At 37.6% G+C, this 144,179-nt stretch overlaps 4 protein-coding genes across 4 annotated transcripts; 2 read left to right on the top strand and 2 right to left on the bottom strand.

Moving 5' to 3' along the window:
• Positions 1–31,089: 31,089 nt before the first annotated feature.
• Positions 31,090–40,928, top strand: LOC306761717 (organic cation/carnitine transporter 2-like; the record flags this gene model as incomplete). Its single annotated transcript, XM_079247987.1, has 10 exons — positions 31,090–31,296; positions 31,947–32,129; positions 37,049–37,152; positions 37,513–37,667; positions 37,800–37,971; positions 38,123–38,249; positions 39,369–39,466; positions 39,954–40,168; positions 40,421–40,603; positions 40,789–40,928. 10 exons carry the CDS (start codon positions 31,090–31,092, stop codon positions 40,926–40,928), a joined length of 1,584 nt encoding a protein of 527 aa, XP_079104113.1.
• A 13,611-nt stretch (positions 40,929–54,539) lies between these two features.
• On the bottom strand, positions 54,540–69,787 carry LOC306761716 (organic cation/carnitine transporter 2-like; the record flags this gene model as incomplete). Its single annotated transcript, XM_079247986.1, has 10 exons — positions 54,540–54,642; positions 56,116–56,251; positions 56,878–57,060; positions 57,188–57,402; positions 60,935–61,032; positions 64,374–64,500; positions 66,966–67,137; positions 67,216–67,370; positions 69,042–69,145; positions 69,356–69,787. The coding sequence occupies 10 exons, from the start codon at positions 69,785–69,787 to the stop codon at positions 54,540–54,542; spliced, it is 1,725 nt and encodes a 574-aa protein (XP_079104112.1).
• Positions 69,788–81,390: 11,603 nt separating this feature from the next.
• LOC306761715 (solute carrier family 22 member 4-like) lies at positions 81,391–98,774 on the top strand (the record flags this gene model as incomplete). Its single annotated transcript, XM_079247985.1, has 17 exons — positions 81,391–81,983; positions 82,495–82,649; positions 82,827–82,998; positions 83,101–83,227; positions 84,270–84,364; positions 84,625–84,839; positions 86,730–86,912; positions 89,181–89,602; positions 93,727–93,830; positions 93,913–94,067; positions 94,302–94,473; positions 95,818–95,944; positions 96,569–96,669; positions 96,782–96,996; positions 97,788–97,970; positions 98,373–98,508; positions 98,705–98,774. 17 exons carry the CDS (start codon positions 81,391–81,393, stop codon positions 98,772–98,774), a joined length of 3,225 nt encoding a protein of 1,074 aa, XP_079104111.1.
• Positions 98,775–132,189: 33,415 nt separating this feature from the next.
• Positions 132,190–136,049, bottom strand: irf1b (interferon regulatory factor 1b). Its single transcript, XM_079248034.1, has 10 exons — positions 135,932–136,049; positions 135,145–135,237; positions 134,575–134,674; positions 134,310–134,477; positions 134,136–134,176; positions 133,795–133,927; positions 133,586–133,705; positions 133,427–133,455; positions 133,115–133,229; positions 132,190–132,828 (listed from the first exon to the last, which is right to left on the bottom strand). Exons 2-10 carry the CDS (start codon positions 135,229–135,231, stop codon positions 132,725–132,727), a joined length of 897 nt encoding a protein of 298 aa, XP_079104160.1. The 5' UTR covers positions 135,232–135,237; positions 135,932–136,049; the 3' UTR covers positions 132,190–132,724.
• Between the last annotated feature and the right edge of the window lie 8,130 nt (positions 136,050–144,179).

Below are 144,179 nucleotides of genomic sequence, written 5' to 3'. Positions count from 1 at the left end.
AGATCATTTATTTCACTTAAGTTTTGGAAAGTTTTGGTTTTAATTGTTGGTTTTTACTTGAGTTTTAAAAAGTTTTGCTTCGAGTTTCTGGTACAAATCTATTTCCCTCCCCCCGGGATGTCGTAATCCCTGGGAGCTATTTGCATTCCCCAGCCCATTTTCCATGCCTAAATACACCACCTGGACCTGCCTCAGTTGCTATTTGCAACAAGCTGTATGAAGATGTGCGAGCAGCGACTCCATGTCCACTGCTCAGTTGTCCGTTACCAAAACCAACATCGGAAGGTTTTTTGCTCTCCCTTCATCAGCAAACCAAACTACCAGGGACAAATGGATTACATTATCTTTTGCTGATAATGCACCTGTATCTCTGCCAACTGTGGCCTCTGTTTGTGCCAAAGATTTGACCAACATTTGGGAAATTACCAGGTGAAAACTGGCATCAACCCGGTTGCAAAGAGGGGGAATTGCAACTTTAAGCAGCTCAACATCAATGCAGTCGGTAAGTGTCACTACTGCTATAAAGTTCTGCTTTGTTGTGACTGAGACGTAATTAAGGAGGTTTAACCTCCTGCTGCGTACAAATAAGCCCCAAGTTATATTTTCTTATATCTATCCTATGCTCTGCCACGTAAATGTTTGTAGATGACTTCTCTATTTATTATTTTTCACGCCTGCTACCACACAGTAAGTACTCATGATGGATGTAGCTTTGCTCTCCCCACCATGACACACAGTTGTAATGATCATATGATCATTTAACAAGGTGACCATCTGATATTTGCACCTATTGGATATCGGCAGGGAGGATAGTTTATTTCCATCATTGGATTTATTCACCAAACCAGAATGCAAACTTTTTATTTCTGACATCTTCATGTCATATTTGTAAAACGGGAGCTGTGCGGGATTAATATCTGCAGCTGCAGCCTCTGTGGATGTGGAGGTCTGACTCCTGGTATGGTGGATCTAAAAGATATGTTTTATTTTATCTACATGCAGTGAAGACACAGAGGTTAGGGAAAATTGTGCCTGTGTACAACTGTGTGAAATAAAATGGGTGTGTTTTTAATATTCTATGTTAATATTTCAGTGTGTGGAAACCTGTTTTATTTAATAAGCTTTTTAAAAAAAAGTATGCAAAGCACTTTGTGTTGCCTTTGGCATTAAAGTGCTTTAAAAAGTTTGATTTCATCTATTTGATTACTCTTAAAGTGCAGCTATTTACACCGACAATCTATTTATGTGATGAGCTGATATTTTTCAAACTTGTATTTGCAGATTTTAGTCCAGCACATCTCACGCCATGAGCAGCACCAGCGGTCCACTGATGTCTAAAAGTTGATGTTGGAGCAGACTGACCCAACAATGCAGGCAAAAAATGGAACACAGCTGTCTTCATGAACTTTCCACACTCTCTTCAGAAATGCAGGTTTATCGTTCGTTTGATTAATTTTACATGCAGAAAATGATAATAAATCAAACATATATACATTCTTAATGGAAGCTATTTAATGATTAACTAATCATTAATAAGGCTTTACAATGCATTAATAAATCATTAGAACATAATATGGTAATATTTAATGTGTGCTTAGTAGATTAACTCTAAATCATTTACAAATGATTATATAATGATAAACTAATCATTTACAATACATGACAATATATGCATGAATGATTAGTAAAAAGTATATTACTGATTTAATAATTCATTTGTATCTGTAGGAGTAAGTGTAGTCGTAACTAGTAAGCTGATCTGTAAAAAGGCACAAAATGCAAATATGTGAACCGAGGTTCTGTTGCAAGTCACTTGTAAGAAATTACTTAATGATAAACTAATCATTAATAAAACTTAAGAATGAATTAAAAATCATTATAATATGGTAATATTTACTGTATGTTTAGTAGATTGATTCTAAATCATTTACAAATGATTATATGATGATAAACTAATCTTTTACAAAACATGACGACATATTAATGAATGATTAGTAAATAATATATTAATAATTCATTTGTATCTGTACTTTTAAATATAGTAGTTAGTAGAAAGCTGATCTGTAAAAAGCACAAAATACAAGTATATGAACTGAGGGTCTGTTGTAAGTCATTTGTAAGAAATTATTTAATGATAAACTAATCATTAATAAAACTTTACAATGCATTAAAATCATTATAATATGGTAATATTTAATGTATGTTTAGTAGATTGATTCTAAATCATTTACAAATGATTATATAATGATAAACTAATCTTTTACAAAACATGACATATTAATGAATGATTAGTAAATATCTTAATTAATAATTCATTTGTATCTGTACTTTTAAATATAGTAGTTAGTAGAAAGCTGATCTGTCAAAAGCACAAAATACAAGTATATGAACTGAGGTTCTGTTGTAAGTCATTCTAAGAGATTATTTCATAATGAACTAATCATTAATAAAACTTTACAAAGTATTAAAAAATCATTAGAACGTATTAGGGTCATATTTAATGTGTGTTTAGTAGATTAACTCCAAATCATTTACAAATGACTATATGATAAACTAATAATTTACAAAAATATTCATGAATGATTAGTAAATAATATACTACTGATTCAATAATTCATTTGTAGCTGTACGTTTAAGTAAAGTAGTTTGTAGAATGCTGATCTGTAAAAAGCACAAAATGCAAGTATGTGAACTGGTGTTATGTTCCACAGATCCCACCAGGTGTGCACATCAAGTGTCACGGAATGTGTCAAGAACCACTCTAGTGAGCCCTACACATTAGTTCACATTAATAAATATTTAGAAGGCGTTATAGATTATGCGTAACTATATTAATAAATCATATTTAGATCTCTCTGCATCCCCCAATCTAAAGTGTAACCAACTCATAATTTATTCATGTGTTTTTTGATGGTAGATATTTCTTACCTGTTACAAATGATCTGTAACGAATGTGTAAGAAACAGTGTACAATACGGGAAAATGATGCTTAAAGGTAGCATTTATTTAAACACAAATATAATAAAATAACATTTCTTCTGTAGACATACTACAAAATTATACTCATGCTCCTTGCAATGGACAGGTTTGCAAAAATTAGTACAAAAAATAATTACACGTATGTATATCAGAACTATACATAGAACATTGCCAAACTGGCATAGCATCCTACTCTTTACTTTCTCTTCGTAATGGGGAGAAGCTTTCCATTTTTTTTCAAATTTTCGACCACAGACAAAAGTGCAGGGTCATCACTTAACACATCCGAACACTTTTGGATAAAGGTCTGCAGTTTCTGGCCTCTTGAGTAGCCTCGTAGGAGTTCTTCATACTTTGCTTGGGAAACTATTGCAAGTTCTGCAATGGCAGCACTGGCAACCACTGTATTCCTGTCCACTCCAACAGCGTTGTAGGAGGACCTCAAGTTCTTTCCTTGTCTGAACTGATGTAAGACTTTCTTGTATCTTCTCAACACCTGATTTGGATTTACAGCTGCAAAAAACAAACAAAAAAACCCACATAATTAACTAAGTTATGAAAATATGACTGTCTTGCCTTTTTTCCTCCTATTGTTCTTGCAAATGTCTTGTGACATATAATGCACGTTTGTAAATGTGGCTTACATTGCACTCCTTATTAATGTAATTAATTAATTACTATTTTTCTAAATAACAAACATCAAAAACAGATTAATATCAAAAACATCATATACAGTATTACCACTTCATCAATATTGCTTTATTCTTGTTTAAAATCAACCATACTTTTTAATCTTTCTGAAAGGTTCCTTTTTCAATGTTGCACATCCTAAAACAAAAACATACCCTGGAAAAGACTGAGATTCCAAATATCTGAATCTTCCTTTAAACATACAACCCATAGGTACAGAAGCAAAACCAGCTATAAACCTGTTTTTTCTGTGAACTGTACTGTTAACAAAAAAGGAATATTTTTGTCAGGTTTTTTTTAGCCTTTTGTCCTGTGTACTGCAGGCTTCCTTATGTCTGAGTCTGGACATCACTTTGGAAGAAGTTATCTATGGTTACCTTCTATAAATTCAGCCATATAAATAAATTGCTCCCAGTAAATTTTAATGTCTAATCTAACCATCAATCTGCTCAGCTGAAGACCTTAAAACGTACCACCACTCACCTCTCTTTACAAACTTAGTTTCCTTGACTTTCTTCTTCTTATCTTTTTTTCTTCTTCCTCTTCTGCATCCTCTTTTTTTTGTACTTCTTCTTTTTTGCATTCTTTCTCTGATCATCAGAAGATGAGGAGAAAGAGGAGAAGGAAGAGGAGGCAGAAGAGAAGGAAGATGTAGAGGAGTAGGATGCCGCTTCCTTGAATACTCTGATGAGTTAGAGCAGTCTGAGTCATGTAAGTCAGCTGAAACATCTATGCCAGCACTACTGTTCTTCTTGTCTAAAGCAGGAAAGAGAGTGAGATACAGGGCAAATTTAGTACAGACACATAACAGAAATACAGTTATAACCTATATAAGTTTACATAGAGATAAGCATTAATAAAATATTTAACAGTAAAAATGTGGTACAATCTAAAAAGTAATAATTGTGTTTGCTGTCAGTTTATAATGTTTCCTTTGCTTGAATAGCAAGCTAATAGCCATGTAAATTATGGTCAGTTCCAATACCCGATAGTTAAGGCATTTTCTGGACACTCTTGAGAATGATGTTCAGTAATTTTTTAATGACAGTGTAGATGTTACTAAAATAGCAAATACAAGCAAAAATATTTTAAAATATTTAACCAGATTCATTTAAGTATATTAACTTTACCAAATCAGCCTAACAATTATTTTATTTAATTTTGCACATTTATAGTTCAACTAATGTGATTGAAAATGTCTTACATTTGGACAACTGCTTCAGGAGGGAGTCTCTTTCATCTGTCAACTCTGCAATTTTCTTAGACTGAAGTTCTTCTTTTTTCTTTGCCTTACTGAGTTGTGTCTGCCTTCTCTTTGCTAACAGCTCAGCTGTTGGAGATTGTGTCACTCCTGAAATGATATGGAAAGTTGTTAACAGGATGTTTTTATGTTAATTTGTCAAACAAAATAAGAAATAAAATAATCAAATTAGTTCTAAATGTCTACAGTAAATGTCTACAGTACATATACACACACACACATATATATACATACATACATATACACTGAAAAAACAAACTTTTTGGTCTGGTAAAATAAGTTTAATTAGACCTTATAATATCTACACCATAATATCAAGATTATTTACCAATCAAAATAAAAAAGTAATATTTATTCGTTTCATGTAAGTTATACAAAAAATATGTGTTTAAGAGTAATGTTTACCACATATATGATCATACAATTTATTCTTTTTTCGTGACTCCACATTTACTAAGTAATACAATGTAAACTTTAATTAGAAAATGGACTGGAAAGCCGTGTTTGCGCATGCGCACAACACACCACTATTTTGGTAAACGAGCAATCCGGCAGGACAGGAAGTAGGACTTTGTCGGAGCAGCTGCTGAAGACAGTAACGCCTGGTCGGATTATCTCTTGTTTGAGGTAATTATTTTTAAATTCTAATATCAAACAAAACCATAAACATTTTAGCGGTGTGACATTCGTTAGCTTAATAAAGTATACCATTTTCCGTTTTTACTTTAACATTGGTTTTATCCGCACAGTTTCACTAAGTACCAGCTAGCTAGCTAACTAACAGCACGAGGTTGATACTAACGTTAACAGCTGTAGTGGGTTAGGGTTGAATTGTAAGTTTGAAGGAAAATGAGCAAATGAAGCCTCCACTCAACATTTCATATTGATATAGTTCTATTATGATTATATTTTCATACAAGCACCTTTAGAAAAATTAAAACTAGAAAGTGGCATTAAAAGAAGAATTAGGAAATGCTACTATTTGAACGCCACTCCTGCAGCCTGCCTTAGTTTTATGTGTATGTATTATCTCTACCTTATGTGTGTTTTTTACGGACCTGAGTCTGAATAATGAATTTGAATTTGAAAAATCCTGCGCTTGGGAAATAAGTTATAAGTGGCTCTTATGTCATATATCTCCCACACTTTAGCAGAATATTTGTATTGTTTTTTATTTTTTAAAGTTGTGCTGCATTATGTTTTGAATCATCTACTTATTTGGTCTTGCATGCATGTTCAGACTATATTTAAATTATTTCCTATTGAGTCTAAGATTAATTTTAAAACAAAATTGATATATCAAACTGTTCTAATGAAAGTGAACTTGCTTGACAGCAAGCCAAAAGCACCACGGTATGTTTTTAAATAAACTGTGTTAAACCAGGTAGTCGAATTTTAAAATAGTAAGCTTAGGTGTGGAAAAAGAGTGTGTGTGTGTGTGTGTGTGTGTGTGTGTAATAAAACTAAGTAATTATCCAACAAGCCACTGCTTCTTTATTTGTTGTGGTTTTCATGTATGTATATTTCAATCAACAGGAGAGTCTGCAGTTGTGAACTTGGACAGGCTGCACATGTACATCACATATAACTGCATTAAACAAGACTAGTTTTATTGAGGCAAGTCAAATCTGATTGCACAATTTACTTTCATGACATTCATTTGATGCTTAATTTAAAGTTCTCACTGAGTTATTTCTTTATGTTAATGTATTGCATGGTCTGTTCTTTTCTTTTTCAGGGTGGCAGTACTGTGGAGAGTTCAAGAGTAGGGAGGAGGACATATTAGCGTTCAGCTTTGGTTTCAACAGGGAAAAACAGTAGGCATATCATGTTATGAGATGGTTGTGCAAAATTTGCAGCTTCAGAGCATCAACACGTTTAGAGCTCCTAAAGCATTATAGATTGAAACATTTACATTCTAGTCAAGGTCAGGCGTTACCATGCTTATACTTGGGGTGTCCTTGTACATTTAAACGTTGGGGTGCACTTCGTGCTCATTTGTCTCGAGATCATACACAAACTGAGCAAGTAGAGCAAACTATTTCATTTTTATGTCTCATATGTAATTCACATGGTTTTGATACAGAGAGGCAGTACTTTGAACACATTGGAACCCATCTAAAAAAATTTGAAACAGTGTGTTGCATTTTCAAAAATTGTGATTACAGTACTAACATATATTCAACTTTTTTTTCACATAAGAGTAGAAAGCACAGTCCTCACTGCCTTGAAGATTTTAAACCAACTGTATTTCAGACATTTTCACAAGCACCTGCACCCTGTGCACAAGTATCTGAAGACAGTTATAGTTTGCTTGAGAGCAGTGACATTAATTTAGAAGAGACGCTGGTCAAAAATGGTGAGGATCTGGTCAATGTAATTGTTGATCAGCTTGGTTCCCTATTACTCAAATTAGAGTGTATTTTCAATGTGCCTAATAGATGTATAGATGAAATTGTTGAGGAACTTCAATTTATTGCTTGTTCAGCATCTGCACCCGTTATAAAAAGAATAGTCTGTGACACCTTTGAAAAGCATAACTGTACTGTGGAACCAGGAGTGATTTCAGATTTGGTGAATGGTATTTGCCAGTTAAATCCTCTTAGTGTAGCCTTTAATCAAGAGGGTCCTCTCAGCACAGCGTACCAGAGAAGTAGATACTTCAAAGAACATTTTTCTATTGTTGAACCTTTAGAATACATCTTAGATCCAAAAGAGGGCAAAACATTTCAATATGTGCCACTTTTACAATCTCTGTCCCAAATTTTAAATAATCTTGATATTCAAGAAAAATTGTTTCAAACAAAACACTGTGGTTTGTCATATTCAAGTTTTCGTGATGGTTCCCACTTTAAGGAAAATAGTTTTTTGCTGGAGAAGAATTAAGACTACCTTTAATTCTCTATTGTGATGATTTTGAAATATGCAACCCTTTAGGAACTTCTCGTAAGAAACACAAGGTCACCTGTATCTATTGGGTGTTGGCTGATATTCCAGCTGAATTAGGGTCGGCATTGTCATCAATTTACCTTGCTATTTTGTGCAAGGCAGGTGATGTACAAAAATTTGGCTACACTCAGGTGTTAGAGCCACTATTAAATGATCTGAATAGATTTGAGGAAGATGGTCTTTTTGTGCCCTTCTTGGGAAAAATAATAAAAGGATCTGTTTTTGCTGTGGTTGCAGATAATCTAGGGGCCCACTCCGTTGGGGGTTTCATTGAAAGCTTCAGTGGTTCTTATATTTGCAGATTTTGTGTTGGAGAGCGATCCCAATTTAAGGAGGTTGAAGTCAGGTCAGGATTGTTTCCTGTAAGAACCAAAAGGCAACATTTATTACATGTTGAAGCAGCGTTGGCTAGTAATGCTCATAGCCATGGAGTGAAAAGACAGTGTGTAATCACTCAAAAATTACAGCATTTTCATGTAACAACAGGTTACCCGCCTGATGTTTTACATGATTTACTTGAGGGTATTGTGCCTCTAGAATTGGCATTGTGTTTAGACATCTTGATAAAGAAAAAATATTTCTCACTTCAGGAGCTCAACACAATCAAAACATTTCCCTATAAGTGGAAAGACAAGACTAATTGTCCACAGAGTGTACCACCAACATTTGCTTCCCGTAAGAATATTGGTGGCAACGCACATGAAAATTGGTGCCTACTGAGGCTACTTCCACTAATGATTGGCTGCAAAGTACCAGAGGAGGAGCAAGCATGGCAAATGTTGATGACTCTTAAAGATGTGGTTGAGTTGGTTATGTCACCTACCCACACAGATGAAAGTATTGGTCACCTGGATAGCCTAATTTCTGAACACAGACATAGATTTGTTAGTTTGTTTCCTGAGGAGAAGTTGATTCCAAAACACCATTTTGTAGAACATTACCCAAGTCTCATTAAATCTTTTGGTCCACTAGTCTCCTTATGGACAATGAGGTTTGAAGCTAAGCACCACTTTTTTAAGAAGATGGTAAGACAGACTGGTTGCTTTCGGAACATTTTGAAGTCTATGGCAAAAAAACATCAGTCCATGATTGCCTTCCACCTCCATGGATCAAAAGTCTCTGCTCTCTCTGTGTCAAAAATATCTAGGGTTCCATTAGAAGTTGTGAATGAAAATCTGCAAGAATTTATGGCACACAAATTTCCTGGAGAGAAGATGGTTAAAATGGTCAGCAAAGCAGACTATCAAGGAACCAGTTACAGTAATGGTATGATGGTAATTTATGGTTCCACGGGTGGGTTGCCTGACTTTGCCGAAATACTACAAACAGTTGTTGTTCATGAAAGTTTGGTGTTTGTAGTGAAACTGCAGAGTGCCTGGTACTGTGAGCATTTAAGATCATTTAAGTTGGAGTCCATGAGCACTGTCAAAGTTATTGAACAGTCACAACTCAAAGATGTTTACCCTCTGATTACCTATTCTGTGGAAGGTGATCGAATGGTTTCTCTGAAACACCACATCAGCTTTTAAAACTAGGTAAAGTATTTCACTACAAATTTGATAGTAATTTATTTGATTTGTTTCCTTTTCATGAACTTTTAGTTCAAAATCAGACAATTTTTAATCTATATGCATTTTGTACCCAATAAAGGATATTTTTAGATGTGCTAAACTAGATGTGCTAAACTCAGCAACACTTGTGGGAGGGATTTTCCTTTAGAGGATTGGTAGTTCAGTTCCCAACCCCTCAAAATGTTAGTGACACTTAACCTAGATTAACAATTAATGATCCAATGGACATACCTTTTACTGTTTTTGTGTATAACTTGGATAACCTCTTATGAGTACTCAAAAAGTTTTAAAATCAACATTTAACCAAAAAAAGTAAATACATTTTTATGGCTCTAATGCATAATGAACAGTGTATCTACAAAAGCTTGTAATACCTGGCCATTTTAGAATGCAAGGACATTGTTCACCAAATCCAGACCTTTTTGAGCCACAGTTGGAACTCAAATAATTGGTCAACTAGAGCAGGGGTGGCCAGCTCCGGTCCTCGACAGGCCCAACACAGCTGAAGACATTCTGAACTTCATTGGCTTTTGTATCCATTTAGTGGAAGCCAGGTGTGTTGGAACAGGGATACATAAAAAATCTTTAGGACAGTAACCCCACAGGACCGACTTTGGCCACCCCTGGTTTAGAGGCTTGTACAGAGCTAAACAAGTGCTGCTTGAAAACTGCTTTGTTTGAATCATTGTGTCTGCAGAGACACGTGAAAAATTTGCAGGGTACTGACTTAAAAAAAAAAAAAACAACAAAAGAAAAAAAAACTATATTTGGTTATCCTTATGCTAGGATTTGTTAAAAGAGAAAAGTTTCATGGAAACATGTTTGTAATATGGCTACTACACAGAAAAAGTTACTGATATTCTGTCCGTTCATGATTTTATTTTTTCTAAATCATAAAGGTGGTGTGAGGCTGTCCAAATTGTGCTAACAAAAATGTTTTTTTTTGTTTGTTTTTATTCATGTCTTAGTATATTAGTCATTACTGTCTCTTTTTCAGTCTTTTGCAGCCCTACTTGCCAATTTGGTAAAGATGTCTGCTTCTGTTCAGCTACGGGTTATCCTCGAAGAAACTCAAGTTCACAAGTTACTCCTACCAGATGGAATCCCAGACACAGTGGACCAGCTGTTGGCAGCTGCGCAAGATCACTTTCAACTTCGGGGGGATTTTGCTATCATGTACATGGACAAAGATTTTGATAACCAGTTCTTCACTCTAACATCCACAAATGATGTTAAGGACAAAGACACAATAAAGCTAGTGAATAGAGATCCACCTGTTATTCTTACATTGACCTCTGTCAGTGAGACTTCTTCCTCCTCTCAAGTTCCACTAGAAGACTCCTCCCAAGAAGACTGTTCTTCAGGTAGTTCATCAGACACTATTATTTTATCGCAGTCTCCCGAGCTACGGTCACAAACTTGGCCAAGTAATTTTGAAATACCTGTCTTTTCCTATACTGCTGAGTTGCTCCTACAGGAAGGAAATGATGCATATGAAAAAGAAGGCTCCCTCCTTCAAAATCCATCATTGAAGTCTGATATTCTCGAAAAACTGTCTGAAGCAATATTCCAATACACTGCTTATCCTTCTGGATTGCAAATATTGGCAGTCGTTGAAGCCTTGCTAAAAAAGCATCCATGTTTACAGGAGCCGGGAACCTCATTTTCTGGCATGTATGGTTGGCAGCAGCGTCTTAAATACAAGATGGCCAATTTCAGATCCAAAATCAGAAAGCGTAAGATACCATGTCCTGAGCTTAATATCAACTCACTGGATGGAAAATCATCTGACAACAGAAACCCTGCAAAGAACTGTAAGAAGCCAAAGAGAGCAGAGGTGAACTATCTCCCTCCACATCCAAGTGGGGAAACCAATGACAGTTTGGAGATTCTAAGACAGGAACTTCTTAATGATGTTAAGTTTATGGGCAATACAAAAGTGATACAAGAAAAGATGGCCAGAACATTCTCCTATCGACGACTTGAAGTTGTGAGTGGCAGTCCAGCAGCAAATGACTTGAAAGAGAGATGGCCTGCTCTGTTTTCTGAGGCCGAGGTAAAATAATTTTCAAAGTATAATTTGTTTGTATGGCAAAAGTGTATAAGAACAGTCCATTTACTATTATAGCTCTTTTGATTAACAAACACAAGCATGTGCTTTTATGCAAACAATGAAAATGTGAAGTTTATATAGTATGCATTTACAATATATATTTTTTTTTTCTTTATTCAGATCAAACAGGAATTCAGTAGAATCACCACAAAATCACTAGTGCAGACCTTTATGTTGAAACTGGACCAGTACACTCCAAAGATAATTGCCGTGATGGAGAAAAAGGGAGGAGTCATTGGGGCCAAACTTAAGCCATTTCTGCACAAACTGAGTCAGGTGGGTTTGTACAAAATGGTACTTGGTCAACTTTTATTAGGGGTGGGAAAATCGAATCGAAAATTAGGATATTTAGTTAATTAACTCTCTTGATGAATTAAATGTGTTTCTGTGTTTCAAGCATGATCCACAGTTTCTACTTATTGGGAAGTACTCAGAGCACTTAATGTCAGTCCTGAATACTCGTGCGTTTCTAACTTGAATAGATAATGGGACAATATTAATATGGTAATCTTTTTCCAGAACCAGACCATTGAAATGAAGCATGAAACTGTCATTCATGGACTCATACTGTACCTTGGCGAGAAACCTGAGGAACTCTGAGGAATGCCTGGTAAATTATTATTGTTTTGACTGATTTCAAGATTTCCTCTAACCAGAAAAGCAGGCAAAGAAAAAAAAGTTGAATCAATATTCTCACTTTTGTAATCTGAAAGACCCCCCCCCAAAAAATGTGTACATTTACAAGTGAATCAAAAGATTTTTATTAGACAATAGGCTTTAAACTGGAGTGTTAAAACTATTGCTTCATGCCACTGTAAAAGTACTTTAAGTCGCATACCTTCGTCATTGGATGAGGTCAGCATCATTACCCTCATTAACAGAGGTTCACAGTTTCTGTACTGTTGGTTTAGTCTGTTGGCATCAAAAGGTGTGGACAGATTTGAACAAAATTTACATAAAATGTCAAAGAGGAAATGAACAGCTGATTAGATGGCATTATGCTAATTACAATTGCTTGGCTGAGATCCTCACTGAATGTTTCTATTTTTAAGGGGTAACAGACTTTTTTGACACACTTTAATGTTTGATTTAAGGTTAGAGTGTGATCAAACTTTTGACTGCTACAGTCTTTGAAAAGTAATTTTGTGGGTTAATACAATTAAAGCAATGTCTCTGTTTTGAATGTAATTACAGGAGGACTGCCTAAGTGATGCATCAGATCACATCCTCAAGATACTGGTTGTTCATGGTACTGATGGAGAGGATCCAGTTAAAGTTTCTATTCTTCTTGATGGCCTGGAGGTTCTGGCAGAATGTGGCTGTACTGCTAAGGCGTGTGCACTCCTCATGGGGCTGATTTATGCTCTCAACCTTGCATATCCCCCAGCACTACGTTACACTTTTGTGGTATTTCAGAAACTTTTTTTGGAACTTGATGGCATCAGGTTGTCCTCAAAAGTAAATGCATTAAAGACAAAGCTGCTTACTTAAGTCTTATGGAAAATGCATTGCTGCTGCTGCCACAACCTAAAGCACTTTTACTCAAGATTGGTGCAATTTACAATGGGACTGTAAACTGTTTGCGTCTCTCTCATACATCAAGTTTGTTTTGTTTTCTAAAGCCACCTTTAGTTCTCTATGAACAGACTTATTGTGTATCCTTTTTTTCTAAGACTGATGTGGTTAAATATGGCCACGACCTTTCGCTGTTGAAAATGTGAGGTTATTTAATGTTTTGTGCTTCACTGTTAAACCATTGCATATGTCAAGACCTGGGACTCAAACCACAAAAAGCACTTGACAGAAAAAGACAAAAAAACAAAACCCTAAGTATTAGGAATGTTCTTCTTCAAACATTGAAAAAATGTATAACTTCCATAACTGAGTAAAAGCTCAGTTTTATGGCATTTCATATTTCCTATTGTTTTTCAATTTGTTGTTTGAGATCAAGGTGGAAAAAAGTTTTACAATTTTTATATGTAATGCTCAAGTGTTTAAAGGTTTTAATATTGTGTTTGAATTACGATAGTTCAAACAGCCAGTTAGAATACTTCAAAGAGCTATTGTCCATGTAACATTTTAGTTCCTTTCATCAGTAGCACTTATACAAAGGGAAAATATCCTAAGTTTGGTATTAAAACAGTTTTCTGTTAGAATAGGTAATGAGCAATTTAAGTTAATTTTGAGGTTTTATTAAGTTAAAAGGCCAGAACAAATTAATATTCTTTGAGGAAATTTGTTTTTCCCATTTACCCTAATTTAGTTTTTCTAAAATCACAAGTTTAAAGTACATGGACTTGTTTTAGGTAGTTGTGCTACTGTTTATATTTGTTGCTTGTAATGTTTACAACTGGGGTGGAGTGACGTTAATATGGCATGAATTCTGGTTTTGTTGACACTGCCTGAGAAGTGCTTTAGTTTGACTGAAAATGTAAATTTTTCTGAAAAATGATAGTTTTTTAATTTTTGTTTTGTAAATAATCTGACCTTTACATACATTTTCACATTGTCTTACAATATGCTGGTGCCTCCAATGAAGGAAATGTAATTCCAAAAACCAACTTATGTAGATGGTCAGTAGATGCTTTTTTTTTTTTTTTTTTTTTTCTTTAATTATCAGACACTTTATTTTTGTCCCTGGATGGTGTTTGGTCTTTGTCTCAAAATAAACAGTTGAACTGTGAAATGAATGGTTTTGATCATTTTATGAATACTAAATCCACAGAGCAAATTTAACATATTTAGTAACATTCATTCAAATATGTTGGAAAATTTAACTTAAGAATGGTGCATAAAATATACTAATTAAAATCCTATTTAAAACTGCTAAGATTTACTTAATATTTTGATGACTAGTCTAAATATATATATATAGAGATTTTAATTACTTAGTTTAAGTAAGAATAACTACAAATTCAGAATTAAGCAAGTACTATTTACACAATACAATGATAAAAGTGATTTGTATAAGATGAGTAAATTTTACTTGGTCATTACCAGTAATTTGTATTTGTCATTACATTAGTTAAATTTACTTAAACATTTCTTGTGCAAATTGTTACGAGGATTTTTTTAAGTAAATTGTATGAGTTGTTTTTCTCAGTATATATATATATATATATATATATATATATATATATATATATATATGTGTGTGTGTGTGTGTGTGTGTGTGTGTGTGTGTGTGTGTGTGTGTGTGTGTGTGTGTACATATTCCCTTAATATTTAATGTAGAACTAACACATTCCCACACACTATAAATACTTATGTCTGCTTCTATTGATAGGCAAACCAAAAAGGTTTGGGGTGCAAGTCGACTTTAAATTCATTGGAAAAAAAAAAAAACAACAACAAAAAAAAACATGATTTGCAATTAGCAAAACTAGCACAAATGTCCCGAAACGTGTGAGAGTAAAATATATGAAATACTTGCCCATGCTGCTGCCCGCTTCATCATTTTCCCCTTGCTCCGCGGTTGTTTCATCACTTTTCTGGTTGAACCGTTTTCTCAATCGTGTTGAAAGCTTTCGGGCAACTGCAGTGGTTGAAGGTGCCGCCATTTCTGCCGCTCGGCGCATGTAGCTTTCTGACCGGGACTAGTCCCACCGGCAGGACACCATTTCCCATAATGCTTTGCTGTCGCGCTGACAACACGTTGTAAACTACAGGTTTTAGATTACGTCAGAGCAGGTTGGCGGTAACGGAGACAAGAGCAGTGTATGCAATCCTGAAGCAATCCTATCAATTGCAGGTCTGTGGATGGTTATCAAAAGAGACACTTGAAAAGGATGCCAAGTTTAGCTAGGAAAGTGAGCGAGCTGGTGGAGGGAAAGAAACATCTGAAACTTATCAAATGGATGCAAAAGAAAAAAGCACTTAAAAGAACAATGAGATGTGAAGCATGTGGTCATAAAATGAAGTTGAAGAAAAAGAACTGCATCGACCAATATGAATGGTAAGTAAGGTGGGGTGGTTAAATTTTATATGTAATTTTATAAAGCATGCACTATGTACTGCATATATAATTAGTTTTCCCTATATATAAACACAATGCATTATATATTGCATGCTCATTTTTGTGAAAGCTTGTTTTTCTCAGCTTGCTATATATATGATAACTAATACAGTGAAAGTGTTGAAAAATGTTTATTAGTATAGTCACTTAATAACTAGCATGATATTGCATTATTTTGCCAATGATAGCATCACATCTAAATTTAAAGGCAAGGCAAGTTTATTTGTACAGCACCTTTCATGTACAAGACAATTCAAAGTGCTTTACATAAAACATTAAAAGCATTACAGAAAAAAGCATAAAAGAAAATACAAATAACAAAATAATATTATATTATATATATATAATTATATTTTAAAACATGTTTATCTTTCACCTATCTCTCAGGAGGTGCCAACGTAGCAGTCACAGAGGCAGAAGTATGAAGAAGTCAGTAAGGCACAAGTCTTTATTTAGTCATTCCAAAGTGTCCCTCTTCAAATGGATGAGATTTCTGCACAGGTTTGTTCCCTCCACTTACACACTAAACCCCTCAAATTAATTACCATTTGTTCGCTAATTTTGATTTTTTTTACAGGTTTTCTCAGGGACTTCGTTTAAGACAAATAGATATGATTGAAGATGCCATAGCAGGGAGCTCTGCAACCTCGTCAAAAATGGCCAAGAAAGTGCGAGAGGCATGTGTGATGGCAATGGACAGAATGAGGAGAAGAAGAGGACAACAAATAGGGGGCAGAAGACAGTTTGTTGTTATAGATGAGAGTCACTTTCGACACAAAAGGAAGGTAAGAATAATAAATATTTAAGTAATAAAATGCTTCACATAAAAATACATTTTCATGTTACTCAACTATTATTACTTAAAAGGGTCTGAACCATGCTTTATTTAAATTAATGCAAATCTTTGTAAAAATTATTTTTACCTACTTATTTTCAGTATGGGCGAGGGAGAATGGCTGGTGGATGGAAAAGGAAGAAGTGGGTGTTTGGCATGCTGGGGGTGAAATACCAAGGACATGGATCTGCAAAACCAGTTCTCCGCTTAGTTGAAAGAAGGACCAGAAGAGAGCTCATGCCGATTATTGCTCACCATGCTAAGAGAGGGTCCATCATCATCAGTGATGAGTGGAGAAGTTATAGACATGCTCTTCCCCACCTTGGTTACAGGCATTATACTGTTAACCACAGTGTGGCATTTGTTGATGCCCAGACAGGAGCTCATACCCAACACATTGAAAGGGCATGGAGAACACACAAAGAGACAGTGTGGAGACTCAGAGGGAATCGCACAGAAGAATTACTCGTGGACCACCTTGCAGTTATTGAATGGTACGAATAGCTGGCAAAAGAACATCTCAATGGAAGTCTAGGACGTCTCCTTCATGATATTGGACAGCTTTATAGATAAATTTTGCCAGAGATTACAACTGATTTATTCTTTGTAGTTGTATGTCTCCAGAAGAAATGTTATTTTGTTATATTTGTGTTTAAATAAATGCTACCTTTAAGCATCATTTTCTGGTATTGTACACTGTTTCTTACACATTCGTTACAGATTTGTAACAGGTAAGAAATATTTACCATCAAAAAACACATGAATAAATTATGAGTTGGTTACACTTTAGATTGGGGGATGCAGAGAGATCTAAATATGATTTATTAATATAGTTACGCATAATCTATAACGCCTTCTAAATATTTATTAATGTGAACTAGTGTGTAGGGCTCACTAGAGTGGTTCTTGACACATTCTGTGACACTTGATGTGCACACCTGGAGGGATCTGTGGAACATAACACCAGTTCACATACTTGCGTTTTGTGCTTTTTACAGATCAGCATTCTACAAACTACTTTATTTAAAAGTACAGCTACAAATGAATTATTGAATCAGTAGTATATTATTTACTAATCATTCATGAATATTTTTGTAAATTATTAGTTTATCATATAGTCATTTGTAAATGATTTGGAGTTAATCTACTAAACACACATTAAGCCTGCAGTACACAGGACAAAAGGCTAAAAAAAACCTGACAAAAATATTCCTTTTTTGTTAACAGTACAGTTCACAGAAAAAACAGGTTTATAGCTGGTTTTGCTTCTGTACCTATGGGTTGTATGTTTAAAGGAAGATTCAGATATTTGGAATCTCAGTCTTTTCCAGGGTATGTTTTTGTTTTAGGATGTGCAACATTGAAAAAGGAACCTTTCAGAAAGATTAAAAAGTATGGTTGATTTTAAACAAGAATAAAGCAATATTGATGAAGTGGTAATACTGTATATGATGTTTTTGATATTAATCTGTTTTTGATGTTTGTTATTTAGAAAAATAGTAATTAATTAATTACATTAATAAGGAGTGCAATGTAAGCCACATTTACAAACGTGCATTATATGTCACAAGACATTTGCAAGAACAATAGGAGGAAAAAAGGCAAGACAGTCATATTTTCATAACTTAGTTAATTATGTGGGTTTTTTTGTTTGTTTTTTGCAGCTGTAAATCCAAATCAGGTGTTGAGAAGATACAAGAAAGTCTTACATCAGTTCAGACAAGGAAAGAACTTGAGGTCCTCCTACAACGCTGTTGGAGTGGACAGGAATACAGTGGTTGCCAGTGCTGCCATTGCAGAACTTGCAATAGTTTCCCAAGCAAAGTATGAAGAACTCCTACGAGGCTACTCAAGAGGCCAGAAACTGCAGACCTTTATCCAAAAGTGTTCGGATGTGTTAAGTGATGACCCTGCACTTTTGTCTGTGGTCGAAAATTTGAAAAAAAATGGAAAGCTTCTCCCCATTACGAAGAGAAAGTAAAGAGTAGGATGCTATGCCAGTTTGGCAATGTTCTATGTATAGTTCTGATATACATACGTGTAATTATTTTCTGTACTAATTTTTGCAAACCTGTCCATTGCAAGGAGCATGAGTATAATTTTGTAGTATGTCTACAGAAGAAATGTTATTTTATTATATTTGTGTTTAAATAAATGCTACCTTTAAGCATCATTTTCCCGTATTGTACACTGTTTCTTACACATTCGTTACAGATCATTTGTAACAGGTAAGAAATATCTACCATCAAAAAACACATGAATAAAATATGAATTGGTTACACTTTAGATTGGGGGATGCAGAGAGATCTAAATATGATTTATTAATATAGTTACGCATAATCTATAACGCCTTCTAAATATTTATTAATGTGAACTAATGTGTAGGGCTCACTAGAGTGGTTCTTGACACATTCCGTGACACTTGATGTGCACACCTGGTGGGATCTGTGGAACATAACACCAGTTCACATACTTGCATTTTGTGCTTTTTACAGATCAGCATTCTACAAACTACTTTACTTAAACGTACAGCTACAAATGAATTATTGAATCAGTAGTATATTATTTACTAATCATTCATGAATATTTTTGTAAATTATTAGTTTATCATATAGTCATTTGTAAATGATTTGGAGTTAATCTACTAAACACACATTAAATATGACCCTAATACGTTCTAATGATTTTTTAATACTTTGTAAAGTTTAATTAATGATTAGTTCATTATTAAAAAATCTCTTAGAATGACTTACAACAGAACCTCAGTTCATATACTTGTATTTTGTGCTTTTTACAGATCAGCATTCTACAAACTACTTTATTTAAAAGTACAGCTACAAATGAATTATTGAATCAGTAGTATATTATTTACTAATCATTCATGAATATGTCGTCATGTTTTGTAAATTATTAGTTTATCATATAGTCATTTGTAAATGATTTGGAGTTAATCTACTAAACACACATTAAGCCTGCAGTACACAGGACAAAAGGCTAAAAAAAACCTGACAAAAATATTCCTTTTTTGTTAACAGTACAGTTCACAGAAAAAACAGGTTTATAGCTGGTTTTGCTTCTGTACCTATGGGTTGTATGTTTAAAGGAAGATTCAGATATTTGGAATCTCAGTCTTTTCCAGGGTATGTTTTTGTTTTAGGATGTGCAACATTGAAAAAGGAACCTTTCAGAAAGATTAAAAAGTATGGTTGATTTTAAACAAGAATAAAGCAATATTGATGAAGTGGTAATACTGTATATGATGTTTTTGATATTAATCTGTTTTTGATGTTTGTTATTTAGAAAAATAGTAATTAATTAATTACATTAATAAGGAGTGCAATGTAAGCCACATTTACAAACGTGCATTATATGTCACAAGACATTTGCAAGAACAATAGGAGGAAAAAAGGCAAGACAGTCATATTTTCATAACTTAGTTAATTATGTGGGTTTTTTTGTTTGTTTTTTGCAGCTGTAAATCCAAATCAGGTGTTGAGAAGATACAAGAAAGTCTTACATCAGTTCAGACAAGGAAAGAACTTGAGGTCCTCCTACAACGCTGTTGGAGTGGACAGGAATACAGTGGTTGCCAGTGCTGCCATTGCAGAACTTGCAATAGTTTCCCAAGCAAAGTATGAAGAACTCCTACGAGGCTACTCAAGAGGCCAGAAACTGCAGACCTTTATCCAAAAGTGTTCGGATGTGTTAAGTGATGACCCTGCACTTTTGTCTGTGGTCGAAAATTTGAAAAAAAATGGAAAGCTTCTCCCCATTACGAAGAGAAAGTAAAGAGTAGGATGCTATGCCAGTTTGGCAATGTTCTATGTATAGTTCTGATATACATACGTGTAATTATTTTTTGTACTAATTTTTGCAAACCTGTCCATTGCAAGGAGCATGAGTATAATTTTGTAGTATGTCTACAGAAGAAATGTTATTTTATTATATTTGTGTTTAAATAAATGCTACCTTTAAGCATCATTTTCCCGTATTGTACACTGTTTCTTACACATTCGTTACAGATCATTTGTAACAGGTAAGAAATATCTACCATCAAAAAACACATGAATAAATTATGAGTTGGTTACACTTTAGATTGGGGGATGCAGAGAGATCTAAATATGATTTATTAATATAGTTACGCATAATCTATAACGCCTTCTAAATATTTATTAATGTGAACTAATGTGTAGGGCTCACTAGAGTGGTTCTTGACACATTCCGTGACACTTGATGTGCACACCTGGTGGGATCTGTGGAACATAACACCAGTTCACATACTTGCATTTTGTGCTTTTTACAGATCAGCATTCTACAAACTACTTTACTTAAACGTACAGCTACAAATGAATTATTGAATCAGTAGTATATTATTTACTAATCATTCATGAATATTTTTGTAAATTATTAGTTTATCATATAGTCATTTGTAAATGATTTGGAGTTAATCTACTAAACACACATTAAATATGACCCTAATACGTTCTAATGATTTTTTAATACTTTGTAAAGTTTTATTAATGATTAGTTCATTATGAAATAATCTCTTAGAATGACTTACAACAGAACCTCAGTTCATATACTTGTATTTTGTGCTTTTGACAGATCAGCTTTCTACTAACTACTATATTTAAAAGTAGAGATACAAATGAATTATTAATTAAGATATTTACTAATCATTCATTAATATGTCGTCATGTTTTGTAAAAGATTAGTTTATCATCATATAATCATTTGTAAATGATTTAGAATCAATCTACTAAACATACATTAAATATTACCATATTATAATGATTTTTAATTCATTCTTAAGTTTTATTAATGATTAGTTTATCATTAAGTAATTTCTTACAAGTGACTTGCAACAGAACCTCGGTTCACATATTTGCATTTTGTGCCTTTTTACAGATCAGCTTACTAGTTACGACTACACTTACTACTACAGATACAAATGAATTATTAAATCAGTAATATACTTTTTACTAATCATTCATGCATATATTGTCATGTATTGTAAATGATTAGTTTATCATTATATAATCATTTGTAAATGATTTAGAGTTAATCTACTAAGCACACATTAAATATTACCATATTATGTTCTAATGATTTATTAATGCATTGTAAAGCCTTATTAATGATTAGTTAATCATTAAATAGCTTCCATTAAGAATGTATATATGTTTGATTTATTATCATTTTCTGCATGTAAAATTAATCAAACGAACGATAAACCTGCATTTCTGAAGAGAGTGTGGAAAGTTCATGAAGACAGCTGTGTTCCATTTTTTGCCTGCATTGTTGGGTCAGTCTGCTCCAACATCAACTTTTAGACATCAGTGGACCGCTGGTGCTGCTCATGGCGTGAGATGTGCTGGACTAAAATCTGCAAATACAAGTTTGAAAAATATCAGCTCATCACATAAATAGATTGTCGGTGTAAATAGCTGCACTTTAAGAGTAATCAAATAGATGAAATCAAACTTTTTAAAGCACTTTAATGCCAAAGGCAACACAAAGTGCTTTGCATACTTTTTTTTAAAAAGCTTATTAAATAAAACAGGTTTCCACACACTGAAATATTAACATAGAATATTAAAAACACACCCATTTTATTTCACACAGTTGTACACAGGCACAATTTTCCCTAACCTCTGTGTCTTCACTGCATGTAGATAAAATAAAACATATCTTTTAGATCCATCATACCAGGAGTCAGACCTCCACATCCACAGAGGCTGCAGCTGCAGATATTAATCCCGCACAGCTCCCGTTTTACAAATATGACATGAAGATGTCAGAAATAAAAAGTTTGCATTCTGGTTTGGTGAATAAATCCAATGATGGAAATAAACTATCCTCCCTGCCGATATCCAATAGGTGCAAATATCAGATGGTCACCTTGTTAAATGATCATATGATCATTACAACTGTGTGTCATGGTGGGGAGAGCAAAGCTACATCCATCATGAGTACTTACTGTGTGGTAGCAGGCGTGAAAAATAATAAATAGAGAAGTCATCTACAAACATTTACGTGGCAGAGCATAGGATAGATATAAGAAAATATAACTTGGGGCTTATTTGTACGCAGCAGGAGGTTAAACCTCCTTAATTACGTCTCAGTCACAACAAAGCAGAACTTTATAGCAGTAGTGACACTTACCGACTGCATTGATGTTGAGCTGCTTAAAGTTGCAATTCCCCCTCTTTGCAACCGGGTTGATGCCAGTTTTCACCTGGTAATTTCCCAAATGTTGGTCAAATCTTTGGCACAAACAGAGGCCGCAGTCGGCAGAGATACAGGTGCATTATCAGCAAAAGATAATGTAATCCATTTGTCCCTGGTAGTTTGGTTTGCTGATGAAGGGAGAGCAAAAAACCTTCCGATGTTGGTTTTGGTAACGGACAACTGAGCAGTGGACATGGAGTCGCTGCTCGCACATCTTCATACAGCTTGTTGCAAATAGCAACTGAGGCAGGTCCAGGTGGTGTATTTAGGCATGGAAAATGGGCTGGGGAATGCAAATAGCTCCCAGGGATTACGACATCCCGGGGGGAGGGAAATAGATTTGTACCAGAAACTCGAAGCAAAACTTTTTAAAACTCAAGTAAAAACCAACAATTAAAACCAAAACTTTCCAAAACTTAAGTGAAATAAATGATCTCAAAATAAAAAAATGATCAATCATCATGAAAACTATTTGGCTTTTATTTGGTTAAATTGAGTAGTTTTCAGTTTCCTCTTCTTCTTTCTCTCTTTTCGCTATTTTGGTTGCGCTTTACAGTCTTTGGCTTTGATTCACGATTCTTTGGTTTCAGTTCTGACCATAGACTGTATATAAAGAGATGGACGGAGTCTCCGTGAAGTCACCCGTAGGTTTCTGAAGAGCTGAATTGAAGCTCGGTGGGCGGTTCCTACCATCGCCATGTTGGCAGCGCCAGCCCGTCATCTCGCCCGGAAAATACAAATATCGGCAAAGAGGTGGAGCTGAGAGGGCAGCCGTGAGCGTCATGGCGAATGATTGACATTGAGCGAATCCGAGCTTTCTGTAGCTAAAAGTTAAACAAGCTAACACCGAGAAAACGGGAGCTAACCAGCTAACGGAGGTAAGCGGGCAAAAGCTAAGTCACCTTGTTAACCGGCTAAAAACCGTGGTTGTTCCACATTCTTCTGACTTGAAGCCAGAGATTGGTACCTGTCACTCAAAAGGACACACCCCTAAATATGCTGAACTTCGAAGTTAAATTACGTCTAAACGGGCGAGTTAGAAAAAAATTCACTCCCCCCACAGTTGTCATGAAGGTAAACCTGACCTATAAACCAAAAATGGATTTTTGAACCAGGCTGTAAACATGTTTATTTCTGCTGTGAAGTTGGGCTTTTTAACATGTGAGTCTATGGGGATTTGCTCTGTTTTGCAGCCCCTAGCGGATGAAGGGGGAACTGCAGTTTTATGCACTTCCGCATAGGCTTCACTTTTAACCACCGGAGGTTGCCGCTTGGTCAGAACTGAAACCAAAGAATCGTGAGTCAAAACCAAAGACTGTAAAGCGCAACCAAAATAGCGAGAAGAGAGAAAGAAGAAGAGGAAACTGCAAACAAAACTACTCAATTTAACCAAATAAAAGCCTAATAGTTTTCATGATGACTGATCATTTTTGATTTTGAGATAATTTACTTCACTTAAGTTTTGGTTTTAATTGTTGGTTTTTGCTAGAGTTTTCAAAAGTTTTGCTTGGAGTTTCTGGTACAAATCTAATTGCATAGGGGAGAAAATTTAAAAAATGCGCTTGCGAGGCTTCAGCCTTGTGGTCAGTTTTGCTGCGAACAATGTGCCCAGACGTAAAAACCCGTCCGTCTTCAAAAGAAAGGCTTTTCGGAGATTTTAGCACTTCCGCCCAACACCAATATGCACGTTTTAACTCAAAAAAGTGCAATTTCCGGGTGATAACTCCTTTAAATTCCATCCCTTTGCATTCCGGGACTTTTTTACAGCATATAGTGCATACCAGGACTTCTAGCGGCTTTTTTCAGCAATCAGTATACCCTCCTACGATCTCACCACATATTACACAGTTGGTTTCTATTATAGGATATGTATGAATTTGCTCGAAATGATGTGTATGTTGATTCATGTATGTAAAGTGCCCTGTGACAACATTGTTGTGAAGTGGCACTATACAAATAAAGTCGAATTGAATAGTAATTCAATGTGAAATTAGTCAGGTAATAAGCTAAATAAGTATAAATGTAGAGCGTTTTTTGTTTTTAACCCTCTCATGCATAGTGACCCTGTAGTGGGCACCTATTTATAACCTTTTTTTCTTGCATATTAATGAATGAGGAGGGTATTTTTGTAAATAAACCATTTCAGTGTTTTTTTTGTTTGGTTTTTTTTTTTACAAAAATGTGAGAAATGTTGCAATGTTTTTATTATTAATTCATGCATGAAAGGGTAAATGAACCTTAAGTTTATGTATTTACTTTTCAGTGTTATTTTTAATGTCCATGCAATGAGGCTCATAAAAGTGTCTCCATGGCACTTTGGATTTAGCAAATGTGGATTTGATTTAGAATTTGCTGCGTTTGTTTTTTGTCATTTCTGTGCTATAAAACTATAAATCTATAGATCAATTTATAGATCTACATGTAAGTATCACCCATGTTTTTGTTCCATATTTGAATGATAAACTGACAGCAAGTCATTAAGGGAGTACCACCACTTATTTTGTTCCACTTAAAGCACTGCCCTGCAAGAAGGGTTCCACCCCAAGTCCAGTGTCTACCAACTATACGCTACATAGTATAGAGGCAGGCCGAGGACGAGTGCGACGAGGGCGACTATCCAGAATGAAACATCCAAGATTCATGAATACATCAAGAAGATAGCCCAGAGGTGAATATCTCAGGCAGACTGAATTAGAGGAACCATCATGGGGGGAGGAGTCCCTGCATGGGATGTAGCACCAACAGATTGTGTCAGTAATATATCAGTAATATACTTTTTACTAATCATTCATGCATATATTGTCATGTATTGTAAATGATTAGTTTATCATTATATAATCATTTGTAAATGATTTAGAGTTAATCTACTAAGCACACATTAAATATTACCATATTATGTTCTAATGATTTATTAATGCATTGTAAAGCCTTATTAATGATTAGTTAATCATTACATAATCTCTTACAAATGACTTACAACAGAACCTTATTATAAAGTGTTACCGGCACTTTTATTGCTTGTTCTGATGTCAGTATCTGGTTCTGTGCAGAAAAGGAACCCAGACGACAGCAGTGAAGGTGAGATCTCAACTCAGTCTGGAGGAAGATGATGACGAAGACAGTGCTGCGGAGGCTTGCTCATCCGGCTCCAGAACCACGAGAGTCCACATAAAACCCAGAAAACTCAGCTACTGTGTTAACAGAATCAATAACTAAGATTGAAAATGATCATTTTTATTTTATGACATTGAAAAAGAGTATTGATTTTATTTCTGTACACTAATAAAGATATTGTCTTACAAAGAGCTGTATTTTTTTACTTCAGCTTTACATTTTACATTCAGAAGTCAGATGCATAAATGTGTGTATGGTAAAGTTGTGCATTTACTTTAATTCAATTGCTATTGTCCTAAGTGACTGCAGCAAAGTTACTATTTGTTATATGTAATATGAAATGGCAAGAACATATATAATCACCTTTCACAGTTATTTGCCATTTGAATAACTTTATTTCTGAATTATTGGGCATTGAAGAGAAACTTGCCTCTCATTCCCTCTGACAGGTAAATGTACATAATCCTGCTTATAAATGTTTCCTGCATTTTGAAATTAAAAAGCGTTGAAGCAGACTGGTTCCACGCCAGGATGTTGGGTCAGACATGGAGAAGTTTGGACCTGCTTTATCTTTCTGAACATCTGAAAAGAGAAGTTTTTATTTTCTCAGCACAGTAATAATATCTTGCTGTTTATTTCTGTTGGCATGTGCAGCTTAACAGAGACAATTAGACCAACATAATAGATGGAATGTGATGCTGGAATATATAAAACACGAGTCTACATTAGTCAGCAGGAAGCCTGATCAATGATACAAGATATCTGACTTAATGTTATTTATCTGTACAGTAACACAGCAGCCCACATCAGTGGTTGCATCAACCAGAGATCTATCATGTTGGCATAACGACATTTTTCACACTCCTGGCTAAAACGGGAATTATAAATAAGCTAATTAATTTAGAAAAACACGTGACAGTAAAGAAAACCTGAATAAAAAGCGCAGCTTCGTGAAACTCTGTGTGGTTAAAATGTGTGCGTGCTTATCTGGGTGCAGACCGGCTGGCAGCTAAACACTGAACGTACCAACCGGTTCAGTCAACATCCATTTCATCTTTTACAACTGTAACTTCGGATTTTTAAAAAGTACATTTATTGTTTAAAAAACGGTCCAACACAGAATAAAACTGAGACGTATTAACATGAACGACATGCCTTGTTGTCAACATGCTATCTGAACAGGCAAGGTGAGCAGACATTAAAAGTGACGACTTTACCATTCAGAGACAGTTTGTTGTAAACGTGTTGTAAACAAATTCAGAAAGATGCTGCTGTCGGGTTAGCTGCTATCACTAGCCGCTAATGTTTTTAGCATGGAGACTACTGGCCTCGCCCCCCTTCCGATTCCGGACTTCCAGCGATCAATCAGCGAGCACCTCATGAACATTATTTTAATCCATATCTAGGTTGATGAAAATCTCGCGTGAATGCTCGCGAGAAAAGTTTTATTATGAATAAAGTGTCAGAAAAAGCACTTTTAAATTTCTTTTTTGTTTAATAAGTTTTTAAATATTTATTTAAAAACAGTTAGAGGACAGTGGGCACATGAAAAGACCAGGTTATGACACCTTCAAACTGCGTACCGCTGCATACTGGCCCACTTAAAGCACTGATGCAGGGCAAATCACCTCTGTTTTTTAACATCTGTGGCCTGAACTTCCTCCTTTGGCCAGCTTATTATCCCAGCAGGGTATCTGATCACTGGTTTGTGATCATTGTTCTTGCCATTGAGCTGACTTTTCAGTACTTGTCTTACTCGTTGCAGGTATTTGGTTGTGGCAGCTTACCTTGTGGCCTCTTCGGGGTTGCCATTTACTTGTGGTATGCCAAGGTACTTGTAGTTCTCTTCCACATCTGTTATCCCGCCTTCTGAGAGTGCAATGTTCTCCATATGGATTGCCTTCCCGGTATTTGTTACCATTTAGCCACATTTGTCCAGCTCAAACGACATTCCTGGTGCAGATACTTGTGGATCAGTGAGTCAAGGTCTCACTCACTCTTGGCATACAGCTTGATGTCATCCATGTAGAGGAGGTGACGGATGGTGGCCCAATTCCTAAGGTGGTATCCATAGACTTGTTGTCAAGTCTTGTTGTTTAGTTAGCTGAGGGGGTTCAGGCATATGCAGAACAGCAGCGGGGGCAGGGCATATCTTTGGTCTATGCCAAATTTGATTGAGACTTGTGCGGTTGGCTTGAAGTTGGCCTCCAGGGGGGTCTTCCACAGCGTCATTGAGTTTGGAACAAAGGCTCATATACTGCTATTGATCTTTTAGAGCCTCAGACATTCTAGTATTCTTTATTTTTTATTAATAAATTATACTTGCTAGAAGGCTACATTGTGCTACCCTCTGTCTTTAGTTGCAGCTGTTGAGCCAGGCACTGACAACAGTAAATGGATAAATGGCAGTATGTTTCAGTCAAATTTGTGCACATTCACTGACATACAGATTATCTTAAGCTGGGCAACAATCGACTAACAAAACAAGACCAGGCTAGACCTGTTCATTTAAGCTTCCTGCAAACAAGAGAACCCAACCCTGTTGCTGCAATGACGATCACGTGGCTGAAGGTTACATGATATGCCCCAAGAACATTCGAATGTCAATCAGACTGAATGAAGACAGCTAAATAGTATCAAAAACAGGCAACGGAAGGGGTTGGACTACCAGAAGACAGGACAAAACTTTCAGGACAGCTACAAACACATCTGACAAGTGACAGCCACATTAGGCAGCGAGAAACTTAGCAACAGTACAGCAGTAAAGCAGCACCACAGTATTCCCATATAGAAGCACATCAACAACAATTACTGCCAAATTATTTAATCAATGTGAAGTCAGATTCCCATCTTCACATCTTTCCCTGATTTCATTATGACTTTCACTGAGGTGGACAAAGTGGGAACTTTTTACTCATCTGGTTGAATGAACAAATACACCAAGGGCTTTCAGTAAGCCTGCTGTGTTTAACAAACAATCCTAATGGTGATGCCTACTTGTGTGAACCACGTTCCTCTTAATTTCTGATCTCAGTTCTAAAAATCTATCCTCAGGTTTTTTAATGAACTCACTGAGGGAAGTACGTCAGTAATTACGTTGCCATTCAAAGCAGTAGTATGAGCAGCATCTTCATCATTTGGCCATTTATTCTTATAGTTACACAAGTATCTAGTTAGAAACTGAGTATTTGATGATGCAGTAAAAATATAAACTATGAGGCCAAACTAACTTCCATCTATAGTAAATGAACGAGATAAAAAAGGGACAAAATACTGCTAAGCGTTGCTATGAAAAGATGTGTAATTGTGCATTGTATTTTTGAATTAAGTATTAATTCAAAATAGTGTTAGTTAGTGTTAGTCTATTTTGACAACATAACATGCTGCTGTGCCGTATTTATTCTAAGGCTATTCATTGCTGCTGATATCAGCTCAAACTAACTGTTGTGCTGCTCACTTATTTTCCCAAAGAAATAAGTAAATAGCTGCTCTTCACAATCCAATTTCTCTCTGTCTGCTTTTTTTGTTGAAAATGTGATTTTTCACCATCAGTTTTTCCCCTTGCTTCACTGGCTGCCCAGTCACTATGTACTATTCAGTTGAAAAATGATGCATCAAACCATTTGCAAAGTTTTATGGGGATGATAGGGCCCTGGTAAAACACATACTTAAAAAGGAAAATTGTGGGTTTTTTATTTTATTTATTTATTTTTTTTACTAGTAATAGTTTCTAAAATTGTAGGGAAAATTGTAAACTGTTCTATGTAAAATGTGAAATATGATGCTGTAATAAATCTATATGATCCAATCAAATAAATTTTCTGATGATGCACTTTGCAGCCAGCAAATTATGTTTGGCTAAACGTGTCACTTTTTTTTACTGGTGTTTTCTGGTGAACAGGTATAGAAGAGGCAGCAGCAGCCAAATGCAGGGAACCCAGACTCCCTTCTCCTCAGCCACATTTGCCAACTCTTCAGGGGGGGATCTCATAATGTTTTCAGGCCATCTGAGAGATACAATCCCTCCAGTGTACCTTGGGTTTCCCCCGGGGTCTCATACCTCAGGGGCATGCCCAGAACACCTCACCAGGGAGTCGTCCAGGAGGCATCCTGACCAGATGCCAGAACCACCTCAACTGGTTCCTCTCAAGCGGAGGAGCAGCGGTTCTACTCTGAGCTCCTCCTGTATGACCGAGCTCCTCACCCTATCTCTAAGGGAGAGGCCGGCCACTCTGCAGAGGAAACTCTTTTCAGCCGCCTGTATACGAGATCTCGTTCTTTCGGTCACGACCCCCAGCTCATGACCATGTGAAAGTTGGAATGTAGATTGCGTTCACCACTATGCCCTTTAATGGAATTTCCCACTATTATTTTCAAGGCAAGAAAGACAAATATTGCAGGCCAAACTGACCTCCAGACATATGCAGTTGGTATGCTGTCAGACTGCTAAAACACCTAAGGGAAGCCTTTAAAAATGACAGCATGTCTGCAAAGTGAGGCATATTAACTCCTAATTACTTCAAATTATACAGCCAGATTGTGCAGATCTATAATTAACAATAATGGAAGACCTGATGTTTGAGTAATTATATAGTGTTAATCTATGAAGACAAAATGAAATAGTACTGTGCTACTTTCCCTGCCACAACTGTTGCTAAATCTGTTAATTCAGTTGTGGCTACTGCTCACCTCTTTTCTAAAAAAAAAAAAAAAAAAAAAAAAAAAAAAAGGTTTTGTTTTCCTCTAGAAAAAAACAGAAATTTCTTCCTGCTTTTTTTTTTTTTTTGCTGCCCAACTTCTACTGATGCAGTTGAATAAAGGTGCAGCCAGGTATGGACCAAACCATTTCCACCCATTTCAGAGGTATTATAGGGCCCTCAGAAAATATCTATTTAGACAAAAATAAATAAATAAAATAATAACATTTGAAAATGTGTTGTTTTTGCCGAGAAATAATTAATCAAACCCAAGTAAAAGTTGTAAAATGGTTTTTGTGGAATGTGAAATACGGCGCTGGATTACATCTATAAAAACGCATCACAACGCGTTGTTTCTGACAACAAGCGCTTGGCATATTTGGCAATAGGTCTTCCACCAAAACTTGTCACTTTTGAGCACAGGTATTTTCAGGTGAACAGGTTACAGCAAACACCTGAAGCATAATACTTGGGCGGAGGCAGCGTCTTTATAACTTTTTTAACACTCCTTGATCCTTTGACTGAGGGACCACGAAACAAACGACGTGTTATTTTCACATCACCGGTTACCATCGCCAGGAGGACAGCAAATAGGGCAGCATAGTTTATCTAGAAAGAGAAGGACAGTTTTACCATGAAGAATTACGCTGATGAGGTTGCTTTTTTGGGTCAGTGGGGTCGTTTCCAGCTGCTTGTCTTCTTCCTGCTTTGTGCCAGCATCATGCCAAATGGATACGGCGCCTTCATCCTGGTTTTCCTGACTGACACTCCAAGTCATTACTGCCTTGTTCCTGATATTAACCTGACGGAAGACTGGCGGAAAAGTATTATACCAATAACTGTAAGTAATCTCAACAGAGTTTTGCAGAGGTTCTTGCGCATGGATGAGAACGCAATGTACAGGAGGTGGATGGCGTATTCATGTGTCTTTTGGTTATGTTACCAAATACCATGAGCACGAACAGTATTTTCCGTGTGTGTGTGTGTGTGTGTGTGTATTTAATTGACTTACTTGGGATACTAAAATATATAATGAAACCTAGTAGGCTACTGAAACCTGATGCGCACCGGTGAAACTGCGCATTGTTCATCTAAAGCGCTTGATATCCTTGTATTTAAAGCCAGTGGAGAAGGGAAACTAGCTGAAATCTCCCACGTGTTTTAATGCCGTTTTAAAACATGCTATACCTGTATGTACCCACGAAGACAATATACCCTCTTTGAACATAAACTGTTTAGGCTTTTAAAAAAAAAAAAAATTATGTATATATATATATATATATATATATATATATATATATATATATATATATATATATATATATATATATATATTTGAGGTAAAGTACATAGGTATGCACTGTAGTAGTACTTCAAACACACTATTAGAATGATTGAAGTGTGTTCAACTCTTTCAATGGTTACAGTACACACATGTATGCTTGTGAAAAAAATGAACATGTTTATGCTATTTGTGTCATTGTGACTTAGATAGTGGATGGAAAACAGGAGCTGAGCAGATGCAGCAGATACAGACTGGATGTAGTCAGAAATCTCTCTGCTCAGGGTTTTATTCCTGGCAGGGACATAAACCTTACTGACCTGGAGCAGGAGGGCTGTGTGGATGGATGGAAGTACAGTCAAGATGTCTACCAGTCTACTATAGTGACTCAGGTGAGTGTGAAATCTTGTGTTTGTATCTGTCTTTCAGGTTTTGCTACTTTGTATTTGTGTATTTAATCAGAATCAATTAGAGTCCAACATACTTTATTTGTCCTATCCAGGCAAACTGCATTGTTACAGCATTATAAAATAAGAAAAGAAACAAAATGAAAAAAAAAAATCTATGTGTGCTAAAAAAATACAAAAATATTTATCAACATATATTCAAGTCAGAACAGAAAGAAAACTGAGAATACAATTTAGAGTATAAAATGTACCAATTAATATCCACGTAAGAAATTAAAAGAACTACATGGAAAATATGGCAGTAAATAACAACATACTGGTATCACATCTATAAACATCCTGCTGCACACATTGAAGGATCTGAGCTTCCTCAGGAAATAGAATAGATCAGCATCTCATGTGGAGCCGGGCTGTTGGTTCTGCAGTCTTATCCATGTTCCCACTGAGGAACTTAGTTGTCCACCATGTAGATGTTTTTCCCCAGGATGCAAGGGGTTGTGGAGCTGTCTTCCTTTCTTCTGAAGTCAGTCACCATCTCTCTTCTTATCCTGATGAAACATCAGCAGATTTTTGCCAGCTCACTCCACAAAATTGTCCACCAACTCCCTGTAGTCCCCTTCCTGTCCACCACTTATACACCTCACTTCTGCAGTCATCAGAGAACTTCTGCAGATGGTTTGAACTGGTGTTTACTGACAGTCTGAATAAGAATGGTAACAGCACAGCATCCTGTGGAGCTCCTACGTTACTCACTACTATGCCAGACCAAATATTGACCATTCTGACAAACGGGTTTTCCTGTTAGGTAGTCAGTGATCTAGGATATGGTGAGCCACAGAGGCTGTAACTGCAAACATCCCGATCTGGACAGGCCAGACCCCACACCACAGCTGGAGGGCTGCAGTGCAGGACCACAGCCATCCCAACAAAGGCAATAACCCTGGCAGTAGCCCCCAGACTGAGCAGGCAAAGCTCCTGGTGTGAAGGATCCCCATGAGGAAAACAATGGATAAAAAAATAAATAAATAAAAAATCAAATAACCCTGTTAGAACAATAAGAACAAATGCAGGGATAACTGAAAGAAATATATGTGTAGACCAGGGGTGGGACTTGATTAAAAAAAATGAACTCGATTGATCACATTTTAAACACATAATGAAATTTGCTCCAAAAAGCCACATTTTTGTCATTTAAATTGATTCAAAGTGATTATTAAATCAAACAATAGTAAAAGAGATTATTATTGTAAACACAAGCTCTACTAATGTCAGGATAGTTTAACTTTGAAACAGTAAAAAAAAAGATATATAAAACATCCCTGGCCAAAACTGAGCTGACCCAAAGGTAAAGTGTCTTTCACAAACTTTTAACTAACAACTGAGGCTCCAGTTATTCTCCTATTAGGAGTCTACAGCATGTTAACTTGTCATGTACAGTCATTTTAACTTTGTAATTGTTTTCATCCACACTCTTCATTAATACACATTAATATCTGACAGTAAACCAGAACAAATTAAACAGCGTCAGCTTCAGTGCGATCATGCAGCAGAGGTGATCACCTCCTGCAGAGTCTTTATGAGGACCAAGCTACGTGTGTTCTTTAGGGAAGGTAGCGGTATGGAGTTAGAGAAAGCTTTGCAGCTGCTGGTAACAGAGAAGACAAAACTGCACATTCGGTATTGTTACACACCAAGAGTCCCTGATACCACCAGAAAAAGACGCTAGACTTGTTGCTGACTTTGTCTTTAAATAAACTGTCTTAATTGTCTGAAACATCTCTAAACATAGCACCAATGTGGCTAAGTTAGTGTGTGTATCAGTGTAATCAGCATACCAGGAAATTGTGCTCTGACAAAGGTTCCGCGATTTGATTTAATGTTTCTATAATTTATTAATCATATTTAACGCATTTAAGTCCTACCCCTAGTGTAAGAGGCTTTACTGTTAAGGTTTGGTCCACACCTACAGAATAACTAAAAGGTCAGCACCAGAGGACTTTAGAGACGCCAGGGTTAATAACTTAAAAGCAGGTCTGACAAATCAGATGACCCAAGACCATGAAGGCATTAATAAACAAAAGAATCTTAAAGTTGACTCTGAGACAAACGTGAGGCCAATGCAGTTGTTTTAAAACTGGTGTAACGTGCCCTCTGGTCCTTGTCAGATCTTGTGCCACGGAGTTCTGAAGTGAATGTAGGTATGAAACACATTTTTTGGGAAGACCAGAGAGCAGGGCATTACAATAATCTAATCTAGTAGAAATAAAAACATTCATCACCTCTGTGCTGGCAAAGAGTGAAATGAGCAGGTGATGTTTTTAACGTGATCTTTCATGATCATAACATGATCATCTTTATTTCAGTCATAGCGATGCCAGAAATGTGGACTGCATGTAACTGCTGATAAAAATCTGCAGTCAGTCGTAGAGCAACAAGGCAAAACTGTTACATGTTTTCTGTCAAGTCAAGGAATTCTTTGTTAACTTCCTCAAGTTTACTCCAAGGGTTAAAAACAGCCTTTTTTCCCCCTCCAACCCAATTCTTTTCTCATCTTCTTTGGGTGTTTGCATGTTTATCCCTGTGGCATTTGGGTGTGTCTTAAGCCCTCATTTACATTTTGAGAATTGAAGGCTGTAGTCAGGCTGTCTGAGCACCACAATGGTCTCAGTTTCACATACGTGGAACGAGTTTACCGTTCAAGCTGTCATAGATGAATCCACAACAGATCAAAGAGATATTTAAATATTGTTGATGTGTCATCACAGTTCAAAAGGTGAATTTTAAAATGAAATAAAGTTGACATTTTAAAATCTTATGTACTGTTAAATGATTCCTTTTTTAAACAAAAAGATAGGCATGCCTTTCTTTTTGTAAATGGATTTATCTTGAGCTTGTTACAAGAGAAAAGCGCTTAAAGATTGCGTAATCTCTGGTTGAGTTTAATCTTTGGTAACAGGTAACAGAAAGTATCATGTTTGTACGTGGAAAATACTGCTTAAAGAATCAAACCTCACCTAAAACAAAATTTTAAAAGTGATTCATTTTAGTTTTTCTATTTACTTCATTCTATATTGCCACATGATTACGTTTTTTCCTTCATAACAACCTCTTTCAATTTTAATGTATTTATTTGAAAATAGACTAGGCACGTTAATGCACACTTTAATATAAGTGCTGGATTATAGCCAGACTCATTTCCATCTTTAGTGTCTAGGCAGATTAAAAGCCTTAAAACGGTAAAATACAATGACATAGTACACAGACAATATATACACTAACAACATAAAATAGGGTTAAACATAAAATTAAAGATGGAAAACAGCACTCATTTACAGCAAAAGGTTGCAGATTAAAAACTCATCTCTTCTTTTCTTTAGACTTTCTTCAAAAAAATTCTTTGTCCTCACACAATCTTTCTCTATACTTGCATATATTTCAGTGACAATGACAGGTGTGATGATGCTCATGATATAAACATTGAATGAAGACATACGGGGACAATTTTAGATTTTACAGAAAAAAATGAAGGTATACAGACATGAATGTATAATATATGTATGATGAAAATGTATAAATTATGTCTATATTAGATGTAAGGGTGGGAAAATCGAATCGAAAATCTGGATTTTTGGCTTTACAATTTTAAAATTCATTTTTTGTTTAAAAATCTATTTTTTTTTCAAATAAATAAAAATAATCCATTATAAATTTTTTGTCATTTTCATTGTTTTTAGTGATCCTTTTTAGTTCTCTTCTAGGGCATTATAGCAGCAGAATGAAGGTCTGGCTGCTGTGTTGTTTTTTCCTAATTGAAGTCAAGAAAAATAACAAGCAAAAAAAAGTTTCATACATTTTTTTTTTAAATCTACAGAAATCAACAATATTGAAGAATTCTGAGAATCGCAATTAAAATCGAATCGGCACCCAACAAAATCGGGATAGAATCGGGACAAGCATATCGTTACAGGCCTAATTAGATGTATTAAAAACACTGATATTCACATTGTCATACACAAATATTATATTCAGCTGTCAAATGAAAAAATTAGCAATCAACATCATGGCTGAGTATGTCAGTGAAGTATAACACTGAAGTTTTTCTCCACTTTTGAACACAATAGTGGAAAAGGAGGGTTTATCTTGAATAATAAAATGTTTTTTAGAAAATGATTAGTCAGAGGGAGCAAACCAGGACAGTAAAGACAGCCTAAAATGTACAGATTGAGCATTTTATGAGGAACGTTGATGTTTTCCAGATGTCTGAACTGAATGTGTGTTTTACTGGAGTCAGAGATGTTAGCGATACTGCCCCACTATGAACAACGGCACGTTGTTTACACTCTTCCAGATTAAACACACTTCTGCATTTATTCCGTGAACGACTTTGCTCATCAGTAATGCAGTCTGGGATTAAAGACTGGCATCAGTGTGTACTCTTCATTTCAGCTCAGCGCTTCTGGTTCACTGCTTCTTGACTCCTGTGTGCTTGGACGTGTGCCTGATGTCTGCCGAGTTCTGACATAGTGGTGTTACAATGAAAACCACACCCAACATATTCTACGAGTGCTGACACACTGCAAAGAGTTGCGCTACTAGATTAACAGACATTCACATTCAAAAATAGAGAATAACATGTCAAACACACCGAAAGCTGAGCTGACATGGAACCAGTTCACACAGATCACATGTTGACAAGTCACATAGTTGTGTAATTTTAGGTTTTCCCATTTCCCTTAAAACTAAACACCTCTATTACCCACCTGGAGACAATGGCAATTTTTAGTCATTTAAGTTATAAAGAGTTTGTTTTCATTTTAATTTGAATAAGTACAGTGACAAGAAAATGGTTTTATGATGTCTAACGCATGTCTATGTCTAATGACTTGAATGCATGTTTTTTCCAGTTTGACTTGGTGTGCAGCGAGCAATGGAAACAGCCGGTCACCACCACGGTTTTCTTCATAGGTGTTTTTTGTGGATCCTTCTTCTCAGGACACATGTCCGACAGGTACTGAACACCCAAGCTCTGTCGCTTCGTTGGAAATGAAAAGACTCAGGGAAAATAAGAGAAGAGTTGTGTAAGGGCTTCCCATTGTCAGAATGACAACTTGAGCCTGTGATTAGCAGGTGCTTTCAGTTTTTTTTTCCCGTTGCCTCACAGGCATGTCATGTTTGATGCTTCTAATCAGTTTTCATCTAAAAGAAAAAGCAAAGTCAAGGTTGAATTTTCCTTCATGGCGTACTCGTAACGTTTCTTCTGTTTTATGATACTTCCCATTTAATTTTCATGTAAAAGAAAAGCATGTTCGTGAATATATCTATGTTGACGGTGTTTTGTTTGACTCATTGGTTAATCCTGTCTTTATAGATATGGAAGGAAGCCGATTCTGTTTTTGACCATAGGATTACAGACCGTTTTTACCTTCGCTCAAGTCTTCTCCACTTCATGGATTATGTTTCTCATCCTACTCTTCTTCAACGGTTTGGGCCAGATGTCCAACTTTGTCGCTGCTTTAGTCTTGGGTACATATGAATAATTCATCCTATGGACATAACTTTACTTTCACACTGCAAATAAGTGGACAAAGACTGTTCATATTGCAGGCATGGGAGCTCATGCTATGTCCCTCTGTGTATTTTTTTTCTCATTAACAGGTACTGAGATCTTGACTGGCAACATACGTGTCCTTTACTCATCTTTGGGCTCAAACTTAGGCTTTGCTATCGGTTATATGCTGCTGCCGCTCTGTGCTTACTTGTTCCGGGACTGGAAATCTCTCCTTTTGATTCTGTCAGTCCCTTGCTTGGTCTACATCCCCCTCTGGTGGTAGGTTGCACTAAATGTTTGTACTGTTCATGGAAAAAAAAAACCAAAAAAACTTGTTTACTCAGGGAAGTATTCATATTCACCATAATCAATGTCTTATTTTTTTCTTTAAGTCCATCTGATCCATTTAGACTTTTCCGGTCTCTGGCAGGGTCATTCCAGAGTCTCCTCGCTGGCTGCTGTCTCAGGGCAGAGTTGAGGAAGCTGAGGCTGTTGTGAGAAAGGCTGCTAAGTGGAACAAAGTTCACGCTCCAAGGGTTATCTTTGAGGACTGCAGTGTATGTTGATGTGGATTTAAACTCTTCTGTTTACACCTTCATGGTTTAAACAATTGGCATTTCCTTCACGCAGAGAAAACCAACGGAAAAATGGCTTGCAGTGAACAAAGAGTGTCGAGAAAATGATCAGAAATTAACTTTTAAAGAGGAAACTCGTAGATTCTGTTGAAGCAGATACATGTTTCCCTTTTGTATCTGATTTTTTTCACTGACAGGAAATATTGGAGAATTAGTCTTTTTGAAAACTGCTCTGCTTCAGGTGGATCATCATTTAGAAAAGCACAGCAAACACAGTGCCTTAATAATAATAACTATAATGTGAATGAAGTGCTTTATTGATATCTTACGGTATTGTAAGAAGTGACTTTTTGCTCATTAGAACCTATGATCTTGATGTTTTTGTTCTAAAAGACTGAAACACCAAAACACTATTTTCACCAAGTTTCCAAGCACGACACAAATTACTGTGACACAAACTTAACCCATAACGACCTGACCCATGAAAAAATGTTAAGATAAGTGCAATCATCCTGAATATAGAGTCTTTATTATTATTTATTTATTTTTTAAAAAGTACCACATTTTTAGGGATATTTACCGTTTATTACCATGTGGTATGTTAGAATTTTTATTGCGTTGTCTTCTTTGTGTTGTCCATGAAGAGGCAGGAGACAAAAATCAGGTTGTGTTTGACAGGATTTTGATCAGTTTGTTTTATAAAGTGATGCCAAATGTCTCAGAAACTGTAGTTATCATACACATAACACTGGGTTCTTATGAATTAAATCCAAAAAAGTGACTGGTCGAACAGGAGACATTTCTGTGCTTTCACCTAAAAATCTGTTTTAGATGCAAGTAATATTGTTTGTGCATGACACCAGGAACACTTTCTCATGCAGGTGTTTATGAGCATATTTTATCTTCCGAAAATGCAGGTTGAAGTTTTATTGTGCCATAAAAATGTGCATGTGACACATAAGGTTATTAGGATCATTCTCTCAGAATATTGCCCTGTATATAATAAAAACCTTTATATATGTGGACCTGTTTCTCGATGCATTTTTAAAATATTTTTCAAGTTTAAGATTTCAAATGTGCTATTTTTTCTATGTCTTTCAGACTAAAACATCAAAGAATGAGAAGGAGAAATACAGTGTGCTTGATCTGTTCAGGCACAGAAGTATTCGAACAACAACACTTCTCCTTTGCTTTGTGTGGTGAGTAAATGGTAAACCTTTAGAAACTTCCAGTGAGACTCAGCAGCATTTATCAAGGCCAGAACTCAGAAGAGCTCAATGAAAGATGTGCACATATATTATGTGAATCACACATTTATAAGAAATACATGAACTACTGCATACATTTCACAACGTTCTCTTCTCGCATGCTTACATTTTATTGAACAAGATATTTTTTTCTTCTTGGTCCTCCTCCATCTTTTGCTCTTTTTCAGTTCTGCATCCATTTCCTCCTGAAAAATACTTGTTTTCTTCCTTCCCCAGAAATTATAAGCGTGGTTAAATTACAGTACTTCCAAGGCACTTTAACAGCAAATATGAGTAGATGTACATCTCAAAGGACATTTTATGAGAAAAAGGGCAAAAATAAAACGATTAAATATGTATATTTAAATGCTGTTTTTGCAAACACCTATTCAAAACTTACTCAAAGCATTTCTGTAAATCATTTTCTGTATTTTTCCAGTTTCACTATAAACATTACCTACTACAGCGTGTCCTACAATACAGCCCAACTACATGCTGACCCTTTTATCAGCTGTTTCATCTCTGCTGTGGTAGAAATCCCAGCATACATTTCCAGCTGGATAGCATTGCGATACTTTCCACGACGGCTGTCTGTCGTCAGTATGCAGATCCTTGCGGCAGTGCTGCTTTGCCTGGTTCAACTGGTACCAGCAAGTAAGTCAGTTTGTTCCCAGCAGAGAGACAGTCCATCTTGTGACACTGTTATTGAACATTTTAAGAATCTAAAATATGTTATAAGTTAAGCTGTTAGTTACCAGTTAATCCAACTTCTCATGTGCATATAGAAAAGGCTACATGAAAACATTAAGGAAAAACATGAATTTGTCTGTGAGTTTGTTTGAAGTTTGCATCGTTTGTTTTCTGTTGTATTCAATTCAAAGTATCCACTAATTATTTCCCTTTCAGATCTCTCTGGTCTGTCTCTTACTCTGGAGATGGTGAGTAAATACTTCATTACCACTCTTTTCTCCCTGATGTTCGCCTTTACTACAGAGCTCTACCCAACAGTACTCAGGAACACAGCAACTGGGACAACTAGCACAGTCTCCAGGATGGGAAGTTGCATAACTCCTTTTTTATTAAATCTAAGTGAGTAAATTAAGTTTTTATCATAAACAGCATGTACTTGAAAAGGTTAACCAGTATCACCTAAATGCTCAAAATGAGTTGTTTTCCACTTGATTTGGAGCCATTTAAAAGCTTTGCACATTTTTCGCACTTACTGTAAAACACCAATGAAGAACTTTTATTTGCGCCTTGTGTTTCATTTTTAGGTGTGTACTACAAGTACCTGCCTTATATTACACTGGGAAGTCTGGCCCTTCTGTCTGCCTTTGCTGCGCTTTTCTTTCCTGAAAGTTTTAAGCAGCCACTTCCTGAAAGCATCGAACAGATGCATCAGAGAGGAAGGTAGGCGCTAACATTTCTACAGCTTTGAATGCACTTAGAGTGAATAATTTTACAGGAAGGGCAGTTTTGCACTTTAGACAAGTTATAATTTTCCTGTTTTTATGCTGTCAAATCTTTTTCCATTTACATGGCATCAATCGCTCATGTTGTTGTTAAGCCAATTTAAAATTCTACATGTGTTGTGATGCAATGTTATGTTTACAAACATATTTCTTAACTCTTCAGCTGAAAAAAACTTTTGTTATTTTATTGTATGAGACACTGGTTACTGTATTATAATACAGTGGTTACTGTATAATACACTATGACGTTTCTTCTTCTTCTCAGTGGTTTCATTGATGTTCTGCAGTTAAAAGCAGCCATCAAGCCTTTTAAAGCATTAGATGAAAGTTTCTTTGCATTTTATTTATTTTGTTCGCAAAAAAAGAATAATTAATGCTTTTTTGGCAAAAAGTTGACAAAATAGGAACAATAAATTGAAACAGCAACAGAAGACCGGGAGACAGGATACAGACTAACGTAAAGTAACTTAGAAGGACAACACGGGTGACTGGAAGCAATAAACTTGTGACAACTGAAACCAAGTAACATATATAGACACAAAACTCAACAAGACACATGTGGGATGGATAAGGTAAAATATAGCAGGTAAACTAATGAACAGGAAACAGGGGTAGACAGAAAACACAAGAAAAACTACAAAATAAAACAGGAAACCAGAGCTAAAGACCACACAAAAAACTCCACACCATGGCTACGATGAAGGATTTATGTCCACAATTTTATTTTTTTTTTTTATTAAAGACACTAAAAACTTGTTATCCCAAATATTCATAGATTGTTTTCTGAACTGCTTAGTCCGATTAAGGGTTGAGGGGAAGCCGGAGCCTATCCCAGTAAGCACGGGGCAAGAGGCAGGTGTATCCTGGACAGGTTGTCAGTCCATACCAGGACGTTATCCCAAGCAGTCAAGCAGTATTTCATTATATTTCTGCATTAATATAAAATACATATTCCTGTAATTCTGTATTTATCATATGTGATACAGTTTCTGACACCTTTTGCATTACTTCTGATGCAGTACAATCATTTTTACATATCACATGCTTATAAATACTAAATATACAAAAATTATTAAAGTGGTTAAACATCAGAGGACTGTAACAATCAGTTGTGTTTTGTTCTTTCACAGATGCAAAACATATAATATCCCTGACAGGTGCAGACAAATTATTCATCCTGTTTAGATTGTTTTTCTACGTGTTCATAGATTCTAAACAATAAACACGTAACAAACTAGTAAGAATACCTAAAAAAAAGGCTGTTTTGTTGTGACTAAACCACAAACATTGTGTTGGCAGGGGATACATACGAGGGGGTTCCGGAGTTTCAAAATTGTAATTTGTTTGCTGCATACAGTATGCAAAAGACAACTACATCTGACTGACTTCACATCACTAAATGGAAAAAAAAAAAACAGGTTACAAATCCCTCTGGTCTAACCCCAGTTTAGAGTCAATCTACACAGTTTTCACAACAGAAAACAAGTAAATCTTTCTGTGAATATCTTTAAAATGATAAATGCTACTTCTTGAATTTCAATACCTTTCTTTTGTCATGGTGTACTATCACTATTATGACCAATTCTGTCACATCAGTGTACCACTGTGGGCCCAGAGTGCTATAATATGGAAGCTCAATTATCCAAGGACCAACAGATAGCTAGAATACAGAGAAATGATATCCCAGTTGACATTAATAATAGTAGTAGTAGTAGTAGTAGTAGTAGTAGTAGTAGTATACATAATAATTGTAGTTGTTATAAGAAAGAAGTTTGTCTTCTTGCTTCATGTTCTGAGGGATTCTACATGTTAACTTTTCTTTTTCTCTTTGTATTACAGAATAAAGTGTCCATGCAGCACAAGAAATAAAACATCAGTACCGGTAGAACCTCTGAACGGCCCGATGTGAATTTTATTTTATTTTTTGTACGATATTGCCTATTTGAGAAGTTTCTATTGCCATTTTCAACTCTTTTTTAATGTTGTATTGTTCTTAATAGATGAATATGTGGTCATACTTTTTACTGTGTCTTTCATTTCCCATATTGTATTTCATTTGGATATCCATTGTCTTTAAAAGCAGTTTTACTGACAACCACTTCTTACCAAATGTGTTTAGTAGCATAAATAAATGTATTTTGTCCTGTTAGTTATTTTTCAGAGTAGACGCACTGTATTGTGACATTTGTGGTATAAATTTTCTCACTTTATTTCTCTGACTTGGATAGTTTTCCTCTCAAATACGTTTATTTTTTATTTTTTTATTTTTTATTTTTTAAGTTTCTTTTTATTTGCAGTTTGTTGTAAGACATGCAGTGAGTCATGGTGAGAAAACAGAAGAGGTAACACTTTTTTGAACCAATGCTGGAGATGATGGTGTACCTTAGGGGTACTCGGCTTAGTCTTGCTAGAGCCGTGGTTGTGCAGGTTTTCAGTGTTTCCCTGCTTCAACACACCTGGCTTACATTCATGAGTCATTTTGCAAAATTTAATCAGCTGTTTGATCCATTTATTTTAAGTCAGGTGTGTTGAAGCAGTGATACACTGAAAACCTACAGGACTACAGCCTTTGTGGGACTGAGTTGAATACTCCTGCCCCTGGAGTCTCTTTATGTCTGATGCTGCTGGCTTATTAAGTGGAGCAGTTAATGTGCGAACAAATAACTCACATTAGAAGAACCCAGATTGTTTATTTACAAATGGCAGCAGAACCCAGGTTCTCAGGTGGATTTGCTCAAACCTTTTTGCCACTGTAGCATATGGGGATCTGAACACTGGAAACATAAACAATTGATGGACATAAAATGGGTGCAAGAGAAATCAACCAAAATCAGTTCATTGTGGGGCTATTTATGGACAATGGTATAGGACTAAATTATATATATATATATATATATATATATATATATATATATATATATATATATATATATATATATATATATATATATATATATATATGTACTTCCTTTTGTACTCTATAACCCACAAATAAATGCATTTTGCTTGGAGAACAAAAGGAAAACTTTCTGAAATCAGGATTTGTATTTCTGGTTTTACTTTTGCCCCAGTGGCTGAGGTTACGGTCTCGTCTTTCACTGCTGAAAGTTATGTCACACAGTATAATTAAATTAGTTCAGTTAGTCTATGCAGGATTACTGAACAACATTTATGGGCTAACAGGAACACGTTCAGGTCTTTAATACTCTGCTTCCTTTCTTATTGACTTAGGCCTCTTTTTCTCATATCTTTCTGGGTGGCTTACACACTCATTGTCTGCTAACAAAGATTAACTCATAAGTTACAGTAAAGGTAAGCACATTTATAAGTTCATAAAGATTTATACATTTGTTCCATCCATCATGAGAGTGTCAGCACTCAGCAAAATTACAAATTCCCCTGTAGTCCTTCTACTAAGGTCTTTATTAAATATTACAAAATAGCGCATGAACCCTTACAAAGCCTTTGCTTTCTTTTTTTTTTTTTTTGTAATTACATTTTTTTATTGGTTTTCAAAACACGTTATGATACAATAGAAAAAACACATGGAACTTATAAAAATTTAAAAAAAAAAAAAAAATACAGGCTGGTGCTCCCACTCCCTGGCTCCCCTATCGCCAGAACAACGGCATTACATGTTACAGTAAATCGAAAAGTTGCAAAGAACAAATTGCAATTGGCTGGGAATATTCAAAATTCTGGGAAATCCACACTCACCGACATAATGTTTTAGTTATCAAGAGGGTTTACATCACACTTCTGTCACATTTTAAAGAATTCCAAAAGCTGTCCCAGTCAGTGTTTCTGTCCCCTTTCAATTTATTGAGCATGGGCTCATAAGAGGCTGTATCTGCCATGGACTTGATCCAGTCATTTAACTAAGGGCACTTCGCAGTCTTCCAGTGTCTTAAGATGATCCTGGACGCTGTCACCAGACCGACCATAATGATTAAAGACTCCTTTAGTGACATTTGGCATTTGGGATCTGTCCCCCAATAAACACAGTTCTGGAGTCCGAGGGACCTCTGATCCAGACCAGGCACTTAAGACCTCCAAAACTTTAGTCCAAAAAGGTGTAACTAGAGGACATTCCCAAAGGCAATGCAAATATGTCCCCACCTCATTTTTACATTTCCAGCACAAATTATCCAGCATTAGTTTCATTCTGTAGAGTCTGGTAGGAGTATGGTAATATCTATGCAAAACCTTGTATTGTATAAATTTACTCCTAGCCTCCTTCACATATTTACCACTTTCTGATAGGATTTCTAACCATTTTTCATTTGCATATTCCCGTTTCAGATCCCTCTGCCACAAAAGTTTAATATTTGCTGTTTCACCACTCAAATTATAATTAAACAATTTATAAAATTGAGAGGCCGTGTGACGACCATGTGGCATCCTGATATAGCCCAATATATAATTTTCAACTGTGTCTTCAAATTTAGAGGTCACGCAATGTCTCATTTGTAGATACTTCCAAAAGTTTGCTCTGTCTTCCAGTCCAAATGTACGAGTTAAGTCGTCATAGGTCATAAATTGTCCATCTTTATACAAATCTCCAATAGTACATATGCCACGTGAATGCCACTGCTCCCAAAACACAGGCACTCTCCCAATACATATGGCAGGGTTATTCCAAAGAGAGGCATATTTCTGTACAGAGTGTGAGAGTTTTAACATTTTATGTACCTTCGACCACACTTCACAAGAGTGAATAAAAGCTGGGTTTGTTGTATCAATCTTTTGAGACAACTTCTGTTTTGGATCAAACGGTGAGCAAATATCTGTTTCAATGTTTAGCCATTCTTGTCCATTCTCAGTGTCCTCCCAATATTTAACTTATCTAGCCATTTCAAATGCCAGGCAGTACAGTTTTGAATCTGGAAGGCCTAGTCCACCCTTTTCCTTAGGAGCATACAATTTCTCTAATTTTATTCTTGCCCTTTTGCCTTCCCATAGAAAATGTTTAATCATATTTTCATACCTTTTAAAAATATCTGATGGAATCGTAATGGACAACATCATAACTAAATAGTTAAACTGAGGGGCTGTGACCATTTTGATAAGATTAATCTTGCCCCATAATGTTAGTTTAATCTTCTCCCATTTTTCAAAGTTAGTTTTAATTTTTAACAACACTGGGTTAAAATTTAGTAGGAGTAGTTCTTCCAAATCCTGACTAAGTCTAATCCCCAAATATTTCATACCTTTAGGTGTCCATTTAAATTTGAATTTTCCCACCATATGTGGATAACAAAGAGCAGATAGCGGCATGGCCTCAGACTTAGTCCAATTTATTGTACAGCCCGAAACTTTTGAGAATGACTGTATAGTGGGTTGGTGATAAATGCTAAAATATCATCTGCGTAAAGAAGCACTTTGTGTTCCTGTTGGCCCCTGAGTATCCCTTTAATGTCCTTTTTTGTCCTAATGCTCACTGCTAGGGTTTCTATAAAAATAATAAACAACAAGGGGCTGAGAGAACATCCCTGACGGGTCCCACGTGATAGGCCAAAGAAAGATGAAATTATGCCATTAGTTATCACTGCGGATTTTGGTTCTTTATATAGTATTTTAACCCATTTAGTAAAATGTGGCCCAAATCCAAAATTTGATAATGCCGAGAAAAGAAAGCCCCATTCAACTTTATCAAACGCCTTCTCCGCGTCTAGGGAGAAGGCAGCTATTGGCTCATCTTTCGATTGGCTCAACCACATCAAATGCAATAATTTCCTAATATTATCCGAGGAAGAGCGGTTTTTCATAAAGCCCGTCTGATTTGGATGAATGATGCTGGGAAGAACTCGCTGTAGGCGTAAAGCCAGCACTTTAGTTAGTATTTTACAGTCCAAATTCAGCAAGCTGATTGGCCTATAGTTTGATGGGTCTGTACCATCCCTATCCGTTTTTGGAATCAGGGATATCAATGCTTCATTAAATGTGGGGGGGATCTGTCCTCTTTCAAAAGCCTCTTGATATACTTTTTGTAAGACTGGGGCAAGTATGTCTAGATATTCTTTATAATACTCTGCAGGAATGCCATCATACCCAGGAGATTTCCCTGCCTTCATTGCTGATATTGCTTTTCTAATTTCCACCTCTGTTATTGGCGCTTCTAACCACTCTGCTTGTTCCTGAAGTGACTTAGGTAGACTGAGTCTGGAGAAGAAATGTTCACATTCTCTTTGGTTCTCATCATTCAACACGGTAGTTTTATATAGCATTTCATAGTATTGTTTAAACACAGCGTTTATGTCCTTTGCTGAGGTTACAAGAGAGTCTCCTTGTTTATTAGCAGGAATAGTATTTGAAAAATCCTCCTTTTTGACTTGTCTTGCCAACACTTTACCTGTTTTTTCCCCACCCTCATAAAATGTAGTTTTTAGCCTGAATAGAGAATATTCCACCTTATTATAAATTTCATTCAACTCAAATTTTAGCCCGCAAATATCTCGATATAATAAATCATCATATTGCTCAGACAAATTGTTTTCTTTCAATTTTATTTTCCTTTCCAATTCTTGAATTTTAAAAAGGCTTTCTTTTTTCTTTTTTGAAGCCTGCGCTATTAATTTACCCCTTACATAGGCCTTAGAGGCTTCCCATACAGTTTGGGTATGCTCTGTACTACCAATGTTTATTTGGAAGAAGTGTTTTAAATCTTCCCGCAAATGTTCTTTGAAAGATTTATCTTGTAGAAGCGAGAAATTCATTCTCCACCTGGACCCTCCTATATTCTCCAGTCCTATTTTTATACAGAGTTCAATAGCAGCATGGTCAGTAAGCGCTATGGTTTTTATTACACAATTTATGACATTATGTAATAAGAGTTTTGAGATTAGAAATAGGTTGATCCTTGAGTAGGACTTATGACAATGAGAGTAGAACGTATATTCCCTTTTAGAAGGGTTAATTAACCTCCACGCATCAATAAGGCCCATATCCTCTTTTAACATATGAACTGCATCCCTTCCCTTAGAACTAAGTGAGGCTTTAGTCGTGCTTTTATCCAGAATAGGGTCCATCACTTCAGTAAAATCACCCGCTAATATTATTTGTCCCTCCATGTCTCCCAGAACTTTATATTATGGAAAAAAATGGGGGTCTTCCTTATTCGGTGCATAAATATTACAAAGTGCTACCTTTACACCCTCTACCATAGCTTGGACACATATCATTCTTCCTTCCTCATCTTTAACTTCCTTAATCAATAAAAATTGAATATTTCTTTTAATAAGAATAATTACACCATTGCGTATCGCTTGAATGGGAACTATGAAATATACACTACTCACAAAAAGTTAGGGATATTTGGCTTTCAGGTGAAATTTCTGGAAAATGCAATATGTTCATGCTACAGTGATATAATATCATAAAAGTAAGACATTTAAGTAGAAGGATGCACTACTGATTTCCTCATCTCAAAAAATTCATTCAACACAAAAGGTAACAACAATGGTAGTTACACCACAACAAAAAATTTGAACGTCTCAATATCTCGTCATGTGCCCTTGAGCATCAATTACAGCTTGACAACGACGTCTCATGCTGTTCACAAGGCAACTTATTGCCTGCTGAGGCATGGCATCCCACTCTTCTTGAAGGACAGCCCTCAGGTCATTGAGGTTCTGGGGTGCAGGGTTTCGAGCCTCTACACGACGGCTCAGCTGATCCCACAGGTTTTCAATGGGATTCAGGTCTGGAGAGAGTGCAGGCCATTCCATTTGAGGTACACCAGTCTCCAACAGCCGTTCCCTGATGATGCGGCCTCGATGAGCAGGAGCATTGTCGTCCGTGAAGATGAAATTAGGCCTGTGCTGTTCATGTAGGGGCACAATCACTGGATTAATGATGTTATTCAGGTAGTATGGGCTTGTCACTGTACCATTCACAAAATATAGGGCAGTTCTGTACCAAGTGGACACCCCTGCCCACACTGTAACACCGCCACCACCAAAAGCTGGCCTGGTGACAACAGTGGCTGATGCATAGCGCTCTCCCTGACGTCTCCAACATCGTTGCCGGCCATCATTTCTGCTCAGTGTGAATCGACTTTCATCAGAGAACAGCACTGAGGCCCACTGGTTCCTCGTCCAGCGTAAATGCTCCCTGGCCCATGCAAGACGATGATGCCTGTGCCTGGTGGTGTGGTCAGGTACCCGTGCAGGTCGTCTAGCACGCAGACCACGCTGATGTAAACGTTTCAAATGGTCTGACGTGACACTTGGGTGCCTCTCACCTCTCTTAAACGTGCCTGGAGTTGAGTGGCATTCATCATCCGGTTTCTCAGGGCAGTGTTCACAATGTAGCGGTCATCAGTACGGGATGTGGCCAAAGGACGTCCACTTCTAGGCCTTTCTGTGACTCTTCCAGTCTCTCTATCTCTGTTGCAACCTGCTGGTGACACTCTGTGACACTCCAAGCTCAGTGGCCATTTCTGTCTGAGATCGTCCTGTTTGAAGCATCGCAATGGCAAGGGACTGTTGTTCCATTGTTAGGTGTCGTCTTGGTCTCATGATGTCAAAATGTGAACAGCATGATGAGGACAACTGTTTAAACACCGGCTCTAATTGAACCAGGACATTTATTGGTCAATTCAAGGATCACACACCTGCCGTGATTTTTGCCGTTAAGCTCCTTGTTAGAGAACAGCAACTTGTGCAAAATTTATTGAAACATTTAACAGTTGGACATGTGCATTTAAAAGCTTAGAGAAGATCACATTAAGTTCACCTGTACAGGTTTGAATGCATTTTAGGCTTGTTGTGAAATTTCACCCAAAAGCTGAATATCCCTAACTTTTTGTGAATAGTGTATGACCTACCCAACCCATTAAAAACCTTAACTCTTCCCCCTCATTCAGGTGAGTCTCTTGAAGAAATATTATGTCTGCTTGATTTGTTTTTAAATAAGTCAAAATTTTTCTCCTTTTAGTTGGATTTCCACACCCATTAATGTTCCATTATGTAAATTTTATACATTTCCCAGTCATCACAAATTACCAATCAAAATATATTTTAAACCTGTAACCACACATTTAAACATGTCTAGACATCTGTCCCCTGGGTACGAGCCTAACACTAGGGTGCTCCAAGCCAAAAAATAAACATAAAATAAGGTAAAATAACCAATTAACCTGGAAAGAGAACATTTCCATCATAAACAACCAAAATAGTACAAGAAACAGCTTAAAACCTGTCTTGTTAATGCTGCCTAGTGCAGCATGATAAAGGTGAACCTAAAAAAAAAAAGAAAAAACCTTATCAGGTCCGTGAGACGATGCTCCGTTCCTCTCCGTGCGTGATGACAGGTGGCAGGCCCGTCCCTCTCCGACAGGCAAACACGGCACTTCATGTGAGGCTCCTAAAGATAATCAAGCAGTCGCATCTGGGATCTTCTCCCGCTCCTCGTCCCCCTCTCTGCTGTTGTTGATAAACTTCTCCGCTGCCTTTACTGAGTTGAAGCTTACATTTTTGCCCTTCCACTTCACTCGCAGCATTGCTGGGAACGCCAGGGTGTATTTCACGTTGTGCTCTTGCAACTTTCGTTTTACGGCTGTAAATGCCTCTCTTCTCCGCCAGCTCTTTGGTCATATCCGGAAACACGGACAGCCGGCATCCTTCCCACTCAAACCCGCGTTTCTCCTTAGCTGCCGCAATAAATTTATCTCTCGCTGACTGCCTCAGAAATCGAATAAGCACTGGCCTCGGGGCTCGGTTTGGATCAGGAAGCGGCGCAAGAGCTTGGTGGGCTCGCTCAATCTCAAATTCGGCATCATCACGCATTCCAAGACCCTCGACCAACATTCTCCGAACACAGCTCAAAAGTGTCCCATCAGTACCGATAGTCTCCTTCAATCCAACCACGCTCACATTATTCCTCTTACTGTGGTTTTCGAGGGCTTGAATGCGATCCCACATCGCGTCCACCAGCTTGCTTTTCTCTCCATCCGTGGTGTGTAGCCGTTCCGAGGTGTCCTCTAGGCGGGAGATACGTGTCTCGGCCTCGGTCAACCTCTCCTGCATTGCAACCACTGCTGTGCTAAATTCGTTTATCGTCTGCTTTATTGCTGACACATCAGTAGCGACGATTTGCAGCGTATTACTCATTTTAACAACTTCAGTAAGCAAGCTTGCCAGATTTGGGGGAGATGCAGATGCGTCGTCCTGTTCTTTTCCATGTGGAGGGCTGCTGCGAGTGGCCACGCGGCCCGCGCCTTTAGCTTGCTTCGAGGCGGCCATTGCAGGATCAAATTGCTTATTTTTCTTTTTAAAAAAGACTGTAGTGATCTTTACACAACAGGGCTGAGGGAGACTACCGTAGAGTGGGAGCCTCATATATTAATTAACAGAATAACATGTCGGAAAGCGGAGAGCTCCTAACCAGCTGCCATCTTGCCCACGTGACTCTCTCAAGACTTTGCTTTCTAATCGGGCCTTATTGTTTTCTGTGTTTGACTGGTAATCTTAATCACATTAGGATAAGCCAAACAAGAAATCCTTTGCAATGCTTTACACATTGATATTATGTGGTTTTATCTGTGGCATGTTCAAAGGTTTGATTAATCTTATTGTTCCATAATTAGTTAGACATTAATTGATGAATTGCAACATGTTAAAGACACCATAAACAGAAATCATTCATTTTCCGAACCGCTTATTCCAATTCAGGGTCGTGGGGAAGCTGGAGCCTATCCCAGCTGGCTTTGGGTGACAGGCAGGGTACACCCTGGACAGCTCGCCAGTCCATCGCAGGGCCACACAGAGAGACGAACAACCACACTCACGCTCACACTCACTCCTAGGGGCAATTTAGAGTGACCAATTAACCTATCATACATGTCTTTGGATGGTGGGAGGAAGCCGGAGTACCCGGAGAGAACCCACGCAGACACGGGGAGAACATGCAGACTCCACACAGAAAGGCCACTGACCAAACCAGCCAAGGATTGAACCAGTGACCTTCTTGCTGTGAGGCCACAGTGCTAACCACTGCGCCACCGTGCAGCCCCTAAACAGAAATCAGTATAACTTAAATGATGATTTTCAGTTGAAAACATTTCAACTCTTTGGATCTTTATTAAAAAAAAAAAAAAAAAAAAAAAAAAAAAAAAAAGCAGTTTGAAGAAAGTGTAAAAGTGTGGCTATTGGGTTCACATCTCTCCCTCATGTTCAGCAGATTTTTTACTGTTTGCTATTACTGCAGGTACAACTTCATGTTTGTTTGCACAGCTGAGTTCTTTTCAACAGTGCTGGGGAACACTGCAGCTGGTTTGGGTGCTTGTGTGCTCAGAGTGGAAAGTTTGCACCTGAACTGCTTTTACAAAAAAGTAAAAAAATCAGCAAAGTTTAATAAGAATTTAGGTAAGCCCAGTACAAACTAAATACTGAAAATACATATAGTCTCTCCCTTTACTTGTGCACGTGTAGTAGGTTGGAAAAATGGCTTCAATACTTTGTGTAAACATACCCCTCCCATTTTTTTTGTTTATAATTGTGAAGTATTCTAATTACTATTTCAATGCTCTCACAGTGTTTATACAATGCCAAGTCTGCAGATGGCGCCCTTGCGTCATGGTGGGCTGACAGAACGGCTGTAGCTACATGCGTGCACGAATAAAACGCGCTCTGGCCTGAGCAACACGCAATACTAGTATCCTTTCTATAATCTACAGTATATCTGGCTACACAATGCTCCATGGCCTGTGTGCCACTTGCTGCCGGTCCAGATTTCCCTATGTCTGGCACTTGTAAATTGTGTTTTGTTAAGAACCCAGCATACAATACACTTAGCACTCTGGAAATTGTTTCTGCTTTTACAACTCCTCCTGACCTAGCGTCCTAACAGAGTATGTGGTGAACCCTGCCTTTCAAATATCCATCAAATGTAATAAAGGAAAATGTGAGAATAGGCAGTTGGTAAGTTTTAAGTAGGTTGCTCAATTCCAAATACCTTAAAGGAGGTAGTACCTCTGAAATCTGCGGTCAAACAAGTTTTTATAAGATGATCAATTGAAGTTTTGACATAACTTTCTGGTCACTGGAGTGCTTGATAACTGGTGGACTTTGTCACTGTATCCCTCACAGAAAAACCATTCCAGATGTGGTTCACATCTACTAAACTACATGTGCAAAGGTGTGGTTTCGGAACAATTTCATGTAATCTACATGTAAATCCCATATGAATTACATGTGAATCAAAGGTGGATTATATGTGGTTCACGAGGGAGTTACTTATTTGACATCTACTTCACATGTGAATCACGTTTTATATAAATGTGAGTCACATTTGGTTTTCAACCTCTTCACATGTGATTCACATGTTTTTGTCATTTGCCTCATGTTAAAGTGTTCCAAAAACAAATGTTTGCATGAGGCCCACATGCATGTTCATGTTCTTATTCTGCAAGCAGACTGATGATCCACATTATATCTATAATGCTCCCCTTGATATTCAGGATTCTTATTTTTCTATTTCTATTTATTTTGCTTAGTTGTTTGTATTACAAAATTTGTGAACCGAAGGGGATAGAAGAATGACAGAAAGAGAATCTAAAAGAAGGAAAAACAGATAAACACCTCATAGAGAAAGAGAGAGGCAGAGAAAAAGAATGAGAAAGAGAATAACCTACATACATATGCATATACATAAGGACACCCACACATATACTCATTGGATTCATGGTCACCCTGTGGAGGACGAAACCATCAACTGTCAAGAGAACCTAGATGTCACAAGCTAAATCGGAAACAGACCTGTTAGTAAATAAACCTGCAGGACTACTCTGTAACTGTGTCACATACAGAACTTACAAAGTGGGATGTGTTCGGAGAAGAGGGATCATGCCAATGTGACCCCGCCCACACAAAGGCGAGAGGCAGGGCAGGAGAACCCCGAGACCCGGGCAGCCGGCAGCCTCCCCATAGCCTTACATAGTCATGACATGCTCAGCTTTTGAAATAAATTTTTGAATCAAGTTTCAGAAATACATTGTTCATCAGAGAACTGAAAGTGTCCAGGGAATTTGGCCGCAGTTTATAAATGGTATTTTCAAATGTATGTACATTAAATACTGCGATAGACTGGCGACCTGTCCAGGGTGTACCCTGCCTCTCGCCCAAAGACTGCTGGGATAGGCTCCAGCTCCCCCACAACCCTTATTTGGATTAAGCAGGTTCAGAAATTGAATGAATGAATGAATTTAATATTTACTAAAATATAAACTATGACACTCCATTTTAAATGTACAGCAATAAACTTCTGGTCTAGATGTAATTTTTACTTGAAAAACTTTCCAACGAAATACAATATTTTAAATTTTAGCAGTGAACAGTGAATATAGTCTGCATAGGCATGACAACAGTTGCATTGATGGAACAGGTACAATCCCACAAAGACGGACAGGTACTCTCACATTACTGGCAGTGGTGGAAGAGAAAACAATTCTAGACACATGATTTTACATATCAGATCTTCAAACAATCATTTAGTTCTTTCTGTAAAGTTTCCACTTTAAAGACACGCACAGTGATTTGTTGTTCATTTAGTCTTTAAGTCCGATTCAAACGATGCATCTTGTGTGCAATCTTCACCGCGCCAGTGTTATGGTCTTCGTCGGTGTGTGTGAGTGTGTATGGTGTTTTCCGACAACATCTGGACAAACAAAAACATACACAGTTATCCACTGACTGTAATAATTCACATCAGTCATAACCCTGCTTCATTTTCAACCTACACTACCAGTGAAAACTTTAAATCCAGTGGGGAAGTGTGTTCAAAGTTTTGACTGGTAGTGTAGTTTAGAGGAAAGAAAAAGGAAACAAATGATTTTCTTGCAGTTCATGCATGAAGATTAATATCAAAGCAAAACTTTGCTCTCAGTGTTTGTCTTGGGTAAAATGGGAACATTTTACAATAATGCTAAAAATCCTATATTGAAAAAATGTGTAACTCATGATGAACTAATGAATTAACTAGAAACGTTCTTGGAAAGCGCAAACCTTCGCCAAGGCTTTTAAAAAGTTCCTGGATCCAAACGGTAATCCAGATCACCAACTGCTTAAAATTTAATTAAAATCTGTCCATAACTTTATGACTTATCCCAAAGACAAACAGACAAACAAACAAATGCTGGTAAAAGCATAACCTCCTTGGCAGAGGTAATTAATAAAGACTATTATCATTAAATTTACCACATTGTCCTCAATAGCTTACTTACTGAGAAAGGGAGGGACACTATCCTCATGTTGTTGGTTCAGAAATATTGTATTAAAAAAAAAAAAAAAAAGTATGTCAAAGGGCAAAATACATGTTGTCAGGTTAACAATTAAAAATCTGGCCAATTCACCATCTCAGTCTTAACAGAAGATGTGAAATAAAGCACGTGTGTTTTTCCACATTTCAGAAACATAGTGGTGTCACAGTCTCTGGTTAAAAATTGTGAGACTGCAACAAATTAATAGGTTGTAGCTTTGTAAAGGGCAATGTCAACACCATTTGATGGGAACCACAACCTGTTATTACTATCCTGTGTGTACTATAATATATGTACACAGTGAATTTTTTTTTTTTTTTTTTTTTTTTAAATTTTGTTTGTTTTTTTTATCTAAACTGCATCATATATTTCTTTACTCCAAACCTTAATTATACACTGCAGAGAGTGAGAGGAAAGTGAAGAGTTGGAATGGGGAGGAGATAAAAGTGTAAAAGGTCCCAGCTACTCTGCAGACCGATGGCATCTGTCACCTCTCCTTATGAACAAGGAAAACAACAACCTAAAATGTGTCATACAGCAGAAAGTCACTAAAGAATCACGCAGCGACGTGTGGCGGATGAAAATAGTCATCTATGTGAGCAGATGCATGCTGTGACCACTTTTAGGTTTAGGTTATTTTATTAATACCTGTAGGTAAATGTATTTGTTAGTAGTAGTAGTAGTAGTAGAAGTAGTAGTAGTAGTATAGTAGAAGTAGTAGAAGTAGTAGTAGTAGTATGAAGTCTATATTTGTGATTCAGCTAACTATTGGAACATTAAAAACATCATTGGAAAAGAAAAGTCTTTCAAGCGGTTTCTTCTTACGTAAGACAAAATAATAAATAAATACACGTTTACAGATGCTGTTTTACCCTGGAAACTGCTGCATGTGAGTGATGGTGTCGGGAAGAGGCATTCCAAAGCTCTCCGGCAGCAGGAGACTCAGCAACGCCGCTAGAGTTGTGAGGGTTCCCATGAGGATATAAGGCAGTGAAACGGAATAGCTTCCTGTGGTAAAACATTAAAGCGGTTTGGAAGTCAGTGAACAACAACTTGATCTACAATTGTACTACAGAGCAGTTAAAATAGTCAATAGGTAGTGGATACTTTAAAAAAAAAAAAGGTTTAAGAAAAACTTTTCATGGATTACAGGGGACTGTTGTGTCCCCTGTTACTGCTAATCAAGCCTGCTATTATGTTTTTTGAGCAAGTAGTTCTTGTTTACTTCTGCCTGGGACTTTTCTAAGAATGAATGTGCTCTTTTCTATAAGAGTACAAAGACATGGAGGTCAGATTGAATGGAAATTGGCTAGAAGTTTGACTTTGCTGCAACCAAGCAGGTGGGCCTCTACAAACTTGGAGGGGATTACTGGTCTAGATAATTGCCATACAATGGAAACAAGCAGGTTATCAATACAACTCAATTTTTCATATTATATTTAAGTAGGGTAAGAATATTCCTGATTTGCAGGAGCATGTTTGCATTTTTAGGAGGAAAGAAATGATGAGCTCAATATGGAAAAAAGAAGAGGAAAATGGAAACTGTTTAGTTGAATCAACTTCTCCAATCGTACCAATGATTAATACAGAAAGATGAGTAAACTCACTCTTCAAAGTGATGAAAGTATTCTTACTTAAGTAAATGAAGAATGGAGCAACGATGCTTCCTATTCTGGAGGCCATGGAACAGGCGCCAACAGCTGTGTTCCTCAGGACTGTCGGGTAGAGCTCTGCAGTGTAGGCGTACACAATGGCAAACGCTGTCGTCACTGCGAACTTGCCAACCATCTCAAGCGTTATGACAAAATAAACCAAACCTGCAGGGAATAAATTATTAATTTCTTTAAAGTTGTGACTTCTTGTTGACCTGAACAGATGATTAAACAGCAGAAAGATAGTTTATATTAGGGCAGCATTAAAATGCAGCCGGCTGGGGTGTCATACTTGCTGGTATGAGCTGTATGAGGAGTAGAAACAATCCTCCCATGAAGAGAGTTGAAAAGAGACTCATTCGTCGGGAAAACCAGCGGAACATAACCCATGACAAAATGTAAGCTGGAATCTCTACCAAAGCTGACAGGAAGCAGTTGAAGTAGGCGTTCCCATGGAGGTTTGCAGTGTTCAGAGAGAGAGCAAAGTAGCCGATGGTCAAGGTGTTCCTGTTGGGGATGAATCTGAATTATGATCAACAAACCACGAGATGTTCGCTTGTCTAATCTACTTGTTTACAGGACACTATGATGTGGTTAACAGAAGGAAAACTGAATTTCCACATGACCACTTTTACCCTACAAGAATACAGCTCATTCTGCTGTAAAAGAATTTATGTAGAACATATTTAATAAAGACTTTTTGCCTTTGGCTGAAAAGGTTTATGAAATAAAAGAGAAATATATGAAACTGAAAATACCACTTGAAGTTAAATCACTTCCGGTTGTTACTTCTTTTGGATTTTAGAAGTTGTGCAAATCTGGGATCCTTTGTACTTTTATGTATGTTGCAACAAATGTATTGGAGAGGTTTGGACTGCAAGTGGGTGGTTGTAATATGCTCTTTCAAAGCACAGTCACGGTGGTGGCATACTGCATTATGCTACATTTGGTTTCTGTATTTTCTCTCTAAAACAGGTGATCCCATCCCTGAAAAACCCAACCTGCACTGCAGTTTTTGCTACACCCGTCCTATGCGACTACATTTTCCCATTGGCCCAGTTGTCAGAAGGCTCTGGCCAGTGAGCAACACCTTCCTCACTGTCTGACGCACAATTCACAGAAAACAGCAATAGATTTTCAAAATTTATAACTGAATCATAGGCCAATGAAATCACAGAATTACCTTTTGGCTTTTAGTCCAAATAAGACAAATAAAAATAACTAGCTCGTATTAAAAGAAAAGAAACTCTATTGGTATTTTCTAGTACGCAAACTATCTGCCCAAGATAAATCCAAATCACACACACCTTCCATCATCATCTTCAACATAGTGTCACAAAATGTTACAAAGTCATGCACTCACAGTTTAGTGCTTTTAAATGATTATTTTACTATTTATGAGTAGATAGACAAAGAGCTGGTTTAAGTAGACCAGTTCTGGCCCATGGGCCGCTACTTGAACAGCTCTGTGTTACACAAAAGCTTTTTTTATTTCATTCACCATCAATAGTGTCTTTACTCGTGAAAAGCATACTAAGACGCCCACATACAGTTACAAAACCTCTTAACTGTGCTGATTAAAAGTAAACAGTGTCACAATGCTCACAATGTCTAAAATGTATTTCTAATTTTCATTAATCACATTACAGGAAAGTCCTTTATTTAGCCTTACCCCATTTTAAATTAACCTTGAAAGATAATATGCTGTTTACTTATGGTTCTTTCTATCATGATTTTATTTATTTATTTATTTATTTTTATATTTTATATATATATATATATATATATATATATATATATATATATATATACATACACACACATACATTTCTCCAGTTTTAGCCTCTCTTCATTGGCTGCCTGTTGAATCTAGAATAGAATTTAAAATCCTTCTCCTTACATATAAACCCCTCCACAACCAAGCACCACTATATACACTACTCACAAAAAGTTAGGGATATTCAGCTTTTGGGTGAAATTTCACAACAAGCCTAAAATGCATTCAAACCTGTACAGGTGAACTTAATGTGATCTTCTCTAAGCTTTTAAATGCACATGTCCAACTGTTAAATGTTTTAATAAATTTTGCACAAGTTGCTGTTCTCTAACAAGGAGCTTAACGGCAAAAATCACGGCAGGTGTGTGATCCTTGAATTGACCAATAAATGTCCTGGTTCAATTAGAGCTGGTGTTTAAACAGTTGTCCTCATCATGCTGTTCACATTTTGACATCATGAGACCAAGACGACACCTAACAATGGAACAACAGTCCCTTGCCATTGCGATGCTTCAAACAGGACGATCTCAGACAGAAGTGGTCACTGAGCTTGGAGTGTCACAGAGTGTCATCAGCAGGTTGCAACAGAGATATGGAGAGACTGGAAGAGTCACAGAAAGGCCTAGAAGTGGACGTCCTTTGGCCACATCTCGTGCTGATGACCGCTACATTGTGAACACTGCCCTGAGAAACCGGATGATGAATGCCACTCAACTCCAGGCACGTTTAAGAGAGGTGAGAGGCACCCAAGTGTCACGTCAGACCATTCGAAACCGTTTCCATCAGCGTGGTCTGCGTGCTAGACGACCTGCACGGGTACCTGACCACACCACCAGGCACAGGCATCATCGTCTTGCATGGGCCAGGGAGCATTTACGCTGGACGAGGAACCAGTGGGCCTCAGTGCTGTTCTCTGATGAAAGTCGATTCACACTGAGCAGAAATGATGGCCGGCAACGATGTTGGAGACGTCAGGGAGAGCGCTATGCATCAGCCACTGTTGTCACCAGGCCAGCTTTTGGTGGTGGCGGTGTTACAGTGTGGGCAGGGGTGTCCACTTGGTACAGAACTGCCCTACACTTTGTGAATGGTACAGTGACAAGCCCATACTACCTGAATAACATCATTAATCCAGTGATTGTGCCCCTACATGAACAGCACAGGCCTAATTTCATCTTCATGGACGACAATGCTCCTGCTCATCGAGGCCGCATCATCAGGGAACGGCTGTTGGAGACTGGTGTACCTCAAATGGAATGGCCTGCACTCTCTCCAGACCTGAATCCCATTGAAAACCTGTGGGATCAGCTGAGCCGTCGTGTAGAGGCTCGAGACCCTGCACCCCAGAACCTCAATGACCTGAGGGCTGCCCTTCAAGAAGAGTGGGATGCCATGCCTCAGCAGGCAATAAGTTGCCTTGTGAACAGCATGAGACGTCGTTGTCAAGCTGTAATTGATGCTCAAGGGCACATGACGAGATATTGAGACGTTCAAATTTTTTGTTGTGGTGTAACTACCATTGTTGTTACCTTTTGTGTTGAATTAATTTTTTGAGATGAGGAAATCAGTCGTGCATCCTTCTACTTAAATGTCTTACTTTTATGATATTATATCACTGTAGCATGAACATATTGCATTTTCCAGAAATTTCACCTAACTTTGTGAGTAGTGTGTGTGTGTGTGTGTGTATATATATATATATATATATATATATATATATATATATATATATATATATATATATGTACACACACACACTCTATAAACGCAGCCTTTTGTGATGTAATATAAAGCTTTTTAAAGTATATAAAGACTTAGACTGGTGAAACAACCTTGAACAAAAGCACTACTGGAGAACCACTTTACCAATGACTAATGTTTCTGTAGATGCACTGATGTTCTGTGTTCACTGTCAATGATTTTCACGTGTCCCAGACTGCATCAGCAAACTGCATCTGTTTTCAGGGTCGACGTGCACAGTACAATTACAGACAGTTACATAACTGTGCAGTTACATAAAACCTGATTTTGATCTTAGTTACAGGTTTCATAGCACCTGACAGGTCATTATTTATTGTTAGTAAAATGGGCTGACATGTGGCTCAGATGACCCATGAACAGATAAGGACTGTGCATGTATAGTATATGTCACACAGTGTTCATAAACTCTACAGTATGTCTTTTCTTGCATGAGTGTGCTTAGCTGTGTGTTGTCTGTCCCTGTAAGGAATGTGGAGACCAGCTGGGACAGCAGGGACTCACCAGATCAGCCACAGCGTGATAGAAATCCAACGGATGTTTCCAGTACGAAGCAGGTCACAGATGTTGTGGGTCCCCTTCTTCTCAGACTTAACGTCCTTCTCCGGGGCAGCAGAGCACGAAGAAAAAAAAAAAAAAGTGCTTTAACAAGCAGAGTCATCTGTGTGGAAATAATGTAATACAATGTGCTTTTGAAGAACAAAAGTTCAGTCGAGACAACATTGCAAAAAGCAAGTTGCTTTTTGTATCCCTTCAGCTCATAAAAATTATATCAGGAATTTGTTTCTCTTTGTTCGTAATTAACTTTCATGCATTATTCTGTTACAAGCAACTTTTAGTTTATATTTGCAATTTTAAATAGAAAGAAACCAGTAGACAAAGAAATTACCAACCAGTCCTATATAAGTCTAAAAAGTTAGATATATTCAAATGTATGAAATGTTTTATGACTATGTGTGTATAAAAGTGCATTCATGAAGTATTACAGCAATATTTGTGACAAGCATGTGGTGACAGCAGGAATACTGTGTCCGTTTGTTCTCCAAGAAATGTGTTAAACAAGAACCACTGCTTGACCCTCAATGAGAGTCACTCGTAACAGAGAAGAGTACAGGACAACATGTGACTGGACGTAGTAAATATAGTTTGCTTGCAATGAAGTTCGTGGGATAATACAAGACAGACCCCAACTGCGTTCGCACAAAATTGTATAGAAGGTTTTTTTTTTGTTTTTTATTTTTATTTTTGCTTTTTACGCTGGTAATCCAATGTCATGTTAAGGAGGTATAAATGATTTTTTTCTACATTTTTATGAGATAATACAGAGGTATGGTTATAAAGTTAACTTCAGGTGAATTTCCCAGTGCACACAGTAAAAATTGCACTTAATTAAAAACTTTTCTTCATTTTATTTGTAATTTCTACATCTAAATACATTAGCTAGATCTGAATCTTTCAGTTTGTGAGATTTTCATTCATTTTTTGTACAAAGGTTTCTACTTTTGTATGCACCATATGTTTTAGATCAGGAAACTGTAAGCACCATGTTCCATCTCATTTCCTCCCACAAAGACTGATTATCTGTCAGAAGTCCACAGCATCGATTTCAAATAAGTTTCAATTTCTGGTGTTGAGGGTTTTCTGAGTTGGTTTATAGGACACATTTTCATAGCAGCGGGAAGTGTTTGCAAAGCTTTCAACAACAACCATTAGAGGTAACCATGAGGATCTCATAACCGTTACCATACTAACACTGCTTCTTTATTTATCCTATATCCAGCTCAGAATCACAGGATCGCTGGAGCCAATCTTCACTTTTATCAGACAAGAGGCAATGAACTTCCAGGACAGATCACCAGCCCATCACAGGACCAACACATACACAAAATAAACAAACAACCACTAATGCCTACACTTGGTGTCAGGTATACTTGAATCACACTACATAAACTTCCATCTTGTTGCTCTAGGAGAAAGTTGGAAGAAAGCCATGTAATGTTTCAAAAGTAGGTAAATAACTACACCAACGCATTTCTGCAGGACATCCCTCAGTTCAAAGTGAGATGATTGATTTCTGTCATTTAAAAGTGAATCTCCTCTTACTGAAGAAGAGTAACTAGCTATGCAGTTTCCTGTTTCCTGGGTGAAGTGCCCTTGTTGAACTGTAGGCATATGTCATCGGCCCCAGGCTGCTCAGGACCTGTGCAGACCAGCTCTGTGAGGCGCTCAGGTACATTTCTAACCAGAGCCTCAGCCTGAAGAAGGTCCCCGTCCTGTGGAAGACCTCCTTTGTAGTTCCGGTTCCCAAGTTATCACACGCAAAGGAGCCTAACCACTACAGACCTGTCGCCTTGACCTCCCACCTGACGAAGACCATGAATAGGCTCATCTTCAGCCACCTCCTCTCTGTGGAGGAAGCTGGAGTTGGTGAAGCACGGACTACTACCACGGACAACTACCTCACCAACCGGCCACGGTACGTGCGTCTGCAGCTCTGTGTGTCTGAAGTGGTAGTCTGCAACTCTGGGGCCCCTCAGGGAACGGTGCTCTCACCATTCCTCTTCACCCTCTACACCTCGGACTTCACCAACAACACCATCTCCAGAAGTTCTCAGCCATTGTGGGCTGTTTGTCTCAGGCGAACAAACTGGAGTATAGGTCAGTCATGAAATTTGTGAACTGGAGTGAGCGCAACCACCTGTGCTTAAACACCAGGAAGACCGAGGAGATGGTGATTGACTTCCAGAGGACACCACCTCACATACCAGTGAACATCCAGGGGGAGGACATTGAACTGGTGCTTTCTCTCCAACTTGCTATGCTGCAAACCACGAAACGTGCAAAACCCTCATTTAGTTAGGTTGTGTCCAACACATTTGCACCTGTCGCCCCATTTACACAATCAGTCCCAGTAAATCATCCACAAACTGTGGTTCAGCCCCATGTGCCAAATTCTAGATTGCACAAATATATTACTACTTGCAAATTGGGATCCTATTAGATCTGGTCCTATCTTTTGGCCAGGAACTTTTTAGGAACGATTGACATCTCTGTCGTCAATCATGCAGGTGAGTGATCACACGTGTGGAAAACAGACAACAGTAAAAGATTATCCTGAGCAGTGAACCCTAAAAGGTTCGTCCTCCTTCACCCTGCTTGGGAGGCAAGGATGGATCTTAGGAAAACTTTAACCCTTAGGTGTAAGGGTTAAAGGATTGTGGAAATGTATAGTCTTTCATGTAGTGGCTGAAGAGTCATTATTCTGCATACAGACGAAGAACATGTAACTTAGAAAATATCATCAATATAAAACATGTTGAGTGCAAACATTCATACCAAACAGAGGTACAAGTGAAAAACCAGGCTGAAGTTGCTAATTGTTTTGTTTTTTCAGTTGTTTTTTCACTTTTTTCCATTCATGCATCAACATAGTGCTACATGAGTAAGGAAAACATACAAACACTGCTTTTTTTTTCTACATTGTGGCTTCACAAAAATGACTCCACACTATAGCTGAGGCTTTTTTGTTTAGCTGCATTGTGCATGAATCCATCATCCAATGTCAATTCTTGAAACAAAAGGAGGCATTCATGGAATTAATGCAATTACTGCATCACAGAAAAGCACTAAAATGAATGAAAACAAACATGAATTGTAAATTGCTCAAGTTTGAACTACTTTTATTTTTAATCTTCATGTAGGTAGCTACAGATTTGAAATGATGCTACCCTGACCATCAATACCTTCAGTCTACATCTTTTGGGATTTTCCAGTGAAGCTATCATAATGTGAATGTGGCAGTGGATTAAAAGTAAATTAAAATTAAAAAAAAAAAAATCCCTTTTCTCTACTCTATTTAGATGTTAATTTTATCTTACCATTAAAAAGTAAGGTGTGATGATATGCTTAAATCCCTTTACCACAGTAATCAAGTTGCTCTTACTTGCGAAGGGCTAAAGATGACAGGGGGGGGCTCAATTTTGTTTGTCTTTGCAGCTTCTCTGATAACGGCCACAGCTTCTTCCACCCTCCCCTGAGACAGCAACCACCGAGGAGACTCTGGGATGAACCTGCCTCGTTGCAAAACATAATGGGGAGAGAGGCAAACAAGCTCAGTCCACAGCAACACTGAGCGCATGAAAAGTACAGCTGGATTTGTCTTCATTTTAGTTATCAGCATGAATGTCATTAAAATCTTTATGACACAAGTGTTAATGACTTCATGAAGTTACCATGCAGAAAGTTCATTCGACTTTAACAGTTTTCTAGTTAATAAAACAATTATGTCTGTGACAAATGATACAGTATGTCATGTTATACAAGATTTGAATAAAATGGTTTACAGTTGTCTTTCTTATAAAAGCCTGCCGTGGGAAAGATGTCTCTCAAATGGCAGCACATGTTCCTTGAAAGCCTTTTTATTACCTCCCGCAAGAAGTTTGCAGAGGTTGTTTTTATCCATCTCTTTGTTTGTCTGTCTGTCAGCAACTTTACACAAAAACTATTGGATGGATTTCTTTTCTTCTTTTTTTCTGCAAATAGGTCTTGATCTAACTTAGATTAAATCTTGGGAGTGATCCAGATTACCATCTGGATCCAGGAATTATTTGAAGAATTCTTTATCATGATGGGATTGAGCCATTTTCAGTATGCTATCAAAATTCTGGATAGGAAACCCGGCATTGCTCACCATTGTCCTATATTACAAAAACCCAAATTACTGAGCTGGGAAAACATGGTCAAATACTCAAATCTCTGTCTTCTGTATAAAATTATTCATGGTTTATCATCCGATCCTCTTCAACAGTTTGTTAACATCCGAACAGCTGATCACAGCAAAACTCGAGGTGCAGCGAGGGAAGATTGTATCATTCCCTTTAGAAAAAGTGTATTTGGTCAGACTGCTTTTTCTGTTTGAGCTGCTACTGAATGGAACCTAACACCCACATCCATCAGAAATCCAAATACATATAATTTTTTTAAGACACAGTTAAAGAAATGGTTCACTGACAATCAGAGCTGTCAGCATTTACATTTACAAAATCTACTGTTGCTGCCATCTTGCCTTGTGTGTATCTATGTGCGTTCATGTATTTTGTTTTGATTGTTAGTGTGTTCTGTCGCTAATGTACTTTTAGCCTAAAAGGTTACTTTTACTAAATGTATTATTGTCATGTAATTATGTAATTTTACTCTTGTTCTTTTAGGATGACTTTTAACATCTGTCTAGAGACTGCAGATGAAAAATAGCCTTCTCACTAACTATGGCTTATTGACAGAAAAGTGTATTTATACGCATTGCCCCTGTATTAAATAAATAAAAATAAATAACTTCACAATAAATGGTCAGAGTACTTGGCCAAAAAAATACAGGAGATGTTCCCAACAAGTTCCCAAGAAATTCTACAAAATATCAAAGATAGATCTGGATCCTGGCAAAATTCTGGATACTACCATGTAGGTGGAAATGAGCTGCTTAGCAGAGGTCTGTGTTCTCTCAGGGTGCTTTTCTACCTGCATTTAGCCTCAATGGTGCATTCACAGTTGTGTTAGATATCCAGGCAGTGTGCATTAATCTCCCCTAATGCTGTTGTAGATGCTGACTTTTGAACTGTGTACTGATAAAAGCCAGATAAAATTCTTTTCACCTCATTTAATGACCTATTCACTGTTGCGGCCATATGCACTTATACTTGCATGGCTTAATCTTTGAGACAAGCACATTGGTCATTGGTAATTTCAGCTGGGTCACTCCATCCTGCGTAAAACCCTGAGCTCCTGACTGATTCTCACATCAGGAATACGCCTTTGGCAGAGAACGCAGCAGCATTTAGCAGTGTTTCTTATTGGTAAGTTTTTACCGCAAACCGTTTTAGATTTTAGCCTCTTTTCCTTCTTTCTGCTACAATGTTTCTGACTTCTTGCCAAATCAACTGAATTAGCCAGTGATATGCTGCAGCAATTTCTTTTGTATTTGACCTTTGTAGCCTCTTGCCTGGTTTTTAAATATTTTTTTTAAACTTGTTGTGGTTATCAGATTAAAGAAGCACATGTTCTTGAACAATAACTCTCATTTACTGCAATTATACCTAATCACACAAAAATTAATGGTTTAAATAGTTCATTGCTTTTACAAACATTTTGGAAATGAGATTGTAAGACACATAAAAAATGTTACTCCCTAAAGTGTATTTTCATAAAATTGTTCTTGTTTTCTTAGTCCAACCATCCAAAACCCTAAAATAAACAAAAGATATAAAGATTGAACTTGATTATTCATATTTAGATCAATTTTTAAAAAAAAACCGAAAGGAATGATTTAACTAATCATAAATTATCAAGTGATAGCAAGTAACCACCATTTACTAGTAATTTGGGGATTTTGCAGAAATCACCTTGATAGATCAGTTTAACTGATTGAACATGTCAGACGGTTAAAAAAAAAAGAAGTCTAATTAAAAAAGAAAAAAAATCCCTCACAACGGTGGACTGAATCAGTTAAGTAAAACGGACACACAAACACGCAACCACCTACCACCACAGAGGCATACAGAGGCAGCTTGGCAGAGTGAGGCTGAGGAGAAGCATCCTCCAGTCTCTGATGAAGAACGCGAGCAGTGGCAGAAGCATGTAGCCCACCGCGAAGAACACAGACACTCCCACGGTGGAGTAAAGTGTCCGAGCATGAGGTCCTAATATCTCAGTTCCTTAACAAATCATTTGAAACACAAGTTGAATCAGACTTTTGTATCATAACGAATGAGCTGAAAGGAGAGCTGACGTACCTAAGACAAACGCAGCCACATAATTGGAAATTTGTGACAGGCCAACAAAGAAATACACTGCACAAAATGCAGCCCAGCTTTGAGAGAAAACTTCAACAAAAGTGGAGACGATCTGGAGCGCTGTGGTGACAAACAGTACTATTTTCCTCCCATATCTGAAATGGACACAAAACACAAAGAAGTGATCATATAAATGTGTTGTTCAAATGGGGAAGATATTTTCTCTCATACTTTATTACTTTATCATGTGGTGTAAGTTGAAACTCATTCCTTTACTCATCATTAATCTGTTGTTAGCAATGACTTTTGCCTTAAATCAAATTCCTTGTGCTGTTAGATTACCACACCTATCTGTTTGTATTGAGACAAGTTATGGCAACTTGGTTATGAAGAAGCCTATTTAATGCAACTGCAGAGCCAGGAATTATTTTTCCTCAGGAGTTGGGTGAGATATTAACAAATGAAGGTGAACAGAAACATTTTGTGTGTGTGTTTTGCAGAAGAGCAAAGTTTAAGGTGAATGGGAGTGGTGCTCAATGTAGCTGAGTCAAAAAAAAAAACAACTTGAACCCAGCGTTTCTCAAATCCAGTCCTCAGGCCCCCCTGCCCTGCATGTTTTAGACATGACCCTCCTCCAAAGCACCTGAGTCAGATTATTTAACTGACTCATTGAGTTCTATGCAGCCTTTATATCATTTAGGTATGTTAAAGTAGGGTTGCCTAAACAAGCAGGGCAGGGGGGGGCCTGAGAACTGGAATTAAGAAACACTGCTATAACCCTATAAAGCCAAATGTATCATATTTGATAAAAAACAAAAAAAAAAACTGTTTCTGAGACCTTTTTCATCGCTTTAGAGTAATAACTTATTTCAACATCCTGTTGAACTCAGATTCTTGTCATCTGCTCCTGCATAGATCTCAGGACGAGGCAGATTATAATTTTGACATATCACACAGTAATGGTGAATATTTCCTCCAAAAGTTTTTTTCTTTTTTTACGCTTTGTTAAACAGCCATAAGACTTATTTTTTTTAAAAAAACAATTTTTTTTTTTTACCATTTCTTCATGGGTTGGGCCTTAAAGGATGAAAAGTTTTCTGCAAAACATCCTTGAGAAGAACAAGTTGAAGTTGAAAGGTGAAAAATTGAGGCATGTTGTTTATCTAGTCTAATTAACCAGCAAGCTTTGACTTGTTTCCTGTTTTACCAGAGACTATGATTTAGTCTCAATATTTTCTTTTGATTTAGTTTCTGAATTGCTTCAGAAAATGATAACCTGTTGCTTGATTCATACCTCTTTAAAGTATATTTCGATGCATTAAAGAGAGCAATGGAAAAAGAGCAACAAGTTTATGTCAAAGGAAAGGTTTTAAAGTTGTGAAAAGATGGCTTCAAGCTAAATAAAAAAGTATTATTGATAAACTTGGGTGAGGAAGTCATATTTATAGCCTTGTGGTGCTTCATGAAGCCAGGCTAACTAAGATATTGGGTTTTGCCCACCTTCAGTCTGTCCAGTTCAGGACCTGCAGCTCAGGTCCCAGAAAGCTTCTATGAATGGGTAACAAGAGACACTTTGCAATAACACTGCCAGTATGCCAGTAGCATACTGTAAAAATAAATGTCTAACAATATAAAGTTCAAGAATAATTTAGTGAATCATTAACAAAGTGAAGGACTTCTTGTCATTCTGAGCTCAGAAGATGATCAGCAACATGATGATGATGATGAGCTTGTTTTAAGTCATCGCTTAAAACAGGTTCAGCAGTGTGCTAAGGATTATAATGATAATGTTTGTTTTATCAAACCACTAAGATTTCATCCATAACCTGTCGGACAGCTGTCCTGAAATGAAGGAACCAATGAAAACTCCGCAGAAGAACAATGATGAAGTCAGCGGTTTCTTCCAGCTTTCATCACACACCAGATCCCACTGCAAGAACATACAAACATGCACCCAACACAAATCCGTCAGAAACAAACACACAAGGGGATTCAAATCATTAAATAAATCTTCTCTAGTTTGACATCCAATAACCCTGGCATGCTTGATCCATAAAATGCACCAGGTGTAACTGGGTATTCTTTCCTCGGTTAAAAGCAGCTGCCTCCTCTGAATGTATGGAGAGGTCTAAACACACACCTCAGTGATGATAGTAGACGTGTACACGCTGTGGTCATACTCCCATCCGTCCAGGCAGTATTCTGTCGGCACACTGGACAGATTAACATCCACACCGGGCAGCAAGCCTCTCTCTGAGAAACTCACTAAGTCGTCCAGCTTGTATCTGGAGCACTTGCTGCGCAGCAGAGCGCGCCCGCGGCTCCCGTCCTCCTCCAGCGGGATGCTGCCGTTCCTCCATGCGTCGCTGAGGTTTAGGTGCGCAGGTACGAGGCAGTGGTGGGCTGGCGTGTCGGCGAGAAACACGATTGCCAAGGCGGTCAGTCCGTTGGGGATGGTGGTAAGCGAGAGGAAGAAAAACACCTGATGCTGGAAGCGTCCCCAGTCTCCGAGGAAGGCTGTTCCAGCGTCGTAGTCCGCGGCTTTGTGGGTTGTTGAGGACTCTGCGCTCATGTTGGGAGAGTTGGGGAAACACGAATGATTGAGTTTAGATCGAGTATTTCTAAAGCAGTGCTTTTTGTTTCAGCTACCAAACGATCCCACTCACCACCTGCTGGAATAAATCTGTGCTCGTTTTCTAAATTAACCTTGCCTTCAAAGTCCCAGTCTTTGGGTTTGATGTAAACTAACATCCAGAGCTTTCTCTCCTAAAATGATTAACTTTAACTCAATGTACAACCTCAGCATGAGACAATATTTTATCTTCTGCTGCTGTACATATCACTACTGTGTTAAAACCAAAGCAACTTATTTTTTTAGTTAAATAAGAAGCATAATTGATTTTTTGTCAAACTCAAATTGTAAATAGGCCAAAAAGTTCAAGATGCTAACTTTAAAGTTTTCAGCATTCACAATATTGTTTTTATTTTGAATAAAAATGTGATAATGGCCTAAAGTTAAACCTAATCTCCAAATGTAAGCAACGCAATTCATGTATAGGACTATTCATAGTGCTTTACAGCATTAACTGCATAATAGTGCAATAGTTTAAAAAAAGTCATTACAAAGTGCAACAAAAACAAAACAAACAAAATCACTCAGTTCATTCATTCATCATTCATTTTCTATACCTTTGTCCAGTTCAGGGTCATTCTGATGATAATGGACATATAATTAATATGCAGGTGAGCGGTGTCACAGGAGGAAACAGGTCGATATGATAGTCATACAGATTGGGAAATGCAAATAATCAGGTTAGAGTCCTGGTTAAGAATAAAAGAGTAAGAAAGAAAAGGGGTTTAATGCCCTAAGAATAAAAATCAGAGTTTGTGGCCCTGACATTAAAAAAAAAAAAAGGGAGGTTCGAGGCCCCCAGAAATGTTTGGCGGAAAGGCCTGAGTATGAAAATTGAGTTGATAATGAGGTTAAAATTATATAAAAAATTATAAGCAATTTGCTGTCCATTTTCTTAAGTAAGTGTCTAAGGACATGAATATCAGATCACAGGCATATTTTCCAAAAGATGACAGTAAAGCCCAGTTCAGCCAGATGTGCCAAGGTGGACCGGGAAGGGAAAAAAAAGCATTGTCTTCCTCAAACAGTATAATTCAGAGGAAGCTAAAGATTAAATGCAAAGAAATCACAGATAAAAAGAAGAGTAGCAGCGTGAATTACCCAGGTATAGTCACAATAGGTCTTGATCACGATGAGTACAGGTGGTTGGGAGGCAAATTATATGTACTTCAGAAAACACTGATTCGGTGCAGGAGATAAGGAGAAGGTTGGATGAGGCGTGCAGGTGAAGTGAACACCAGGAGAATAATGCTTGTGAGGGAGTCAGATATGGATCAGAACCAGAAAGGCCTTTTAAGTCAAAAAGAAGAAGACAGTGGTGATGAAGAGTGTGTACATTAAAGCGACAATGCTTACTGGAAGGGGAAGGTATCATAACATGGTCTCAATAAGGACCTCAAAATGTCTATCATGCCCAAGGCCGAGTTAGGACCATAGACTATTTGAAAAGAGATGAACGGAGCCTCTGTGACGTCACCCATAGGTTTCTGAAGAACTGAATTGAAGCTCGGTGGGCGGTTCCTACCATCGCCATTTTGGCAGGGGCATGCACGTCGCCTCGCCCGGAAAATACAAATATGGGCAAAGAGGTGGAGCTGAGAGGGGGCCGTGAGCGTCATGGCAGATGAAGCTAACTCGGAGCTAACAGGAGTTAACCAGCTAACAGAGGTAAGTGGGCTAAAGCTAAGTCACGTTGTTAACTGTCTTAAAACCGCGGTTGTTCCACATTCTTCTGACTTGAAGCCAGAGATTGGTACCTGTCAATCAAAAGGACACGCCCCAAAATATGCCGAACTTCAAGATTAAATTACTTTTAAATGGGCAAGTTAGAAAAAAATTCACTCCCCCCACAGTTATCATGAAGGTAAATCTGACCTATAAACCGAAAATAGATTTTTGTACCAGGCTGTAAACATGTTTATTTCTGCCATGAAGCTGGTCTTTTTAACATGGGAGTCTATGGGGATTTGCTCTGTTTTGGAGCCAGCCCCTAGTGGATGAAGGGGGAACTGCAGTTTTATGCACTTCTGCATAGGCTTCACTTTTAACCACCAGAGGTTGCCGCTTGGTTAGGACACTGGAGAAGAATCTGTCCCTACAACCAACAGCAACACCAGCAACACCTGGTACCAGCTATACCAGGCTACTGATGGGGCCTGGGGATCCCAGAACCAAAGGGTTTGGTAAAGCCCCTGCTGGTTGTGACTGTGAACGGTGTCATTTATGGTGGATACATGTGCTTGATTTTGAACTTTGACCTCTGAAGGTGATGGATCCTTTTTGTCCTCAGACTGTGTTTCAGTTGTGGTATTATATAGATCTAAAAACCCATAAATGTGGCTGACAGGCAGCACAAATCCTACCCAAACAACAGAGTCAGCTGGTATTTGCTGGAGAGCTGCAGCCTGAGTCTGTCACTTAGTTCACTCTGTGGAAAACCTGGATCTGCTTACTTGAAACTTTTGCCTCACCTTCTGATCTTTGACATCTAACTCTTAATTAATTTTACCAGTAAACCTAATTTAATCTACCAGGAACCTTTTAATGACCATGTGTCGGGCACTTCCTGGCATATATTTTTCTACTTGTATGCCAATAGTTAAGGAGGGGGTGTTGGCTGTTGTGGCTCTGACTCCTAAGCAGGCCGAGTGGGGCGCTGGTCCACTCTCCAGTGCACGGTGTATTTATATCTATATAAACTCCAAATTAGACGGGATGGAAGCGGGGCTACCTCCGTGCACCAGGAATGCAGCTGCTAAAGCCATCTTAAAGACGGCACATATTGTAAAGTGTCATCTGGTAAAAGTCCTGACAACACACAGCGTTGCTGCAGTCGTGACCTAAACAGCATTTACGATGAATTCTCTCAGACAAACTATATGAAAAATAAAAATAAAAATAAATGTTTGCAACTGCACAACACATTCAAGAAGGCTTAAACATGGTTGATAATAGAAATCATCTCCCTACAAATTCATGTTAAGTGCAGACAGAGAAGGATAAGAACTTATTAAGTGATCTGCAGTGAACCTCTGAGTAAGCCAGAAGACTTTCCTCTGTATGGGGGTGGTTGTTGTTTTAGACACCCAGAGGAAGGTTTAAAAGCAGGTTTAGCAGTGGTGGAAAAAAAGGGGGTGTTGTTCTTTCTGCCCTGTGTTGGTTATGGGGCTGGAATGTAATTTCTTCTATTCTTGCTGTAAGCACTAACACTGGTCTCTCTCCTCATTCCATCTTCTTACAGGATTGTGGTTTCCAAATCTGCCACCACTGGAGACGCTTCCGGATCCAAAAAAACTTAATCACGCATCTTTTTACAGGGAGTTAACTGTGCTGTTAGTTTCTGTCTTTGCAGGTAACCAGCAAAAAATTTAAATCCTCTTCAGACAAGGTTGTATGACCCTCTGAGTGGGAGGGACTGAAAGTGATAAAGGAAAAATGAACTCAGCTTCGGTGGACATGTCTCCTTCAGATTCTACATGCAACTTTACATGCAGTGATCTGCAGAGTGGATCTTCATCTGATCATTACTTTATTCACTTTATTTAAAGGGACAAAAATGAACATATGAAAATAAATATTTTTTTACTCTGATTAGGCAAGGCAAGGCAAGTTTATTCGTATAGCACCTTTCATGTACAAGACAATTCAAAGTGCATTACATGAAACATTAAAAGCATTGCAGAAAAAAGCATGAAAGAAAATACAAATAACAAAATCATAAAAAATCATAAATTATATTAAAATAATTAAAAGCAGAATTAAGTAAAAGTTACTGTGCAGATGTCATGCATAGGCAGAGAAAGAAATGTTTTTAACCTTGATTTAAAAGTTTCTACATTTAGTGAAAGTTTAATCTCCACTGGCATTTTGTTCCACTTGTTTGCAGCATAACAGCTAAATGCTGCTTCTCCATGTTTAGTCTGGACTCTGGTCTGGACTAGTTGACCCGAGTCTTTGGATCGAAGAGCTCTGCTTGGTTTATATTCTCTGAACATATCACATATGTATTCTGGGCCTAAACCATTCTGGGATTTGTAAACAATCTGCAGGGTTTTGAAATCTATCCTGTGATTGACGGGAAACCAGTGTAACTGATGCGATGTGTTCAGACCTCTTAGTTCTAGTTAAAGCTCTAGCAGCAGCATTCTGGATGAGCTGCAGATGTTTAATGCTCTTTTTAGGAAGTCCTGTTAAAAGACTGTTACAGTAATCCAGTCTGCAGGAGATGAATGCATGGAGGAGTTTCTCCTGATCTTTCTGGGAGACTAAACTTTTAATTCTGTTGATGTTTCGGAGTTGGTAAAAAGCTGTCTTACTGACAGCTTTTATGTGACTGCTGAAAGTCAGATCTGAGTCTATCAACACTCCAAGGTTATAGACTTGATTGGTGGTTTTGAGAGCTCGAGTCTCCAGGTGTTTACCAATGCTGACCCTCTTCTCTTTGCTACCAAACAGAATAATCTCAGTTTTGTCTTCATTTAATTGAAGAAAATCCTCTCTCATCCAGGTGTTTACTGGCTCCAAACATTGGCACAGTAAGTCTATTGGACTGTGGTCATCTGGTGACAAAGACACATAAAGCTGCGTGTCATCTGCATAACTGTGATAATTTATGTTAAAGTTCTGTATTATTTGACCCAACGGGAGCATATACAAGTCGAACAGAGGAGGTCCAAGGACTTACCCCTGAGGTACTCCACAAGTCACGGCCACTCGCTCAGATTCATAGCTGTCAATTGTAACAAAATAACTCCGACCTTCTAAATAAGACCTGAACCAGTTGAGGACCACTCCAGAAAATTCAACCCAGTTTTCCAGCCTGTCCAACAGAATTCTGTGATCTACAGTATCAAATGCAGCACTGAGATCCAGCAGAACCAGAACTGACACTTGACCAGAATCCATATTCAACCTAACATCATTTGAGACTTTGACCAGAGCCGTTTCAGTGCTGTGATGAGGTCGAAAATCTGACTGGAATTTATCAAGCTTTCCACTTTCATTTAAGAAGTCAATAAGCTGATTGAACACAACTTTCTCAATTATCTTGGATATAAAAGAGAGGTTAGAGACAGGTCTATAGTTGTTCATTACAGGCATCCAGAGTCCTTTTCTTTAGGAGTGGCTGAATAGCAGCTATCTTTAGAGACTTGGGAAAAATACCTGATGCCAGTGAGCTGTTGACAATAAGCAGGAGATCGCTTTCTACAGAGGTAAAAACTACTTTTAAGAAGTCGGATGGTATCATGTCCAAAGAGCATGTTGTTGATTTCAGATGCAAAACTGTTTCTTGTATAATTTTTAAATCAATTGTATTAAATTCTGACATAACATCAGAGTTATTTCTAAGTTTTGGTCACAGGCTAGCTTTCTTGTTTGAATATGTGACATTTATATTTTGTCGAATTGTTTAAATTTTTTCTCTAAAAAAGTGAGCAAATTCATTGCATTTCTCAGTGGAGAGGAGGTCTGGGTAAACTGTTTAGGAGGATTTGTAAGTTTTTCTATCATAGCAAACAGAGTGCGGGAATTATTGACCTTCTTGTTAATCATATGAGATAGATACCGCTCTCTAGCCCTGCACAGCTCATTGTTATAATCTCTCAGGCTTTGTTTGTACAGCTCATAACGGATCTAAAGGTTTGTTTCCCTCCACTTACTTACTATTAAATTCCAGTGTGTCTTGAGGAGGTGAATCCTCTGCTTGAGTGAGACCTAATAAATTTAGTTGGTCTATTTACTCTGTTTTATTCATATTTACTTATATGTATTTGTGTATCAACCCTTTAACTTTCACACTAACAAAAAGGCCAGAAGAAAATGTTTCTTTATGTTTTTCTGTTTGTTTTGAACAAAAATAAATATAATGTCTTTTTTGTGTGCAAATGGTTGAGAATTAAAAAATAATAATGTAATCACAGTGAAGAATAGTTAGATATAAAACTGTAGTTTTATAACAAACACTTTGTTTGGGTGTTTTTTAATACCAAAACCAGGTGGTAGACATGGCTCAGGCCATGTGAAATTAAAGAAATTCATCAGTCACTGCAAATTTACCTTTACCAAATTGTAGACCAGGATCTTAAATGGTTTATCAGTTTTTTGGGTTTTTTTTAAATATAAATCTGTGATATGTGTTTGCGAGTCTCTTCACAGTGAAAGATGCCAATTCTTGAGAAGTACAAACAGAGTAATGCCAGACTGGAAATGCTTAGCTCTCTTAATCAAATTGGTAGAAACATCCTTACTGGTCTTGATTATTTTAGTATGTCTTTCATCTAAAAAAGAAAAATTGGTTAAATTTTTCCCACATTACTTAGAATTAAATACACCCAGAAAAGACTTCCAATTAAGCAAAAATTTATAATTTATAATGACTAGTAGACTAAATATCTTTGACCCAACATAAGAATTCAAAGTAGTTTTTTCTGCTGCACTTCCATAAAAACTCCTCTGAGAGGAGCAGACGCTGCCGGGGGCCTCCCTCCTTCACACTGAAGTTACAGGTAGAAGACACTTGAAAATTAATATTTAGAAGCTGGCTCTGTCATGGTCATGTGACTTACAGGCATGAGATCAGAAAGAGGATAAATAAGCTTTTTACCTACAGGATTATTACAATGAGTGGGCATGGTGAGAAGGGTTAGGAAGTGTGAGTAACTTAGCTTAGTTTAGTTAGCGACTACCTTAATTTAGCCTATGCACAAAATCCACATGAGCTTGTATAAAGCTTCTTGAGTTTATAACCACACTGTTAAATATGTTTAATCTCTAGAAGAAATAACAGAGGTTCATCAAGTTCATTTTCCAAGGCGTAACCACATGTGCCCTATTGTTTCTTGATTTTGATCCACTGCCAAGAAACCAAGAAAGTCCAGGAAGTTACTACCTCTGACCAATAAATGATCTGTGAAGCCTCTAAAAACAGAAAGTATTCCTTTAACGTTTCATTTTTTGCAAACATTAACCATTTATTAGGCGATTGACCACATTTGTTTACATCGCAGAGCATACAAAATGCCTCTTCATGCTAGTCCATGAACCACAGTGAGTTCTCCACACCAGCCACCCAATATTAGGCAACATCCCAGATTCATTAAAATCAGTGTTCAACATAAGCATTTGAAAATCCTTCAGTACTGACCTCTTTATATTGTACAACTTATGCGGGTTTAGAAACAAACAAAAAGTTTTAATCCTGCAATATTGTAATAACACTGATTTCTATGGTTAAAAAAATGCAGATTTCCAGGTGTTTCAGTAAGCACAGAATAAAGAATTAAACCCATAGGCTCAATATTGCTTATTAGTTAGGTCTAGACAGCGTAAAAGTTACTGTCTGAGAGAGAGCCCAGCTGTACATCTATATTAAACTCCACATATTTACCGTTTCATCCAGAAAATCAGAAGGATTTCTCCTTCATATATATATATATATATATATATATATATATATATATATATATATATATATATATGCTCACTTCATTATTAATCTGCAAATCTTCTTTTAATTTGATGTATGTGTATACAGTTCTTGAGTATTTGAAAGTTTTTTTTTAATGTTTTAATATTTTTTTAAATAACATCAACCTTCTAACCACAGACCATACATTAAAGCAAAATTTCACAAAAAAAGATTAAAAATATGTGCAAACAATGAGAAAAGTATGGGTTCTCTCCAGGTACTCCGGCTTCCTCCCATCCAAAGACATGCATTTTAGGCTAATTGGCTACTCTAAATTGCCCATCGGAGTGAGTGTGAGTGTGAGTGGTTGTTTGTCTCTGTGTGGCCCTGCGATGGACTGGCGAGCTGTCCAGGGTGTACCCCGCCTTTGCCCAAAAGACTGCAGGGATAGGCTCCGGCTTCCCCGCGACCCTTCATTGGACTAAGTGGTCAGGATGATGAATGAATGAATATATATAATAATAAATACAAAACACTTCAAGGTTCATGTGTGATTATTTATGTTTGGCTTAAATTATTTACCAATTTTTTGAGGTAAAAATTATGTAATTAAAATCCAGTATTCAGTCATATTTTAACACAAGGCTTTCTCAACAGGAAAAAAAAGTCAGCTTCAAAAGTGTGCCAGGTCAGAAAGCAGTCTGACAGAAAATATACTGCAAGAAAAATAACTTATGTGATAGAATGAATTACGTGTTTTTACAGCAAAAATCATTTAATTTAGAAGATGCTCTAAAGTAACCCCAGCACAAAGCTTCGCTTTACATTCGTGCTGATTGCATCCATGTGCTCTTCACGTGTATCCAGTCGCAGTCATCAAAGTCTCTGACTGTGTACACCATGATCCTCTTTATCTGACCAGTAAAATGTGGTGTTAAAGCACATGTTAATGATTACACAGACTGCTATATGCTGTTTCTGTTTAGAAAGACAAGCAGGCCAGTAGATACTAATGCCCTGCATCGTACAGAACCAACATGATCTAAACGATAAAATGTAGACAGTTTGGAAACAGTATTTGCACCATTGCGTTAAATGCTCTCTTCAAAGAAAAAAAGACTAATCTGTTCAGCACTGGTTGATATGAAACAAACAGCACCTGTGTAGCAGATTGTATGGTAAAACCTATTTATTCAGTGTTTGCACATGCAAATGTAGTAAATTAGCGTAGATGTCACAAATAATCATTCAGGATAAACGTGTTTAAAAAAAACAGTCAGGAACAGTGACACTCCAGTCTTAGATCATCTTTATCTTAGGTTTACACTCAAGAACCTAAAGCCAGCTGTGAAATCTGTTTAGAGTCATCAAACATTCAATCAAGCACTGATTGAGGGCTTTTGGATGACTTGTTTAGGGAGGGTGAAAGACCCCAGACCAAGATTAATCTTGTCACACATCAAAGGCTAAAATCACCTCTGAGCAAAAAAGATTGAATATAAAAATCTTGCTATTGGAAACAAGCGTTGACATTCTTTAGTGGAGCTGATCATGTCCCGATTGTTCTCATTAAACCTATTAACAGTTCTGAAATGGGTGTAGCATTCAAGGAAATAGTGGAACAATTTTCAGGAAACAGGACTTCAGCAAGTTAGTTTGATCCACAAGGTTTTAATTTGGCATTTTTATGAACTTACTGTTGAGTTAGCGCAGACTTTTCTGTAGCTAAAGCGTTGTTGATGCATCTAAACAGTATGTTGACTATTTCACTGTCATGAGTATTCAAATAGATTGTGTTTCTTAAGTTGATTTAATTAATACTCCAGACTTATGTATGTCCTTTTAAAAAAGAAATGGTGAGCGTAAATAATAATCAGGATAACATGATTGTTTTATCAAGATTAAGAAACATGAGCATATCCTGCTAGCACGTGTTTGTTTGTTTTGTTTTCTTTGGTTTTAAAGCAAGATTTGCTGTTTTTGCATTCAAATATAATACAGCTCTCTCTGAAAAGTCTGCTTTTCACACTCATGCATGTGTGCTGCACTGCAACTCAAAACTCTGCTCCTCTTCTCACACTGTGTGATGCATTTTCAGACCTTCCTCACATTCACACCGTTCCCATCTTCTGCCAGAACTTTATCTTCTGGACTTGTACTGCATACTCTTGGGCTGTTGTTTGTAGAAACGTAAAAACGGCCCACAGAGGTGCTTTGAAGACAGGAGGAGTTCTTCTACACCAATGGCAGGTTTTGCTTTGCATCATCATGTAATATAGAGAAAATAGAAAATTTAAACAAAGTTAACAATCAAAATACTCTATTGAGGAATTGGTATCAAGGCTTGTTAGTCATTATTAGATGAAATATTATTTTAATTTGTGTTTTCTGTAATTTTATGGGTTGAAGACCTTATAGTTTAACCTCACCATGACATGGTCAAACAAGTAATAAATGGACTGTACTGTTGCTATTTTTTCATCATTTTGACCTCTCAAAGCACTTTTACACTGCAAGCTACATTTATCCTTTCATGGACACAACACTTCTATGAAGTGTTTTTTCACAGACACACCAGCGGGCACACTGAAAGCCAATTCGGGGTTCAGAATCTTGCAGAAACATATCTTATCTGTGGAAGCTGGGGTCGAACCATCAACCTTCCAGTTAACGGATGACTAGTCTCACCTGACCACAACAACTGCTTAGAAGACATAGAAACATTTACTTTCTTGCTCAGAACTCACCTGTGAGGGAGTGACCCTTCTGTCCCTTCAATACTTTGCACATCATGTAATAAAACCCAAACAACTCATATAGATAACTCTCGGATCAGAGTTATATTAGGTTTTCTATTAGCAGAACCAAGTTTTATAAGGTCTTTTCACAACAATGCAAAAAAACAAGACATTTTGAGCGGGCACAGGAGGAGTTTAAGTGACAGCTCCGTGGCAAATGCAGGAGGACTGTCCATGCAACACCAAATTTGAGAAGAGGAGCAGAATTTTGGGTAGAAGTTACACAGATTGGTATGCAGAGTTTTGCCAGTAAACTGCACGATGACAGAGCATCAAAAACAAGGAACCTTCCAATAAAATTAAAAAAACTGGATTCTTGAGCAAAAATCAGGTCAAATTAACTTCAGTAAACTTTCAGTAAACTATGATACCATGTAATTATTTTTCATTAACTCAGCAAATAAAAAATCTAAAAGTTAAAAACAAAATAAATGAATAAATAAAAACACAGTGGAGTCTTTTTCCGTTTGCATGAAAGCCATTCAGCTGCAGAGCCTGCAGCAAAGAGCCCAGTATTTTATGCCTTTCCCCAGAGTATCACTCTGTCTGAGCAGACAAACCTGTATTCATTACCATCTAGTGAACAGCACAAAAATTTAAAGTAAATTAAGGAAATGTGTGTGCATATCAATACACACAATGTAACAGCTGTATTTATTTGAGAAACCTCACATTTGCTGCTGTAACTCTAGGTGTAGCTTCCACAGAGTGGGTGTTTTCGTGGTTTATCTCCAAGATAGTAAAATAAACATGCAATATTTATACAGTTTCTGCTGAACCTTCAACAAAACCAGCCTTGTCTCTAACAGCGTGTCCTAAAATAGTCCAGCAGGAGTCTTAGTGCTACTTAGCAACATTTAGAGTACAGGCACGTGGACTTCTTTGGAGTATTTAAAAGTGTGGAATGTTATTTGGAGAAAATACCATATAGGTGCGGGGGTTGGGGGTGCCTACAGTACAGTAGACGGGCAACTCTCAAGCTTCTGATTATTTTACTTCCACTCAATCAAATCATTGATTGTGGCTCTTTCATTCTTTCTTTCTCTAATCTCAAAGAAATTTAGTCCCTTCTCTGCTTTTAAAAGAGGGTTCATCGACCAGCTTTTTAAGAGTTGTTGTTTTATTCCTTCGGGATGCAGAGTTGTTCTCTTAAGAAGGAGTTTAATACTCACTCCGGACTGGAAATGGAAATTTTTCAATTGTGACTCCATCCCACCGAGGGACTACTTCTTTCCATCCCACAGAGAGCTCAAGCCTTCACCTCTGCTGCACAGCTGCAAACTTGTAGAGGAGCACCACGTCTCTTTTCTTAACATTGGGAAGTTTTTTCATATAAAATGGGAGACTATGATGAAGACACTGCATTTCTTGGACAAACAGGTCCTTATTTCTGGGCCACATTCTTTCTCCTAAACACAGTTTTTGTGTCGACTGGATTCAATGGACTTTACATTATCTTTGCTGGAGCGGCTCCGAAGCACCACTGTTTCATTCCAGATGTTAACCTGACTGAGGAGTGGAGAAATGTCATCATCCCTTTTACCGTGGTGGACGGGGAAGAAGTTCTGAGTCAGTGCAGTAGATATAAGCTAGATGTGGTGAGAAATCTTTCTGCTGAGGGTGTTGTTCCTGGAAGGGACGTTAATGTCACCAACCTGCAGCAAGAGGGATGTTTAAATGGATGGAACTACAGCAAAGACATTTACCAATCCACCATTGTCACTGAGGTTTGTACGCAAGTATATTTGTGCCTTACAGTTCTTTTTACTTTTCACTGTTTGCATGTGTGTGTGTGTGTGAATTTTCTGTCTGTTATTCTTTCACAGTGGGACCTTGTTTGTGACAACCAATGGAAAGTTCCTTTTGCATCCTCAACTCTTTTTGTGGGGTACCTTGTTGGGTCCCTAATCTCAGGGCAGCTTTCTGACAGGTATTCTATCAAATAACCTATTTAATTATCAGTGAAATGATTCGAAATGCACTTTTTTGTAACTAAGATTGGTCATTCTATCTAAAGAATACAACTATATCTATGTGTTATTTTTGGAAAATGAATTACTCACAACTAAATCCTGATTTAGCCGGTTATAGCTGAATAAACTGTCCTAAGTGTTACCACACACATCTGGTTAGCTGCATTTGAAGGCAACGACTCCCTCTGCTGTTGAAATAGATAAATGTTTGGTCAGATGCATGTTACACAATACACCACGTGCATACTTTGAAGAATCTGTCGTAAATCAATGTATTGCGTCTTAGGTTAGTTATTTATCTTCAGCTGGGTCCTCCTCTGAAATACCAGCTGACATATGATAAACAACTCTTATTTCAGTGTTAATTGTTCATGAAATGTTAAAAAATGAATAAATAAATAAATAAATAAAAACTTCATCCAAGTTTGCACTGTGAGATTTGAAATGCCATCTGTCTTTCCATCGCAGGTTTGGGAGAAAGAAAGTTGTTTTCATGTCTCTTGGAACTCAGTGTTTCTCGGTGCTGCTCCAGTCGTTCTCTCATTCATGGAGGATGTTCTGCATCATGTTCCTTTTTATCGGAGCTTCTCAGATATCCATCTACATCTCAGCGTTTGTGCTAGGTAAGCACTCTGCTTGTTTGTTCAGTGTTTTTCTTACCCTTAGATAATGGGGGGGGGGTACTTTGATTCTTCATTATCTATAGCTTTGCCATCAATCAGTCGCTGTAAGTCGGACCAAGAGGAAAAAATTGATTCACACGCTCATCACAGAGTAGTCATGCCTTTATCTCTTGACAGGTACAGAGGTGTTGAGTAAAACCATGCGAGTTCTTTTCACAACTATGGGGGCCTTCCTGTTTTACTGCATTGGTTACATGACACTTCCATGGATTGCTTATGGTATCAGAGACTGGCGGACTCTGCTTACTGTTCTATCAGCAACTTCAGTGGTGTACATCCCCCTGTGGTGGTATGTTTTCCATAGTAATGTTCTGATCACTCATCAGATAACTACATAAAGTTCCCGTTTCCATGCACAGACTGAAAACAGTAAAACCATTTAACTGTCCAGGTTCATCCCAGAATCGCCTCGGTGGCTGCTCACTCAGGGCCGAGTCAAAGAGGCAGAAGTCATTGTGAGAAATGCTGCAATGAAAAACAAAGTGGAAGCTCCACCTGTAATCTTTAAAGAATCTGAGGTGAGGATTATTTATTATACAACTTTACAAGTACAGACCTAAAACCTTAAAGTCCATTTCAACCTGCAGATATAGGTTCTGAACATTTCTCAGACATGGAAATAATAACTTTGCATTTTAAGGTAACACAGGCAACAGAAATGTCATTAAAAACAGATAAGATACCAAACACATTATATCAATTGGCTGTCTTAAAAATTAGGACTGTATAAGACTATATTAACACTTTTTTTTTTTTTACTTTTTACTTTTCATGACAAATAAAGTGTTATTTGGTTTTCTTAGAAATTAAAACCAGCCCAGCTTTACAGTCCTGGGTGGATTTCATTAGATTCAACATTACTACACACAGGGGGTGTCCAAAGTCGGTCCTCAAGATCCGTTGTCCTGAAGGTTTTTGATGTATCCCTGCTCCAACACATCTGGCTCACACTAAATGAATCTAACAGCCAATGAAGTTCTGCACAATGACTGATTGATTAGAGTCAGTTGTGTTGGAGCAGGGATACATGGAAAGCCTGCAGGATTGTGGTTCTCAAGGACTGGAGCAGGACACACCTCTATAGATAGTATATGTCCATGGATTTTTTTTTTTTTTTTCATTTACAGTATTTATTTGATAGGGACAAGTATGCTTCATGTATGATGTCATATACTACAGCATTTTAGCCAAGGCTAATTTTCAAGGCTCGTCCCAATTTTTAATACCGTAGGATAAAATACGGCTCTGAAATTCCTATAAATTACTTTCTGACATTAATCATTGTCAATTCTTATAATTTTGTATAGTTTTGTATGTTATATATTCAAAAACCATTACAAAACTGAAATTTAAAGGTTTTTATGAAAAATGTTTTCTTGATACCAAACACTTCTCATTCAAATATTAATTAGGCACAATCTTATCATTTCAGATAAAGGTAATCACACCCTGTTCATGTCTCTATCAGTTCCACAAACCAAACAGGTCATGATAAACTTGACAAAGATAAAAAATGTGCACATGTGTGAAAAATGTACATAATGTGTTTTCCCTGCACAGATACAAGAGATGTCTCCTGGCAGAAAGTACACAATGCTTGATATTTTGAAGTCCAACAACATTAGATGCATCACGCTCATGTGTCTCGTTTTATGGTGAGTGTGATTGACACCAAGAGCTGTCCCTGATGATTTTTATGCGTTTGCTTGATCATTGAGGATAAAAATTATACAACGCATATCATTTATATGCTCATAAATGAGAAGAAAAGTATTTATTACTTTATATATATATATACATGTGTATATACATATACATATATATATATATATATATACCTGATCATATATAATCTATTGGATTAGACAGAAAAAGCATGTTCGTGCTTTTAATTCTGATCTTTTCATCTTTGCAGGATGGCAATAAACATTGGGTATTTTGGTTTATCCCTGAACACCTCCAACCTGAGTGGCAACCCCTTCATGAACTGTTTTTTATCAGCTGTGAGTGAAGTTCCCGCCTACATTGTTTCTACTTGGCTTTTAAAAAAATGTCCAAGAAGAGCACTTCTGTCAACATTCCTCATCATCGGAGGAGGAGTTCTCCTGCTAATCCAGTTCATCCCTGACAGTAGGTCCTCCTATTTCTTCTTCATATTATCATGTACACAATACAATACATCATTTATGGGGATGTCTTACATGTCTTTTGACTTTCAGTATGTCCAGTAAAGCGTTAAATGCATTCCAGTGAAGTGTTCAGGCAAATGTTCAATTAAAGATTTAGATGACCAGACAGAGAAATAGTTTATTTACTGTACATCTGAATAGTTTAATTTTTTAGAGTACTTGTGCTTTTAAAGAAGCGCTACAGAACTTTGGTGTATTTTTTTTTACTACTGCGCCCCTAAGTGGCAGCTAATTTGGCATCCATCTTGCATCCTACTTCAACTCTAAGCTCTCTCAAGCCTTTAAAAGTCTGTTCTGTATTGACCTCAGATGTACCTCAGATGTAGTTCTGTCTCTGCAGAAATGCAAGATGAATGGAAACTACGTCAGATAAAGTTCTTAAAAACAGTTGGACAGTGTGCAGCTTGTTATCTTTATGGCTGATTATGAAAGATGGTGAATATGTGACTGACCCTCATGCTGTCTTTCCCTTTATTACACACCTTTAATCCTTTCAGGGCAAATGTCCCAGTCTGTTCGACTGCTCATAAACCAGAATGTATATTATGATTGCCTTTTTTATTTTGTTTTACCTTTTTAGGGAAGTTGTTTGCGAGACATTAAAGTAGTTTTTATGCTTATTTTTGTATTTCATGGTATGATTAACTTTATTTTTACATATATGCCTAACCTTTCACTGACAACATGAAACATTTGCTTATTTCATAATAAAGAGGACACATTTTGATCAAATCTCACAGACAAGTATAAGTCAATGTTTAGTCAATGAATTGTTCCGAAATCATTTAAAAAGATTTTATGGCAATGAATAGTTATACCTGTTGTCCTCTTGTTTCTTGAGCATACATTGATTATGTTTTCTGTGCTACAATAGATTTCATTTACATACGATCAAAACTAATTTTCATTAGGTGTATTAGTTTAAGTTGCTTCCCAACCAACCAGGTTTAATTGGTTTATTTGGCTAAGTCTCTTATTTTCACAAATCAAATCTGTAAAACATTCTCTCACAGTGGCCGCCAACCAGTTTCCAGCTATTTTCATGTAGTCATAAATACATCTGCAAGCTGGGAATGGTGTAAACCTGGTTTATGATACTGCAGGCCCTTCAAAACAAACAGGAGTTGTTGAGGGACACATGTGGAACCTCTGTGGGTTCTTTATCACACAGGAATAAAGGTTAAATTAAGTCGACTCGGAGCAGATGGAGGCTGCAGGATACTGGAAAAACCTGCTGCTAATGGCCACTACTCCAATGCACTAAAGTTATATGTCACAGAACTTGTTGCATTGCAGCCAGCAGCTATCTTGCAAGTGCTTGCACCTGTATTTCCACTGTTTTGTGTAGTACCTATCCAGACATGTACTCTCTAAGGATTTACCTCGGTATGTTAATTCCCAGCTGAAGCACCAGCTTGCAGTGTGTTGCAAGTATTAATGCATAAGTCACAAACTAGATTAACTATTTAGTTGCCTTCATATTTCCCACTGCTGCTTTTCATTCATCATTGCTGGCTTTTCAGAAGCTTTAATTTTGTCCATTGTTGACAATCGTCCAGCGATGTCGAGTCCTGCCTACGTTGCTCTTCTGTGAGATGATGTACATGGATTGATTTGTTTCATTGTATCTTATGTATGTTCATCATTAAGATTTTTTTTTTATATAAAGAGAACAAAGTGACCAGTTTTATTCAGTTCAAATTAAAACATCAAAACGTTGCTGAAACCGACAGACACTTTTAAAAGTATTTAAAATCCCCATTTTTACACTCAAAGTAAATTATTCTGTATTGATGTAAATTACATTCTTTCCAATGTCTTTTCTCTCCAGCACTCTATAATGTTGCTTTGGCTCTGGAAATGACTGGCAAGTTTGGCTTCACCATGGCCTTCAGCATTGTATACATCTACACGGCAGAGATCTACCCCACTGTACTGAGGAACGTTGGCATGGGAATGTGCTCCTCTGCTGCTCGTATTGGCAGCATAACAGCTCCTTATGTTATCTATTTAGGTACCTGCTGTGCTGAATTTCTCACAGATATGCAGCATGCTCACTGCAATACAGTTAAAAATATAAAAAAGTCATCATAATATTTTGTGTTTTACAGTTTATTGATACTAAAGTTAAAATATGACATTTGAAAATGTAGATTTTCTTTTTTTATTCTTATTCACAGGTACATATAATAAGGTTCTGCCTTATATATTAATGGGAAGTCTGACGATCACCTCATCTGTTGTCAACCTTTTCCTTCCGGAGACCTTACATAAAGATCTTCCAGAAACAGTGGAGCAGATGCAAGAATGTCGAGGGTACATGCGTATTTCCTAAATATACATAAGAAACACGCTTCACTAGTCACTAGAGTACTGTAGTTTAGAGGTTACAGTTGGCTTTATCTTTAAAAGTGCTGTACAAGGATATAATTATTTAAAAAAGACACTGGAGATAACTTTATTTACTGATAACAACTTTGGTTGACTCCTTAGTAACTTTATGTTGACTTATAGAAAAACAGGACAAAAAATATTAATATATTCTGACTTTTTTTGGTATTTTAAAGTATTTATCACTGTTTTCAAATGCCATTTTAACAGATATTTCTCTGTTGCAGGTTGTGTTTTGGGTCCAAAAAGAAAAAACACTTGCAAAATGGAACAACACGTAGCGTACCCATTCTACAGGAGGGCAAATCTGACGTACAAACTCTGACTTAGTCAGGTTTGATCATTTTCTTTTGCAGTTTCTGTTTGCATGAAAGAAATCAACTGATATGTGAAAGTGATCCTGAAAGAAAATCTTCCTGGGGATCCAGAAGGTTGTTTTTGTTGTTTTTACTTAATTAATGCTTAATGATTTGATACATTTTCTATAATGTCATAAAAAAGAAATCAAATAAAATTTTTGTATGAAATTGGAATACGTGTATCTGATTGGTCAGAAACATTTTTCTGATAATACTTTTCATTAAAAGAAAAACAAACATATAAACTGTAATGATACAGAATCATTGGTTTATTCTTCAGTTTTCAACTTAATTAATCAATTTCTTAATAACAAATATTAGATTTCATAGTGAAGATGATTTTCCATATTACTGTTGTTTAAGCCGGTGAAAAGAGATGGATTATTAACCTGAGGTATTATTTCATATGAATTAGATTTGTGTGTGAAAACAGCACTCGTATGACTTTTTAATTAATATAAGGACAGTTCATTTTTTACCCAGACTACTCATTAAATGTAAAACCATGTTTTTGTTTTACAACTTTTATTATTATTAGTTTTATTATTTATTAGTAATAGTAGTAGTACTATACGAAGTATTAGCCACCGTATTATGTAATATTACGGGTATGGATACAAGTTCATCCAAATCTTAAAACTATGTTTGGAATTTGAAGTCTGCATGTGGATTAATATTCAGCCTGAAAGAGCTGAACTATGTTGTAATAATGTTCACCAGAAAGCCCACGTGTCGCCTCCACCACCGCCTCCACCAGAAGTGTCAAGCTGTCACCGGGAATTCTGGGAATTAACGTGATGCCTTCGAAAACAAGACAAAGCGCTGGTTACAATGTGTTCTTCTAAAAATTCCTGACTGTGCTCATTTATATTTGGACTTGAAAACACTGTTACTCTGGCAAAGAGAAAATGTGCATTGTTACACATGAAAATAGCTCATTCCAAGCCTCTTTCATTATTTTTTGTGAAAAACTTCATGAATTCTGAGTTAAATTCCTCCTGGGTTGCTGTCTTTGAGGACTTTGGTCCTCTGTTATAGTTTATGAACAACCACATCTGAGTCTTAGGCAGCCAAGTCCTAATCTCTTTATCTTTAAGCCATTTAGTAGCAATAAATGCTACAGGCATTTCTGAAAATGTCATGAACAGCTTCAATATTGCTTAACCTGTTCCTGAAAATGATTCACTCTCTTTTTAAGGATTTCCTAAATGATCTATAATGCTTTCATTTTTTTGTACTGTTATTGTCCTCACTTGTGTTTGATCACATAGTTTTTTTTTTTAAAGCCTGAATATGCACGTATTCATGTCTTTTTATCATCTCAACATTTCATTTGTGTCTAAGATAAAAAAGTACTTTTACAGCAGTGCACGGTAACGATGTAACCTCCCACATTTAGATGGAGGAGTCATATAAGATATAAGCTCAGCCTTACAAGTCACATGGCATTGAGCTGTAGGGCACACTGTCTCCTGCATTTTAGTGTTTATAAAGTGTTGGCTTCTCTTCTTCTGTTTTTGTTACAACCAAAGATCTTGGGGAGATGATGGGCAGCGCAAAAATCAGAGACTACGACACCATCACATCTTTCCTTGGATCTTGGGGACCCTTTCAAAGAAGGATTTTCTTTGCACTGGCCATCAGCATTCTCCCAAATGGATTTACTGGCATCTACATAGTATTTGTAGGTGATACCCCTCCTCATGAGTGCTACATTCCTGAGCAATACAACATCAGTGAGGTGTGGAGAAACGTGACAATCCCACTGGAAACGGTTGACGGCATTAAAAAACGCAGCTCATGCTCAAGGCTTAGTCTAGAGACTGTACGAAATTACTCCCAAAAGGAATTAATCCCAAACGTGCATGTGAATGTGAGCGATATTCCTTTGGAGAAGTGTCAGGATGGATGGACGTACAGCAAAGAAATCTACCAGTCAACTATTGTTACAGAGGTAAGCGATATGTGACCTGTTTACTTCTCTCTACAGTTTTTCACAGCGTTGTTATGATGCTGAGATTCTTGGAAGTAAAGTTTGGTATGATTTTTGCAATGCATTGCTGTACTTTCTTACATGTAGCATGTCAGGATGCAAGTGATGCCCTTAAATTCCAACATAGAGGTAAAAAACTTTTTATTAATTTAACCAGGAGGAACTAAAAGTAGTTTCTATATTTTACAGAATCTGCTACAACAGCAGATGTGCATGTTACGTACTACTATAGGCTGTTCTTCCACACACACCCAATTGATTACATGGTGATTGAGGTTTTTCTTGGCTCAGCGGCTCAAAAGGTCATCCATAAACCTCTATCATCTTCTTTTTGAATCGTTTCTTGGTGAATTTGTAAGTGTGCAAAGAATCATTACCCAGCTGAAAAAGTCACGGGTTGATCTTCACTTTTTGGACAGGTGACTTTGCATTATCTTCAAACCCACTTTGATGGGATTTAGAGTTTGTTATTAAGTTAGTGGCAGCAAACTGCATGAACCATTAGACATAAAAAAAAAAAAAAGGCATAAAAACACAGTTCAGAGCTATTTGGGGCTTTATTTAGAAAAGTGATAATGAAATAAAAACCTAAAATAAAATTGTGTGCAACTTCCAAGTTGTATGAAGTTGAAAGATAAATAAGGGTTAATGGGGAAAAACGTAATCAATGTACACCTTAAGTACCTTCAGCTGTCATTTACTCATATTTATTTATATAGCAAAATCTTTTGTGCATCAGTTTGTGGATATATTGGGTGTGAAAAGTGCCAGTCACCAGTTCCCACCAACCAGCCTTGAGTGACATCTTTCACTGTTTATAGTCAATCAACAACCTCAAGTACCTTTTCCATCCTACCCATAACCTTTTTAAACTTAATTCCACATAGTTAATTCCTACTTACCTCTGCACACACTGGTACTGTTAAATGGCCATATCCTTCCACAAATTTTCAACTAGATTTAAAGCAGGATTCATTGAAGTCCAATGTTTTGCTCTGAGCCAGTCATGGATGATTTTAGCTGAGTGTTTTGGTTCTTTATCCTGTTTGAAGCCCCATGACTTGTGACTGAAACCCAACAACTGTTGCCCCCAGCAAGGAGGTCTTTGGAAAATTTGGGCCGGCGGTCCTGTCTTCCTTAGATGAGATCGTCCGGAAGATAAAGGAATTTAGTTCAGTCCATTTTTTGGTTTGTTCTCTTTTGCCACACAGTTTTTGTGTGTTCTTGTTTGATATCTCTTGTGTGATGCTTACTGTACCATTACTGTCGCAACTGCAATTTTTCATAATAAAGATTTTCTTATTTATATGACTGTCAGGAGTTAAAGACAAATTGAACATTCATTATAAATGCACCAATTCAACTATTTCAATTCAACTTTATTTATATAGCGTCAAATCACGGCAATGCCATCACGCTTTACAGACAGAGGGGAAAACATAATGAAAGCCAATTCATAACAGCCTATATAAGGAAACCAACAGATTGAGTTGAGTCCAACTCAATCTCCCATCCTGAGCAAGCACACTGGCAACAGTGGGAAGGAAAAAACTCCCTTTTAACAGGAAGGAAACCTCCGGCAGAACCCGGCTCAGGACAGGCAGCCATCTGCCTCTGCTGTGTGGGGGGAAGAGGACAGAAAGACACCAGACAACAGGAACTGCTACTCCCGGCCAGGGAGACCTGCTGAGACAGGAGACATACATGTTAATGATGCAACACTGTTATGGGGGGGGGGGGGGGGGGGGGGGGGGGGGGTAAAAGAAAGAGATAAAGAGAAAAAGAAAGAAGCTCAGTGTATCAGGAAATGTCCCTCAGCAGTCTAAACCTATAGCAGCATAACTAAGGGATGCTAACCATCCCTAGCTATAGGACTTATCAAAAAGATAAGTCTTCAGCCTAGTCTTAAAGGTGGGGAGGGTGTCTGCTTCCCTAACACTAACTGGGAGCTTATTCCATAAGAGAGGGGCCTGATAACCAAAGGCTCTGCCTCCTGCTCGGCTCTTTGAGACTTTGAGACTATATAAGGAACTATGAGGTCTTTGATATATAGTGGTGCCTGGTTGTGGAGGGCTTTATATGTAAGGAGAAGGATTTTAAATTCTATTCTAGATTCAACAGGCAGCCAATGAAGAGAGGCTAAAACTGGAGAAATATGATCTCTCATGCTGGTTCTGGTCAGGACTCTGGCTGCAGAATTCTGGATCAGCTGAAGGCTTTTCAGGGCATATTTCGGACAGATTACTGTAATCAGAGAGTTACAGTAATCTAGTCTCGAAGTAACAAAAGCATGAACCAGTTTTTCTGCATCACTCCGAGACAGAATGTCCCTAATTTTGGCTATATTACGTAAATGAAAGAAGGCTGTTTTAGTAACCTGCTTAATATGTGGACCAAAGGACAGGTCAGGGTCAAATATTACTCCAAGGTTTCTCACTGTAGCACTGGAAGCTAAAGTAATGCCATCCAGGTTCATTACAAAACCGGAAAATTTAGCTCTGAGTTTTTCAGATCCAACGAGAATTACTTCAGTCTTATCTGAGTTTAAGAGGAGAAAATTTCTAGACATCTAAGTCTTTATGTCTGAGACAATTTTGTAGCCTATTGGGCTGATTTGTTTCATCTGGTTTAAAGGATAAGTATAGTTGAGTATCATCTGCATAACAATGAAAGTTTATTCCATGCTGTCTAATAATTTTGCCTAAAGGGAGCATATATAGCGTGAAGAGTATTGGTCCAAGTACAGAACCTTGAGGAACTCCATGACTTACTGTAGTTTGGGAGGAGGACTTGTCATTTACATGAACGAACTGAAGTCTATCAGATAAATATGATTTAAACCAGCTTAACGCTGTACCTGTAATTCCAATCACCTGTTCTAGTCTTTGTAACAGAATGTTATGATCGACTGTATCAAATGCAGCACTAAGATCAAGCAAGATAAGTACGGACACAAGTCCTTTGTCTGAGGCCATAAGAAGGTCATTAGTAACTTTCACCAATGCTGTCTCAGTACTATGATGAGCTCTAAATCCTGACTGAAACTCCTTGCATAAATTATTTCTGCTCAGGTGGGCATGTAGCTGAGCTGAAACTATTTTCTCCAGAATTTTGGACATAAACGGGAGGTTAGATATAGGTCTATAATTTGCTGTCACCTCTGGATCCAGAGATTGCTTTTTAAGTAAAGGCTTGATTACAGCAGTTTTAAATGATTGTGGTACAAATCCTGTCACTAAAGACATATTGATAAGATTTAGTAGTGATGTATTAATTAAAGGGAAAATGTCCTTAAAGAGGCTCGTTGGGAGAGGGTCTAAGATACAGGTGGATGGTTTAGATGAAGCTATTATTTTAGTTAATTCAGAGGGTTGGACAGGACAGAAACTATTTAGACACAAGTCAGATCCTGGTTCTAAGGATGCTTCGGAGACCACAACAGGCTCAACATTATAGGTAGAAGGAAGAGTATTGTGAATTTGATCTCTAATAGTGTCAATTTTATTCCTGAAAAAATACATGAAATCATCACAGCTAAGTGAGAAAGGAATACATGGCTCCACAGCGCTCCGGCTCCTAGTAAGCCTAGCTACAGTGCTGAAAAGAAACCGAGGGTTGTTTTTTTTTTCCTCTATCAATGATGAATAATAAGCTGTTCTTGCCGTACGTAAGGCTTTTTTGTATACAATTAAACTTTCTTTCCAGGTTAAGTGAGACTCCTCTAGTCCTGATGAACGCCATCTGTTTTCCAAACGCCTTGATGCCTGTTTTAGAGCTCGAAGCTGGGAATTAAACCAGGGAGCCTTCATAATCTTACCTAATTTCTTCTTCTTTAGGGGAGCAACATTATCCAAGGTTGTACGCAGGAATACTAACTCATCAATAAACATTTCCAGTAGCATTTAATGTTTAAGTTCGCTTTTTTACTTAAAACTGAATGTTCTGAACTCGCTTTAATGTTTTGATCATTTGGCGTTACTCATTCTCAAGTGTCGAACTGTTGATATGGTACTGCTGTTTCTTTCCCTGCATTATAATCATACAAAAAAAAGACTAACTGAGAGAATTATGTGCTGATATTTCAGTGGGACTTGGTCTGTGATGAGGCATACAAAGCCCCGCTTACCACCTCTATTCATTATATTGGTGTGCTTATAGGAACCATGGCCTCGGGCCAGCTGTCTGACAGGTAAGTACTGTACAAAAACCTTTCAGACGTTATGACAACCAATCCGGTTTCCTGTTCAGGAATAAGAACATTTCTTCTACAGATTTGGAAGGAGGCCGATACTCTTTATCATGATGGCTCTTCAGACTGTTGCAATCACAGCCCAGATCTTCTCACCAAACTGGGAGATCTTTGTCTTAATTTACCTTCTTGTTGGCGCTGGTAGTTTCTCCAACTATACCATTGGATTTGTGTTGGGTATGGTTTTTTTTTATATACAGCAATGTAGCATTTGTAGTATTTGATCCTGCTCACTGTGTGGTCTGGCATGTTTGTGTGGAAGAGGCAGACTCATTTTAGAGTCAGAAAAACTTGGTAAAACAGGCAAAGATGTATTGTCTGTATGTTATTCAAGATTCTAGGAATAAACCAAAAACCTAAGTTTAATTTTTCTTTTGACAAGTCCTTCTTCTTAAAACATGACATCCACAGGATCAGAAATTCTCAGCCCAAGAACGCGAGTGGTCTTCTGCTCACTTGGAGTTTTCATGGGCTCAGCTTTAGGATACATGCTGATGCCTCCGGTGGCCTACTTCATCCGTGGCTGGCGGCTGCTGCTGATTCCCATGGCTGCATCTGGACTCATCTACGTGCCTCTGTGGTGGTACGAAAATCCACATGGTGTATTTCACTTTGGTTTTCTCGTTGATTTCATGATAATGTCTTCAATCTTTGGAAATAGTTCATAAACGAAATGATGGTGGTTGGGTTGTAAAGTCACATTTGTGACACCACAACAACACGAAAATCTGTGAAGCTTTCAGATGCAGTGGTGACGGGAAGTATTTAGGGGAATCTACTGGTGGAAACTCAGTGTTGTACTCATAAATAGTTAAGAGCTGGAGCAGAATTTAGTAGGAAATAATATGTTTTTGCTTCTGTTTTACTGGTATGATTAAAGAGTATCATTTCTTCTGCAGGATCAAAAGTTGTATCACCGCATATCTCCCAAACCCCCAAATGACCAAAGCTAAACACTGACCATAGAGTCCACCTTTTACTGTACATTTCTGGTTTTTTGTGTCTTAGTGGACACCAGAGGACCTTTTTGTCCAGCCTAAACCTCTTCACACTTGTCTGGTGGCAGCTGAACATGTCAGTGAAATGTGTACGTTTCTGTGGCATTTTACACTGCAACATAAGTAATTATGAAAAGTTAAACTTATGTGACAGAAGTCTGAAACAGAGCAGTCACATGAATCTACAAGTATGTTCAGCAGGCAGGTTAGTTGACAATCAGCTGCTCTGAATCAATGTTTTGCTTGCAGATTCATCATTTCATCCATATTTGGATGTGCTAGACTTACTAAAACACATGCGTACTGCTTGAACAAGTAGTCATGTGTATGTACAACTGTACACCTTGCTCCATTAACCATTTAAAGCCCGACCCATGAAAAAGTCCAAAGAAAAATGTAGTTTTTTCTTTCTTAATATGAAGTCTTTACCTGGCCCTTTGACATAATGCAACATTTTTTAACTTTTAAATGGTTAAAAAAAATGTAACCATTTATTAGGGGGGATAATTTACCATTCATTACCATGTGTGATATTAAAATATTATAGTGTAAATTTTCTAGTATCTATGGAGGCAGAAGACAAATATTTGATTGTGTTCAACAGGATTTTGTTTTTACCATAAAGTGATGCAAAATGTCTTAAAAACTTTGTGTAAAATATGATACGTTAAGGGTACTGTCTTATTATTTTTCAGCATTTTACATTACTATCATGTTTGTTTTAAAACAACAAACATGTTCAGTTTCAGCTCAACCAAGGCAAATTAGACAGATTGGACTACTTCAGTCGGTTGTAAAACTTCACAGGAAGGGCTCCAAATATTCATCGAGGAAACATGGAATAGGTTTCCATATTCAGATTATTATTTTTTTACATGTCCAAGTCAGCAGTTATTTGAGTTTATCAGCAGATAATTTTTTTCTTTCAGGTTCATTACAGAGTCTCCTCGCTGGCTCCTTTCGCAGGGAAGAGTGGAGGATGCTGAAGCCTTACTGAAAGAAGCTGCTAAGATAAATAAAATAGAGGCTCCACAGGCAATTTTCACACAAGCTGAGGTAAGTTTCTGAACAACATTATCACCATAATATCCACACATACTCCAGAAATCATTCAACATTTTCTAGTTTGAAATTAAATAAAATAATACTTGTTGGTTTTAGTTCAGTATTTCAGCCTAACTTGGTCTTTTTCTGTTGTACCTGCATATATATATATCTATATATATATAGATATATATATATAGATATATATATATATCTATATATATATATATAGATATATATATGGAAGTGCAAATATACAGTATACAACCGTTTTTATGTTGCAAAGTTTGAATACAGCTTAAATAGATACATATAACATTGTAATACTTAAAAAATAAATATAAATGATATGAATATCTTTGTAAAATGGGTCTTTTACATATTGAATATTGATCAATGTTATGTAATAGAATATATGAATATGCATTGTTCCTGATTTATTATTAACCATGTAAAAGAATGATCTCTTTCTTTTCTTTTTCAATGATACATTTATTTTTACTTTTTGCTTGCTTATAAAGGAAAATGTTCTGCATTTTAACTATCAGACCCCAGGAAGAATATCTGCAGTTTTGCTACAGCTAATGGAGATCCAATTTTAAAAAAAAGATTAAGAACTAAGCTGTTTTTTTGCAGGTTGAATTTGCGTTGACCAGGAAGGATGAGAAAGTCAGCATCATGGCCATCCTGAGAAGCTGCAACATCGCTTCAATCAATTTGCTTTGTGCAAGTTTGTGGTATGTCTTCCATGTAAATCATTAACTAAAACATTCAGACATTTTAATCCATGTCTAACTTGGTTTATAATGATTTTAATCTCATACAAATTTCTTCTCTATTTCTTTGCAGGATGATCATCACTATTAGTTACTATGGTTTAATCCTCAACACTTCCAACCTGCATGGGGATCCTTACTTAAACTGCTTTCTGTCTGCTGTGACAGAAGTCCCAGCATACATAGTTGCCTTGTTGCTGCTGCGGTTCTCCTCCAGGCACATCTGTCAATCTTCCACTCTTACCCTCGGTGGAGTCATGATCCTCTGTGTCCGTGTCATTCCAGTAGGTACGCTGAAAGCCTCATCCAGAGGTTGTTCATTAATGAGAATTGACAAACAGAGGTTGTATTTTAATCCGAATCATGAGCTTTTCCAAAACCTCAGCAATACCAGAGCACGGAGTCTCCTCTTGCGTCTCATGTTGTGCATTTTCATCACATTCAGCTACCTACACTTTTCAAGAGTAGCTAAACATGATGATGTAAAAACATAAGAGAACAATGCATGATGTGTCAATCAGGGAAGAATTTGTTTCCTGCTCATGGTTTTAGACTAAATACTTTATCAGAGCATCATGTAATATATATATATATATATATATATATATATATATATATATATATATATATATATATATATATATATATATATATATATATATATACATTCATTCATTCATTCATTTTCTGAACCGCTTATTCCAATTCAGGGTCGTGGACAAGCTGGAGCCTATCCCAGCTGGCTTGGCAGTAACCAATTAACCTAACATGCATGTCTTTAGACGGTGGGAGGAAGCCGGAGTACCCGGAGAGAACCCACACATATATACATATATATACCCACACATATATATATATATATATATATATATATATATATATATATATATATATATATATATATATATATATATATATATATATATATATATATATGTAGATAGATAGATAGATAGGTAGATAGATAGAGAGAGAGAGAGAGCTGTGAAACAACAGTGCAGTCAAGGAAGTGGCACTCAGCGGCCCTTACTGTCAATTCATACATTCATTCATTCATTCATTTCCTTTCATTATCCCAGATCTTCCAGAGGTTGCTGTGTTCCTTGAGATGTTGGGAAAGTTTGGAATGACGTCGGCATTCTGCGTGGTGTATTCCGTCACATCAGAGCTGTTCCCTACAGTAATCAGGAACACAGCAATGGGCTGTTGCTCCATGGCTGCACGAATTGCCACCATTCTCTCCCCTTTCGTCATTTATCTGGGTAAAAATGCTGGATTTTCTATTGCAAAGTACTATCCCAGGAGTTTTAATCGCCCTCACATAGAAGCGGTAGCATGTAGTTCTCTGCGGTTTATACATATTTTTTAACCAAAGTAGTTAACTTGTTATTCGATTGTTGTTTTTTTTAAAAATATTACTGAAACAATACCAGCTGTTTTAGATTTCTTTTACATTTTATATGTTTTATAATTGATCAAGACAATCATCTAGATATTAACTTATTTGGAGAGTTATTATTTTATTAGCCTAAATCTTAATACTTTAATGGTTTTAACAAATAAATACTGTCAAATTTTGTCTCCAATCCTTACTGTTTATAACCACTTTAGTAAAGGCATGCACTCTGCCTCCCTCATTTTGTGCTTTTATTTGCTATATGCAGGACGATTCTTCAAAGACCTGCCGTACATAGTGATGGGTGTTTTAGCCTTGTGTGGTGCTGCTATATGTTTCATACTTCCAGAAACATTTGGGAAAGACTTGCCGGAGACCATACCAGAAATGCAGGTGATATGCGGGTGAGTTTAGAAATATTTACATCCAGTCATAATGTTTTACTTGCCTGTACTTTACCATGATCAACTATACTATTCAGTTGACCCTGTTTTAGCAAACAGTGCACTTGTTGCATCCTGAGGCTTTTCTGTTTCTTTCTACATAGCTGAATGACCTGTTTTTCCACTAATGTTAAATGTGTTCTTTATGTTCATTCAGGAAAAAAGATAAGAATGCTGAAACTGAGGAAGAACCATCCATCTGCAAAGCTGCTGAAACCAAGTTATAGTAAGTTCTTTTGAACTTAATTCAGGCTTCTTGTTTGATGTGAAGGAACTTTTTCTTTACTTGAAACAGCAAAAGGCCAAAAAAAAGTGATCAAAAGTCCACTAAGTTGTTTAAAAAAATTTCATAAAGCATTTATTTTTACATTGTGAAAACAAAAAGAAAAATTTTGCCATCAACTCGGTCTTTACTGGGGTCGGTGTTGGCCACTTTTTCTTTTTTTTTGTTTGTTTAAAGAAATGCATACATTTAAATAAAGAAGCGTTACATTAAATTTAAAAGAATAACACGGCCGAAGGACCAAAGTATCAGCTGCAGAGACAACCACAATGGACCCAGAAGTGCCTCCAAACTTGTTCTGGTTTGTTCTGGTTTCTGTTTGTGTTGCACTTTAGATTTCTTGAATTTTGTAAAAAAAAAAAAAATTTAAAAAAAAAAAAAAAGGATAAACAGACTCCAGTAAAATGAGTTTTCTTTCTATTTCTAAGTGGTCTGTTTGTAGCCTATATTGTTTTTTTTTTCTAAATATATTTCCATTTTAAAGACACACCACAACTTTTGCACATTTTCTCATTGACACACCACATTGCAACAGCTAGCTATCCGTCTTCCCTCCATGTGAACTTTCTCCAGCCAGTAAAATCATCTTTCCTGGCTTTTATTTTGCCTCTTCCTTTCTCTCTTTCTTTTCCTTTCCTTCTGTGATAACGTCCTTTTGCATTTCTTTGCTGAATCAGAAAAGGTGTCTGTTAAAAGCAACCATTTTGCTGCTATCTGCCTGCTAAGTGATGTGCTGTTTCTCAGCCTCCAAACACTACTGGACTGAAACGGCTCCAGAAATGAACATATGTCACTGTGCACAAATGTGTCAGAGCTGCAGAGTTTTAAGGTTAAAAAGTTATGTATTGTATCTTTAAGTTAACATGTAACATAGTAAGTTATTATGAAGCTTATTGCTAATCATACTTTTGGATAAAAACAATAGATTAGTAAGAAAAGATTAAGTGAGGCGACATGAATCGATTATGATTTATTTTATGTCGCTCACATATATTTTGGCCAAAGCAATATGATGTGTGTAGTTACTTTTCTACAGGAGGCTGTATCTAAATGTAAATATTGTATAATTAAAGAATGTGACTATTTCAGTTTTATGTCCACATTAAAAGAAAACACTACTAATTCTCATATTTATTATAAACGGTTATCGCAGTAAGCAAGAAAACAACAACTACAAATGTATTATTGCAGCAGGGTTGAAGTCGCCTCAGTGTGCTTTGCTGACCTTCATGTTGGAAACTCTTGTGCAACATTCTTTCACCATCCCAGAACTGAGAGCTTCTGGTTCTGGCGCCTGGCACGGGGTTAGCCTCAGCACAGAGCCGGTTTTCTTAACCAGTTTAGTTTCTTTAAGTCTCTGGATCTGATGCTGCCACGTAAACGTAAAATTTCTCTCTCCACCACAGCTTTATAGACGATATGCAATATGTTGTTTCAAACACTAAAAAGCTAAGGAAGTAAAAAAGTTTCTCTGTTAAATACAGTCTGCTTCAACTCTTCTTGTAGACGTATTTGGCTATCGCTGCATTTCCAATCCAGTCTGGTGATCAAGCAAGTAAACAACCAGACATCTGTCGTCTTTCTTCTCCACACAGCAATCCACCAGTCCCCTGTATTAAGTCACCGAGCCACTTGACAAGGGCATAGTCCTTTGAGGATTTCTGAAATCCCAAGTTTTTCAGGACTGATGTGTTTAAAAAGATTCAATTATCTGCATTTATTTAATAAAGAAACAACTGCAACGTGCCATAACTATAAAATGCAACACTGGTTTGAACAGAATACATAATGGATACAACATACTTTTATTTATTTGTCTATAAGCCTGATCATAACTTTGAAGGCAAAACGTTGAATAGATGGATGTACTTAAATGTGGAATTAGTGTATTTAGGACAAGTACATGAGGAACAGAGACAATGGGGGAGCAGAGTTTCCCATAATGCTTTTCACTTCTATCGACAACTAATTATTCAATGTATAAAACTCTGCACTTTTACTTTGGCAGATAAGTCATAGTTTTTGGTTTTTATTCTTTACTTAATTGGTTCATTAATAATTCAAATGACACTAAAAGGTGTAAATTGATTTTAGAAAGATATCCATCCTGTTTATTGTCTAATCATCTAAACTGAAAAGTCTCAAACTAGTTCTTGTTATTTTTTTTACGTTCTAAATTTGCATAATTTAGCAATAATAAAATTTTGAAAAAGAAAAATGTCATCCTGGTTGATGTCTATCAAATCTTTTGCCATGAGGAAACCAGTTCTTTACTGAACGGACAGAAAAACCTGTTCTGGTCTCCATATTGATCTGATATCAACAATTATCCATATTTTACCATAGTTTCGGTGAATAGATACAGTTTACCTGTTAGAATCATGACTGATGAGGAAAATTAGGGATTTATGATAACCTCAGTCGTATTATGTGACTGCTCGAGTTATTGCTCCCACCGATTGTCCAGCTGTTGCAGCACCGTCACAGACTTGTGTGGTCAGACATTAGTTTTAGCAGAAATCCCACCACTCTGAGTTCTTGCTCCAACTTCTTCATGGGGACCCGCCACATCTGGGGCAGGAAAATTCAGGCTGTGGGAGGTTTCCATAGTTTGGGGCCTCTGGCTGTGGTGTTGGCCCTGGCCTGCAGGTCGGCGATGCATTCCCTACCACATCATTTCACTCACCTCAGCTTCAGGCAAGATTTTTATTCCCAGATGTTTCAGTTAAAGAGACAGAAACTAGAAGTCATCATTTATGTTTGTGTGAAGAGGGTTAGGGCGTTGTGCATGTACGCTGTGTGAGTGTGATGATTTGTGTGCGAGGAAGAGAATATAATTAGTGTGTATGATTGAACTTTGATGTTTTACATTTAAATATGTGAAAGTTTTTCATATTTCAATTTTAAAATTTGTTTTTGTTCCTTTAAAGCACTTTGCTGTGCTTTTGTATGAAAAATACTTCCCTAATAAAGTTTGTTTTGATTTGTTTTGCAATGTAAAAACAATTCTGATTCCATCAGCGACCTGATGGTGAACCTGAAATCATGTGTTGAAAATGAAACCAACATTATTTGGAAACTTGTTGAATCAAGCTTCTCTCACAACAGAACAAGCAAAAAACAGTCAAATTAAAACCATCAAATTAGTAAAAGTTGGACAAACTAAAGTTGATTTTTGTAATCACTCAAATCAACATAGTTTTTTTTTTTTTTTTGCACTTTTTAAGTAGGGGGAAACAGGTTTTCCACTCACTTTTCAGTTCTTCTGATCTCACTTGGCGTTTAAAATGATTAGAGTTATCTGGCAAAGTATGGGAGTGAACATGAGACTTCCTCAGGGGTTTAAGAAAGTCCAAAAGGAAGATCAAACCAGCAAATCACCAGTATCTGATCTGGTCAGCAGGGTGAGCCACTGCAGACTGCAACCACTTCTGAACACACAGTTTAACATACTTGTAGCAAAAGTGTGAATTGCACTCACAATATATAAAACCAGCTCCTGCAGAAAAGCTTTCATCAATCCAGGCCTTTCATTTGTTTTTGTTTTTTTCTCCCGCAACGAGCAGAGACACAGCCACGGATGATTCAGGAGGAGTCTGTGTGCAACGTGTGATTGCATGCTTTCATGCAGACGTGTGTGGGCAAGTAAATGTGCTCTCACTTTTCACTCGCTTTATCCACTAACAACCTGAAATCTTGCACTGCCAACAAAAGAGAGGCTTATACGACTGCATGAGAGCTGTTGCATCAGAGGTGCTTGCACAATATCCAGTTTAAATAATCAGTAAAAGCAGCGTCATCTGTTGCCATTTCGCTTTCAGTTAAGCCGCAGCAAAAACCTTTAAACGGATTTGAGATGTGTCTGCTGGGGTTTTCGCCTGTCATGATACCGTGCATTTCCTTTCTTGCTTGCTTTTTTTTTTTTTTTTTACCACTGTGAACGGAAGGATCTGGTAAACTGAAGACACCCAACAGCAGCTGATGATGAATGATCACTGCGGCTGATTTCCCGACAGGGGAAGGCTTCAACAAAACTGAAAGTAAAAGGTGTGTTCAAAGCGTTCGTTCGGGTCTTTGTCAAGTTTATATAGGCTTGCTAGACTTAATATGTGAATTTATTTGTACTGTTTTCTGAATTAACTTCGAGTGAAATGATGTATTGAGTGCATAATTTAAGGTGAGTTTCTTATTTTCTACCGTAATTTGTCGTCACGTCACATCATGTCTGTCACGGTTGTGATGATTAGTTTTTCACAGCTTTGGTATCTTTTCTTAGGCAATGACTATACACAATGTCGTGAAATTGTTATTATTATTATTATTATTATTATTATTATTAATATTATTATTATTATTATTTATTTATAAAAAGGGTTTCAACTACGTTAGAGGGGCCTGCATAAATGTGTTAAACTGCTGCATCGTCAAGATTAGGCCATTTTATTTTCATTTTCTTCTTTTCCTCCCCGTGTACTTTCATGACTTTTTTTTTTCTATATTTGTAACTTATTAATTTGTTGATTGTGAATAAACCTAATTTAAAGATGAATGGGGTGTTTTTAAACAAACTATTTGCATCTGAATGGTAGCTATATTTATTATTTAGAAAGGCCACGGAAAAAGTCAGCTGGCAAGTGCAGGAATTATTCCCAGACAACAAATTTCCGTAATCTTAGTTTAAATTGAACAAACCAAATGAGAACATACGTTGTTTAGTCTGTAAATGGCTGATACCGGGCCAGATTCAACAGGGCAATGTCGCATGGACCGTTTTCTTTCTCTCATTTTTTTCCTTCCTTTTTCCTCCTATTGTAAAGCTGTCATACCACACAATACCACTAGATGGCGCCAAAAACGACCCAATACGCCTGTCACCGTCTGAAAAAAAAAATAGATTTAGTTGTTTTTTAATTCAAAACAGTAGAAATAGAAAATATCCCCGGTCAAAACTGAGCAGACCTAGTTAACGTGTTGTTTTAAGTGCTTTGACTAACAGCTCCAGTTGTTCTCCAATTAATATTCTACAACATGTTACTTTACTTTTACCTTTTAAAATGTTTTAATCCACATTCCTTATTAAGAAGCTTTAATATCTGACAGTTAGCCAAGTGGGATTAGCAAATTACAACTTTATACTTTTCATTTTTAGTCTGGTCATTGAGTAGAGGTGGTCATCTCTGACTGCAGTTCTGAGCAGACTGTTGCAAAGCCAAGCTTCTTGTATATGAGTGACTTTTTTATTTATTTTATTATTGGTAGTCATTTTGATTGAAATAATTTGCTTTGAGGATCTGAAAAATTGCTAAATATGGCACCAAAGTTGCGGAATTATAAACCAAGCTCTGATATGTGCACATGTGTAATCAGTGTACCAGGAACGAGTGCACTTACAAACTTTCCCTGTTGTTTGGAACACATTTTTCACCACCTTGGGAGGTGACTTAGGGGTCTCCAGTCGTTATTATGCAGAGATATTTCTCTAAACTAAGCCTGCTACTTGGTTATGGTGTTCCACATATTTTTTTGCTGCCATTATCTTGCACGCAACACTGGATGTAAATAAATCTTGTGACATTGCAGAAACTTATAAACATAAAAATATTTACGCGTGATCTCTTATCAGTGTTTTATCGAGCTAAGTGGTGTATGTCCTGAAAGCTTTTAGTGCTTTGTTACATCTTTGTTACACACATTTCCGTGTGTATTGTCTTGAAAGTGAAAAGTGAGCAAGTACAGTAAATCAACAAAAACCCCTTGTTGTTTGCCATTATTTGAATGAAGGTCACTGGTTCAGTCCTCTGCTGAAGTTTGCACTGGGTACTCTGGCTTCCTCCCACTGTCCAAAGACATGTTAGGTTAATTGGTTACTCTAACTTGGGAGTAAAAAGGAGTGGTTGTTTGTCTCTGTGTGGCCCTGCGATAGACTGCTGGGATAGGCTCAAGCTTCCCTTTGACCTGTGATTAAGCAGTTGGGATAATAAATGAATGACCTGTGGAGCCAACCCTGTGCTGTGGGTGAAGGAGGGTTTGAGTTATGGAAACATTTCAAGCAGTGGTTAGTAGAGAATGGGATCCACTCAGCAGTATGGACCAAGCATCCCATATCGGCATCTATCACAATTCAAACAATAGTTTATGCCATTCGTTCAGGGTGAGTTGACGAGTAAGCTGCTACAGAAAACACACTGAAATGCCAGAAAGGAAACGGGATTAACGGAGACAAGCTGAGGCCAGAGAATGTTGTCTCCAGAACATTGGCGTTGAATAACATGGACCCATATTTAATTAAAACCAAAAAAATGAAGCAACAGCACGAACTACCACAGGTTTGCGATGTTTTTGCCCACCTGGTCTGTGGTGTGAGTGCCTACACAGCAGATCAGTTTAGAAATGATAAATCCTTGTAAATTCATGTCCAATTTACAAATGATGGTGCAGAACCTGCTTATGCAAATCTTTAAACCAGAAAATGACAACACAGTCAATTTTGCATGTGAAACCAAACTTGTGAAGCAGCTAGCTGTAGGTAGCTTACATTATCCGTAGCAGGCGTTGTTCATTGTAATACTGATTTTTTGATCTTAACCACCAAGGATGATAACTTTCACCACCCCTTGCAGCAACAGCTATGCAAAGATGCAGTGTGGTGGATCATTTTAATTTATTTTAAAAAACAGTAACATATACGAAGTAAGGGAGATGTAACAAAACAGTCACAAATCTGAATATTTAAAGTTTCCTGTTTATAAAGTCCCATGTTGGTTCCAGTTTTAAACTTTAGACGAGTTACATAAAGTATTGTTTAGATATTACACAGGTCTAGACATTTTGTTCACAGGATATGATATCCTACAGCTGTACACATTCATATACTGTTGCAATCATGTAACTATATTTCTGTGGATGTAGGCAGAAAGCAATAACAAACCATTTTTTGGTCTAAATAGTTGTTCCCAAAACAAACACTTGAACCGACTTGCAAAGTGCTGCTGTAGATTCCAACAAGTTGGAGATGAATTTCCATTCCCTATACATCAACAACTGTCCACGTGCTCAGGAGCAGCTATCAGAAAGCTTGGAAAAGAAACAAAAGAAAAAAGGTATAGAGTTATGAGTTTTTAGCTAACATTAAAATGCAGCTTAAATTTTCTAGGTGCTGCAAAAGTTAGAACTATACTCATACTTCAGTGATAATAATCACAGCTTGATGATGATGATGATGATAATAATGATGATGATTATTTAACAGGAACGGTCATGTTTCTCATGTCAGTATGACCATGTATTATTTATTTATAACAAATATTAATCTGTCACATGATTGGCCTAAGACATACATGCAGTCTAGCCTGTTCTGCTCAAAGTAAATGTATGTTTACTTTGACAATAAGTTGACCGAAGTTTTTTCATATTTCTAAAGCATGATTACAACAGAACACAATGGAATTTGTGCTTTCTCACAAATTCCAGATCATAATCTAGAACCACTAAAGGCAGCTCTGGTTAGATCACTGGAGGAGTACAGCATCTGGGCCAGCAGAGGGAAGCAAATGTTTCTAAATAGAGGGGTTTTAGAGGAAGCTGAAATAAATTTATGATGGAGCTGCAATTGGTGCCAAATCTGGTGTATATCTTACTATTAATTTGTTGGTAAGGCTAAAGGGGTTTAGAATGGATATGTGATCAGGACCACTAAGATGACACACTGCAAGATTGTGCTTCCAAATAACTCTTTGGGGTATCTGTAGAATGAAACCAGTGGGTTATTTTAATATGTGATGACCAATGGTTCAACTGAAAACTGGTTATTATACAGTTTTGCAAGAGTAACTTATGAGTCATTGGACGGTTTGTGAAAATAATGTTATGCGTTGAAATAAAAACCAAACCTTTGGTAAAATTTCTAATTTGTTATAATATTAACTCCTCTAATCAGTGACATGAGTAAACAGCTCCATTTTCGGACGTCAGTTTTTACTTGTCAAGTTAAAGGAGAAGCGTTTGCTTCAAAGAGAAACAACAAAAGAAAGAAAATTAGATCGAAACAGTAAGAAAACCATTATTAAGTTAAATAATTCAAGCCCGAAACAAACAATGTATGTTTGGACTTTTCAATAGAAACTATTCAAATGCCGCTGATAACAGGAGGGTCTTAAACCTGCATTTAAATAAACAGTGTTTCAGTTTATTTTGAGGCTTTGTGAGAGTTTTTCCAGACATGTGGACCATAGAGGGTGATTGCAGTTTCTCCATGTCTGTTTCTGAAACAACTGATAACAGACTGTGTCCAGATGGACTGGTGGGTCTGGTAGGTTCATACTGGGTCAATGGGTCACTGATGTAATGAGGTCTTAACCATTCAGAGTTTTATAGACCAGTAAAACAATTTGAAAGTTCTTACTCTGATGAACAGGCAGCCAATGTAATAACTTCAGAGCTGGACTGTTGTTGTCCAGGTCTTAGTGAGGCAAGCAGCAGAGTTCTGAATGAGCTGCAGTTGTCTGGCCCCATGGTCCTTGAGAGTTTATTGAAAAAAAAAAAAGAAAGTTTTGGCCGAAGGTCCGAACAACTCATGCCAGATGTCCCCGAGATCTTTGCTGTTAATGTGATAAAACTGTGTCACTGTCTTTAAAATTGGTTTTGCATGGACATGGTATTAACCTGTTGCAGATAAAATAACTTCTTGTCTTATATTCTGCATTTTGTCTTTGAAGAATTTGGCAAACTCATTGCAGGCCTTGGTGAAAGAGACGCTTCTGACACAGGAGGGAGTAAGACAGGAGGATAAGGACAGTTTATGTAATAATATCAGTCACCTCAGTGGGAACAATATTATCCATAACATTTGACATTTTAGCACTGAAAGTAATAACATGCTCATTGACTGAACCCCCTAACAGGGCAGGTATTGAATGGAAGACCTGGTTAAACATCTCACTTACGTTTTCAGTTATAATATATTCCCTTTTAAGATTACCTCCATTGAAACATTTGTGTGAAAAAGAATCGTACTCTCAGAGAAAACATAGTTTTGATCAGACAGGCCCACATCACACACAGTAACATTGGAAATGTCAAAAACCCGTGAAATCAGTGAGTCTGATATATGCTGAGTCAGCCCAATGTAGTCCACACTGTTAACTCGGGTCTTTAAACGGACATTAAAATGACCAACATTAATAATGCACTCAAATTCAGCACAGAATATATTCAGTTGTCTTTAGTAGTCGAGTCACGTATTTAAAAAAAAGAAAACAAAAGATAACTTCTTTGAGTAAAATGCTTCATTAATAAAACTGCAACCAAGAATTTCAAAGTAAAAAAAAAAAGCAGAGTACAATCTGGACAGGTTGCCAGTTCATCACAGGGCTACATTGTCTGAAAAACAACCATTTGTGCTCATATTCATTTATACGGAGAATCTAGAGTTATCAATTGCCCTAACATGCATATGTTTGGATGGTGGGAGGAAGCCGGAGTACCTGGAGAGAACTGGGTTTTATCTTCTTTGTCCACTTCAGTTTTTTTTTTATCTGTTTTTATTATTTTAATGAAAACTACATTTAGTTATTGTTCTTTGTATTTATTTATTTATATTGCTAATGTTTTTGTGTGAGGCACTTTTGAGACATTTTCTACTTTCAAAATTTACTTTATGAATAAAGTGGATTGGAATTAGGCCCTCCAGTGGACTAGTGACCTGTCCAGGGCGTACCCTGCCTCTTGCCCAATGATTGCTGCAATAGACTCCAGCTTCTCTATGACCTTGAATTGGACTAAGTGGATGGATTGGAAATAGATAGTAACAACTACATTAACCTTTGCAATAAAACTTTAGAGGACCTGTATAACAACAGTGATTTGGATTGGACTGAAAAGGACTGGTTTAGTAAGGTTAACTGGTAATAAATCAGGAATCTCTTCAACATAGAGCACCTTCTGTGATGGAAATTGAATACAGTTTTGGCAAACTTTTCCAAGTAGTTTTATCTTCTGCAACTCAGAGGTAAATATTAAAGCAATTTCTCTGAACTGACTCTAGATGGTGCCTTTGGCCAAGTTAAGAAAAACATCATAACAGCATAATGGCCACCAGGTGGCTTCACAGTCCTTAAAATGGCCAACATATCTGATCTTTTGTTACCAGCCTAAGAAAAATACAGCACTGTGTTCTCAATATGACTTAACATTTGTTTTTCATCACTGACCTTGTTTTTAGAATTTGCATCTTTGTAAATGTCTCTAACAAAATCTGAGACCACAGGAGCTCTAGAAAGAGACAATGTCATCTGAAGTCTGACTACAGTCACCCTGAATAAGAGTTTAACAGTCAAAACAGGAAATGCATTTTCTAAAGAGTGGCAGTGACACATGACCTACTTTAAACTGATCTGGCCACACTGGGCCTTTACATAACCGCGTCTCAGGGGAATTTGCACCTCATAAACTCAAGATGTCACAAACTTCCTCATACAATGTCCAAACAAAACCTTCGGCCTTGAATGCACTTTTGTGTGTGTGTGTGTGTGTGTGTGTGTGTGTGTGTGTGTGTGTGTGTGTGTGTGTGTGTGTGTGTTTTGCCTTTTGAACTTTGAGAAGTTTAAGCACTATTTCACACATGTTATTGCATTGACTAGTATAACACATTAACTGAGAGATTTAGTTTAAATGACTGATGGTGCAGCAGAATTGAATTAAATTTAAGCTTCAAAGCATAAAAACAAAAAGCAAGCAAAAAAATGTTTTTAAGTAGGTGACTTTCCACTAGAAGTACCAAGACACTTTAAGTTACAGTTACAAACTTACTCCAAAACAGTCTTTGCATTAACAAAAATCCATTTTAATGTGACTTTTTTTCAGAATCAGAAGCAGTTTTATTGACATTGTCAATGACGTTTTACAAACTAGGAATTTTCCCTGGTGCAGCATGGAACATAGAAGTTAATAGAAATACAAATAAAGTAGTATAAAGTTTAAGTCTTGCAGCATTTTCTAAAGACAATCCTAAAACAATCCCGAGAATATATTCAACATTGTAAATAATTTAGTACAGCGGTTTCTTTAGTATTTATTTGAATCTTTTATGTCATCCTCAGCCACATTTGTGACCCTTCTTATCTGAGAAGAAAGTACAGTAGTGCAGCTGAGCCTCAGTGTTTGTATAAAAGGTTTTGGACTGCAGATGGAAATGCTGGGTTTCCTAACTTCAGGGGCATTTCTGATAAATGCCATTGAAAGCCTTCTCAGTGGCACCACCTACTGGCCAAACCGAGAACTGCATGCACTGAAAGCATTCTTTCAAGTCACGTGATTTCGAAGAAATCGAGCCTCCGGCTTGGAGCGTGTGTCAGTGTCTGTCTCACAGAAACTGCAAAGCTCATGAGTCAGCCATTGGTGTATTTGTTTTTTGTTTTTTTTTTCTTGTTTTTTTCCCTTTTTTTCCCTAATCTTTCAGTGGCACTGCCACTGTGTGTAAAGTTTTAAGGATATTTTATATGTGGATTTAAATAATTACATGCAACTATAGATTTTCATACACAAAGCAAACCAAAATCAAACTTGCTTTCAGCTTGCCCCCCCCCCCCCCCCCAATTTATTCCTTTTGACCATGCTAGGGATAAAAAAGAAAAAAGAAAAAGGTATTTAGCTTTTTCAATAAAGAAGAATGGCGTTCCCAGTTGTTCACCTAGCCATGAGCCCAAGATTAAGATTAGCAACCACCATAAAACTGCTGTGATGTTTTTTTAAGCTGCAGATCTGGCAGCCCGTTTGTTTGGCCCAATACCGCCTTTTGTTTTCTTCCTGCTGCTGTTGCTATGACCTGAACCTATTACCTGTGGCCACACCCCAAGCAGATGGCACAACAGAGCAAACAAGTTACAATTGAAAGGTGACCTAAATGGACCATGTTGTCTTGCACTTTGGTTCTCACGCAAAAAAAGACTGTTCACACATTAAAGTTATTTTCACAATAAAGCTGCATGATGAGGGGACAAGCCAAATCGCCCCTTTATTAATGTCTGAAGCATTCTTGACTCAGCTCTCACATCTGCAAATGTTTTTACTGCAACAATACAGACAGATGCTGCAAGCACACGGCAAGTTTTGAAATTTAACAGCGGTGAATGAAATATTCACAAGGGTGGGAGTTACTGTTTCCTGCCTCAAAGGAAGAACAGCATGTCATGCCTGTCAAGCAACCTCGAGCCACATTGTTCGCACCGGCTGTAGCTCATTCCTTTAGTGCTATGCATGAAGCTGCCTATCTGCTCAGTTAGATAACCTTTTAGACTTCCATATATTATGGCATGTATTTCTACATACCCTGTGACACATATATGTGTCATAAATACTGGGTTTTATGTGAGAGCCATGAGTGAGACAGACTTGCATTTGAAGAATTGTGTGGCTGTCTTGGAGAAGAGGGAAAAAATGTTTAACTTTTGCAGAAATTAATGTCCTTTGTCCGCTATGAGCAATGTCAGATTGTGGCATCGCCTGCACCATGGTGCTAAAGGTAACTTGTTGTCGATGTGTAAAGAGTTTCACACAGGCTCTCTCTAACTGAGCAGTCATAAATATGTGTGTGAATCGCTGTAAGATTTTACAGTGTTGTTTTAAAAAGTCAAATCATTATCCAGCAGTTACTAAATCTATTTACTATTACTATTCTGTTACTGTTACTATTCATAGCTCAGTACAATCCTTTAAAAGTAAATTGTTACGCAAGATTAAATTCACAGCATGAATATCTTATTCAGAAGATTGACTTGAGACGCGACGTGTCATGCAGTGTCGACAGTTGGGATCCTTAATCTTGGTCCTGCAGGTTTTCCAAGTGCCCCCACTGCAACACACCTGATTCAGATCGATATGTATTTAGCAGACGTGTGCAGAGCTTATCTGAGTCTGAGACAGGCCGGTTCTAGCAGGGACGCTTGGAAAACCTGCAGGACACCAGCCTTCAAGGACCAGAATAAGAATTGAGCATCCCTGGTTGGATGTTGTTTACCTATAGTTGCCACAAGAGATGGGTCCTGCATGAAGTCGGCGCCTCATTTGACTTCATTTGTTTTGTTCACAGCGTGTTAGACATGGCACTGTGCCGGTGGCAACTCACTCAGTGGGTTTGTATGATAAACACTAAAAGAGCAAGGTTAAGGTTTTTCATGGAACTGAGCAGGGTTTTTTGGGTTTTTTTAGCAAACTAATGACTCATTTTTTAACATAGTCACACACAAAAACATGCAAAGCATTACATGCAAAAGCCATGAGATTACCCCCGTTGCGCAACCATTTCCTACAAGACTGGAAGAAACATGGGTTTGGTCATTACAGAAAGTCAGTTCAGTTCTATATTTGTAGGCCCTTTGTAACCTAATACCACTCGTATTCGTCTATTAAGAATAAAAACCAAAAACAGGTAGGTCCTGTTTGCATGTGTCCCTTTAAGACAGCATTGATTACATTAAGCATGAACATTTCCATAGTTTAGGTTCCTGCATGGCTGAAGTACAGTCCGATTCTCAACACAATTACATTCTGTGTTTTTTTTAAGCACATTCCCTTAATGCTGATGCAAAGCATTTTAATTTTGAGATCTTGTGGAAAGAAAATTCTTAATACAATGATATATAAGCATTTTTCTAAGACTTATGATCTGTAGGCCACACAGTTTTAATGAGTAAAGTTAAGTGTACAAAACTCAGAGCACTTAGTAATTTAATGGAAACAGACTAAATGAAGAGTTCAACAGCAAAACTAACAGCATGTTTTCTTGTAACTATGAATAGGACTGAATATTTACTCTTATGCTTTAACAAGCATGCATGTTTTGACAAAAACAACTACACAGACTCTTCAGTTTCCTTCATCCATTACAACTACCAGTTTTCTAATTAATGCTGATTAACTGATTTATAGCATCACCTGCAAGTGTTGGTAATTTCACTGATACAGGGAGGATTGTCTGCTACTTGGCTTATATTTTAAAACAAAGAAAATCATTGTCTAACGCTGTAGTCATGGAGAATGTTTTTCATATTCAAATTCCTACCCCAATATTTATCTGCAGGGTTCAGAAATACATTTTATACCATTAAAACAGCGTTTTATGTTGCTCTGTGAGGAAAAGGACTTGGGTGTCACGATGTCATTACTCAGCATGGCCGCCATATTGGATGCTTCCTTAACTGCTCTTTGGACCACTATGCTCTCCGTACAGATGTGCTTCCAAGTAGTGTGTTTTATTTGTGATTTGTGTTTATTTTGTGCCATTCCCTCATTCATGGTAAACCTTTGATGGTTGCGGGGTGCAGAAGCATCGTTATAAATCATTTTATACTGGAAACCGAACATTAGCCCTAACTCTTCACTACGAGGAATGTAAATAACATTTATGTTTATGACAGTAAACTGTATCATCTGAATATTAGTCTAGGTAACTGCACATTTGAAACGCATAGTTAAAAAAGCATATACGTGCATCCTGCTACAAGCTAAGCACTAGGCCTGTGACGATATGCTTTTGTCCCGATTCGATTCAATTTTGGGTGCCGATTCGATTTAAATTGCGATTCTCACAATTCTTTAATATTGCTGATTTTTGTAGATTAAAAACCAAAGAAATGTGTAAAACTTTTTTTTTTTTGCTTGTCATTTTTCTTGATTTTTCTTAATTTTTCTTGAAAAGAAACAAACACAACACAGGAAAAATCAGCACAGTAGCCAGATCATCATTCTGCTGCTATAATGCCCAAGAAGACATGTAAAAAGATCAATATAATTAATAAAAATGACAAAAATTCTATGATGGATTATTTTTATTTTTTTTGAAAAAAAATCGATTTTTTTGAACAAAAAAATCGATTTTAAAAATTTGAAGCAAAATAATCCAGATTTTCAGATTTGATTTTCCCACTCCTACTAAGCACAAACAGCAGCAAAGCTAGGTGGGACGCAGCTTACCTTTGACAGGATGACTGTATCCCTGCTGTTTGAAACAAGGTAGACGAAGACGTTTAAGCAGAAGTTAAACAACAAGTCCTCGACAGGAATTTCATAGTTTTCCAGACCATTAATGTTGATTTTCCCCATATTCCAGTACCGGGATTCCTTTTTAAATGTGTCTCGGCAAATCCAAGTTTCCAAGTAATTCACAGCATTTCTCTGCACACTCGGTGCTACCATGCCACTGTTTGTTTGCATTCACAGCACCATCAACTTGGCGGCCATGTCCCACAAAGCAACTCATCACACAAAACAGGATTAATAAATTTCCTTACATTTGCTTTATGCCAAATGAGATAAGAAAGAAAGCCTCTCTCTTGAGAAATGAAGCAGCCCTCACCCTGCCGTTGTTGGAGTAGGTTTGGCCAATGACCCCTCATCAAGCTGGATGAGAAAGAAGTTTGAAATCTTTTACACTGACTGGGCACCATCCTCAAATCCTAAACCGGTATATGGCTCATGATCCTGTTCTGATGATAGTCAGCATTTCAATGATAATTGCGTATACAAAGAAGAATCTCTGAAATCTTATCCATTATATTTATACATTGCCAAAAGATGCACAGGACATTCTGAGAACATGCTGCACAAAACGGATCAACATGTTTTGTAAAGCAGCTCATTTGCAGCTCAAAGTAACAGAGGAGTTCTCAGAAATGAAGTATATGAGAAATAAAAATGACAGTACTGCAAAGGAAAACTATTACTTCTTTTTGACAATAAAACACGATCACATTTATCCTTTTTTCATTTCTTTTTTTTTTTTTCTTGCAATGGCTTTATTAACAAAAACAATATTACCCAAAAGTATTGTAACACTTCTCCCAGTAATTGATGAATCATTCATCTAGAGATGCACAGGTTTGGAGTGGAGGAACTTGTTTAACCTGCACTGACCTCAACCCAGCCTCATCAGTCACAAATCAGGCCCTTGTCTTCATGAATTGAGCTTTTTATTTTTATTGATATATTTGTAAATATAATTTTCACCTATTCTTCAAATATTATGTGTACTTGTTTTGAGCTGTTTTGAGCTGTGAGAAAACTTATCTCTTGCAAGTCATACTTGTGTGTGCGTGTGTGTTTATTGGGGGCACGAGTCTTTCACCAACTCACAATCCATTTGATTTGAGCAACTCATAGAAGCCAAAGTACTTCCACTTGCTAGGTTTTAATGCAGAAGTTGCCTGATGGATTTCATGTTTATTCATCCTGTCTGGTATGTGCAAAGCCACAGACTGGGCGATGCACTTCTGCAATTTTAACATTGTGTTTTTAGTTAACACGAAACAATATTTTGTTTTTAGTATTTGTAAATCAATCCTGAATCTCCTGCGAACCACTCCATGATACTGTCATCTTTAATAAAGTCATAGTATATACCAGTTGTTGGCAACTGGTGCCACACGGGCCAAAACTGGCTCTACGACAATAATATCGGGGCCACCTGATAAATAATAAAGAAAAACTTAATGCAAGAGTTATAATGTCAATACACAGACACAGTGTTGTTTACAGTAAATTTATCAACATAGTTATGCTGAGTCACACAGCTTTATATCTTCATGTCTCCTGATGACGCCAGACCAACAAATGCCCTTTGTATAGACATAAAATCCTCAATGGCAGAGAACTTTTTACAACTTAACCGGGACAAAACTGAAGTTTCAGCTATCAGCCCTGAGAAGGAAACATGTTTTTTAAACTACAGGCATTGTCTCTAATCCAGCTCTGCAAGTGAAAAACCTCGGTGTCATGTTTTTTAGTCTGAACTTAGCTTTATCCCACATAGTAAGAACACAAAAAATTGTTTTTCATAATTTAAGAAAAATAACCAGATTCTGCCTTATTCTCTCTCAGGGCAACACGGAAACAGTAATGCATGCTATCATCACTATGTGACACTCAAACACGCACTCATTTTCACTGTGTCAACAATGTATTGTAGTCTCCCTCCTCAAGCAAGTAGGCCAGATAATTACAAAACAATTTTTTTTTTGTCTTTAAAAACCTGATGAACAAGACTAAACTTTATTTTATTATTCATTTGAATTGGTTAAAATTAATTTCTTGTATCTTTTTTTTTAATTTTTTTTTTTATCATATTCTAAATATCCCAGTAGTAATTGTAGAATGGGTGTAATTGCTTTTAATAAAAGACTACAGTTCCATAAAAAAACATTTACAGGAAATGACAACATTTGCCTTTGGCAGGAATTCAACTGTAAAAATAAAAATTAAAAAAGTCATTCTGTCCAGTGAGGCACTCTTGAAGTTTAACCTCGTCATGGCAAGTCATGGGAAGTGTTTATTCAGTAGAATAAAAATAGAACACATTAAATGTAGTTATTATAGATGTGTCATTCTGTTGTAGTTAGCCTTCAAATTGTTGATCAGAGCTACAGCTTAATTAGCTAAAGAAAGTCCACCCTGGTAGGTCTATAAATGCAACATCGTGGGAATTATGGTGTAACGTAATAATTATAATAATATATTAATATTATCAACCACATTTGTATACATTTTTGTGTACCTCATACCTCATGACCATGGACATAAGAAAGTGGTTAAACATGTGTCAGGTGTCACGCTGCAAAAACCAACCACTTGCATGATTCCTGTAATGTCACACGACCTTTGAAAGATGGCAGTTGCTTCAGAAATCCCTAATGCATGTTTCCTGCCTTCTCTTCTGCATCTGGAGGCATCATCCACAACTAAATTAAACTCTCCCTGACTCTGAGCCATAGTTACAAAGTATATTAAGCCGCATTTATTACTGGCAATGTGTTTACTATTTTAGTTTAACTCCTACTGCTGATCCTATGCATAGATTTTATTGAGCTGGTTAAGTTTTGTCGAGCACAAGTACCGTTCTCAAACGTACCTGTAGTAGTTTAGTTGCATATCGTTCCACTATGGTTCCTCTCATGGCAAGAGGGAAAAAAACAACTTCTGCACTGAGTGTCCATCATTATTGTGTAAAATACAATAGACTGTCGTGAACCTATGTCTTATGATATCACTGTTTAGTAGGGGTGGGAAAATCAAATCGAAAAATTGAAAATCGGGAATTTTTTTCCCTCGCAATCTTAAAATCGATTTTTTTGTTAAAATATCGATTTTTTAAAAAAAAATAAATGTAATGAATCCACTATAAACTTTTTGTCATTTTCATTGGTTTTATTGATCTTTTTACTTCTTCTTGGGCATTATAGCAACAGAATGATGATCTGGCTACTGTGTTGTTTTTTCCTGTGTTGTGTTTGTTTCTTTTCAAGAAAAATTACTAGCAGAAAGAAGTTTTATTTTTAAAAAAATTTTTTGTTTTTAATCTACAAAAATCATCAATATTGAAGAATTTTGAGAACCGCAATTTAAATCGAATCGGCACCCAAAAAATCGGAATCGAATCGAATCAGGACAAAAGCATATCGTCACAGCCCTACTGTTTAGATACTTTGATTGTCTGCCTGTTATTTGTTAAGTGTGTTCATTGTTTAGTCTGTGTTAAATCTGTCAGGCCACAACTTATACCTGTTTGACTGTGTTTTAAGTGTCACAGGTATCTAAGGTTTATTATTATTGTTAGTAATTGAAAATTTTATGGTGATGATAATATGTTAATCTACTTCAACCATCCGGCGGCTCAGGGGGGGGAAGCAGTGCTCCATCAATACTGTGTACAGTGGAGATGGGGAGCTGCTGACCTCAGCTCGGGACGTTGTGGGTCGGTGGAGGGAATACTTCGAAGACCTCCTCAATCCTACCAACACGTCTTCCCATGAGGGAGCAGAGCTGGTGGACTCAGGGGTGGACTCTCCTATCTCTGGGGCTGAAGTCGCTGAGGTGGTCAAAAAGCTCCTTGGCTTCAAGGCCCCGGGGGTGGATGAGATCCGCCCGGAGTTCCTTAAGGCTCTGGATGCTGTGGGGCTGTCCTGGCTGACATGCCTCTGCAGCATCGCGTGGACATCGGGGGCAGTACCACTGGATTGGCAGACTGGGGTGGTGGTCCCCCTTTTTAAGAAGGGGGACCGGAGGGTGTGTTCCAATTACAGGGGAATCACACTCCTCAGCCTCCCTGGTAAGGTCTATTCAGGGGTCCTGGAGAGGAGGGTCCGCCGGATAGTCGAATCCCGGATTGAGGAGGAGCAGTGTGGTTTTCGTCCTGGTTGCAGAACAGTGGACCAGCTCTATACCCTCTCTGGGGTCCTGGGGGGGGCATGGGAGTTTGCCCAACCAGTCTACATGTGCTTTGTGGATCTGGAGAAGGCATTCGACCGTGTCCCCCGGGGGCTCCTGTGGGGGGTACTCCGGGAGTATGGGGTACCGGACCCCCTTGTACGAGCTGTCCGGTCCCTGTACGACAGGTGTCAGAGCTTGGTCCGCATTGCCGGATTCGTTTCCGGTGAGGGTTGGACTCCGCCAAGGCTGCCCTTTATCACCGATTCTGTTCATAACTTATATGGACAGAATTTCTAGGCGCAGCCGAGGGGTTGAGGGGATCCGACTTGGTGGCCTCAGGATTGGGTCCCTGCTTTTTGCGGATGACGTGGTCCTGTTGGCTTCATCTGGTCGTGATCTCCAGCTCTCGCTTGAGCGATTCGCGGCCGAGTGTGAAGCGGCTGGGATGAGAATCAGCACCTCAAAATCTGAGACCATGGTCCTCAGCCGGAATAGGGTGGATTGCCCTCTCCGGGTCGGGAGTCAGGTCCTGCCTCAAGTGGAGGAGTTTAAACATCTCAGGGTCTTGTTCACGAGTGAGGGAAGGATGGAGCGTGAGATCGACAGACGGATCGGTGCGGCGTCTGCAGTAATGCGGGCTCTGCGCCGGTCTGTCGTGGTGAAGAAGGAGCTGAGCCAGAAGGCGAAGCTCTCGATTTATCAGTCGATCTACGTTCCTACCCTCACCTATGGTCATGAGCTGTGGGTCGTGACCGAAAGAACGAGATCTCGTATACAGGCGGCTGAAATGAGTTTCCTCCGCAGGGTGGCCGGGCTCTCCCTTAGAGATAGGGTGAGGAGCTCGGTCATCCGGGAGGGGCTCAGAGTAGAGCCGCTGCTCCTTCGCATCGAGAGGAACCAGTTGAGGTGGCTCGGGCATCTGGTCAGGATGCCTCCTGGACGCCTCCCTGGTGAGGTGTTCCAGGCACGTCCTTCTGGGAGAAGATCCCGGGGAAGACCCAGGACACGCTGGAGGGATTACATCTCTCGGCTGGCCTGGGAACGCCTCGGGATCCCCCCCGCAGAGTTGGCAAATGTGGCTGGGGAGAGGGAAGTCTGGGCTTCCCTGCTTAGGCTGCTGCCCCCGCGACCCGACCCCGGATAAGTGGCAGAAGATGGATGGATGGATGGATGGATGGATACTTCAACATAATCCAGATATTGAATTATTGAACAGAAATTTGTCCTCTTCTAAAATAATCTGAGTTGAATTGATGGGCAATGTCTGCAAACAACATTAGTTGCTTGGCCTGTTAAACTCTCCTGGCGCCAGGACTGCCAACACAACACTTTCTGGATGAATTTCAGTGGAGGCTGTTTGGCAGGCCTTCTTGTACAAGTACTTGTCCATATAAATACGCTTTAGGAAAAATGGTTTAAGATTTCCATAAACACACTCCTCAACATTGTGGAAAGCTCTCCCAGATAAGTTGTTTTAACTGCAAAGGGTCAGGGTTTAAACATTTCTGGTTATTGTCAAGTCAACCAAGGCAATCAGAATGATGCATGTTTCTAAATAAAGTATGATTCATGTTTAAAAAAGAAAAATAAACTGCAGTCGTGTATTAAAAAAAAAAAAAAAAAAGGTACTTATACGGTGGTTATGAGGAAGTGGGGGGGAGGAAATCACAGGTGTGACCGACATGGGACTTGAGTTCAACGCTTCCTTTGAGGAGCACATTGCAAAAAATCAGTCAACTCTGTATTAACCCCAAAAGGAATGTTATCAAAGTTCATATGGATGTAAAGGTAGATGTCCAAATCATACTATAAAATGGCAATACAAGGAGATATAATAAATGCAAATAAAAAAAAAAATACACTGTTAAAAGTCAATCAGGCAAATGATTTAAAATTCTGATTTTATCAAGGAGATTTTCCATCCATCCACTTTCTTAACCGGTTAGTCCAATTCAGGGTCGCGTGTTAAGGAGATTTTGAACAACAGAAAAACACTCAGTGCAGGTTTTTATAGGGTCGCATTGGGTCAAGCCTGCAGGTTGCACATTTCCATTGCATGTGGACTTAAATATTTTTAAATATATTTTGAATGGTTTTTTAACTAAAACTAAGCTTTTTAAAACACAAAGCAGTAAACAAAATTAAACTGAAAAAAAATTTGCACAAAGAGAGCAAGACACTGAAAGCAGAAAGCTGCGGTTAAAAACAATTGTATTATATTTAAAATGATAATAAACTCCACAATCATACATAATAAGTCAGTATATTGCAAACTGTTGTTTATGATAGAAGCATTTCATACACATTTCTGCAAAACTTTATTTTAGGTCATATTTGGTTTTGAATAACCGAACAGATGCAGCTTAAAAGTTTTCTACAGGATGTGGTATCCTGCAAGTCCACAGCATCCCCTTATTTTGTTTGTCTAGCTCTGGCATTTCCAGTAAATCAGCAGCCTGCTATTAACAGCATTTGTTTGATTTTTTTCTCTCTCTCTGTCTCTCTGTAACAGACACACGTGCAAACACCCACACACAGTCACTCTCACATTCTCCCCATGTTTATCATACACACCCAAAAGCATCACAGACACCAACAAATCCACAAATTATGTCAGTACTCATTTAAGTACTCTTTCTTTAACTTAAGTTTCCAGTTTTCACATGCAGCAAAGTGTGATCTGATTATCTAGGTGGATCTCTTTGTCTCTTTTGGCTGGTCTACACAAGCTGCTTGTTATTCTTAGTGGTGAAGTTTACAGCTGCATCTGTGAAAGTATTTAAACTATTTTGACATCACAGTTATTCGGTCTTAGTACTGAGCTGTTGTAAATGTGCTTCATTATCATCATTAGACAGTTCTCATTGACTGCAGAACTTTAGCCAATGGGGTTTTTTTTATTGCTATAAAATGGTTTTTTACTATCCCCTCTCTGGCTTCACAGCAAGCGTTGCTCCAAATAGGTTTTTATGTCTAGTCTCTCTTTTTAGCTCTTTTTTAGGTGCTGAATCCTCAGATGGTGTTGCATATCGTCTATCATGCATTATGTTAGAATATTACTCATGTAACCTTAAAAAACAGTTGAGGCACACAACACCTGAATTTGTTTAAATAAATTCCTGGTTATTGTTAAAGTCTTGCAAGCAGACTGATGCATGCTTCTAAATAAAGTGTGAATCATTATCTGAATAAAAACAGGTTCTCATACGGTGGTTATGAGGAAGTGGGGGGGAGGAAATCACAGGCGTGACCAACATGGGACTTGAGATCAAGGCTTCCTTTGAGAAGTGTATTTCTGCTCGTCTTTCTCATCCACTTGCCACGTGCTTTTGGTTTGGAATGTTTTGTGGTTATTTTGTAGGGTCTAAGCAAATTTAACCATTTAGTTTTTGAAGTTATTAAGTCATACTCTAAGAGAGTAAATATGAACCAGAGTTTAAAATAACAATAAAATGATTTATCTAATTTTATACTGTGGCATCACAGGTTGGCAGTTGCATTAGTATCACTTTCGCCGTCCCTAGATGATTGATCATTATATGTAGAAGGAAAATGATCCCTTCTAGATCAGAGATTGCTAATTGCTGAGAAAGTATTTCAATGGCAGTGAAAAATCATTGCAAAATGTTGCGCCCGCTCTCTGTGATCCACTCACTAACTTCCTTATCGGGTCCCTGTAATGTCTAATGTTGTCGAAATCCCTCCTGAACTTTTACTAGACCCCCCCCCGCCCCATCTTTCCTACCAGTTGCGTTACATTAAAGATTCTTGTTTACCATCTTGCAGTGTGGCCGGTTTAAGCATTCTTACTGACCTGGTGACTTTGGCATCTATGGGGTTAAAAATACAGCACCTCTTTAAACATTATGCCACAGTTTCATTGTTTTGAATATCAAAACATAATCTCCACGCTGACTTGTGAAAGTTGCTTTTCAGGTCTGTGCATGATGATGTCTGAGTCATATATTCGCAGTCAGTTTTAGCACATCTAAACTAAAGGGTTACACATACCAAAAGCAATAATGGGTGCAATTGTTTGTTTTTTTGTTTGTTTTTTAATTAGTCTCCATTATGTAACAATGTGCTCATAATATTATCTCCTTTAGTGATGAAAAATATTTTCTTGTGCAGGTGATGATCACCTCTCAGCCAGCTGGTTGCGATGTTTAGTGTGGGTAAACAATGAGCTTTGGATTGGCTCTTCTTGTTGTTTTGGCGTGTCAGGGTCACGCTGTTAATGTCCCATGACAGACATCGAATGGAAACTTTGTCTTCTGAAGCTAAATGGGCTCCCTTCTAATGCATAAAAGTTATAATAGGTGATACACTGTGTTTAACAGTGGGGCTGGAGCTCGGTTTTGCTGGAATCGTGTCACATAAAGATCAGTGACTTTTCCAATTCTACTACATTTTTAATTGTTATTTAGTTTTTGGGGGATTTTTTTTTTTCAACCTGCCAAATGTCTTCTTTCGGTAGATTGAATATGAATGTATTTTTTGTTGCAGATGCCAATATAATACCATGGGTCACTGAGATAAGGCCTCCAGTCAGTCATTGCACCCAGCTGAGACAATAGCAGGAAGTTATCTTAGGATAGCTGGATACTTTAAAACACCCGTTGCTTCTTAAAATATTTTCACTATTACAGTTGATTAGTGTGATGTAAAGCCAGGCATCATGATATTAAAGAAATTATTTTGAGAGTAAAAATAATCATTTTCTTTCCCCTTTGTTTTAAAACCTTTTTTCATGGAACAGATTGTACATTTTCCAAACAACACTTCCAGGTGTTGTGTTTATAGTTGTGGGATCTGTGTGATCATGAGTGTACTACAGTGAGTGGTGTCTTTCGGTATGATTCATCATGATACTAATACATAACTGCAAGCAGTTTTTTTTTTAAAAATTTTATTTTGGTAGTTTTGTTATGCTCCAGGAGATAATTAGTTGAGTCATATCATTTAAGATCTTGGAAAAAAATCTGGCAATCATTCAGTGTGAAACTCGTGACATTGTTAAAATCAGATTTTAACGCGCCTGTGGTCCCATCAAACTTAATGCTGTGTTGTTTTATTATTTCTTTATTTTTCATGGTTTGTTTTTTTTTTTGGCTTATTTGAAAACCTTTTTTTTCCACATTGCTTATTTACAGGCTTTTCTTTTGTATGTGGCCTTTAATTTAAATTCTCCATATACATCCATCAATACTGTTTTTGTCATGTCAAGTCGTTGTACCACCTACCTGTTTTATAACACACATTTGATCACCTGGAATGTGTTGTATGTGTTTACTGGCAGGTGTTAGAAGGTAAGAGTTACATTAAAACACATGAGTTAAAACCATAACCTGAAAATCCACCTCCATACGTACATTGTCTGTTATCTTTGGCTAATCTTTTCTTCAAGACGCTTCATACTAATTAATCCAGTGAGTGTGCTTTTGACTTTTGCAGAAAACACCCATGTTTGTGAATACTTTAAATTGTATTTTTAAATAGGGTGATATGTTTCCATGGCTGGAATGTTAAATACAAGGTTGGGAGTTTTGTTTGAGATTAATTCAGTGGTGTAATGAATTAAAATCCACATGTATTGTGCCTGAAACAACATGTAAAGATATAATTTCATGTTATATTTGTACTGTCCCATAATGAAAGACATAAAGGCAATAAGCTTATAGCTGGTTTTATTTAGCTGTAGCATGCAACCTTGTTGTTTCTATAACCCTTTATGGGGCAAGTGACTATTTTTCATCACTTCTTTTCTTTCATATTCAGCATGAAAATTTTTTTGTTGTTGTTGTTAATTAAACAACAAATTTCTAGGTATTTCATTGAGTGTCCTAGAAAGGGTTAGATATTTAAAATGACAGTACTGAAAAAAATAAAGGAAAAACAGACACCACATTTTTACAGCAGATTCAGCAGATTATTTGAGTTTAAATTTTGCCTCCATAGACATGTCTGATATATATATATGTATATTTATATATATATATATATATATATATATATATATATATATATATATATATATATATATATATATATATATATATATATATATATATATATATATATATATATATATATATATATATATATGTGTGACACAATAAATAAACAGCTACCTTCATTCCTCTGTAGGAGATACAGCCACAGCAAGAGTCATTTTGCTTCAGATTGTTAATTAGACTGGAACATCTGTGTGAGATCTTCAGATGAGATTATGCAAAAATGTTGAACTGAGTAAAGGTGCCGCCAGATTCATGGTTGAGGCCACAATGACCTCAAGAAACCATCGTTGAGAATCTGGATGCTACTAAAGACAAAGAGCGAAAAAAAAAAAAAAAGATCTGATCAAATGAAACTATAAGGTGACAAAAGAGACAAAAACACTTTTTCTGTGGCGTAATTCAACACCTGGAAACCAAATTTAAGCTTTGGTCTCAGATTAATGCAACACTTTCTCTGTAGTCTGTTATCTGACAAGCATCCCCAGAAATATACATCTTTACCCCTTTTTCAACCAAAATCATTCCAGTGTTCGTTCAAGGCTGGTACTGGAAATGGTTGTTTCCAGCAGATTATATATATATATATATATAGACACTAGAAAGAGGGCAAAACATGTTCTTAAAGAAATGTTTAAAGTAATGTGATTATATCTTTCTGTGCTTCCCAGGCTGTGGAAAACTATTTCCATTATCTGCTGGAAACAACCATTTCCAGTACCAGCCTTGAACGAACACTGGAATGATTTTGGTTGAAAAAGGGGTAAATGGAGGAATGAAGGTAGCTGTTTATTTATTGTGTCACAGTATTAGTGTTCCCTCATGACATGCACCTAAAAGACCGACAGGGCCTGTTTGATGGAAACCAGGACAAAAATGGAAGCAATGCTGACTGTTCTCAGGACAGCTAAGACTTCCTAAAACCAACAAATACTTCATCAACAGTGGGATGAGGTCAATTATAATAAAAGTTGCTTCATTTGAACTAGAACAGCCTCAATATCCTTCAGCAAGTGAACAAGACTTGATATATTTATCTTAGCTTTTTTTAAGGCAAGTTTTAAGAGACTGCAGAGTAATTTTAAGTAAAATGAAAAATCTCCTTAGAACAAACTTTGGCTAAAAGACAAAACACAAAACCTTTTTGACTAAAAAGAGTGGTTGGATTCCCCCTTGCAGTGTTGTTGTTGTTGTTGTTGTTGACCATTAGAAGTATTAACCACAGTGTTAAAACACCCAAAATATCATTGAGTGTCATAAGGGTGAAAAACCTAGGGAAATACCAAGTCAGCTTGAGATAACCCCACCGGTTACTGTGGTGTGTGTGTGTGTGTGTGTGTGTGTGTGTGTGTGTGTGTGTGTGTGTGTGTGTGTGTGTGTGTGTGTGTGTGTGTGTGTGTGTGTGTGTGTGTGTGTGTGTGTGTCTTAAGGGGAAGTCACCCCACATGCATGCTTTTTATCACTGTGAAGTGATTCAAGGAGAAGTGTTATTAAAAGTGGCACAAGTTGAGTGGAAAGCACCAGATATATCCTTTTGCTTAATAAAGAATATCACATCTCTCTCTCTGTCTCTCTCTCTCTCTTTCACTCTCACTCACACACACACACACACACAAATATGCAACTCCACCCTCTTAGCCCATCTCCCTCAGCAGTCCTCCCATGTGGTTTTCATGTTGAATTATACAATCATTTGCTGTCTTGTCATCTGTGGATATGTTGCACCCTTTCCTGTCCCACTAACTTCATTGCTTTTGACAAAGTGATTGAAAGACTAAATCTGACTGTGCACACATCATTGTTACAAAAGCTATAACCTGAAAACAACAGCTGACACAACCAAATGACTAACTCAAACAGCTTAGTAAAGTCATTTGGTTAATCTGTGAGCATGATTCTGTCACCTGTGACTCATCAAACATACATAGGCCAGTTTTATGCACCACTGTTAAGGTAAAGATGAATTCCACTTGTTCCAAAGCAACATGGTCATTTCTGTTCATTCCTGATTTACATTCAGAAACACCCTCAGTTGATCGTGTGAGGAAATGTTGGGTTTGCTTAGAAGTCACATGGAAATGTATTGGTCTCCTCCGCAGCAAGAAGGAATTCTGAATTCTTCACTCTGTTTACTTATTCAAGTTTGCATCAGTTCTCCGCCGCTTATTCGAGGACGGGTTGCGGGGGGGGATCCCAAGGCATTTCCAGGCCAGCCAAGAGACATAATCCCTCCAGCGTGTCCTGTGTCTCCCCGCAGTCTCCTCCTACAGGGACGTGCCTGGAACACCTCACCAGGGAGGCGTCCAGGAGGCATCCTGACCAGATGCCCGAGCCACCTCAACTGGTTCCTCTCGATGCGGAGGAGCAGCGGCTCTACTCTGAGCCCCTCCCAGATGACTGAGCTCCTCACCCTATCTCTGAGGGAGAGCCCGGCCACCCTGCGGAGGAAACTCATTTCAGCCGCCTGTATGCAAGATCCCGTTGTTTCGGTCACGACCCACAGCTCATGACCATAGGTGAGGGTAGGAACGTAGATCGACTGGTAAATTGAGAGCTTTGCCTTCTGGCTCAGCTCCTTCTTCACCACGACAGACCGGCGCAGAGCCCTCATTACTGCAGACGCCGCACCGATCTGCCTGTCTATCTCACGCTCCATCCTTACTTGACTCGTGAACAAGGCCCCAAGATATTTAAACTCCTCCACTTAAGGCAGAACCCCACTGCCAAACTGGAGAGGACAATCCACCCTATTCCGGCTGAGGACCATGGTCTCAGATTTGGAGGTGCTGATTCCCATCCCAGTTGCGTCACATTCGGCTGTGAATCGCTCAAGTGAGAGCTGGAGATCATGGCAAGATGAAGCCAGCAGGACCACGTCATCCGCAAAAAGCAGAGACCCAATCCTAAGGCTATCAAGCCGGATCCCTCAACACCTCGGCTGTGCCTAGAAATTCTGTCCATATAAGTTATGAACAGAATCGGCGATAAAGGGCAGCCTTGGTGGTATTCAACCCTCACCGGAAACTAATCCGACATGCTGCCAATGCAGATCAAGCTCTGACACCTGTCGTACAGGGACAATACAGCTCATACAAGGGGGTCCAGTACCCCATACTCCCGGAGTACCCCCCACACCGGAGGACATGGTCGAACGCCTTCTCCAAGTCCACAAAGCACGTGTAGACTGGTTGAGCAAACTCCCATGCCCCCTCCAGGATCCCAAAGAGGGTATAGAGCTGGTCCACTGTTCCGCGACCAGGACGAAAACCACACTGCTCCTCCTCAATCCGAGATTCGACAACCGAACGGACCATCCTCACTTCAAGTCTAAATTACACTTATCTAAAAACAAAAAAGTAACTTGCAAAACTGCGAGAGCAGGAGATAAATATTAAACAATATATTATTTCAATATAATAAATATAAAAAGGTAAATCCAGCAATAGATAATGGCTGCATGACAGAAAGAAGTTAGGTAAATTATTCAGAATCAAGGAGGGGAAAACTCAGTCCAGGCATAAGACAGAATCTAACAGGATCTTTACCTTTTTGGATTCTGATATTTGTTCTGTGGCACTTTAATTAATCTTATTTTAAGTGCGCTGCAACTAAAGGTGACTTGCACACACACTTTCTCAGCATTGTTGCAGCCGTAGATCCTTCCCATTTACTTTTTGCTTTACGCTGATTTGCTCAAGAGGAAACATTATATTTAGGGTCCAGAGAAACAAACAGATCCAACGTGGATGTTATAGTTCTGCTCAGTGATGGATAGGTTTCTGTAGGTAGAAAAACTCTGCAACACAGTCACCATTTGGTTGTTTGTTTTGGAAACAGTATCAGATCACAACTCAGTGTGTATTGTCACCATACAGGGCTGTTGTGTGTCACACAGGTGTAAAGTTCACACTCATTGAGGCTACATGTCTGTGTGTAATAAATATGATTACTTATTGAGTAATCATTATTTTGGTGAGATAAAGAACATACATGTTCTGTTGTTTCAAGTTTTTAAGGCATACAGTAAAAAAAAAAAAGTTAACTACGAACCAGTGTTTGTGATGCCAGAGAAATTACTTATCTTCATAAGGTGGCGTCATTGGCAGCCATATTAGATTTATCTTAACTGTGCAATTCAGGGTTGTGGGAAGCTGGAACCTATCCCAGCAATCACTGGTCGAGAGGCAGGGTACACCCTGGACAGGTTGCCATTCCATCGGACGGCCTACTTCCAATCCACTTTATTCATAAAGTACAGTACACACTCTATACAGGGCCAGCACAGAGAGACAAACAACTATTCACGCTCACACTCACTCGTTTGGACATTTTTAAAGTCACCAATTCACCTAACAAGCATGTCTGTAGACGGTGGAAGGAAGCCAGAGAGAGCCCACGCACACACAGGGAGAACATGGAAGTACACACAGAAAGCCCATTATTCATGCCTCCATGTAGCCGAGGCACGATAGAGCTACCTTCTTGCTGTGAGGCCATAGTGCTAACCATTATGCCATTGTGCAGTTCCAAAAACAATATGTATCAGTGTTTAGATCAGGTTTTTTTTGTTTGTTTTGTTTTTTGCTACATGGTGGCAGGTGGTGCTTCATGTCTGCTACCCAGCAGTGAAAAGCTGTAACAGCTTTAAGCTCAGTCTGGAAATAAGCTCTGGTGATTGTGAGAATTTTGCAACTTTATCACCTAAAGGGGTGATTTAGACATGGCAGTGTCAGTCTTAGACTGGTCTGGTTGTTTTGTGATGCGACTTTGTATTAATTTAAAAAAGCAGAAAGAAAATCCAACAATGACATAAAAGTCTCTGCAAAGTCTGGTCTTTAGGCTGATTCCTGCTACTTATGATGACAGTGTGTGTGTGTGTGTGTATGATATTTATGTATGATCACTAACCACAATCGTATGAAATGCTGCAGGTGTTTCTCATACTGCCAGGAGCCCTGGCAAGTCGGGGCATGAACACACAACGTCCAAAAGTATTGGGACGTTAGATGGAGCTCACTTGGGTGCTGTGTGTGATTGGTTAAGTCTATGTAAGTTGGATTGTGTCCCATAGATCCCATCAAACTGGTTTCTACTTTTGTATCACGGTAGTGGTCATGCCTTTTTGCCCCCTTCCAAATCCGTTTTTGTCGGAGCCACTGCGGCCCTGCTGGTAAAAAACTGTATGGTGGTGTAACTGGTCTCATGCCAGGGTGTTCATCCAAACAGAATACTAAACTGTGACAAAATTAGCAGTTGCTGATTTTAGGTTTGGTGCTGTCACAAATGGTATAATATATGTGTGTGGTATATAATAACTGGCTCCGCATACAATTGTGTGTCTACAGTGTTTGGCTTTGTGTTCATTTTTTTTGGATACATTTGGCACTTCAGATTCCTTTGCTGATAATTTCACCCTGTATGTTTTTTTTTTTTTTTAAATTGACTAATTGATTATTCATTTAAAAAAAATGTATCACCTTCATGATTAACAAGTAGGTACATATCAATTTTACAATGTATTTTACAATGTATTACTTATTCTTTTAATGTCTAGTACAATTTTCTAAAATATTTATTTCTAAGAACGTAATGAGAGGACGAGAAACAGTAAATATCTGCATATTCTGATTTTTGTTTGTTGCTGTTTTTACAAACAAAAGGTGACACTTTGTGGATATAAATATAAATTGGGGATAATAATAATGATAATAATAATAATTTGACATTGCTTCTTAAAATAATCTACATGAATAGTTTTTTTATTTAAAGCTAATGTTGTTCCCAAAAATCTTTATTCAGCAATGTAAATTTTGTGCTGCTGGAATTTATGCAGGAACTTAGTATTTCATATTTGTAATTCAATATGCACAGTAAATCATTTGAAAGAGTTGTTGAAACAATTACTTAATGTATTCACAACTTGTAAAAGATATATATGGATTTAGAATTATTCTAAGTGAATACATAGCAGGCAAGTTTCTAAAGCATAAAAATATATTTCTGAAATGGAAAGAATCTTTCATACTTTCTATATTTTCATGGTTCCTGCACCAGGATGAAAAGCAGAAAGTGTTTTTATCAACTCATTTTATAAGTTATAAAAATGTAAATCATACAGAAATATATCCAATGAAAACTGGCTTAAGAGGGCTTGTAGTATGATTAATCGGTTTAACATCAACCCATTACATAGCATGTCACAACATAGGGTAGATGAAGTAATTTTTTTTCCATTTGAATATCAGTTTTTATGCAAATGTAATCAAAATTGAAAAAGTGACATCTGTTGCAAAAACTGCCATAGCTATACTGTAAAATAGTTTTAATATTATAAATGCTGATCATTTCTTTGTGTTGCTTTACTCTGTCTCTGAGTTTTGTTTTGATAAAGTTAAAATTACCATTATTATTCTGGCTATGTTTTAAAGGCTTAACTAATTATTTCACCCAGAACCAAAACTTCCCATTATTTCTCTTTTTTACAATTTTGACTATAACCTTTCATAAATGTTGCATTTGAATATTTTAAAGGGAAAATTGAGGGGAAAAAAATGCATTCGCTTCTGTTTTTATATTTTTCTAGGTCTAATCAGGCTTTTTAAAAACAAAACTATTCTAACCACAAGGCTTCTTCAAGGAGGCATTTTTGCTGTCCGACATAACAAAAAATGTGGTTAATCTTGACTGTTTCTCTTCCCGTTTTCAGGACAACAGTGTAAGCTGATGCTGTTCAGCCGTGATTCTGCAGAAGAAAAGGAAGACCAGTGTGAGGATGGTTGTCTGTCTTTGAGGGAAACTATTCGTGGGACTGAAACCGACATGGTATCATAAAAAAATGTACAATAATGTACGTTAAGCAAAATTTATCAACATGCAGCAAATTGACGTCTGTTTCACATCTGTTTTGGTTTTTTTTTTGTTTTTTTTTTTTGTTTTGTTGTTTTGGTTCTTGTTCAGTTGATGAAACCCTGTTCTAAATGAGACATATTCCCTTAAAATTGATATAATAGTATTGTGTCTTTACACTGATTTTATTAGTTAATCTTTAAAGTAAAGACTACTCGTTTCCCAGTTAACAAAAGTATTCTGACATTTAAATCACATTCCCGTAAGTACAAACTTCAGAGCATGAACTCTTGCACGTACAGGGCTTTTTTTATGATATCATCAAAGTGTTCACCCTCATGAAATCAGTTATAAAACATGTCACAACCTGCTATCATTTAGATGTTCAGTGTGACAGCTGAATTAAAAGAAAATTGTGTATTTAGCATCACAGTTTATCCACTAATGTCATTGTGAACTGGGTATAATTAAATAGCAGCAACAGTTAACTCAGGTACTCAACCATTAAGAGAGCGGAGGACGGACTTCTTTCATTTAAGCTTCAGGATGTGGGTCTAACTTGATTGTGTATCTGTTCATAGATCTTCCCAAACAAAGCAGAAGAGAAAAAAACAAGGAATCTTGTGGTTTAGAAGTTTAAATGAGTTGCAGGTGAGCTGTCTGTACTGGTTTGTGAATGGCTATATAGATGTTTACAGCTTATGAAAGCTTGTGAAGACAGCAGCCTCTCAGTCACTAGTTTAAAGTCTTTAAAGTCATGCTCGCTTAGTGCTTTCGACGTGTCACAATGACACTGCCATCAAATCACTGGGGATTACAGGGAAATCCCAAATGGGGAAGGAAACATGCATTTTGCAATTATTCACAACTATTTTAGAAACATCATTCAAGAACAAGCATGTGTAGGTCACATGGGCTAACTGTTAAATACAGTTTTTTTTTTTTTACTTCTATTACAATACACATAAATTAGAGGTGTGACTTTAATTGTATTTCTAATGATAAGTTTTGCAAAACCTTTTCAGGATAAAACATTTCATATAATAAAAGAATGGGAAATTTGAGATTCAGATAAAAATAAATCCAATAAATATATTAAAGAGCAATTCTGTTAGTTACTTTGTTGCCTTAAGATTACCTTTTCCATGTGTGTTGGTGGTTTGTATCATAACAGGATAGTGTGTTTAAATACTTCTGTAGGAGTAAATAGTCGCCACATATCCAGATTTTTACAAGATCTTTTTTATTTTATTAAAAAAAACACAAATAAAACTGAACAAATATATACAGAAACATCATCGGACACAAGGCACAAGTAAGAAGGACTATCACCACATATTCTAGCAGTGTGAAGAAAGATGACAGGGAAGAATGCGTTTTTTTTTTTCCCATTTAACCTAACTGGTAGATAACGGATAAAAAAAAACAGTGTTCTTTTTTCTTTTTTTTTTTTACACTAGAAAGTAACTACCTGTTAAATGCCAAAAGTGACAAATGATAGCCTATTTGCTGTTGAGGTAGGTCTACCTCCTAGGGTGGATGTTGGCAATGTAATGTCCCATCTGAGCTTTGAACCAGCCAAAAGCATAGACAGTGAACAACTGCATTGTGTTCCACAAGCACGGCAGGCCGCTTCGTAACTTCACATAATCGATGAGATAGATGCTCCAACAAACAGGGGAGTGGATGGTGGTTTAGCTTAATGTGTCGATGCTGGAGGGGATGTTGACTTGGGTGAGGGAGTGGAGCTGATAGATGGTGGACAGGAAGAGCTTTTTTTTGTTTTTTTTTGACAAAAGTTCAGTGTCCAAGCACTTTCCTGTCCAGGTTTGAGGACGCCTCAAAGCAGGGAAAGTGTCGGCGGAAAAAAGTTGCTCCAGATGTCATCTGTGGAGTTTCCCAAGTCTGTGCCCAAAGTTGTGTACTGGGGGATGTCGTCTAGGTCTAAAACAAGCAGAAAAATCCACCATGAATGAAGGCTGAAAACAGTCGCACATAGTGGGAAGTGGGTAAATACTGACTAACACCTGTTATGCTTTTATTTTTTCCAGACTGCGTGCAAAACCTGACCATGTGTGTTTGATTTCAAATACTGAGTGACAATGTCATGTTTACATGACAAACTACTATTAAATCTACCTAAAAACAATGTAGCTGAATGACCATCATTAAGTTATATACTAAATCAAGCTGGTTTTAGTCATCAGAGTCATAAACTAACAATATTTACCTGAAGAGGAGTCACTCCACTGGCTTCCTGGACTGGTGCATACTTCATTGCTCAGGAACCCATTGCAGTCTGAACTGTAAGTCCACTGTGTCTCTTTCTCCAATTGCTCGCAAATCTGTAAGAGCAACACCGGACTGAGTATGGTTGTATTTTGTCCAAGTGGACTTTAGCATTTCAAGTAATCTTTATAGTCAGTAATATTGTTATGACGTTATTGTTAAACAAGCCAAATAGGCAGAACATGACAAACATGGGTATTCCTGACAATGAAAATGCATGCAGGTAAGAGTAAGACCTTAAAGCCATGCTTACCTTAATAATGTCCTCGCTGTAGCTGTAAACTGGAGGATCACAGTGAGGAAAGAGGGAAGGAGATAAAAGAGCAAATGAGTATGGTGCAACAATATGAACAGAAAAAGCAAATCCTAATGTATTCATTTGCAAATTTGTATACATCAGTTGTTATCTTACCAGGGCTGTGATCAGGGGAAACCTCGAATCTGGGGGGGAGGCCGTGTGTAAAAGGTTCTGGACCAATTTCAATGGACATAGACCAATCAGGAATGTCAGCTGGATTCTCTAAAGAAAACTCTGCAATGATGAAAAAACAACATTAAGTACACTGGCAACTCTGTTTATTTGCCTGAACTCTGAAAGTTTCTAAAAACGTTCTCACTCACCTTCCTGTTCAGCCATCACAGTGCTGTCGATGGTGTTTTCCTGTGTGGATGAGTTGTCATCCGGTAGGGATGCATTCGCAGGAGACCGAGTGTCACTGTAGTCTGTGTCATCCTCCATTTTCACCATTGTGTTCTGCAGATACAAATAAAAGCCACATTTAATACAATTTTAACATTAAAAAGTAGAAAAAAGAATCATGCGTGTCACTTAAAGTTTCCTGCAAGGATACTATTTACATAGTCGCATCTAGGTCAATGTGTTTGTGCTGTAATTTGAATAAGCCTCTGACTTCCTGCAAAGTGTGTAGTAGTGGCACCGGCACAACATCTACTGTATTTACCTTCTTCCTTTGCTTTGTCTCCCTCACTTTGCGTTGTTTATCTGTAAAGAGGAGAGAAAATATTCCGATTACATCGGTCTCACTACAAGCGATGGTAGAAAAAAAAAAACACAGCGCAGAAATGTTTACCGACATGTAAAAACATGCTCTGACACTTCCTGCCAGAAGTCCTACCTTTACATTTGGGGGTTTGAGGCAGCATCCTGAAGACACGCACAGCTTGGTGGCCTTTGTTGATGCTGCGGTTCTTCACCTCCTCAATGTCAGCCAGCGAGTTCATCGCACAGCGGAAGTTGGCTTTCCAGGTTTTGGGGTCACAACTCTGGCCTTCCTTGTATTTTCCTGCAGACATAAATATTATTACTTGATGTATTTTTTCGAGCCTAAAAAGACCAACGTTGTTTCCATAGAGAAGCCGTGTCTGTCAGCGCTTGCTTACCTGTGTGGATGGCCCATTCCTTAAACAGACATGCGTCTTTATTCAGCTCCCAACCATGTCGAGCTGCATGTTTCCAGGGAATTGAAAACATTGTCTTTTCCTGAAAAATAAAAATAGCAATGCTTTGTTAGAAAAATCAGGGTAGCTTGTTAATATACAACTTAATTCATGCCGATGTTTAACAAAAAAAAAAAAAAAAACTATTAAACTCAGAGACTAAATTTTCTCTTGTGTGCCATTACCAACTTAAAGATCACATTTTAACAGAATACAATAAAATATCATCAAAGCAGAGACCAAACATCAATTACTCTCTAAGTCTTGTAACAGTCTTGGTAAATGCTATGAATGCATCCCGACTCAAAAACAAGCCACTTCCTAGTGGAACATGCAAATGCGTGTCAGCTGAGCACCAAAAAGCTTCATAGAGACTTAACTCGATGAGCTGATCCATCAAATACAAGAAATGCTTTTTGAAACGTCTACACCTGTACTCATTTCATCATACTGGGAGCAGATGCACACTACATTATACTTTCCCAAATCGGTTCAGTGCGCGGAGACTCTTACCTTATCCATCCAAGTCAGGCCGGCGATGGCGTTTGAATTGATCATCTTCTCCAGCCAGGGCCTCATCCTCATTCTTGAGACAGGCATGTTTGCCTAAAACATTCAGCGAGAGAGGAAAGAGGAGCAAAATGTTTAGCTGAATGAGGAATGCAGGGCTTGATATACAGTAGTGTATCCCCCCCCCCCCCCCCCCCCCCCCCCGTATCCCCCCCCCCCACCCACACACACACACCCATCCGCCTCTGCTTAGATTTATTACTGCTGCCTGTCGCGCAGAGGGGGTGAGGAAGAGTTCACGGGACGTGCAGGGCGCGCGGATGGGGGCGTTTGTGCTGAGTTACAAAGTTACAACTGGCTGCTTTTTAAAAAAAAAAAAAAAAAAAAAAAAAATTATTATTCTAGAGGAAAAAAAAAGTTTTTGTTTTCTATTCAAGCAGACAAGAGCCAAATTTAGACTTTTTGCGCAGAAAGCGAACCGAAGCATCTTGTCTTACGTTATTTTCCTGCTGGCATGCGCTTCATTTGCACGCCAGCGGGAAAATAGTCGGTCTGTGCCTTCAGTACAGTCAGCAAGACTCCCATTCAATGCAACGTGAGCGACAAAAAAAAGCAGATTGTCAATGGACAAGTCAACGTTACAGCGTCCTCCGACGTTGTCGCTCTTATACTTTACTGGGTTTTGCAAGAAAGAAAGAAAAACAGAGAGCAACGATGAAAAATAAAAAAACGCAAACTTGTAACATCTTTTCCTTGAAGAGAAGTGATCGTATAAAATCGAGTCACTTACAGGCTTGTTTTCCTTTAAGATGGGAGAATAAAAAAGATGAGCAAAAGATAATCCAGCTGATATGAGTTCGGTACGGAGCAGCTTCCAGTTCCCAAGTTATCCTGTTGGACACCTCTGTTGAACTAAGCACTGACAGTTCAGAGAAGCAGGTATTTATATAGGCTACCCGGTTCCGCGGGTATTCCCCGGCTCCTCGGCACTGAATTAAAAAAATGAAGAGAGAGACCGCTATAAAAAAAAGAGAGAGAGAGAGAAGGGTTTGAAAATCACCGGGAAGGCGGAGCAAAGTGTCATGCCTGGAATTTAATGTTGGAAATAATTTTGTAGGTGTTTTCTAAAGCAGGATATATCCATGCATGTCAGGAGTGTTTCCCTTCCTTTTTTCCTTTTTTTTAAAAAGTTAATTACTATTGTAGAGGTTCAGACAGTAATAACTATTCAATGATCTTTTTAAAGTTATTGTCACTGCAACAAAACAGAAACGTAAAAAAATAAATAAAATAAATAAATAATAATAAAAAAAGAATAAATAATTATAGTAAAAAAAATAATTATTAATCAAAAACCGTTTTGAAGTCTGGCTGCATGACGAAATAATAAAAATAAGAACAGGGTGACAATTTTTTACAGCGTGCTTCGCGCATGCGCTTTTGAGCCTCACTACAACAGCAGAGCTTTCCCAGAAATCACGTTGTTGAAGGCAAGAGGGAAGTGCAGCTGAGCTCAGCTGCCTGCTTCACGTAGATCCTGAACCCAAACATGAGTGAAATGTACAAGTCTGTCTTTTTTGCATGTGCAAATATGTAGAGCACGCTTTGCATGGAATCTGTATTTTTTACAGATGTAGGTGTCTACAATTATTATCACATAAGCAAAACTCGTTGTTAAATATGAATTAGACAGTAAATCACTACAAGTTGATTGTCATTATCATTATTAGCCTATTGTATATTAGTCCTATAACTTGCAAAAACGGTGATACAGCTGTTGTTAAAATACAATAAAGAGTAATCATTGTGTTGTTTGGGGGGAAAAGTTTTGCAAAGTAAGCCAAAGTCTTTGCTTTGACTCTCATCCTACGTGCTCTCCTTCAACATGACAAAGTTCAGCCAACATTGTGGCATGATAAACACGTGCGCGAGACAAGCCCTTTAGTATAAACAGCAGCCAGTCTAAGAAGTCAGGCATTTACGAGAAATGATGTAGTAATTTCTTTCTACAGTTTGGGGGCGGTGTGGCACAGACTTTCTCCCAGTAACACAGTATCGGCTGAGTGCACTATGCAGAGTCGACTGGGAACCTAGATCCGGAAGCAGCAGTTGCGTGGACTCTCTCTCTCTCTCTCTCTCTCTCACACACACACACACAAACACACACGGTCTGCTGAGTTTCACACACGTTACACGTTTACACTTCCCCGCCAACGGCCGGAGTGGGACCATAATTCACCCTCATTAAGCTTTATGTCAAGATATGAGGTGTAAAATGCAAGTGGGTTAATAACAATGATCAGAAATATGATGCATATTGTTATAATTTCTTTCTTTTGTCCTCTTTTACTATTTATTGTTGCGTCATTGTACCAAACGAGCACGCAGAGGGGTATAATATACAAAAGCATGAGCGCACGCACAGAAAAATTTGGGAAACCCCGCAGCTCCCTTGTCGCATCTCCTCCTGCAGTCCGTTGAGGGGCTTCCCGCGCGCTGTGGCGTGCACGTGTGCCTTTGGCTGTCTGTGTCTGACCTGCGCATCGAGTGCGCGCGCGCGCGCGCCACCAGGGAGGGGATGGCAGGGAGTTTTCCTGCGGAGTTTTCACTCGGCTGTCAAGTGTGTGGGATTTTCCAATTAAGACACGAATCTGGACTTCAGTTGGGAAATTCATCCCCATTTTCCACCCTTTTATTGTTTTCTTTTGTCACTTGTCAGTCAAGCTCTGCAGCGAGCACTGAAATGGGAGAGTTACAGGAATCCAGTAGAGTTCAGGCTAAATGTACAGTCCATATCCAGTTTCACTTTGTATTATTAGCTTCTATGTATCACGATGATGATTATTACAAACTTTGAGCTATTTGAGGTCCACCAACAACCCAAATAGACATGCCGGTTTTTGCTGCAGAATCTGTCATGTGACTAAAAAATAGCAAATTTCTACAAAACAGCTGGACCATCACATTTCCTGTGTTTTAAGCACGCTGACAACATCTTGGAGAATTTGTTTCTGAGTATATTGGATCTAATTATTCAGGCCACTTGAATGAGTGAAACAGTAATTTGAAGCCTTGGCATGAGACAAGCCGCTTGAGTGTCCAGTGTCCCTCTGGACCATCTGCTTTGACAGCTTACTGACACAGGATCAAGTCAAAGCTGTCACGCGTTTGCCACGCAGTTTCACTCCAACCTAGTAAAGGTTTGGAGAAGAAAACACTACAATTTATTTATTTATTTATTCATTTATTTATACATTCCTTTAACAACTCTTACTCAAGGACTGATTCAGTTTTGTGTATGTGTGTTAGTGGCACAGCAGCGCTATGTGACTAGTTTTCCGTCTCCTGCTGCAGGTATTTGGCTCTTATTGGGTTCATATGCAGCAATAACCCACCATGTTTTCGTTTGTTCTGTGGTTAAAATAGCACAAAACGTGAAATTATCTGTCTTCTTATGTTATATGAAACTTTTGTTGCCCGAACTGTATGTGTGAGACTGGGTTGGGAAAACATAGATAATTTGGATGAAATTCAGCTCATAAATGGAAGTATAAGTGAGATGGAGAAAGCAAAGAAAAGGACAGAAAAGCTGACAAAGCATAAATACCTTACATCAGATCCATGTTTTCTGTCTCCATAAACTCCACTCACAGCAGCCCTCTAGTGGATGAACCTGTTCAAGGATTTATTAATGATGAGCTAATAACTTTCTTTGACTTGGAATTCAAATAAGAAGTCAATTTTACAGTAACTCACACAGCACTGCTGTTATAGCTAATAAATGTTGACTGTCTTGCTGGGAGGGGGGGCACCTTGTGCCATTTGAGCTCATTAGAAACTTAAACATCTGCTAAACATTTTATTCATAAATACTGATATGAATATTTAAAACATGGTTACAGCAGAAGTTAAAAATGTTTATTATAAGAGCTGCCATATAAATGTGCTCTTTTTTTTTTAAACACATTTGATGATTATTGACTCTAAAGTGACTAATTCTAAGGGCGTCAACTTATTTCCAAAAAGTGTCTCCATAAAATCTATTATTTATCTTCAAAACATCCCCATTGAACCTAACTGAATTTAACAGAGTTACAGAAGGCAGAAATTGGAACTATTTATGTTTATGACCAACCATGGCATCCTCAGTTCCCCTCCCTTGCAGGCCAATCTTCCAGTCAAAGAGCAATGTTGTTTGAGCGAGATGCTTTATAATGACCAGATATATTTGTCTGTGTGTGGGTGTGTGTGTGTGTGTGTGGGTATGGGTGTGTGGGTGTGAAATTCACTGGTAATTTTGTGGAGAGCCTGTGAACATATGCCACATATGCCGCCATAATGTTTTGTTTTGCTTTGCTTTGTGTGCTTTAGTTCTATTATAACTTGTCAAAGTTGTTTGTTTAAAGCTCTTTGTGGGCTCTAGTGGCCTTTCTACACAATGCAAAGTAGACAGAAAGGCGGTAAAGAGAGAGGGGGAGGGATGAGATGAAGCAAAGAGTCACTGGATCAAATTCAGAGTACATGGCGCTCAGCTATGTTCTACCTTGCACCCTTATTTTAAATGTTTTCCTGAGCTGCAAATGCATTTTTCCTCACTGTAGTCATGATGGGGGAGCTCTAGCTCAAGAAGTGGAGCAGTTGTTCTTCATTCACAGTGTTGATGGATCAGTGTCCTGCTGATCCAGTTCATATGAAGGAGTGTATTCAGTCAAGATACAGAAAACTCAACACACTCATTTACAAAAGTTAGTTTATTTGAACGTAATCTATTTGTTACATGCAGTCACAAAACTTTGGCCTCAGTCACAAACATTTGTTTCTATCCTTTACAGAAACAAGCCACACACACACACTGGCTGACACTGAGGAGGTGAAGAACCGCAGCATCAACCAAGGCCACCAATTTAACACGACGACTCGTTGACGACAAAGAAGAGAAAGAGCACAAAGACATGACAATGAGGCAAGAAGGACATGTCAGGATGACCCAGAACTAAATTTAAACAAAGACCTCACTCGTATCAAAACATGCAGAGGAAAAGAAAATAACGGTGTGCATGAACGCAAAAGCACAGACTAAGAAAACAACGCACAGAAATCTTATAAGAACTAAATAAACCCAGTACTCACAGACAGACTTTTTTTTTTGTTCTAAGCTTTCTGTAGCATCTGTAAAGACAGATTCAGAAGTGCAAACAAAGAAATGCTGACTTCGCTTTACAACAGAAAGTGGAAACAAACCACCGCCACCCATCCTACAAACCAAAAGCCTGTTTGAGAACATGTTTTGTTGAAATTCAGAGCAAATCCAGAGTTTTTTTTTTTGTCTCAGAGTCGTTTCTGGAACAGGCCTCAGCAGTCAAAAGCTTTCACTGTTAAACTTTAACAAGTGATGGCTTTATAAGAGCTGTGCTTCAGAAACTGCTTAAAGCTGTCATGGATGGCTTTGACTGAAAGGTCATTGAGTGGTCAGGACTATTTATTCATCAATGTCTATTTGAATAAAGAGTTATATATCAGCATGTTTTGCCCCAAAGGGTCAGGTCCTTCCAAAACACCCACTTTAGGACTAATGTGTTACCCGACGACACTGTTTTATGGATCAGCGTGATGGTTGCATGTTTTAGGTTTGTTTATGTATGTTTATAAGTTGAAAAGCTAAAATCTGCCAAACTGCTTATTTAGACCTGTAGCATGCTTTGAAGTTTATTTTAAAAACCTATTAAAATATGATTAACACCTCTTTGAAATTCTTTTTTTCTCACCCAACATACCCACCTCCACACACGCCCGTACACGCACATACACACGGATACACACCCACTCCCCCCCCTAATATTAGACGTGGTTGTGTTTTCACAATCTGAATCAAATGTTTTGACATGCAAACCAAATTTCTGTTTTTTGTTGACAATTGATTGGAAATAAAGGATGGAATTCCTTATTTTTTTTTTTTTTTTTTTAAAAAACAGCAGGAAACAAGAAAAAATAAAAATACAAGAAAAAACAAAGGGAATGTGTTGCCAAGTTTGATCAGTTATATTTACAGCTATGCTGTATATTAACTTCACTGATTAGTGTCCTCAGAGTTTCAGATTTTAGCACCCCCATCTCTCCAGTCTGTGCACTGTTTCCGAGCTGTAACGTGGCAAAACATTAAATAACCATTCGTTTGTTTAACAAGTGCAAATGAACTTTTAAGGAGGTATTAATACAAGAGAAAACTGTTGTTTATTGCTGCTGAAAATAAGACAGCAAGGTGCCTAAACTGAACACAATGTGAAAATATTCTAAAAGTAAAACAAATAAAAATGATAGTTTCTAAAGATTACCATAAAAATAGCACTGAGAAAACTATCTGTGCTATTTGTTGCATGCTCTTTACTGTTTTTCTTGCTTCTTTTTTACATGTGTTATGTGAAGCACTTTGAATTACCTTGGACATTATCAAATCTACTTTTCCCCTCATCACCCTCAGTTCATAAGTCATGGCATGAGAAGTGGCAGAGATTAAATAATCATTGAGTTTATTGTTCGACAACCTTCAAAACTTGTCTTGGCTTCCATGTCATCTCAGTAATTAATAACCCGACCTGGCATCAGGCAGAAGGGTACGTTTTGGACTATGCAACTTCCAATTTCAACCTCTGTCATAATTCCACCTAGTCTCCTCATCTCCTGTGTTTTTAATTAATCTTTTCTTTGACCTGCAACTTTAATGGCATTGTACTGCCATAATGCCATACTGCTAAATGATTAAACGGACGTTTGTCTTCTTGTCGGAGGGTCACCAGGTCGTGATTTTATGTCTTTTGTAAAGTGTTTTATCTTTAGTGCTGTAATAAAGAGCTTGAAAACATGTAGACTACTTGTCTAACATGTTTCTTTTTTTTTAGTGCAGTCTATAATTTGACAGCCTCATGATTGAACATCTTTAAAGGTCAGTTTTTCAAAGGACTCCTGCAGAGTTTTTATACTAACTACGTTGTTCTCCATATGAAACCGTTTCCAGTTATTTTCCAGTTCAATTCAACTTTATTTATATAGCATTAAATCATTACAGACAGAGGAGAAAACATAATTCCAATTCATAATAGCCTATATAAGGAAACCAACAGATTGAGTTGAGTCCAACTCAATTCCCCATCCTGAGCAAGCACACTGGCGACAATGGGAAGGAAAAAACTCCCTTCTAACAGGAAGGAAACCTCCGGCAGAACCCGGCTCAAGGACAGGCAGCCATCTGCCTCTGCTGTGTGGGGGGAAGAGGACAGAAAGACAACAGACAACAGGAACTGCTACTCCCAGCCAAAAAGACCTGCTGAGACAGGAGACATGTTAATGATGCAACACTGTTATTGGGGGGGGGGGGATAAAGATAAAGAGAAAGAAGCTCAGTGTATCAGGAAATGTCCCTCAGCAGTCTAAACCTATAGCAGCATCACTAAGGGAGGCTAACCATCCCTAGCTATAGGACTTATCAAAAAGATAAGTCTTCAGCCTAGTCTTAAAGGTGGGGAGGGTGTCTGCTTCCCTAACACTAACTGGGAGCTTATTCCATAAGAGAAGGGGCCTGATAACCAAAGGCTCTGCCTCCTGCTCGGCTCTTTGAGACTCTAGGAACCACAAGTAAGCCTGCAGTCTGCGAACAAAGTACTCTGCTTGGTATGTAAGGAACTATGAGGTCTTTGATATATAGTGGTGCCTGGCTGTGGAGGGCTTTATATGTAAGGAGAAGGATTTTAAATTCTATTCTAAACTCAACAGGTAGCCAATGAAGAGAGGCTAAAACTGGAGAAATATGATCTCTCATGCTGGTTCTGGTCAGGACTCTAATTTTGGCTATATTACGTAAATGAAAGAAGGCTTTTTTAGTAACCTGCTTGATATGTGGGCCAAAGGACAGGTCAGGGTCAAATATTACTCCAAGGTTTCTCACTGTAGCACTGGAAGCTAAAGTAATGCCATCCAGGTTCATTACAAAACCGGAAAATTTAGCCCTGAGTTTTTCAGATCCAAAGAGAATTACTTCAGTCTTATCTGAGTTTAAGAGGAGAAAATTTCTAGAGTCAAGTCTTTATGTCTATGAGACAATTTAGTAGTCTATCGGGCTGATTTGTTTCATCTGGTTTAAAGGATAAGTATATATATATATCATCTGCATAACAATGAAAGTTTATTCCACGTTGTCTAATGATTTTGCCAAAAGGGAGCAAATATACCGTGAAGAGTATTGGTCCAAGTACAGAACCTTGAGGAACTCCATGACTTACTGTAGTTTGTGAGGAGGACTTGTCATTTACATGAACAAAATGAAGTCTATCAGATAAATATGATTTAAACCAACTTAACGCTGCACCTGAAATGTCAACCACCTGTTCTAGTCTCTTTAACAGAATCTTATGATCGACTGTATCAAATGCAGCACTAAGATCAAGCAAGATAAGTACGGACAGAAATCCTTTGTCTGAGGCCATAAGAAGGTCATTAGTAACTTTCACCAATGCCGTCTCAGTGCTATGATGAGCTCTAAATCCTGACTGAAACTCTTCAAATAAATTATTTCTGCTTAGGTGGGCAGGTAGTTGAGCTGAGACTATTTTCTCCAGAATTTTGAACATAAACGGGATATTAGATATAGGTCTATAATTTGCTATCACCTCTGGATCCAGAGATTTTTCTGGTGTGGTAAAAGCCAGTTTTATTTTCATATTTTTTATAGACAAAACACCTTCAAACTTTTTGCATGTGCAAGACTGAGGATACAAAATGAAACTGTTTTTCATCAATTTTTGGGGAAGTGTGTTGCAAAAAGGAGTCACTTTTAGAGTTATTATTATTCACAAATTAGGACATTCATATTCACACAACCCAATGGTCAGAGCCCCATGAGGATTTAAGATCTGCTTGTAGACCAGATTCCAGTCAGACACGATTAGGAGTCTTCATGCGTCTATGTTGCTGATCAAGAATATGGATAAATAATAATAGTGTCCTGTCCCATATGAATGTTGTGATAACCACTATTAATGCAGATC

Source organism: Telmatherina bonti (genome assembly GCF_933228915.1).
Source record: "Telmatherina bonti genome assembly, chromosome: 10".
In the NCBI taxonomy this organism is placed as follows: Eukaryota; Metazoa; Chordata; class Actinopteri; order Atheriniformes; family Telmatherinidae; genus Telmatherina; species Telmatherina bonti.
This window is presented reverse-complemented; position numbering and strand designations above follow the sequence as displayed.

Coding starts and splice junctions, on each gene's coding strand:
- irf1b (XM_079248034.1), bottom strand. CDS start 135,231: ATGCCTGTCTCAAGAATGAGGATGAGGCCCTGGCTGGAGAAGATGATC. Junction 134,675..135,144: donor GCCTGACTTGGATGGATAAG/GTAAGAGTCTCC, acceptor TTTATTTTTCAG/GAAAAGACAATGTTTTCAAT. Junction 133,456..133,585: donor TTCCCCTGATCACAGCCCTG/GTAAGATAACAA, acceptor GTGATCCTCCAG/TTTACAGCTACAGCGAGGAC.